We start from the raw sequence: 121896 nt of genomic DNA on the forward strand, positions 1-121896 counted from the left end.
GAATGATTCCCAAAATCAGCTAAAACATGTTATAAAACACCTTAAAATCCAATTCATTACTAAAACATCTTCCTAAAATCCATATAGAAAAATATGTAAATATGTTAAAATAGACTAATCTATTTCATATAAAATATTTTGCAAAATAAATAACAGAATATTATTTTCTTCAATAAATTTCCTAGTCAATAACAGAAAACATCGATGAATGACCACCATTGACCAATAATTTCATAAATATATACATCTTCATTTTCACAAGGTTTCTCATCTGCTTGAAAACCACTATATCCTCATTCAATCTATGCTGGTAGCTTTTCCTCTTGTAAAGCAAGATGAGCATGTTGACATGTACACATTTGCAGCTGAGGTTAGGAATTGCTAGTCCAAGTACGCGTACAGATCCTCACCCATATTCAGTCCATTCGGCTGCTTAGTGTCTAATAATAATATGTAGTGGGTCTCTAAGCGACGTAGCATTCCCTCTCTGTCACCACCTCTTTCCTGGATTGGAACAGTATCTATTAAATAATATTTCAGATCTTTAGCTCTGCCCGAATGAAATTCCTTGAAGTGACGGGCTACAGGGTAGCTAGGGTCATTATTGTTAATCGCCCTGATATGTTTTAGCACCCTTTTATGCCTAGGTAGCTTAGTGCTTCCTACATATTTCATATTGCAACTGCATTCTAGGATGTATACTACATATTCACTTTTACATGTTAAATATTGTTTGATCTGTTGGGGTTTTAAGCTGAAAGCGGTCATAAATGATGTTTTATTTGCGCCAAAAGTACATGCTTTACAGCTAGAACATTTTTAAAAAAAACTTGCGGGTAGTAAACCATTACTTGTTATCCTTACACTCAGGGCTACTTTTCACCAGGATATCCGCCATGGAGGTGGATTTCCTATAAGTTATAGCCGGATATTCTGGGAGTGTGTTACCAATTACAGGATCATCTTTAACAATGTGCCAATTACGTTGGATTATCTTATGTAATGACCTGTGTTGACGACTATAAGTGAGTATTAGTCTAGGGGCCTCATCCTCTATTGGTGTATTCGTTTGCTGACCAATTGCCGGAGCAATAGCTACCTCCAAAAGGTCTTCCCTAGTCCGCATCCTAGATTTCCTTATTGCTGTATCAATGGTTTTAACACCATATCCTCGATCCATGAATCGTAGTTTACTCTCCTGTTGATGTTTGATCAATTCTGCCTCGTTGCTGCGAATTCGGCGCAATCTAAGCATCTCCCCGTAGGGGATGCTGTCTATAAGATGTGCTGGATGCTTCATACTGTGGTGAAACCTTTACAGATAGCTCATCTTTTCCAACAAAACTAAACATGTACATGTCGTAGTACCTAGTGCACATAGTCTTTAATGCTAAATATAAATTATCAAGTGACAAGACTCGCTCTAATAACTCACGGTTCCTTACAAAACTTGGTATTTTCTACGTATATATTTTTTTCTGTTGGAAACGTTTTCTACACAATTAAAAGTTGTCTGGGGCATAATGAATACAAGTCAACTGTCAGTTTCACACAGAGTTACTCTTGAATGCAAACATGTATAACATCTTCAATACCTGTACACAGGTAAAGTGCATTAGAAACACATGCATTTTGTAAATACTTACATCCAAAAACTGGACCCAAGCTGTACAAAATTACATAGAAAAGGAGAATGGTAGTTACCTACCACTATGTAAACTATAAAAGAAACTTCCACACTTGGTGGATGATGTCATCAATGATATAATTTAAGATGTCATCAGTGATTTCATAAATGTTGTCAAGAACATGTCATGAGTAATGTCATATGTGAGGTCATAAGCAGTGAATGGCCAAGACCATATCGTCCTCTGGACAAGGTACATAGATGACATCTTTTGTATTTGGAAGGGAGATCAAGTGAAAGCAGATGAATTCCTCAAAGTACTCAAACTGAATAGCTACAATCACAATCTACAGTTCACTAGCCAGAGTAGTAAAGAAAAAATTGTTTTCTTGGACCTTGAAATTTTCATTGAGAATAATGCAATACACTGCAGACTCCACAGGAAAAAGACAGCTGGCAATAGTCTGTTACTCTCTCAAAGCTGTCACCCCAGAAATCTGGTTGCTAGTATCCCGTTTGGAGAACCTTTGCGTGCAAAACGCAATTGTAGCTCGACTGAGGACTATAATGAAGAGGAGGAAAGAATGTGCAACAGATTTAGAGATAGGGGGTATAAAGAAGACACCATTTTAGCGTCAGTGGAAAAAGTAAAGAATGTCAACAGGGACGAGCTTTTGAATAAATCTAAAGAAAGTAAGGAAACAGACAAAAAAGTCAGATTTATAACAACTTACCATAGCCAGGTTTGGAAGGTACGAAAAAGTTTAAATACATTCTGGGAAGTACTGAGAACAGATGAGGATCTTAATGAATATGTAGGACTATACCATCTGTAACTTTCAGACGCTGCAAGTCATTAAAAGATAGTCTGACAACTAGCTCAATAAAGGAGAGTAAGAAAAAGAACCCTGTTGAAGGTTTTTTTACTTGCATGAGGTGCAAGGCATGCAAGTACAGTCATAACTGTAAAACCGTAAAACTGAGGAAAGACAAGCCAGCCTTTAAAATTGCTAGACACTTTTCCTGTGAAACCGAGTTCGCAGTTTATGCGTTGAGATGCCCCTGTGATCTCTATTATATAGGGAGCACTGCCAAGAAAGTAAAATTACGAGTACTTGAACAACTAAGAGCAATTTCCAACTATGATAGGCAGTACCCCGTTGCTCGCCATTTCCATGAAGTCCAAAGCCAAAATCAAAATCTCCTCAAATTCTGTGTGTTAGATTCAGTGCCCCAAAGGGAAAGAGGGGGGAATCTCACTATCGAGTTGAGGAAACTTGAGTCCAAGATGATCATAAGGTTTAACACTATGATGCCTACAGGGTTAAACTTTGACGAAGAATTGGCAATTCATCTGAGATAAGAAGTTAATTATTTAATGATTATTTTTTTGTGTCTGAACCTTTGCATCTATTTGCTCTTTGATGATTTTTTTTTTCACAACACATTTTATTGATTGATCAGGTAAAGGCATATATACAGCTCTCCACAGTCAGGAGATCACTGCCAAATATCCACACATGTCTCAATATCTTGGAAACCCAATCAATAAAAAAGAACGACCCCCCCCCCATCTCCCCCCACCTCCCACAGCCACCCAACAACCCCTCTACCCACCCCTTATCCCTCCCTAACCCAGTGCACGTGATCACAGTAAGCCTCCTGTAACTGTTGGTATCATGCTAGGCACCATGCGCCTCCCTAGGCCTGAAGTCCATTGTCTAGATCCGGGCCATCGTCAGGTTCTGCTGGAGGCTCCAGAGTTAAACCCCTATAATCGGCCCACCTTTTCCAGATTTTGTAATGTTTTCGGGGGCATCCTCTGGCCTCGAACACTGGGGGCTCCAGCCCCATAAAATAGTCCAGTCCAGCCTTCCATGCGCTCAGGGGAGGGGGCTTGCACATTCTTCCATGCTCGTGCCAAGTTCCGCTTGGCCACAACCAGACCCAGTAACAAAAAGTGACGTTTGTAGACATTCCCTCCCACACCCTCCAGCACATGGAGAAGACCCAAGCGATAGGTACGGGGGTGATCCCATCCCAGTACCTCCGACAGACAGCTCCATACACCATTCCAGAACCTAGTCAAGCCAGCACAAGACCATACAGTATGCAACAGAGTACTCATCTCAGCTCCACATCGCAGGCACTCCGGGGACACAATCAGGTCCGCCTTCCACAGCCGCTCCCGTGTATAGTAAGCCCTATGCAGATATTTGAATTGGATTAATCGGAGTCGTACCGCGATAGCGGTCCCACGCGGGGACTCCAAGGCCTCCCTCCAATCATCCTCATCCAGGGGTCCGACATCCTTTTCCCAGGTTTCCTTTAATGGAAGTAGGGAAGAGGAACAGTGAGTGACTAGTGTTTGGTAGATACGGGACACCTTTTTATCCCATGAAATCTTTCGCTTCCACAGGGCTGAATTCCGGCAGCGACTCCAAACCAACTAGACTAGGCGCGAGCGCGTGATGAAACTGTAGGTACCTGAAAAATTGGGTCTTGGGCATATGGTATTCGTCCCTAAGCTCCTGGAATGACTTGAGAGTTACACCGGTCATAACGTTTCCAAGCGAAGAGATCCCGATAGAATCCCATCCGCCAAACCCCGCTAGCGAGGCCAGTGCGGGGAGCCGCCCGTTATTCCACAATGGGGTCTCTGCTGTCAATCTACCCCACCAGCCCATGCGACGCAGTGCTTGTCGCCAAACCGCAAAAACCACTTATTTGGCACATGGCAGCCGCCACTGGAGTCTGGCCGAGTATAAGATTGTGTGCAACGTATTGTCCCCCATCAGCGAGCGCTCTAGAGCGTATGCCGGGTCTCCTCCATCTTCGTACCACCATTCATTCAGTATTAGCAAATGGGAGGCCTGATAATATGACAGTAGGTCTGACGTAGCAAGGCCACCACAATATGTGGATAGGAAGCATGTACGCAGCGCCACCCTGGCGGCACCCCCAGCCCACAAGAAGCGGCCTAGGACAGAATTGACCTGCCGAAACCACTGAGGTGCGATCAGGTGCGGATGGTTCTGCAGCTGATATAAATGGTGCGGAAGTGCGACCATTTTAAAGATCGCAGACCTACCATATATGGTATCTTTGATGATTTTTTTAACTGATTGTTTTTAATTCACTAAGAGAGAGTTCCTTGGCACTAAATTAGAAACTATATGTTGTTTCCATTGCAGAAAGAACTATATGACAGATTTGAAGATCCGGAAAATGAAATATGTTTATGCTCACTGGAGCGGGACTTTATTTTCAAGTACATTAAATGTTGAAAGCCGACAGCAAATAGTATTACAAATTGCAATATGATACAGGTTATGTATGTTTATTAATTTTGAAGCCCACTGGGGCAGTACTCAAAACAAATCATGTTTATTTGTTCCTTGAAGCAGGCACAACAATGCAAAGTGAAGTGCTCACTGGGGCAAAACACTGTTTATAAATATCATGTGCACTGGTATTTCTTAACATCTAAATGTCTCATTATAATAACATTTTAGTTAAAATTCACGGAACTTCATTGATTAAGATTGCTTAAAGATTAACATTGGAGTCTTTTCACTGTTTCTATTGATTGAAGGCGGAACGAGTCTTTATCACTTCAAATGTAACAATGTATCGGCAAAACTCTACCCGTGAACAAGCTGTGATTGAAACAGCGAAACGCGTTGGGCACCCGTTGCAAAATTTAATAAAAAGCGTTTAACAACAGAGGCCGCGGCACCAGTGTGGATTTATTTGCATAAACTGGAGTTGGTTGGATATATATTGCACATGGTGTGTAAATAAATCTGTGAAAACCAACCTGTTGCTGTGCTGTGTCTTCATCTGCGGGAATCGTGGGTATAAGAAACTAAAGTAAAATTTAGCACGTGCACTGGAACGTGCACCACAGGCACTCTTGGAAGAAGTGAAGCGGTCGGAAAAGCAATTGAAAATCCAGTGAGGACGAGGTGGAAGACAAACGACCGACGTTTCTGCTGCAAGTGCCGGGGGCCCCGCAATACATGCGTTTGAAGATCCGCAGTGACTGAAGATTGCGGGAAGATTGGGAAGGCGAAGGACTCAAGGGTGAGTGAATCGGCTGGGGGTGTGTCAGTTTCGCTTTACTTTGCAGCGCGGCGGAGGCGGCGTTCAGGTCGGGTGGGACGACAGCCTCCCGTCGGCGAACTAGCCATCGGGAACGTTAGCCGGGGTGTAGCGGGAAAAAGAAAAGCAACACATCTAAGAACTGGTTCTTCTTTTCTCACGAACAAACTGTTCCTGCCCGCCTCACAATCCGCAACCCGGCAAACACCCGCGGAAAGCGGGACAAACCGGCATTAGAAAATCACCCGATGGGGGAGCCGAGAAGCTACATTGTAAACTTCGGTGAGATTCAACATCCCTTAAAGGGGCCGTGCAGCATATCAAGAGCCGAATGAACACAGGGTGTTCAGTAGGAGCAACAGACACTTGGGAGACCAGCAAACTCTGCCATAAGGGAGCTGATCATCCTTAAATTTGATAATAAAAGACACACCAGGCAATAATAACGATGCATCAATAAGAAGTTGATAAAGTCAACCCTGCACAGCTAAAAATGGCAGATAAATCCAGGAGTTGCCAATTAAGGGCGAGCGAGTTATTAAATGATGACAACCCCCCCCCACTGTAACCACAGAATCTAAAGGGGATGGAGGAGAAAAAACGAAGGAAAGAACGATTGCAAACATAGTTAGAAAGCTACAATTACAGGGAATCCAAGAAATAAATAAGTGGTGGGAAAAAACAACACTTGAAAAATACATTGAATATAAGAGAATTCAGCGAGGATTGAGGATCCTTATAATGCCAACCCTAAATGACTTGGATATGGATTTAATCAAACTATGGCAAACGGATACAAATGAATGCTCCTTCAAATTAATGAGAACTTTGATCATCCATGCCGAAAGGAAATTAGAGAAAATTACGAGTACAATAACGGCATTAGAATCTGAACTCGCAGACATCCCCACATCGGAAGAGAACAAAGAAATCATTGAGAACATGGAAAAGAAGGTGGCAAAACATGAAATGGAAGTGGAGAAATGGAAGGCCAACAAATTCACCAGAGACAGGTTGAATTATATGAACGGGCGAATTTACACATTCGCTCGTAAATATGACACCCTGAGAAGCCATGTGGCAATGGACAAGAACATGGACACAGTCACTGAACCAACAGAGGAGGTTGATAGCTCTGAAGTGAGCTCTGTCGAAGGAGAATCCACTAGTACACCACTGGATTTTCGCGGGGAAATACAGCTAGCACACATGGTGACGCGACAGAGAGGAAGATGCAGATCCAATGCGTGGGGAAGGGAACAACGACCACCAAAGAAACCCCCAACAAACCAAAAACCAGAAGGGGTGGAAAAAGAAGCAAAACCAAAAAGAGGCAAAGGAAAGCAAAAGTAGCTATAAGAAAGAAAATAACAATATCCAACAATATAGTCATAAATTTATCAAGTAAAGAATTGACGGATATACAGCTAAGCCTTTTAAATAGAGGTGTCTCCTATTGTCCCACGAAAAACTATGAATGTACCAAATGCACGCATTGATTTATATAAATTTTGCCACAAAGTAAAACTGAAAAAATACTTTGCTGAAAAGGACTCTAGAAAATCACATGTCCCTAAGATGAATAAAGCAACATCTACTGTCGCACAAAAAGATCTATCAGCCATGATAACTCTCGCATCAATAAAGGAGAGCCCCTCAACAAGTCAAGAAGACAACACAATATCTCCACAAATGGAAATCGAGTTCTGTGACACTCTGGGAATACCAACGAATTTTGGAGGCAATAGCGGATTAAAAAGAAACTCCAGATTTTGTCCGCAACTTCCACCGGGCAACAAAGTGGATTTGTTTCAAGAACTAATGGTTGAAGAAATCACGAAGATCGCTGATAAATCAGCCAGGGCAGTGAAGAAAAAACAAAATCTCTCACCTGAAGAGTATAAAGCCATGTCCGAATTGAAAAACTATGCAACAAGAATTATCAAATCATCTGATAAAGGTGGCAATCTCGTTGTACAAGATGTTTCCAGCTACATCGAGGAAGCAAATAGGCAACTAAAGAACCAAGAACACTATGAAAAATTGACAAAAAGCCCCATGGAGGAATGGACCAGGGAATATCACTCCATGTTGCTGTGCTGGAAAGAAAGAGGAATACTTGACTTCGAGGAATATTGCTATCTAAAAACTGACAACCCAATTGTTGCCACAATATACTTTTTACCAAAGGTGCACAAATCCCTTAAATGCCCTCCAGGAAGACCAATCGTAAGTTCGATAGGATCATTATTGGAATCCACATCAAGATTTATAGACATTTTCCTAATGAACTACGTGACAGCCTTACCATCTTTTCTGAGGGACACAATGTATTTCTTACAAAAAATCACTGAAAGTGAATGGAAACCAACATACTTAATGGCAACCATTGATGTTGCCTCTCTCTACACCTCAATTCGCCATGAGGAGGGTGTAAAGGCCGTCAAAAAGGCATTAGAAGCACGCTCCGTCAACCTGCTGGAACATACAGCGATGCTACTAGATATGCTTAACTACTGCCTGACACATAATGCTTTCCTGTTTCTGGGGGAAATGTATCTCAAAAAGCAAGGGACCGCAATGGGGACATCATTTGCACCCACCTGTGCGAACCTCCTGATGGGGGCATGGGAAAGCGAGGTAGTGAAAAAAGACAAAGAAAAACTGGAGGGGCCCAGAATAAAACTTTGGTGTCGTTTCATAGATGACCTGTTCATCGTATGGGAAGGAAATGAGAACTCACTAGAAACATTCATTGGATCCCTAGAAGACAATGATTACAATCTACACTTCACCTCAACAATCAGTTCTAGGAACTTGATTTTCCTAGACGTGGAAATATTTGAGAAGGATAACAAAATGTGCTCCAAGATCCACAGGAAACAAACTGCATGCAACAGCATCCTCCACGCGAATAGTGGACATCCTGTAAGATTGAAATGGAGCATTCCATACGGCCAAATGTTGCGAGCAAAAAGAAACTGCTCTGAACAGGAAGATCTGGTGGAGGAGCTAAATAAAATGAGCTCACGGTTCCTTGAAAGGGGATACCCTGAAGAAGTAATATCCTCCGCGAAAACCAGAATGCACATAAAAATAGAACTGATCTACTGGTTCCGAGGAACAAAAGGCCAGAAAACATCATGGATCCTGAAATCAACTATGAGAATGGAGTAACTAGATTAATCATGGATTTTGATAATCAGAGTACCGACATGAAAAAGGCACTACAAAAACATTGGCAAGTTTTACTCTTGGATGAAACCTTAAAAAAGACATTAACGGTGCACCCTAGCATTGCATAGCAAAAGACTTCATCCCTAAGGGACATCTTGACACAAAGTCATCTGGAACAAAAGGAAGGGAGCAAACAAACTTGGTTAACCACACCAGGATTCTGGAGATGCTATAAGTGCAAGGCCTGCGAGCACGGAGTGAACATCAAAGACTACAAGTTGCAGAACGGCAAAACAGAAAAAATCAAAGACCACATTACATGTGAATCGAAGTGTGTGGTCTATAAACTACAATGTCCATGTGACAAGTTTTACATCGGGAGCACAATAAATAAGTTGAAATTAAGAATACTTCAGCACTTAAGGGCAATTAAGAACAAGGACCCATGCTACCCGATGGCCACGCACTTTGCCAAACACCATCAGAGTAATCCCACCCTACTAAAGTATTCAGGAATCAAGTTAAGCAAAATCTCAGAAAGAGGTGGTGATCAAACTGAACAACTGAGAAGACTTGAATCCAGAATGATACTGAGTATGGGAACTGAGGTGCCTTTTGGGCACAATTTGGATGCCGAACTACATGTACATCTGTAGATATGAATTGAGGTGGTGTAATCATGAGACTGAATTTTCACAACAGAGGAGTTTAACTAATGTACATAATGAATATGATGAATTATGTAAATAGATGTGGATAACATTGGATACAGCGTATACACCGGAACGCAAACCACAATATCATTTAACCCTATTGCCGCTTTTGTACAGGATATATTAAGGGTAGTTAAACAAAGACAAACATAGAACTCAAGAGGGATTATTGGTATGTGGACTTAACTGATATAAGGTACTTTACAGATATCATGAATAACCAACCCTCCAACCCTAGCATGAAATTGCCATACAATCTGGAACCAACTGAATATGTACATACTTGCAGATACATGATTTTGATATCGGTTATGATTTATGAAAAAGTGTATATAGATCCGTGGGACTTGTAATATGGATATAAAAACTTGACAATATGTTTAGAAATAAGCTAACCCTTAAAAAGAGAATAGTACTTTACTGGAAATAGAATATATGATTAGAACTGTACAGGGGAAAAAGGGTATTATGATTTGAAAAGTATAGCACTGTAAATACTATATTGTGGTTTGTAAAGGTTTGCCTTAACATGAGTACTTTACGGTAATTTGAAAATGCAATATGGCTACAAGTATGTGCCGGCCTAGAAACACTGTGCAGGGTTGCTGGTCTAGATGATCATGGAAATGGAAGAGGGTACTTACACATAGCACTACTTTTAAATTAGGTCTAGACTCGAGGACACTATGGTCCAGTTGAAGGCAAGAAGCCGAAACGCGTAGACCGTCCGTTTTTGATGCACTTTATTTTGCACATGGTGTGTAAATAAATCTGTGAAAACCAATCTGTTGATGTGCCGTGTCTTCATCTGCGAGAATCGTGGGAAGAAGAAACTAAAGTAATATATATATATATATATATATATATATATATATATATATATATATATATATATATATATATATATATATATATATGAAAATCCAAAGGATTGCTTCACTGCAATAAATGCGCACTCAGGAATCCGATGTCAGCATAGAAGTTTATTTTACAGTTATCACGCTACGCGTTTCGAAACTCTCTGTGTCTTGATCACACGTGAACCACCCTGCAAAGTGTCGAGTATTATGCTCAAGAAAGGTAAACATGGAAAAGGTGACTTTACAATAGAACAGTACATTTCCTTGCTCAAATCAAACCGCCATTTTGTAATGGGGTAAATACCAGGTACATTATATTCTAGTACAAGGGACATGTAAAACACTCTACTATGCACATTCAAAAATAAAAGTCAAAAGGTAATGAGTGTTAAACAAAAATGAGCAACCTGCTGGTATATTATTACCTGGGTACATGTTACTGAATATTCGGAAATCTCGACTTTTCATATACATTATATCCCGATTGGTACAGAAAACCACCAAGTATTGAGAGAAGGTGCATATGATGGTTGTATCAGTTATAACAGCAGAATGTGACTTACAAGCGGTCTAGTGCCCGTAGTCTTAACAAAATATAATTAAGAATTATAATTTTGAGCCTCTTCCAAATTTATTGAAAGAGACGACATAATCCCTTCGGTCTAGTGCCTAAGAACTATGAACAGTTATATCTAGTTCATCATATTGGATGTAAATCACCATTACCATAGGGAGAGCATACTCACACCCACACAAACAGGTACGGAGTGCACATCTAAGTGAGAAAGGACGTTTCACTTTCGTACTGGTGAAGGTGTCTTTCATTCAATGTCAGAGGAGAGGGAAAGGTACAAAGACCGTGAAGTGATTTGTGACGGACGAGACTCCAAATTCCCATTACCTATGAAAAACACATAAACATACAGTTAAAATCTCTTCAATAAAATCTTGCTTATTCAGAGTAATAACAGTTTCATAGTTTCAAAGCACATCTGAGCATAATACTGTCCTTATAAGCTGTAAACCTTATAATTTTGTATATACATGACCATGAAGAAGGACTGATTACCAAAGGAATCAGAAAAAATGACAGAGGGATGTAATAATCAACATTAATCCTCATGAAGGTGAGTGGCTAGTTCCTCATCAAGGTTGTGACCCCCGGCAAACTTGGTTTCGAGCTCCATTATCCATTTTGACTCCTTCTTTCTAAGGACCAATTCTCGGTTACCACCCCTTCTACCTATGTTAACCTGTTCGATGGCATAATATTTCAGAAGGGAATTATTGGATTGGTGGAACTCTTTAAAATGACGCGCAATGGGGTATCTCTCATCGACATGTGTAATGGCTCTGAGGTGTTCCTGTACGCGTTTTTTGGCCGTGCAGGTAGTACTCCCTACATATCGGAGTTTGCAGGGACACTCCAAAACGTAGATCACAAAACTGGTGTTACAAGTCAGAAATTGTTTGATTGCCCTTACTTCCCTTTTGCCTGGGATATCGATGTTTTTCACCATCACACTGGATTTACAGGCTTTACAGTGGCCACATGGATAAAAGCCCTTGAGGCCCTGTATGTGTTGTCTCTTTTCTGTGATGTCTCCCTTCACTAAGATATCTCTTAGATTCCTTCCTCTTCTGTAGCTGATTTGTGGTCTGTCTTTAAGAAGGGGACCTACTATATTGTATTTGAGTGCTTCAGTTCTCCATTTGAGCGAGAATGGGTGTGCACTGAGGGCATGAAGTAAGCTGTTGCCAGCAGTGTCTTTCCTATGGAGTTTGGAAACAAGTCTACCATTGGTCACTTTGATTTCCGTATCCAGAAACTCAACACCAACAGAGCTAATGTTGTAGGTCAGATGGATGTTATAGTTGTTATTGTTGAGCTTCTCGATAAAACAGGAGTATTCCGTACGGGGAGCTTCTGAGGGCAAGGAGAAATTGCAGCAGTGATGAGGGTTTTGCAATTGAACAAGAAAAGATGCTAGAAAGGTTCAGGGAAAGAGGTTACCCGGAACATGTGCTGTCTAAAGCAGTTCTCAAAATAACACAAGTAGAGGGAACTGAAGCACTCAAACCTAAAGAAAAAGACCAAGATCCTAATAATGAAATTAGAGTTGTAACCACTTTCAATTGCAAATCAAGTAAAATTCAAAAAATACTTGCTGACAACTGGAACATCCTGAAGTCTGACAATATAGTAGGTCCCCTTCTTAAAGACAGACCACAAATCAGCTACAGAAGAGGAAGGAATCTAAGAGATATCTTAGTGAAGGGAGACATCACAGAAAAGAGACAACACATACAGGGCCTCAAGGGCTTTTATCCATGTGGCCACTGTAAAGCCTGTAAATCCAGTGTGATGGTGAAAAACATCGATATCCCAGGCAAAAGGGAAGTAAGGGCAATCAAACAATTTCTGACTTGTAACACCAGTTTTGTGATGTACGTTTTGGAGTGTCCCTGCAAACTCCGATACGTAGGGAGTACTACCTGCACGGCCAAAAAACGCGTACAGGAACACCTCAGAGCCATTACACATGTCGATGAGAGATACCCCATTGCGCGTCATTTTAAAGAGTTCCACCAATCCAATAATTCCCTCCTGAAATATTATGCCATCGAACAGGTTAACATAGGTAGAAGGGGTGGTAACCGAGAATTGGCCCTTAGAAAGAAGGAGTCAAAATGGATAATGGAGCTCGAAACCAAGTTTCCCGGGGGTCACAACCTTGATGAGGAACTAGCCACTCACCTTCATGAGGATTAATGTTGATTATTACATCTCTCTGTCATTTTTTCTGATTCCTTTGGTAATCAGTCCTTCTTCGTGGTCATGTATATACAAAATTATAAGGTTTACAGCTTATAAGGACAGTATTATGCTCAGATGTGCTTTGAAACTATGAAACTGTTATTACTCTGAATAAGCAAGATTTTATTGAAGAGATTTTAACTGTATGTTTATGTGTTTTTCATAGGTAATGGGAATTTGGAGTCTCGTCCGTCACAAATCACTTCACAGTCTTTGTACCTTTCCCTCTCCTCTGACATTGAATGAAAGACACCTTCACCAGTACGAAAGTGAAACGTCCTTTCTCACTTAAATGTGCACTCCGTACCTGTTTGTGTGGGTGTGAGTATGCTCTCCCTATGGTAATGGTGATTTACATCCAATATGATGAACTAGATATAACTGTTCATAGTTCTTAGGCACTAGACCGAAGGGATTATGTCGTCTCTTTCAATAAATTTGGAAGAGGCTCAAAATTATAATTCTTAATTATATTTTGTTAAGACTACGGGCACTAGACCGCTTGTAAGTCACATTCTGCTGTTATAACTGATACCACCATCATATGCACCTTCTCTCAATACTTGGTGGTTTTCTGTACCAATCGGGATATAATGTATATGAAAAGTCGAGATTTCCGAATATTCAGTAACATGTACCCAGGTAATAATATACCAGCAGATTGCTCATTTTTGTTTAACACTCATTACATTTTGACTTTTATTTTTGAATGTGCATAGTAGAGTGTTTTACATGTCCCTTGTACTAGAATATAATGTACCTGGTATTTACCCCATTACAAAATGGCGGTTTGATTTGAGCAAGGAAATGTACTGTTCTATTGTAAAGTCACCTTTTCCATGTTTACCTTTCTTGAGCGTAATACTCCACACTTTGCAGGGTGGTTCACGTGTGATCAAGACACAGAGAGTGTCGAAACGCGTAGCGTGATAACTGTAAAATAAACTTCTATGCTGACATCGGATTCCTGAGTGCGCATTTATTGCAGTGAAGCAATCCTTTGGATTTTCAAAATTAATCGGCCCTTGCGGTCCGCCGATTTCCGTGCGCCACCTGACCCGGGAGGAAGAATCCCAGCAGGACCCTGCTTTGTGCCTTTGGATATATATATATATATATATGTATGTATATATATATATATATATATATATATATATATATATATATATATATATATATATATATATATATATATATATATATATATATATATATATATATATATTCACAGAAAAAACCATAGGTTATACTCCATATATAGTTAGGAATTTGCATTTACAAAACCTTGAAAATTCAATGAAAAAACCATTGGTTTTAGGCCATATATAGTTAAGGATTTGCATTTAGAAAACCTTATTTTACTCGCATAAAACCATTGAAATTCCATATATAGTTATAAGCGCTAACTATATATCGCGCACCCGCAATCCACTGCTGATGATGTCACATATTACATCATTCATGACATGGTTAGTGACATCACTGATGACATCACTGATGACATCTCAAATGACATCACTGATGACATCACTGATTACAACATCCAGTGACTGTATGTTTCTGTAAAGTTAAAATAAGTCTTACATATTGAAGAATGCGTGGATGTATAAGTGTCTGGATGAAGGATTTAGTAGGTACAAGACTGACTGTATGAGTGAGTGATTAAATGTGTCTCACTGAGTGCATGGGTTAGTGAATAAACTGTTTTAATTTGTGCATCATTATATCTGTTGTTCTACAAACTGCTGCATATGTTGATCAGTAGCTATATGAGTAACTGTATGGGTTATTGATTGGTTGTCCAAGTATTTGTATGGGAAACTGAGTGTGTGTGTATGGGTGGCTGAGAGGTGTGTGACTCTGTACATAGATGTGTGAGTAGTTGATTCACTATATGTATAGATTCAAAACTGCATGTGGAAACAGCTGTATGGGCGGTTGACTGTGCATGAGTGTATTAGTGAGTGAATGGATATCTCAGTGCTACATGTCAAATTAAGTACATATGTAAAACACAGTACATGTGAGAGTTGACATCTATAAATAACTGTGCATAAGAGCTAGTGAATGTGTGAGTGGCTGTATGGATCATTGTGAACATGTATCAGAGATTGTATAAGAGAGTAAAGTAAATATGTGTTAGTATATGTTTGAATAAGTAAGGTGTGTATAACTGTATAGTTGAGAAAATGGAGGTGTGATTGATTTTTGGCATAACTGACTAGGTGTGTGAGTAACTCCATGGATGAGTGACTGTCTGTTTACACTGATTGTATCTAAGGTTATATTAGAGTCTGAAGAGGTTCATGGTATTATCACATGAATGATATCATCAGTGATGTGATCAGTCATGTCAAATGAGATGTTATCAGTGATGTCATCAGTGATGTCATTTGAGATGTCATCAGTGATGTCATCAGTGATGTCACTAACCATGTCATGAATGATGTAATATGTGACATCATCAGCAGTGGATTGCGGGTGCGCGATATATAGTTAGCGCTTATAACTATATATGGAATTTCAATGGTTTTATGCGAGTAAAATAAGGTTTTCTAAATGCAAATCCCTAACTATATATGGCCTAAAACCAATGGTTTTTTCATTGAATTTTCAAGGTTTTGTAAATGCAAATTCCTAACTATATATGGAGTATAACCTATGGTTTTTTCTGTGAATTTCAATGGTTTTTTAATAGCAAACATCAAAAGCTGTCAAATGTCAAGTACGTGATAGGTAAAAACGTTTTCGTGTTTATGCACGCTGATGTGCTTTGAACGCTGCCCCCCCCCCACTCCCCTCTTTTCTCTTAGTAGTACTCTCTCTTTGCAGATAGTGAACGGTAGTTAACGCAGACCTTTACCCCTGTTGTAATCCGTCGTACCTGCTTGTCTCTCCATTTGATTGATTATTATCCAAGCATTTACTGTTTTACAATTGGTTCTCTTTGGATCATTCTCTATTTACAAACAAGCACAAAGTCGCAATACTCTGTTTAGTCTTTGCAGATAGTGAAAAATCGTGTAAAAAAATAAAAGTAATCGAGCAAAATCAGTAGACCACTAATTCGATCTCTTTTTAACCTCGGTAAAATACAAACATTAGGAATAACCCTTCATGAGAAATATGAAAATAGTGAAATGAATTGAGCTCCACACCATGAGGGCTGCAAAACAGCTCGACTCCGCCACCCACACCGCCCAAAATAACGGCAAACCCTATGCAAATATTATAAATATACACAACACACCACCAAAGAAACAGAATAAAACATTTTATTAAATAACTATTTACATAACTATTTTATACTTTTTATTGCCCGATCCGGCTAGCTCAATCGATCGAGCATGAAACTCATGCACTGATAACAAGCGTTGAGAGTTTGTAGAATGATGGCTTCAGATTTTCCACATACGGTGTAGTGGCGCGAACTGGCAGGAGGCGTTTGGATTCTACCCCTTCTCCAAATAAGATTTTCATACGTGAATGTTCGTTCATGCTTTTTGTCCCTGAGTTGCTTCCATGTCACTGCCTTACATAAATGGCATAAGTCTTGGTTATTGAGTGCCATACTTCAGAGTTCTAAGCAGTTCTTGTAACACTGTTTAAACCTTATTTGCACCTGCTGCAGCTTCACTATTCAAAGTAAGTGGGGTCCATTTGTGGACCTGACTGCATTGGAAAACAATGTGATACGGTGCCTCCCTAAACCGCTTGACGGAGGCCCCCGAGGGGCGGTGAGATGGCGCGGACTGAGAGGGGGCGCTTGGCTCCTGCCCCCTCCCCAAGTCGTGTTGCCCTGGTGAGGCCTGAGATCGCCCCCGGCATAGGCGGCCGGCTCCCGGGGTCCGGCGGAATTTTTTCCCTTTTGAAGAATCTTTCATTCTGGACCTTGTCCCACAATCCGTTTCACCTGAAGACACGCTGTCGTAGGGCGCCCCTTTACCGTTTTAGTTGCCATTCCGCCCGCTTTTGGTACTCTGTGCCTCTTCCGCCATTCAGCTGTTTACCGCTCGCTCTTGCGACTACAACGTCTCGCTCACCATGTAGTTGAGTTGCTCCCGCTCTTAAGATTTGACCGAACTTTTTGGACTGCTGAAAGCGGTGGAATTCCGACCGCTGGTTGGTGGAGACATTTTGACTATATTCTGCACCTGCATTGTCGCGTAATGCGTCATATGACGCGACGCGTTAGCGCACACGGAAGTGCTCCGGTGCGCAAGGCGCAGCTTCCCGGAAACGATCCAGAGCGCGCCGCGCAGCGCGTAACGTAAGCATAACAGGTCATGTGACTTGTTAATAAAACTTTTCATTGGTTCATTTTACTTTTCTTTTCCTAATTATGTAAGACTAGGTCATGTGACCTAAAAATAACACTTTTCATTGGATTAAAACATTTTTTTTCCCCAAACGATGAAAGCCCCACCTTGTTTCTGGATGTTTCAGACTGAAGCTGGCGTCACCATGAGAGCACCACCATCTCGTAGCTCCGTCGTGGCCATTCCGCAAGCAATCATGGCAGCCGCTCCCCACCGGAAGCCTGCGGGAGTCGAGGGCCCCCAAGACTTTTGTACAATCTTCAAGGCTGAGGGGACGCTTTCGAGAATGGAACCCAAGCCCTGGCAGACAAGCGTCCGAGTTCCAAGGTGTCCCAGGGCCATTTTACTGGACCAGGCCCAAATCCGAAGAGCCGGCCGCCATTTTAAGAGTCCTGTGGCAGCCGCCTACCGCTGCACCGCAAGAGTGGGAACAACTCAACTACATGGTGAGCGAGACGCTGTAGCCGTAAGAGCGGGCTGTAAACAGCTGAATGGCGGATGAGGCACAGTGTAGCAAAAGCGGGCGGAATGGCGACTGAAACGATAAAGGGGCGCCCCACTACAGCAGACAAGCCTCCGCCATGTGCTTCAAAACTGCATATGTATCTCGTGATATCAAGGTTGGGCAACCAGTACAGAACAAGCAGTTACGAGTCCCATTTACACCGGCGCCATTTTGGGCACGGCCGGGCAGGTCCAGGATCTACTGAAACATAAAAAATGAGGCTGACGTCTCTGAAGCAGTTCACGAACAGCAGGACATAGCAAATAAACATGAACTCTCTAAAGCTGTTAACTCACTGTAGAACAAAACAAGTGAACCTGAAACCTCTGGAATAATTGTCGCTCAAAAGAACAACACACAAAACTCTGTAGAGCCTGAAGAAAAAAAAACAGAAGGGCACTGTAGTTTCAGACACACTTAACACTAATGACTAAACAAAGATATCGTCTGTTTATAAAGCAGTTATCATCTTGACAGAATTGACAAAGAAGTGTACAGACACCAATGCATCAGCATTCTCGGAGATAACATCTTAAGGAACAAAGAACGACCTGTTCACTCTTGACACCCCAGGTGCTGTGTATATTGCACTATAGTGCTGCATCGAGAAAACGGGCAACCCTATTGATGTGGATTTTTCATTATTGCTTATTGTAAAGAAATGGCGACTCCCCCCTTTAGCAGATTAGCTAAATGTTTGCGTAATTTAGGCATAAAAGTTATATTATTGTTGTTGTTGTTGTTATCGTTATAGTTCTGGTTAATTTCAAAAAATGGTTAAATATATTTACAGTTTTTGTTGCGTTCGTTATATTTAAATATTAATAAACTTTTAAAATGTAACTGTCTTGGAGTACTATATTTTTTTAAAAAATCGGGTGAATGGGGCCTTGAATCGGGTTACTGTCATGTGTGGGCTTTGCAAGTGTACTGCTACAAGATCGGACATTTCAAACTCAAATGCACGTTCTTTTTCTTACCTTTCCGAAGCATGGAGCGCAATAGCAGGCAGAGAAAGGGTGATGCACGTGTTGAACACTGCCTGGCCTGCAAATTGCTGCCAGTGCCCCCCCGCCCGCTCCTGAAAGAGGACACACACACACCGCCGCCCCGAGTACTTCACAAATCTTTAAAAGACCATGCGCTTGTTCAATGGGAAGTGGATAACATGGCTAAGAGCATTTGCTGACTAATGCATGAATATCGCTGACTTTTCAGCGATATTCATGCATTGCGGCCGTTTTTTATCGCATTTGCGATAAACCTTGCTAATAGCAAGGTTTATGTGCGATAAAATTCGCCGAAGTGCGCCGATAATTATTGTCTCTAAACAAGTTAGAGACAAAAATTACCGCTAGTTGTTGGAAATATGCCCCCGGGTTTTTCCTTGCAGGAATCGGGAAGCGAAAGACTAGCACTGAAATCAGTAGTCTCACACCCGAATCGGGAGGGTTGGCATGTCTGGATACTCTACAGCTGGAGCCATAAACTACATCCGCAGGGCTAGGTGATAGCCTAGGTCCGGCCTGGACAATCGGACACAGAGAAAGAGAAGTGTCAGAGGGTGCGGTAGTGAATAGGGTGAAAGGGAGGTGTCGAACGGGCACAGGGTGTGATTCTCAGAGAAGAGCAGCGCAGATGGGGGAAGTATATGGCCCATGCATGAGAGAGAGAGCGGGGGTGACCATTGCGTGGGGGAGATGCGTGCGAGGGTGGGGAGCCATGCTGAGAATCGACGGCGTGCAGAGAGAGGCCCTGGTCAAGGCATCTAAAATGGCTGCCGTGCACGACAAAATTGTGGCATTGGACAAAAACGCAAGATGGCGCAGACAATGTTTATCAATAAGGATTCATTTATAACAAAATATTTACTCGCAGTGACAAAATGGTGTTCAACACTTCCTGATTTCCATCGAATCGAACGTTAACAAACGTCACGCAGCAAAAAAAAAAAAAAAAAAAAGCTCACGCACAGAGCGGTTTTTAGCCATGTTATCCAATGGAAGGTGGATAACATGGCTAAGAGCATTTGCTAGATAATGCATGAATATCGCTGACTTTTCAGCGATATTCATGCATTGTGGCCGATGTGCGGCGATAATTTTTGTCTCTAAACAATAAAAACGAAGCACAAAATGGCGAATTCCCGTTTCGCTACCAGTTTGCGGCCCAGTTCGCGGCCCGTGAAGCGCTTCTACCGTGAAAAATCAATTTTTTTTTATTTTCCCCACGGGACCCTTTAATAACCCCAACAACATTCCTAGGGGGTCAAGAGGGGTATACCTTGCCCCCTTTCAATAAATTCCCCCTTCGTTTTTCACCTCTTCTTCTCTCTCGATCCTACCGAGAGATAAGATGGCGGCCGCTCCGGACTATTTAGAATGTTGACAGACACCGGAGAGCCAATCAGCTTTCTGTTATCCAATGGAAGGTGGATAACATGGCTAAGAGCATTTGCTGGATAATGCATGAATACCGCTGACTTTTCAACGATATTCATGCATTGTGGCCGATGTGCGGCGATAATTTTTGTCTCTAAACAATTAAAACGAAGCACAAAATGGCGAATTCCCGTTTCGCTACCAGTTTGCGGCCCAGTTCGCGGCCCGGGAAACGCTTCTACCGTGAAAAATAATTTTTTTTTTATTTTCCCCACGGGACCCTTTAATAACCCCAACAACAATCCTAGGGGGTCAAGAGGGGTATACCTTGCCCCCTTTCAATAAATTCCCCCTTCGTTTTTCACCTCTTCTTCTCTCTCGATCCTACCGAGAGATAAGATGGCGGCCGCTCCGGACTATTTAGAATGTTGACAGACACCGGAGAGCCAATCAGCTTTCTGTTATCCAATGGAAGGTGGATAACATGGCTAAGAGCATTTGCTGGATAATGCATGAATATCACTGACTTTTCAACGATATTCATGCATTGTGGCCGATGTGCGGCGATAATTTTTGTCTCTAAACAATTAAAACGAAGCACAAAATGGCGAATTCCCGTTTCGCTACCAGTTTGCGGCCCAGTTCGCAGCCCGGGAAACGCTTCTACCGTGAAAAATATTTTTTTTTTTATTTTCCCCACGGGACCCTTTAATAACCCCAACAACAATCCTAGGGGGTCAAGAGGGGTATACCTTGCACCCTTTCAATAAATTCCCCCTTCGTTTTTCACCTCTTCTCTCGATCCTACCGAGAGATAAGATGGCGGCCGCTCCGGACTGTTTAGAATGTTGACAGACACCGGAGAGCCAATCAGCTTTCTGCGCGCAAAGTTCCGTTTCGCGAAAAGTAAGCGGACCGGATCGCTGCCCGGAGCGCTGTTACAGATATATATCTTGTTTTGAACGTTAATTTCTCAAAAACTACTGGAGCACATATATTGAGACCTAGCAAAGGCACATCGGGCTAACAGTCCCTACAATTTTGCCAAGTTTCGTGCAAATCCATTCAGCCGTTCGAGCTAAAAGTGAGTCCAACCGCCCTATGGAAAAATGAATGGGAAAAACGCGTTTTGGGACCCCCCTTTTTTCTCAGCCCCCCCTTGACGAAACTCCACCAAATTTTCAGGGGCTGCTCAGAAACAAAATGTGCCATTTTCCTGAAAATTTCAGCCGATTCCGTCCTCAAACGCCAAAGTTATTAGACATAGAATTTTCAGAAATCCCATAGGGAATTAATCCTAACTATATATACCTACTGGCGATAGCCAGTAGGTAATATATATATATATATATATATATATATATACATATATACATATATATATATATATATATATATATATATATATATATATATATATATATATATATATATATATATATATATATATATATATATATATATATATATATATAAATATATATATATATATATGTGATCAAGGCCGTTTTTTGACGGCCGAAACGCGTCATGCCGATGGCGAGGGAAAAATAAAGCCACTTTTGATTTAACGTCTTGGTGTTGTGGAGATCTATACCTGAGGGATGTGTGTGGAGCCACATTGCAGGACCTTGTTTCTATATATATATATATATATATACATATATATATATATAAAACACCTACGGCAGTCGCCAGTACTTATAGTTAGGACCTACTTTCCATAGGAAAAGCATTTTATGACTTGCTTATAAGTTTGCCTCAGTTTGACAAATATTTACTACATTTTCCATTAAAAAGTGCCCTACTGTTTCTAGTAATGCATGGAAAGTTTCGGGGCGATACGTCAAGCTAGGCCGAGAGAAAAAGGGGGAGGGTAAAAAAAAGTGTATTTCCCATGTTAATTGCCATTGAGATTTTAGACACGACTATAGCCCAAACTGCTGGCCAGAATTACACCAAATTTGACAGAAAGCTAGCTCTTGGTCCACAAAAAGCCCTTTTTGTAATTTGTTGTAAATCCACTCAATAGCTTTCCAGATATAATGGAAAAACAATTATAGATATCTGGAGGCGCAGACCCTCCGTGAATCCAACAGATCTTGCCCTGAGATCTGATTGGCTGCCAACATTTCAACCAGGAAGTGTTGGCAGCTATTTTGGGACTCAGACTCAGCTGAGTCCCAAAACAAAAGAGAAAAAAAAGAGAAGGGGGCAAAGTAGTAGTACCCTGATCCCTAGGCCTGGTGGTGGGGTCCCCGAGGGACTCTGCCAAGGCCTGAAAGCATTTTGTTGGCATTATTGTGGAAAAAATCGCAAAGATTTGCGAATCCCTGTGAATTCTTTTTTCAAAAACAAGTGCAATCTCCTAGGTGGGCTAGGTCCAGGGGCTTATTTTTACATACAATATGGAAAGGGGGCCTATACAGCCTCCCCTCCCCATTTCCGATATGGGCCTGAGGAGGGGGGCTGTGCAGCACATTCTGTAGGCCTTTTATGGCCCCACGGACCACCACCCCGGGGTTGCTTGTAAAACAAGAGGAGGGGCCGAACGGACCCCTTCCTTACTTTCAAATTGCCCCAAGGACCATCACCTCCTGGCTGGTAAGCAGCATGCTGTGTGATTTTAATTATCCGATTTGACTCTGCTGAGTCAGGATTAATGACGTGTTGCTAATCTGCTTTTCTTTAAAACTTACTGTTGGAACTGGGGTCACTAGTACCCTAGGGTAGCATGGCACGAGCGGGAAGGCATCCGAAAGCACATGTGTTAAGCGATCATGCAGCACACACTCACACTGAGACAGAAACCTGGGCTTGCAATAAATGACTCCACTCCAGAGCTTGTATAAAAACAAGTGATTTGTATTAAGATAAATAATCAGGTAGATAGAGCAGGATCAGGGGAATCATAAATTCATTTAAAATACATGTGTCTCAAGACTTGCAATCAATATTGGATGAATAAATATCCGTTCCGCGGTAAATATTAAATATTGGATCAATAAATAGTTAAATACATTTTTTGTGGGACACAGGCCCGACCTACGCCTTGCTTCTTGGTCAGTACCTGAAAGGAATACATCTCAAAGTCATAAGAACAACACTGCATTAAGCATCAATATCCATTTCCTCAGGTAAACAAAGGGACAGTTCCATAACAGAAACATCTCCCCGCTGTAGGAATAAACAATTCATTAAGTGTAGTTCAAACATTTCCTTAAATATGAAACATTTCATTTGCCACAAAAGTATGTGGACGTAACTCTCCTCCTGTAATAGGAATTAAACATTTCATTAAGAATAATTATTCCATATAACAAGGTTGGGCATCCCTTTGGGAGAACTTCTCATTGGGCCCAGATAACCATTGCATTAGCCAGCACTAACTAGGAGAAAACATTGCAATCTAGGTAACCATCCCCTTGTGCAGGTTTAACTGTATCAGGGCTACACCAACATTCCATCAGGGAAGTAGAAATCCCTACATTGAGCAGGTGTAAGTAGATCTCTGTTATAGCAGGGGTATGAGACCCTTCCCTGGGCAGGAGTAAACATTGCCTCAAATGAGGACAACACCTTTCATTAGGCATAAAGTGTTTCTTTAGGCATCACACACCATCCCATTACCTGATGCCTGAACAGGCAGGGCCTTCCCCCTATTAATCAGGAGCTTACAGGTAAAACATTTCCTGCAATAGAGATAATCAGTTTAGCAGAAGTAAAACACTTCACTGAGGGTAAAACATTTCATTAACCATTTCCTTAGGCAGGAATGAAACTCCCATGGCAGGAATAAAAACACGCCACTGCGGATAAACATCTCATTAGGCAGTGTAACTATATCCTTATAGCATTAACGTTCCCCTACTCAGCAATCAACAGTTAACAACTCTTCAAGGCAGAGATAACCATTTTTAACAGGCCAGCCTGAGCTTAGAAGACTTGGTTTATGCATGTAAAGCCTTTTAGTAAATGTAAACATTTCTTTAAAGCAAGGAGCACCTCACTCCATAACTGTGGGCATGTGCTCCACCTTTCAACCAACATGAATAAATGTTTCATTAGTCAGCAGGCACAGTTCATTATGCGGCTGTTGGCGTTTCCACCCCCAGGCCAGAATCAACATTCTAATTCCTACATTAAGCAGGCATAAACCTTTCAGCACCCAAGAGTAATCCTGTAAATAAGTAGAGGTTATAACACTGGGGCAGGGGTGTAATAAAACTTCTATAGTTCAGAATAATCCTGGTTCCAAGCAGGAATAACCACTTCAAAACTCTTCCCCAATCATAGGTAACATCCCCCTAATCAGGAGTAAACATTACAGGGAAGGAATCAGGCATAGGCATTTCATTAAGTAACTTATAAATAGAACATTACTCATTGCTAGAGAGCAACATCTCATTAAGCAAGCACAGGCCTTGCTTTAGACTAGTAAAACATTTCTGTTAATTAAGGTGAACATTTCAATAAGCAATTCAGTAAAGCATCCTCAATGAGCATTTTGCTATGCCTTGGACTCCCCTATGCAGGGCTAAGCCATCGCTGGTGAACTCAGTATGTCTTTAGGCCTACGCCGGAACCAGGGCCCAAACAGTTAATGAATGGCAAGCCTGTCCTCAGGCATAAACAGTAACTTAATGGCCTCCACGTCACTAGAGGCACATAGGGGCCAACAGGTGGGCACTTAAGGTAAAAAATACAGCGTTTCTCTGAGGCCTACAAGAGAGCGCTGGAGGCACAATTACAGCGCTTCCATGGGACATTCAAGAAAGCGCTTGGAGTGAAATTACAGCGCTTCCCTGGGCACTACCTCAGTTCCTCACATGACAGTGCTTGGCCACAGGCAATGCTGGGGACAGCGCTTCAGCAGGCAATCAGGTTTAGATAATAGCACCCTGCAGGTACAGCACTTCACAAGGCAGCAACCCCCTTCAGTACCTCAGCACTCTTCACAGGGACAGCAAAGGAGCGTTGGGGGAGCAGGGAGTCAGCGCTCCAGAAGGCAGCAACTTCTAGAGCCACAGAAGTTCTTGGTGACACAGCGCTTCAGGGGGATAGCGCTTTTCAGGATTCACAGCGCTACGATATAGCAGGCAATTCACAGCAAAGGTAGCGCTCGGCAGACAGTTCATTCCAGGTAGCGCTGCTGAAGGGCACCACAGAATATAGCGCTCCAGGCAGGAATCACGCCCAGGATTCTAGCGCTTCACAGACAGCACGGTGCAGGGCTATAGCGCTTTGGCCCACACGAGGTGGGGGCAAGACCAGCAGGTCTAATAACATTCAGTTCAGGGTGCTGCAGTTCAGGCAAATATAGCGCTTCAGAAGGCAGCAACCCCCTTCTTTACTTCAGCGCTCTTCGTAGGGTCAGCAAGGGTAGGGCTAGATTTACAGGACAGGTGACACCCCAGTAGCAGGTTAGCAAGGGAGACCCCAGGTGACATCAGGAAACGCAGGGTCAGTACCGCGCCAATACCTGTTTGCTTCTTCAAAAGTCCTGTGATGATTTAATTTCTTCTTAGCGCTTTAGGTTTCTTGCGCCCTTGTAAATAGAGGCTTAGTTTCTTCTTGGCGTGATGTTTCTTGCGCCCTTGTAAATAGAAGCTTAGTTTCTTGTTGGCGTGATGTTTCTTGCGCCCTTTGGTTTCTTGTTTCCTTGAAGGGGGTTAAGTTGGTGGCAGGTGTTAGATCTCCTCAGCCAATCCCCTCAAGTGGTCCCTGGGGGTTCCCTGCCGCGGGGCTAGGTCAGAGGGGGGGTACAGGATACCTCAACACTTGAAAGGCAGCTCCTAGGCCCTGTCTCTTCCAGTATCATAAGTCCCTGTCCTGACCCTCACTGCCTATCCTCCTGCGTAGGTTCTTCCCCAGGTCTTCCCCTCAGTCACGCTGACAGGAAAGTTTACCTTCCTTTCCTTATACAGTGCCAGTTGACAGTTGGCAGTGGCAGTTGGTGTCACCTCACCTGTTCCAGAAGGTTCCAGGGGGTTCTAGGAGGTTCCACCATTCTACCTGTGGGCAGGCTGGCAGGCTAAGTTGATACATTGTTTGGAGGGTTCCAGCCAGGCCCTGGCCACTAGAATGCACCCAATAAACCCAGCTGCAGCAGCAGTGGTCAGTGGCAGCCATGTTAGGGGTATAAGACACCTGTATTTTAACACTAGTTTTAAACTACACAGGGCATTCTCCACCACACAAGGCCTATACATTGTTGTTACCATGAGGGCATTCTGATTTAAAAGGGGAATAAAAGGCGAACATTTTTGGGGAAAGGGCCAAGTCTCACACTTACATTTCGATATCTTTTTTAATTCGTTCAGGGTAGCCTTCTACACTTTTCCTCTGACCTGTACTCTGCCTTCTGCTTCCCCGGTTCGCCGCAGCAGTTCCTGCCGATTGTGCGGAGGGTGGCAGCTCCTCACACCTGACCTACACAACGCTTCTGGTTGGGATGATAGCAATCCACTGTTCTTCTGACACTGGCTATAAAGTTAGCAGGCTGGGACAGATGCGCACCAGATAGCCGGCTGGTAAACTGCATGCTGTGTGATTTTAATCAGCCAATGTGACTCCACTGAGTCAAGATTTATGACGTGTTGCTAATGTGTTTTTTTTTTTAAACTTGCATTTCGATATCTGTTTTCATTCGTTTAGGGTAACCTTCGACACTTTCTCTCTTACCTGTACTCTGTCTTCTGCATCCCCGGTTCCCCATGGCGGTTCCTGCCAATTGCGCGGAGTGTAGCAGTTCCTCCAACCTGACCTACACAACGCTTATAGTTGGGTTGGTTTGCAGTCCAGTGTTCTTCTGACACTGGCTATAAAGTTAGCAGGTTGGGTCGAACGCGCAGCGAAAGTGCGCAGCAGGCGCGCCACCGCTGCACCAACGGCAAGCCCGTCTACGCCCATCCGTGCCTGGACTGCACCCAGTGCCAGGAGCCCTGGTAGTTTTAGCTCAGAAGCAGATGAACATCAGATATACAAGTAAGGAGCTACATGACCTTAAGGAATGCACCAAAGGGTGCCCTAGTTTTAATATGTCCTCTCTCTGGATGGGTAACAGGGCTAGTTGGTAAGTATGTGGCTATTCCCGGTTATCTCCCGGCCCACCACTAGATTCACACTTACCTCCGTCTAAATATCACTGCCTTTCTTCCCGCTATACCATTGTGCACTAGCGAATGCTCGATCCTTGGTCAAACATGCCACAGAAATGGCCATTTTTATTGATTTTCAGAAGCTTGACATCGTGTTTATTACTGAAACCTGAGCTAACTGCTCATCCACGCCTGAGCTTATAACCGCAGTCCCACCTGAATTTACTAACTTTAGACTTGATCAACCATTAAAAAGAGGAGGGGGACTTGGAATTATTTATAGGGATCAGATCAAAGCCACATTTGTCACTTCATCAAATGAAGACTGTGAAGCCCATTCTTACTGGTTTGAAGTAACCAAAAATAAATCCTTTAGAGGTCTACTTATTTATCACCCACCTGGCCTGAGAAATAGGTTTCTCACTTCCATTAGTTCACTACTGGAAGGTTTGATTTGTAACCCTGAACTAACTATTTTGGGAGACCTAAACGACCATCTTAACCAAATTGAAAAGACTCCAGAGTCCTGTTGGAGAATATGAATAACTTTGGGCTTACCCAGGTCATACAGACCATGACCCAAACTGCTGCCCACACACTAAATGCCATCTTTAGCAACAGTGATCTGGTCGCAAATTCAGAGGTCTTACCTCTCCATTGGTCCGACCACTCTACCATTGTCTTCGAGCTTAGAGACACCAAGGTAATCCCTACTACCAGCTCGCTAGATGGTCCTACCTTCTATAGAGCATGGAAGTGCATACATTTCAGTCAACTTCAAGCACAACTCTCGGAGGACTTACCCCCTCCCTCACCTGATCCTGAAACAGCTACTCAGGACTATTCGACCTGTCTTACTAGCGCCCTCTCACAATTTGCCCCTTGGAAATGTAATAAACATACGAAAACTAAGCCCTTGAAGCCCTGGTACTCAGAGGCGCTCCAACTAGAAAAACAAAAATAAGGACAACAGGAAAGAAGATGGAACCTTAAATATGAAACCCAGGAAATGGAAATTTATAAACACTCTCTGGCCAAATATAAAAGCCTACTGGTCAAAGAAAAAACAAGTTATTTTACAGCCAAATAGAACTGTCTAACAAGTCAACCAGGGAACTCTTTAAAGTTGTTAACAAACTCACTAAAGTCTCTGCAGCCAAAGGTTGTACCAGCCGTCAAACTTCCTGCAACAATATCGCCCATTATTTTAGGAACAAGGTGGAGCATATTTATAATATGTTCAGTGCACCGAGGAATCATCACCCTACGTTGCAGCAAACTTAAGTAAATAAGGCCTCTCACTCTGACATGACCAGTTTCAGTTCAGTCCCTACAACTCAGGTAGAACACCTTATTCTGACTTCCAAAATAGATCCCTGAATGATCCATGCCCTCTCTCGGTGCTCAAACAAATCCATGAGCCCATAGCAAAATGCCTAGTCAACATCTTCAACTCAATGTTTAGCATGGAAGAAGGCATGCATTCTTCCTCTTCTAAAAAGGTCTAACTAACGACCTATCTCCAGACTTCCTTTCCCGGCCAAGATCATTGAAAAAATCCTGAATTCTCAACTCACATAATTCATGAAGGAACATAATTTGTTATATCCAACTCAATTTAGCTTTAGATCAGAACACAGCACTGAGACAGCGCTGATCAAAGCCATGGACGAACTTAAAACTATTCTTGATGACTGAGAAAATGCACCTTTGGTCCTGTTGAACCTATCCACGGTATTTGATACGGTGGACCATTCAACACTACGCCATCGTCTTGAGACTATGTGCAGCCTTAGACCTACTTAGATAATTCTTAAACAATAGGGAAAATACTGTGACGCTAGGTAGGCTCAGAAACCTTCTCATTTTTGTGTGGAGTGCCGCAGGGGACTTCGCTAAGCCCCTCTCTATTCAACCTATATGTGAAAGAGCTTGCCCCACTGATTCAATCTCTTGATCTCTCGCTCACTGATGACACACAAATTGTGGACACAGTGGCAAATAAGGCCAATAATATGAGTTTTCAGCTTCACATTTGCATGAAAGAAATCTGCACCTGGATAAACAAGCATTGCCTTAAGCTTATTCAAAGAAAACTGAAGTGTTGTTCTTTGGAAAGAATCCTTGCTTTTGGTTTTCCGACTGTTGGCCACCAGAGATGGGTCCACATCTGACTCCTTCTCCCAATGTTATAAGCCTGGGAGTGATTCTGGACGACAAATTTAATTTCAGTTAAAAAGTTAATTCCATCATATTGTAAGAAGCGAGGGAGTCTTAATAAAGTTTAAATCTTCTTTATTCAAATGCCAGAAATTACCCACTGGTGCACAAGCTCAGGCGTCCCGTCAGATCAGCTCCAACCGCTTCTCTGGCATTCAAACCTAAACTCAACCCCAGTCAGTTCCACATTACATGGTATAGTTCTAAAATGATGTATAAACAATTCCAAATGATGTTACAATATTTGGTGACATAAAACATTCTAATTCTATCATAAACAGTGAAGAAAGACATATTTACGACACATATCCACTTCATATAATAAACTAAGAATCATCAGAAAGATTCTTCCTTATATTCCAATCAGCGCCAGAAAAACAATTATCTCCTCCCTCATTTGATCTAAAATAGACTACTGTAACGTCCTATACATTAATCTGCAGAAACAATACCTCAATAAACTGCATGTTCTGCAGAACTCAGCCGCCATAGTACTGCTAAATCTTCCAAAACATCAGTCTGTATCTCAGGCCATTAAAGAATTACACTGGTTTACAGTCAGCAATCGCATCCAATTTAAAACTCTCTGTCTTACTTTTAATGCCCTACATGGCATAGATCCAGACTTTTTTTGAAAAACCATCTCATGGTACACTACCAGGAACCTTGGATCTCTGGGCACCTATACAGTCACTCCATTTTGATTTAAGAAAATTAGATGCGGCGGCAGCAACTGCCACACAGGAGCTACCACACTGTGGAACACTCTGCCCCTCCATATCAGATCTGCATCTTTGCTACTGGCTTTTAGAAAGCTTCTCAAATCCTGGCTTTTTAACTTGTAAACTGTCTTCCACACCATGCTCTCATACTATGCCTAGCTATTAGTGCCAAGACACCCTCAAGTATACGTTGCGCTGTATAAATTATTTTAACATTTTAACATAACATCCCCAGGGCGAAGGGTATTTATCAAAGAGTGAGGGGGCGTACAATCCCTCTCCCGGTCCATATTGGGCCCCGGGGACCAACACCTCCTGAGGGCATGGCCAAAAATTCAACGGGGAGACGGGCCATGCGGCTTCCTTCCAGGGCAGTTTTCAGCCCCGGGAACCACCACCTCCCCAGGGCTAGGCCTGGAATAACAAAGGAAAGTGGGGGTCCGGCTTCCCTCCTGGAGCCATTAATGGACCTAGAGACCGCCACCCTATGTCCTAGGGTGCCCACCCCCAGGACATATCTGTTTGTTCTTGCTTGGCAGGAATTTTGACAGCTTCCACCAAGTAAAAGCAAACAGGAAGTGCGCTCCCAGAAGGAGGGAGCAGGAAAACTGCTCCCGCCTGTTGGGAGCAAACTTTTCATCTGTGTTCCTGCATTAAGTCTCCCCCATGTTATCAAACACTGCACACCGAGTGCCCTGGGTGGGCTCCAGGGTACCCAGCATCAAGAGGCTGGGCCCTGGGGTATGGAGTCCCCAGGGCCAATGTCGTTTCGGGAAGGTGCGCAACGCAACCTCCTTTCCCCATGAATGTACAAGTGGATTCTTACTTGTCCTGTCCTGGTGAAAGCTAAGTCAATGGTTCTCCCTTTAAATTACTAAGAGTATGCAACTGCACTAATCACCTGGAAGTGCTGCCCGTTTAGCCCCGCCCTGTACACCTAAGTAGTATGCAAAGGTCTTGCAGCCTTTTGCCAGGATGATGGTTAACTTAAGAAAATCCCCCCATCATGTTTCCTGCCGAGTTTGCTGATACGTTCTTGATCCGAGGAATATGAGGACATATCCTCCAAACAAAGAAGCACTTACTTCATATAGTTAAGAGGAAGGACCCTTGTTTGGTAGAAATGTACCTCATTGTAATCTCATTGTCTTCTCTATAGGAGGATTCATGTTATCACAGATTGTTGGATGAAGACACACAAGGAAACGTCACATCGACAAAATGCACACAAGGTTACTGGAGACATTTCCTCGTGGTACATTATGCAGCTGTAGTGTAGAATACACACTAGACATTTGTCCAATGACGTAGCACTTCCAAATGAGCCAGTAGAAAGTACTCCAGTTGGGTAGACATTTTGTGCAAAATTGTGGACTCTTGTTGGATAAAGGGGCAGGTGAGGTTCGGTTCTGGCCCAGTCACCCACACAGCTACAGACACACCCAGACAGATGCCCACTCACACACCCATTCTGCCACTCACACACTGTGTGCCTCATGGTAACAGTCTTTCCTAGACCTGAATCAAGCATCTCCACATCACTGGAGTCAAGCTATCCAGGCTGAAAAAGGCTGATAGCCAGAAACCAGTCCTTGGATGCTTGATTCCGGTCTAGGAAAGACATGGCTTGGTAGTTCGGGCTGGACTGTTCCATGAGGCACAGGGTCAAGGCTGATTTGCATATAGCCAGTGTCTGACCTAGGGTGGTGTGGAGTGCAAAAAAATGATGGATTTAGGCCCAGATCTTTTTACTGGGGTGAATGTAAGACATTGTTCTGCATTCTGTCCATCAACTGTGTTTTTTGCTAAAAGAAAGAAGACACATTTGTAAAGAAGACATACTGAGTCGAAACAAGACACTTCACAATATTACCAAATGTCCGGGTGTCAAGACGACAGGAGGGCAGCTCTGTCAGGCGGAGGGTCCAAGTCCTGCCCTCGGTAGTAGGCCCACCTCTTCCAAATGTTATAGTGCTTGCCAGGGCATCCAGCCCCATGCAGAAGTCCATGCCGTTTCTCCAGGCGGCCGGAGGCGGGGCTTGGGGCGCCTTCCAGGCTTTAGCAATGTCTCGGTTGGCTAACGTAAGGCCCAGAAGCAAAAAATGGCGCTTATACCTGTTACCCCCAATGCCCTCCATAACATGCAACAACGCTAGTTTGGGGTCCCGAGGAAACACCCAGGCCAACACTTCCGTAGGCACTGAACCCCCCCCCCCCCGAACCTCTGCAGTGCTGAACAACCCCAGGTAGTATGCAGGAGCGTGCATACCTCCAAGCTGTACCTAAGACACTCCGGGGAGCCCACCATAGGCGCTGCCGTGTGAAGTATGTGCGATGTAGATACTTAAATTGGATCAGGCGATTGGAAATTGCAGCAGTCCGCGGACCTGCCAGAACTTCATTCCAGTCCTCCTCTTCTAATTCCCCAACATCTTTCTCCCATGCAGTCCTAAGTTTAAGTAAGTCGGATGAGCAATGGGGGACCAGTGTCTGATAGATACGTGAGATTTTCTTGTCTGGCAACTCACCCATGAACAGTTTGGCCTCTAGTGGACTGAATTCGGGGAGGTGCTCTAGGGCAGTCAGGTATGGCGTTAGAGCATGGCGAAATTGAAGATATTTAAAAAACTGGAAGCGGGGCATTTCAAACTCGTCTTGCAAGTTCTGAAACGACTTCAGGGAACATCCTGTCATCACATCCCCCAGCGAAGAAATACCTATCGCGTCCCATCCTCGGAAGCCCATGAGCGCAGCCAGGTGGGGCAGTCGACCATTGTGCCAAAGAGGGGTTTCCTGGGTAAGCACGTTCCACCATCCCATTCTACGCAGCGCTTGCTTCCAGACATAAAACACCACTTGCATGGCTGAGGGAAGGCATTGCCGAAGCGCCGCCGAGTACATCAGTGTATGGACTGATGCTGAGCCCATAAGGAATCGTTCAACTGCATATGCAGGGTCACCCCTGTCCCCTTACCACCAGTCATTCAAGACCAGCAGATGTGCAGCCTGATAATAAGAGAGCACGTCAGACGTGGCCAATCCCCCGGTATATGTAGAGCGGAAGCAAATCCGCAATGCCACACGCGCAATCCCTCCCTCCCACAAAAACCCACACATCGCCGAGTTGACTTGCTGGAACGGCGGAATCGGTATGGATAGTTTTGTAGCTGATACAAGATGCGGGAGAGCGCTACCATCTTAAAGATGGCCGATCTGCCATATATAGTCAACGGCATACGGGACCACACCTTCATATCCTCACGCGTACGATCGCACACAGGGGTAAGATTGCGCTCCCGAGAAACCGCAGCCTCCTCTGACAGGTATACCCCCAAATATTGCACCCGGCCCGATTCTATCTGGAGGCCCGAGGCCCACTCCCCAATCCGCCCCCGCTCCCCGAGTACCCACAGCGTTGACTTAGCCGGGTTCATGTAGAGGCCGGAGGTTTCACCCAAAATTTGCAGAATGCGCAACAGCCGCGGTCCTGAACGTTCTAGATCCGTAAGAAAAAACAATACATTGTAAGCGTATAGCGCTATTTTATCAGCCAGGCCAGCGGACCACCGGAATCCCTTACGTTGGGCATCAATGCGTACCCACGCCGCGAGGGGCTCCATAGCAAGCGTGAACATGTAAGGGGACAGGGGGCAGCCCTTACGCGTCCCCCGTCGAACCAAAAAGGATCGGGAGATCGCTCCCCCAACACGCACGGAGGGCGTAAGATCAGTATAAAGTAGCCGCACTTACGCCAAAAAACAGGGGCCCAGATTGAGGCATGACAATAGGATGAACAAATATATCCAGCTCAGGGAATCAAAGGTGTGGTCCATATCAGCCCGAAATAGCGCAGCCTGCTCGGCCAGGTTCCTCCAAGCAGAGATCGCAGCATGAGCGCGCCGAATAATATGGCGAGTAGCCCTCTATGGCATGAAGCCTGCCTGATCCGGATGAACCAGATCCGCAATGTGAGGCTTAAGCCTATTGGCCAAAACCTTGGCCAGAACCTTAGCTTCCGTATTCAGCAGCGATATCAGGCGGTAGGACGCATGGCTCTCCGGGGCCCTGCCGGCTTCAAAAACACCACCACCTCCGCGTGTCGCCCATCCGCTGGGAGCACCCCCCCCTCGCGTGCCTCCTCTATCACCGGACAGAGCCGTGGACCCACTGCCCATAAAATCGCCGAAAAAATTCACAGGGGAAGCCATTTGGCCCCGGCGCCTTACCGGGGTTCAGCTCACCCAAAGCCTACTAATTTCATCGGCGGTCAGCGGACTGTCCAGCAAACCCTGCACTTCGTCCGATACCGTACGGGGGGGAAGGTCATCAATGAAGCGCTGGACCATATCAGCCGGCAAGCACTCCCGGGGCGCGTAGAGCTCCTCATAATATGCAGCTAAGCTATCCGCAATCGCCGGGGGCTCAAGTATGGGCCCTCCCCCAGGGTCTACAATTTGGGGCAGCGGTAGGGTGTGTAGTGTGCCCTGACAAAGGCGGTGTAGCATTTTGCACCCCACACTCCCAGCGACCACAGCCGTCCACCGCACACTCCCGGCGACCACAGCCTCCCTCCGGTCAGAGGATATGTGTGGGTGCCACGCAGGCTGGCAATTCAACTCCCCACTGCCGACCCGAAATCCACGGCACCGGCCAGGCACAGAAATCCAGGCCCCGGCTACTGCCTCCCGAGGGAGCACTAGGCCGCTCCCACACTTCGAGTCGTCCCGCAGCGCGCCAGGAGCCCCCACAGATCACAGGGGGCGCCAACAGATAGCGATGAGTCTCCGACAGCCTGATGACGAATTGCAGCACTCAGGGCAGGATATGAAGTAGGATATTTACAGGGCTGGCCGGAGCGAGCCTAAAACACAGCCGCCATCGCTGCCGGCCAAGCCACGCCTGCCATTTTTGTTGGTTTTGATATTGTGTTGGGTACGCCTGACACTCGTGAGGGTATCGTTCAGGGTCCATACCATCTGTGAGTTATCCCTTGGTTTCAAAGCACAACACAGGAGACACCTTGTCTTGCACATCAGTTAAAGCAATTCAAACTCTCTGAATTAGCCGTCCCCTGACAGTTCTCTTTTCACAAAAAGTAGGGTGAACGTCTTTTCTTGAATTAAAATAAAATGGCCACATTGAGCTCCTCAGATCCTGCCCACTTTGAGCATTCACTACGACCCCAGAAATCCCTCAGGGCTGCTTTCATGGGGATAGGGGAATGGTGTTTTACAAACTCAACGGTGCACCATCATAGACGGAGGTTAATCAAAGAGCAGATTACTGTGAAAATAAAAACAGCAAAATAATAAACTGTTCATCTTAAGCCCTTTTTTATGTCGAGCATTCGAGACCGCTTGTATATACTTTGTATATACTGATATGTGTATGTACTTTGTGGGCTCTGAAGAGAGATGGGAGCATGTTTTGTCTAGTGCCTGTTTTACTCATCTAAGGTAGTGCAGAGGTGGTAATATGCCTGCTGAAAAGAACATTTACCATGCATATAAAAGAGCAATATGTTATGTGCATAGTTCAGTGGGTACTGCTTTGTGTTCACTTCCCGAATGAAAGACCACTTGAATACATATGGCCTGGCAGTTCAGGCTGGACTGTTCACATTGGGCACAGGATCAAGACTGATTTGCAAATGGCTAGGTGCAACCTGGAATGGCATGGTGAGCAAAGAAACAATGGATTTAGGCCCAGATCTATGTACTGGGGTGAATGTATGATATTGTTCTGCATTCTGTCCACCAGTTGTTCTTTTTACTATAATATGATTGAGCAGCTAGCTGGCTGACATGAATATGAAGGAGCCTTTGTGGGTTTCAGTGAGTCTATATTCTCCTGAAGAGTCCCTTTCTCTTCTGAGCCCTGCTTAACACATGTGTACAGGAGGAGCCCTGTATTCATGACCTCAATGTTTGAGACAAAAAATAATCATGGATTTCTGAACAATGAGAGTAAAAGCATTAAGGTAACATGTTGTTCCTGATTATATTTCACACGCTTTACGTAAACCTGTATTCCCTATGAGTGTTTGCTTTTTCCTGAATTAAACCTCAAATAAACATGTTTATCCATTGTTTTAATTAAATAAAGTTATACGCTGTAACTGGTCAGTGAAATGCTAAACGTAATAAAAATGAAAAATTTCCTAGCTAACGTAACGGGAAGTTTCAATTCTATTAAGGACTAGGAGGCGAGGATTATGCAGTCCTTTCTTCTCTTTATTAAAACAGCAAATTCAAAGTAAACCAATCAGAAAACTTTACAGGAACTACAGGTCCCATGAGCACATGGGGCACAGTGTCCATAGCAACCGCAATCCAATCACGAGGGCATCCACTGTATAACTGGTCCTGACGTCCCTTCCGCTTCCTCTTCTTCTCTGTGAGGAAAGATCTCGGGAACATTCATCAATCCTTCTGGTCTTGTCCTAAACCCACACAAGACAAACCGGTATCCTGATCTTCTACTGTGTACGGAAGCATAGAAAGGCGAAACATATCAATTCAGTAACAGAGAGAACATTTTAAACATGTCATGGAGAACTTAATGTACATCAAATATATCGAGACGTTTCTGATCATAAACGCGATGTAGCCATCTAACCATCGCAAACCAGGATACAATAGTAGAAACACATCCAACCCACACTGTGATATGTTACTTACCGTACATACGGAGATTTCAAGTGGGTCGAGACCAGCAAGTCTCGGGAGGGATAATCCTCGCCTCATAGTTCTTAATAGAATTGAAACTTTCCGTTACGTTAGCTAGGAAGGAAATTTTTCATTCTATGTCAGGACGGAGGCGAGGATTATGCAGGTTTAAAGCCTATCCACCACCAATTCCGCTGCGCCATAAATGGGTTTGAAATCAAAAAAATTGAATGTGGATTCGGAGGACCAGTCCGCCGCAGCCATAATATCCTCCACGATTCAGAAAAGGGGGTGGTGATGAACAGAGTGTCTGAATTAAGCAGACCACTCTTACCCAGTCCAAAGATCAGGGCTTGATCCATCACCGTTATTTATCTCACTGCCCCATCCCAGCTCAGAACCTGGCTATATACAAATCAGTCTGTCCCTGGCCCAGTGCATCATGGGAACAGGGCAGACTAAACTACCAAGCCAATTCTTCACCAGAAAGGAGACAAGCTACCGGGGACCGGTTTCTGGCGTTTCAGCCGTCTTCGGCCCGGCTTGCTTGAATCCTGATGGAGCAGTGAGAAAGGGACTCATGTCTGAGTATACCCTGCCACACCTATAGTGGCCAAAAACGATTCAGAAAAGGGGGTGGTGATGAACAGAGTGTCTGAATTAAGCAGACCACTCTTACCCAGTCCAAAGATCAGGGCTTGGTCCATCACCGTTATTTATCTCACTGCCCCATCCCAGCTCAGAACCTGGCTATATGCAAATCAGTCTGTCCCTGGCCCAGTGCATCATGGGAACAGGGCAGACTAAACTACCAAGCCAATTCTTCACCAGAAAGGAGACAAGCTACCGGGGACCGGTTTCTGGCATTTCAGCCGTCTTCGGCCCGGCTTGCTTGAATCCTGATGGAGCAGTGAGAAAGGGACTCATGTCTGAGTATACCCTGCCACACCTATAGTGGCCAAAAACGATTCAGAAAAGGGGGTGGTGATGAACAGAGTGTCTGAATTAAGCAGACCACTCTTACCCAGTCCAAAGATCAGGGCTTGATCCATCACCGTTATTTATCTCACTGCCCCATCCCAGCTCAGAACCTGGCTATATGCAAATCAGTCTGTCCCTGGCCCAGTGCATCATGGGAACAGGGCAGACTAAACTACCAAGCCAATTTTTCACCAGAAAGGAGACAAGCTACCGGGGACCGGTTTCTGGCATTTCAGCCGTCTTCGGCCCGGCTTGCTTGAATCCTGATGGAGCAGTGAGAAAGGGACTCATGTCTGAGTATACCCTGCCACACCTATAGTGGCCAAAAACGATTCAGAAAAGGGGGTGGTGATGAACAGAGTGTCTGAATTGAGCAGACCACTCTTACCCAGTCCAAAGATCAGGGCTTGATCCATCACCGTTATTTATCTCACTGCCCCATCCCAGCTCAGAACCTGGCTATATGCAAATCAGTCTGTCCCTGGCCCAGTGCATCATGGGAACAGGGCAGACTAAACTACCAAGCCAATTCTTCACCAGAAAGGAGACAAGCTACCGGGGACCGGTTTCTGGCATTTCAGCCGTCTTCGGCCCGGCTTGCTTGAATCCTGATGGAGCAGTGAGAAAGGGACTCATGTCTGAGTATACCCTGCCACACCTATAGTGGCCAAAAACGATTCAGAAAAGGGGGTGGTGATGAACAGAGTGTCTGAATTAAGCAGACCACTCTTACCCAGTCCAAAGATCAGGGCTTGATCCATCACCGTTATTTATCTCACTGCCCCATCCCAGCTCAGAACCTGGCTATATGCAAATCAGTCTGTCCCTGGCCCAGTGCATCATGGGAACAGGGCAGACTAAACTACCAAGCCAATTCTTCACCAGAAAGGAGACAAGCTACCGGGGACCGGTTTCTGGCATTTCAGCCGTCTTCGGCCCGGCTTGCTTGAATCCTGATGGAGCAGTGAGAAAGGAACTCATGTCTGAGTATACCCTGCCACACCTATAGTGGCCAAAAACGATTCAGAAAAGGGGGTGGTGATGAACAGAGTGTCTGAATTAAGCAGACCACTCTTACCCAGTCCAAAGATCAGGGCTTGATCCATCACCGTTATTTATCTCACTGTCCCATCCCAGCTCAGAACCTGGCTATATGCAAATCAGTCTGTCCCTGGCCCAGTGCATCATGGGAACAGGGCAGACTAAACTACCAAGCCAATTCTTCACCAGAAAGGAGACAAGCTACCGGGGACCGGTTTCTGGCATTTCAGCCGTCTTCGGCCCGGCTTGCTTGAATCCTGATGGAGCAGTGAGAAAGGGACTCATGTCTGAGTATACCCTGCCACACCTATAGTGGCCAAAAACGATTCAGAAAAGGGGGTGGTGATGAACAGAGTGTCTGAATTAAGCAGACCACTCTTACCCAGTCCAAAGATCAGGGCTTGATCCATCACCGTTATTTATCTCACTGCCCCATCCCAGCTCAGAACCTGGCTATATGCAAATCAGTCTGTCCCTGGCCCAGTGCATCATGGGAACAGGGCAGACTAAACTACCAAGCCAATTCTTCACCAGAAAGGAGACAAGCTACCGGGGACCGGTTTCTGGCATTTCAGCCGTCTTCGGCCCGGCTTGCTTGAATCCTGATGGAGCAGTGAGAAAGGGACTCATGTCTGAGTATACCCTGCCACACCTATAGTGGCCAAAAACGATTCAGAAAAGGGGGTGGTGATGAACAGAGTGTCTGAATTAAGCAGACCACTCTTACCCAGTCCAAAGATCAGGGCTTGATCCATCACCGTTATTTATCTCACTGCCCCATCCCAGCTCAGAACCTGGCTATATGCAAATCAGTCTGTCCCTGGCCCAGTGCATCATGGGAACAGGGCAGACTAAACTACCAAGCCAATTCTTCACCAGAAAGGAGACAAGCTACCGGGGACCAATCCTCCAATCGGCCGCCCATCTGTACGCCCTTAGAAGCCATTGCACCCCTCGTGGAGTGGGCCCCGAATCTGGTCACATCCACTCCTGCCTCGGTCATGATCCAACGGACCCACCTGGCGATGGATGGAGAGGAAACCGCCTTAAAAGGCTTCTGCAATGCAATGAGTAGTTGACGCTCCCCAGGAGGTCGATATTCCATGGTCATGTCCTCATATGCCTTGAGGCACCTTACTACACAAAGTTTGGGTTGTTCCGGAAACATAGGATACGATACCGACCTGATATTGGTCTTGGTCCTCCTTGCCATCGTAAAGGTGACCCCATCCGGAGTGAATGCTCTTGCTGTGATGTCTAATGCCCTCACGTCCGAGACGCGCTTGCACAAAACCAAACATAGCAAGATCGCCAACTTGGCTGACAATTCCTTCCTGGAGAGATACCGGTTATCCCCCCATGAGCAGAGGAAATGCAGAACGATGTTGACATCCCACAGGAATTCATATCTGGGTTCCGGGGGCTTAGACAGTCTAGCACCTTTCATCAGTTTGCAAACCCAAGGGTGCTCCCCCGCCGGTTTCCCGTCAATGTGGGCATGTCCCGCCGAAATTGCGGATCTGAAGGAATTAATAGACCGGTAGGCCAATCCCGATTGAGCCAATTCGGCCAGAAAATTCAAGATGTGACTAGCGTCGGCCCCCACGGGATCGGTGTGTCTTCCCAGACACCAACGACGCCACCGCTGCCAAGCCGAGCGGTATCTCTTGACAGTTCCCGGAGCCCAGGCTCTACGAATGAGGTCCTCAGCGTCCGCCGAAAGGCGTCCGTCTTGCCAACGTCCCCTGAAATCCTCCATGCCATGAGGTGCAAGGTCTCCTTAATCACCAGAGGATGAGTTTCCCCCAGGGGGCCCGATAGCAATGAAGGGAACAAGGGCAGTCGAATCAGACAGTCCCATGACAGATCCAACAGAGAGGGAAACCACGCCTGAGCCCGCCAGAAGGGCGTCACCAGGATCATGAAAGCTTGTTGTCGGCGAACCTGAGCCGTCACCCGTGGAATCATGAGAATGGGGGGGAAAGCATATGCCTGCTCCTGCGCCCAATCCTGCAAGAACGCGTCGACCGCCGACACCTACGGATCCGGTCTCCAGCTCACGAACCTCGGGAGTTGTCGGTTGAGCCGAGATGCAAACAGGTCCATCGAGCATGGACCCCACCTGGCCATCAAAGCCTGGAAGACTGATTGCTCCAGTCGCCAATCACTGAAGTCCTGGAAATTCCTGGAGTGCCAGTCCGCAATCGAGTTCTGTCTGCCCAGAAGATACTCCGCCGACACCGAAATCTGTTTCTCCAGGCAGTAATGCCAGAAATCCTTCGCCAGGTTTGCCAAGGCCCGAGACAGAGGGCCGCCCAGGCGATTGATATATTGCACTGCTGACACATTGTCCATGTGCAGCAGAATACAGCATGACACTTGGTTCTGTGTCAGGGATCTCACCGCGAAGGAACCCGCCAGGAGTTCCAAACAGTTGATGTGAAGCTGAAGCTCCTCCTCCGACCATCTGCCTCCCATTGTTATGTTGCCGCAGCGTGCTCCCCAGCCCGACCTGCTGGCATCCGACTCGATGATCAGGTCCGGGCTGGATCCGAAGATCGCTCTCCCGTTCCACGCGCTCATGTGTTCTATACACCAACGCAACTCCGTTCTCGTCTCCTCCGTGAGGAAGATGAGTTCGGAGTACGTCAGCCCCTTCCTGAGGTGTTGTGCGTTCAGCCGTTGTAGGGCCCTGTAGTGGAGGGGACCTGGCAAGATCGCCTGAATCGAGGATGAAAGGAGACCCACGATTCGAGCTAGCTGCCAAAGAGAGATTCTGTTCTTCCGAAGGACATGGGAGAGCTCTTTGCGGATTTTGGTAACCTTCTGTTGAGGAAGGCTGAGGGAGGCTGACTCCGAATCTATCAGAAACCCCAAAAAGTAATCTGAGTCGACGGGCGTAGTTCGGACTTCTGGGCATTGATCACAAAACCCAAGTCCTGGAGTAGAGCAATAGTCATGTTCAAATCTAGCCTGAGACGATCCGGTGACTGATTCAAAATCAATATATCGTCGAGATATATGATCATCCGAACGCCCCTCTCGCGTAGGGTCTCCACCACCGGCAGAATGAGAACTCTATCCGAAAAACTTGGACCTTCTGGTGAACCCAAGGGTCTGAAGTCATTCTGCACCAGTTGTGGAAATGGTTCTGCAACCTCCCCCCCAAGACGGAAGGGGAAAAAAGGGTAACACTCACCGGATGGGCCACCTGGTGCGTTGGCTCCGCCACGGAAGCCTCTGCCGCGCCCGTCCCGACGCCTCTACTGGGATAGAACGATCCCTGTCGACCGTCCTTCCAGCCGTTGTTACGACGTTGCTGGTTCTTGTTATTGGGTCCTTGTTGATACTGGTGGCCGGAGGAGCGACCCCTACCTCTTCCGGCCCCAGCGAAAACCCGTACAGAAAAAATCTTTTTGATCGATGACTGTGCCTTATCCAAGGCGGAAAAAGTAGTGACGAACTTGTTTAATTCCTTAATAAAGGGTTCGCCAAACAACTTGCCCTGTGCAATAGGCCCTGCTTCTGAAGTGGCCAGATCCCCCAGCTTAGGGTCGATCTTAATGAGGAGTGACCTCCTCCGCTCCGCCGCCAATGTGCAGTTCGCATTGCTCAAGAAGCATAGGGCTCGTTGGGCCCAACCTGCCACGATCTCCGTGGACATCGCAGTCCCTGACTCTTTGGCCCTCTCGGCCAACTGGATGATCTGTGTCACGGGACCCATGGCGTCCAGGAGCTTATCCTGGCAGTTGCGCCAGGAGCGATCTATGCCCTTCTTAGGGTCCTTCATGAACTTTGCAAAGAACGCGCAGAGTTTCTCATCGATGTCCGGGGTGACCGCCACCCTGCCCTCGGACGAGGGCATTCACCCCGCATGCAGGTCCTAACCTCCTTTTCTAGGGGTTTGCAAACTTTACTCGCGACGTAATTCGCCACCTTGGGATCAGGGGTCCACTCCGACGACCTAGGGTGGTAAATCTTCGTCGGGTCAAACATATCAGAGGTTTTATCCTCGCCTTCCTGGGACCCGGATGAATGAGACGCCGGGCTCCAAGGCCGACCCGTGTACTCATCCTCATCCTCCGAGGAGGTCTCATCACCAGAAACACCCTCTCCCTCCACGGGGAAACCATCCTCCTGGTCCGACTCAGGGGCGACCTCGTCGCCATCCTCTCCGGGGTAAAATCTCTCCCAGCAGGGTACATGCTTTAGCGTCCGCGCACTCTTACGGAAGGAGTCCCTCAGACGATCGAACTCCTCCAGGTGCCCCGCGTGACGCTTCGTTGACTTTTTGCCACCACTTTGCCCACCTTTGGGGCCGTGGTCAACAGGCGCTGGACCCCCAAACGCCCCGGAGATGCTTTGGGCGAGGGTGTCCACTCTCTCCCTCAGCGGCGCTAGCACCGAGTCCAGGGCCTGCGAAAGCACGCGGCCAACCGCCGGCGGCAAGGGTTGAGATACACAAAGCTCCTCCGCCTCCTGAATGGAGGGAATTGATTGTTCTGACGTTTGCATTTTAAGAGGGTGAGAGCACGTAAACACCTCCAACCAAATGTAATGAGGTAGCCCCCTCGCCGGTGCTCAGGCAGCCAGGCCGCCGAAATTTAGGTGCGATACCTGTTTTTGGTCACCAGGTGGTGCTGCGCACTACAGCGCGATAAAAGTCACCGCAGTCGGTGTCAGGCGAGTGTTGGTGAGGCGGAAGAAACCTTTGCCTCAGTGCGCCCTACAATCGAGCAGAAGACCGCAATCGCAGTCTTGCCACAAGAAGCGGGCGCCCCACAGAACTGGAAAAGCGCAAGGCGTGCTCCACACGTTCCGCAATAGAGCGGCAGAGACGGCGCAGGCAGCGCCTGACGCGCGTCGAACTGCCGCGCACACAGCGCTGACAAGCGCACCGAACCAACCAGCGCTAACAAGCGCACCAAATTACAGAAGCAGAAAGTAATGCACAGGCCAAAACGCAAATAACAACAAAGCACAGTACGTCAGAAAGATAATGGAGATGACTTATCTGATGAGCAGAGAAGAAAGAGGAAGCGGAAGGGACGTCAGGACCAGTTATACAGTGGATGCCCTCGTGATTGGATGGCGGTTGCTATGGACACTGTGCCCCATGTGCTCATGGGAGCTGTAGTTCCTGTAAAGTTTTCTGATTGGTTTACTTACTTTGAATTTGCAGTTTTAATAAAGAGAAGAAAGGACTGCATAATCCTCGCGTCCATCCTGACATAGAATTGGTATGTTTTGCTAATTCTAGCCACACCCCTGACTCCACCCACTGATTCCATTTTTGGGTATTCCCGTCCCCTGATTCTCCACCCACAGTTCCCCTACTTTTTTTCCCCACTTCGACCACTGGTACAGACTAAGAACTCGTTAAAAGGCGCAATCTACCACAACTAGCGGTGTGGCGCTGCTGACTTTGGAACTGAGGAACCAGTTTTGCGTCGGCTCAAAATCCTGTGATTCTGGGCAAATCACTATGTCCCTGAGCCTGTAACTCGTACAATTGTTTCCGACAGCAGTACCTGCTATGCTATGGGCGGACTCCACAGCCTATTGGCCTCTCGGAATTTTGTATGGCGCCCTAAGATTGGCTGGGATACCAGGACATTCTCACGTTAGGAGCACTATCACACGCTACAGATTAGGTTCCGCCTGGGATTGGTTGTTACACGACCCGGAAGTACTTCAATTACGGCCAAATGAAATGTTTTGAATACGCGCGGCAACTGCCAAGCGATGTTCGACTGAATGTTACGAGTGGTTCCCTTGTTGCTGCGCGTAGGAGGGTGGTAATCATGAGCCGTGGGAATAGGAAGGAAAGTTAGCGACTACTATACACTGGCTTCATGTCGTCTAACCCCGAGGGGTTGGCTCCGGGGACTCGCCTACTCCGCTTGGAATCTCGAAGTGTTTGTTTCCCGCGGTTCTGTTCAGACTGGAAAGTGATATCTTATCCTTAGTTACCCGCTTGCTCTGCGAATGCTAAATTAGCTGTGCTAGAGAGGAGTCGAATTCACATGACCCACGCAGCACATTAAACGGTTGTGCTTTCCATTTTCTGATAAAGGATCTTCCTATCTAGTATGGACCAATGATGAAGACTAAAGGTAGCCGTGCAGTCGCTTCGCCGTCCGAGGCATGTGGGATTTGGCTAGACCCATCTGCAGGGAAGAAGAATGGCGTGCAGGTATGTACAGACTCCTTGCGCTGTATCACAATCAGACGAGACCATGCTGACGTAACAGGACTTTTTAGCGTTGGACTAGAACAACTAGGCTGGCTGCTAGTCATGTGTTCTGTTTGTAAATACAATTCAGTAAGGGCCTTGATTCTTACTGGATGGGCATTTTCTATTTGTTAGGGTACCCTTTGTGTCTGGAGAACAGCCAGACAGTGACATTTGAAACATAATTAACCCAAACTAATTCTGAAACCTTACGCAGTCTATCACAGTGCCCGGCAGGAAAACGTATGTTAAGTGGGATTTAAAAAGCAAGGGAGTGTTCCACTGAGTATTCAGAGATGCTGTGGACTTGACTGACAGCCAGCCTTACAGATGTAAGGAGGCATCACGTGAATTCTACACTTTCAGTTGGAAGAGCCTAGTGCATAGAAGTCTGCCTACTTGTTGAGGGAAGGTCTATCCCTGCAGGAATAAGGCTGTCCTGAAGAAGAAGCTCAGCACGTGTTGGTATGGGCGACACAAAAAAGCTGATCTAAAACCGCTAACGGGAAACTAGGAGCAACGTTTTATACAGAGTGGGGTATTTGACCTGTGAACGGCACCAAGGCTTTGAGATAATAAATGTCACGTGTCGCCTAGCAATCTGCTGTGAAATAAAGATAGCAGTGCTGGCAACAGCCGGGAAAAGCTCATTCTCCCTTTCCTTCTCTTCTCCTCTCCCCCCCTCTTCCTTTCTTTCTCTCTAGCTTTCTTTCTTCTCTATCCTTTCTCTCTCTCTCTCTCTCCTTCTTTCTCTCTCTCATTTGTTTCTTTCTCTTGCTTTCTTTCTCTCTTGCTTTGTCTCCCCTGCTTTCTCTTTCTTTCACCTTCTTTCACCTTCTTTCTTTCTCCTTCTCTTTCTTTCGCTCTCGCTTTCATTCTTTCTCTTTATTTCTGTCTCTCTCCACTTATATTTTGGCCCTCTGATTAAATGTGAGCTAACTGCTGCGCTTGAAATTATTTTGCATGCTGTCCGTGGCAGCCAGTCAGCCTTCTTTGATGGCTGAGGCGGGTCCTGTGTATCGCATGCATGAGGGGGTGGGGCTTATCAATATTGACACCGTAGTAGTACTTGTCATCGTCCATAGTCGGCACACTTGGGCCCAAGTGCGTATTTCGGGTTGGACTGCTGTCTTTGTCTGGCCAGCCCGAAATACGCACTAGAGGCCTCTCTGTCTCTCCAACTGTGCATTAGTGGGTGAATCAAAGCCGCAGCCACTGGTCTCCAGTAATGAGCGGTGAGGCTGCCTGTCCGAGCCAATCCTGGCACTGCTCTCCTCTGTAACAGGAGTAGCATCTGCATTGGCTTACAGACATGGTTAGGTTACTAGGACCTCAGGTGCATGTGAGCTAATCCTGGCACTGCTCTCCTCCTATGTAACAGTAGTAGCATCTGCATTGGCTTACAGACATGGTTAGGTTACTAGGAACTCAGGTGCAATGTGTGCATGTGAGCCAGCACGGGGGTGGAAGGAGGCTGTCTCTCTCTGACCGTGGGCACAAAGAGGGACTGGCATTGGTTATTCGTGGTACTCATTTGAAAAGAACTTCCACAGGTATGTTTCTAAAGTTTAATCATTAGTGAGTTGTTGACCGTGGAAAATTAAAATACACTTTTATTTCATTATACACGTGTATTCAGTCTGTAGTACACACTGTAATCTTTATTACCAGATTTGTACCGGAAGCATGCGCAGAGACACCGTGCTGTATCGGCAGCGGTGTTCAATGGCCAAACAGGAGCTGGTGTGTTAAGCAGGGAGTGAGTAGCAAATATGCCTTGCCTGTCCTCAGTTAAATGGCATAGCTGTAGCCTCCATTATAGAAAAAGAATCTTTACTGAGTTACAGACCCCATGCCTAAGAGGGGAGCAAGTGGATATGGGTAGTCCCAGTGGCAAGCATGTGTGTGCTGCATGAGTGAGTGAGTGTGTGTTTGTGAGCATGAAGGAACAGCTCATGATCTCTTAAAAAATGCACTACTGAAGAGGAGCCTCTGGGAAATATCGGTGCCGAGAAGTACAGTTTTAAAACACAAAGCAATTGCCTGAACATGGAGCAAAATAACATTTACCAAATACACGCTTCATGGACGAATCACGCGTAGAGAAATGCACACCACCAGTGGTGGGCCCTGCAACATCCATCATGCGTCCACTGGCAGGTATAAACCGTGACCACACACAACTAGAGGCATGCACTGTTGCAATAAGCATCCACCAGCAAGCTTGAAAATAGTAACACACTGCAGCGAAACTGCAACATATACAAATGGTTAACCTCGCTCACTGGCATTAAAAGTGCCCTTTTTGTGCTAGGCAGTAGGGCCTAAAACATGTAATATATCTTCAGTGATCAAATCTACATCTGGTATGACATTATCAGCCAGAGTTGCTGGCTTTGGAGATGGGGAACCAGGTTTGAGTCTGTGTCGGCACAACCTCCTGTGATCCCGGGCAAATCTCTTGGGGCCTGATTTAGATACCGGCAGACAGGTTACTCTGTCACAACGCAGAGAGCTATCCCTTCTGCCGAAATCTAAATCCCATACGATATTATGGGATTTAGATTTTGGCAGACAGGATATACTTATCAATATCTAGGGGTGTAGGGGGAAAGTACCTGGTAGAGCCGCCCTCCAATCAATCAACTCTCAATCACAAAGAGCCCTACCAAGTCAAAACGCAACAAAATCCTAGATCAAGGAGAGGTTCTGATATATCATCAATGATCTAGATACCCTTAATGTGTAACTTAACACTATACCCAAGGTCAAGATGCATAAACTTTTAAACAACAATATATACACATAAAATAGTCGCAGTTCGCATCAGGTTCACTTTATTCCACTCAATATTCTCATTTAACCCCTCTCGTCTGCCTTCCCTGAGAAAATCCACTTGGCCTCCTTCCTTGCTAGAATAATCTCCAGATTGTGGGTATCACCCACCACCTTCTTTAAGACGGTCCATTTTAAATCCTTCTGGTCATTTCCCTGTTCTGTGCAATGTTGTACTAACCGAGTGGTCAGTTTCTTGGCACTGATCGTGCTCAGATGTTCCTGTATGCGGACCTTAACTTTGCCTGTGGTTAATCCAATATAGTGTAGCCCACAACTGCACGTCAGTCTGTAAATTACGTGCGATGTATTGCAGTTACTGAACCGGTTTAGGAACAAGGTACTCCCATTATGCAATATCACGCTTTTGGTGGCTGATGTAAGACCACACACACAGCAACTGCCACAAGGATAGTGTCCCATAGGGATGGTGTTAGTCTGGGTGTTACCGGGACATCGAGTATGGACCAGTTTCGCGTAAATTTGACACCCTTTTAAAGGCAAAACGGGGGGCTGGCATCTTATTAGCCGCGGTGTCCATAAAAGACCAGTTTTTCTAATGATCTGTCTTATTTTGGTAGAGTGGATCGAACGTGGTGACCACAGGGAGACAGGTTTGCTTTCCTTTTACATTTCTCTCCAGAAGAGCTTCTCGCGGGGCATTCAATGCCACTGCAAATGTTTGTGGTGTATCATGACCAGAAGGATTCAAAATGGACCGTCTTAGAGAAGGTGGTGGGTGATACCCACAATCTGGAGATTATCCTAGCAATGAAGGAGGCCACATGGATCAGAGAAGGCAGACCGAGAGGGGTTAAATGAGAATATTGAGTGGAATAAAGTAAGCAGGAATTGAACCTGGTGCTAACAGCGACTAGTTTGCAGGAATCATTACTGTTTGTCCACCCATCAGACATATAGTACTCGGGGGCAGCAACCCTTGTTATATCTATAGCTCAAAACATCTTCACAAATCAGCACATCTGTAGGTGGCAGGGATTATCTTTAGCAAAGTGGTGACTTGTTCCCCTGGTAGCCAGTGTTATCATCTGCCCCTACTATATGATGTATCAGTTGCCCAGTGGCTCAGCTTAGGGCTTCCCAGACAATTTGGTGGGATTTCTGACAGACATGGGGCCCCTTTTGGATTGTGTTTGCATACCCATACTGGCGGTGTTTGTATCAGTTCAGGTTGGGCAGCCTTATTGCAGGTGTTGCAGTTTCTGTCTTGACATTATATGGAACAGGCAGGTTTGCCAGTACATCGAGCACTCAATTCAATTCAATAAACTTTATTCGGAAACATGTAAATCATGTCCATAAAAGTACATACATACAAAAACATGTTAAAATATTCGAGACAATCGCAATCCGCTAAGAAAGAAAATACAGTATGGTACATGTAACGAATCAAGTAACGCACTTAAAAAGATTTAGAATAAATAAGATGTTATAAAAAAGTTTATATTTGTTTTTTGTTTTTTTTTAAAAATCATGCTTTTCCTATAGCTGATGGCCCTAAGTAGATAACTGGCCGTATAAAAACAGATGTCAGGATGATGCAAGTTAAAAAGTAATTTCATTGCCGCTTTAACAGTTCTAGCTCCAAATTTGATAAATAAAGGTTTTAAAAAGAATTTACGACATTCACTATACAGGTTACAAATAAGTAGAAAGTGCTCTGTGCTTTGTTCTGAAATGTTGTCGCACCGACATGGACCTGTGGGGCGCGTTTTAATCTCAGGGAATGCAACCAATAGGTGGACCGTACCCATCCTCATCCTGGTGAGAACAAACCGGTGTTGCCCTTTAGTTACCTGGAGGAGGTAAGGATGTAGGCCCACAAATTCGTTCAAATGGTTATAACGTACACAGGTGGAAAGTTTGAGATCATCCGTGGCCCGTCTTTCTGCACAATGATTTAGGAAAATTAATTTCAGACTCTCCTTAGAGAGATCCGAAGCAGAACAGTGATCTAATGTAACGTTAAACCCGAACACATTAGAGAAGGATTCAATTATGTATTTAATCCATGGGATTTTGAGAAAATAGTCTAGACGTAGACAATCCTCAATGATGGCCCTATTAAATGAGGTTTCGTCTTTCATCCAGACCGAACGCCACAACATCAGAGGTCTCAATAATAATAGATCATTTAGATGACATAGTCCTAATTCTTTGTGGACCAAACTATTAGCAGTAGAGGTCGGGAGACACAATAATTTTTTCAGAAATATATTCTCTTCTACCTGTAGAGATTCTGCCCTGGAAACCCCCCATACCCCTGCTCCGTAGAGGGCAGCAGAGAGACACCTAGCTTCAAAAATCTTAAGCATTGCTTTAGGTCTTCTACTACCTAATTTACTTGCAAAAGCAAATATTCCATTGGCACTCCTGGTCATTTTGTCGCGCACCACCTTGTGCTCGATGTCCCAGCGGCCATTTTTGGAAAAGTTAACCCCCAGGTAGCAAAAATTTTCCACACACTGCACCTCTTGGCCATCGATGAGATACCTATAGGGCTTTTTAGTTTTGACTTTACTAGCTCCACACTCCATCACATATGTCTTACTCTTATTAATGACCAGCTTTCTCTTTTCAATAAAGGCCACAAATTTATCCATCAAAAGCTGTAGACCCCGGGGGGTCCTAGAGAGCAACACAGCGTCGTCCGCATAGAGTAACACGGGGATGGTACTTGTGTTTACTCTAGGGGCGTCCGCTGGTGCCTTCTTTAAGATCGAGTCTATTTCATTAATAAACAGAGTGAAAAGCAGGGGTGCCAAAACACACCCTTGTCTAATACCTCTCCTGACCCTGAATTTGTCTGTGCATTCGCCCGAAGGCCCATAACGGACACTCGAGCTAAGCCTCTCGTATAAACGGGCCAGAAAATATATGATTTCCCTAGGTGCTCCCATTTCTAGCAAGGTAGTCCATAGTATGGCGTGATCCACCAGGTCAAAAGCGCTGCTCAAATCAGCGAAACAGAGGTAGAGTGAACCATTTTTAGCTCGGGTGTATTTCCCTATCAGGAGTTCCAGGTTTAAGCATTGTTCAATGCAACCTCTTCCTTTCCTGAACCCGTATTGACAGTCTGTCATTATCTGATTAGACTCTGCCCACTCTTCTAATCGAACGAGGAGTACACGGCTCATAATCTTGACGGACGAATCCAGCAATGAGATTGGCCGGTAATTTTTAGCGTTTCCTCGGTCCCCTTTCTTATGAATCGGAACTATTATGGATTCAGACCAGGTGCACGGAAAAGTATAGCGAACAGCAGCGTTAAAAACTTTGACTAGTACTGGCCCCCAAGTCTCAGGTGCAAATTTGTACATATCAACTGGGACACCGTCGGGTCCCTGGGCCTTACCACCCTTACTAGCCCTGATACTACTTAGGACCTCCTGCAAGGTGATATCTAGGTTAAGTACTGGCCAAGAGCAACTTATCGGCAACGTTACCATGTTAGAGTTAAAAATACCAGAAAAGTGCTGTACCCACGATTCCTTACCCACGTTTGAGGTTAACACAGGAAGTTTATCATCTTTTAGAAGGGGGCTATTTATTACTGCCCAAAAAAGAGTACAATTGTTCGATACAGCCGCTAGATCCAGTCGCTCCCAAGCTTCCTCACGTAATTCAACTTTCCTTTGCTTAAGAGCTGAATTATAGTCGGATCTGAGCTTAGCTACAACTGTTTTGTCTCTAGGTTTAATGGATAATGCATTTTTTAGTGTCTTCAATGCCACAGTACAAGCATTATTAAACCATCCCCTTGCTTTGTTATTAAAATTTCCAGCCAACCTAGTAAACTTGCCACTAATAAAAACATTGATTTTCATAAAGTGAAGGATACAGGCCTCCAGGTTTGGTTTCTCATCAATAATTGATGTAATATCATTTAGGCAGCATGAGATAATGCAATTAGAAGTTACTTCTGCTCTATCCCCAGCCCACCTTATCCTAAATCCATTCGGCCTATGTACCTCAATGTTTATAATAGGGCTACTATCTGGGATTATACAAACTTTCCAAAACCTAGTTTCAATAACAAGACAGTTATGGTCACTAACCAAGTAATCAACAACCTTGACATCAGAGCTAAAATGAGCTAATTCGGAAGACATGCAAATAAAATCAATTACAGTGTTTGCCCCTCTCCCCACAAAGGTTGGCAAACTATCACCCTTCCCGTCCTGCTCAATCTCTAGGATCTCCAAATCATAGTCTAATAGGAAGGAGTTCAGAGTTTCTCCATATGTATTGTGTTGGAAATGCGTAGCTGGCTCTCCAACACGGTTCAAAGTACCACACAACTTTTGGTTAGAGAGAGGACAAACAGAAATGTTAAAATCTCCAACATATATGAACTCAAAAACTGTATTAGAAGCTTTCATCAATTGTTTGATTGCGATGTCTAATTCTAAAATGACCGTGTATCTGCTGGCATCAAAAACATTATTATACATATTAATCAACAGAATGTTTTTGTCTGCCTCATCAGCTAGCCACAGCAGTTGGGAATTGTTGCCCACAGTGATATGCTCCTTCACCCTAATTCGCATTTTCACAGAGATCAGAATTAGCAAACCACCTTTGGCCCTCCCTGAGGTAGTAGCCGTTGCTGGTAACTCGTATGCTACAAAACCATCAAGGCCCTTAAAATTTAGGCACCAGGTCTCTTGTAAACATAAGATATCAAATGTTCTAATAAGTTCTAACCACCCCAATACTTCTAGTTTAGAGACTAGTCCTGCAATATTCCAACTGGCAATAAGGCAAGTTGTTGATGCCCCCTCTGAGGTATTGCAAGATGGACCCACATACTTAGGCTGTATACTACCAGTAGTGTTTGGGGACTGATGTAAATCAAATCCTGCACCCACTTCAGCAAGCTCGTGTCTGACCTCTTGTCAATCGCAGTTATTAAGACCAGACAAGGCATCATATCTATTGTGTAATAGCGTGCTTGGTACTAGGGGGGATGCCCAGCGATTATGCATATTCAAATGGTTATCCCATCCTAGTGCTGGTGTTTTCGGTAGAGTTACATTTCGCTGTTCCCCATAGAAGAATTTTAATGTTAGGGGTACCACCGTACCTCTTCTACGCTGAGGTGGGAGAATATGTGTTAGGACATTAGGGAGTACATCGGGGTGGGCAAATGTTACACAGTCCCCTTTAAATCTTTTGGGGCGATTCCCTATCCAGGGAACACGTTTAGCTGCTTTGATATCGTGCGCCAGTTGCTGTGTCCCGCCAGGCGCTAACCTCATATTACCAGAGAGCCAGTGAAGGGCCTTACTACACAAGAAGCTGGATGACTCGGTAATACCGTCATCCAGCAGGGGTACATTAGCTAACACCAGAACGACGGGTGAGGCTTCCTCAATAAACTGCAGGGGGTCTGTTCCGTGGACTTGTGCTTGGGGTAAATTTTCTATCACCGGACGCCCTTCTGCAGTTGCAATGTTGTGATTAACTTTCGGGGCCGGCATATGGACTACATTAGTCGGCACACCAGATGGCCCTTCCCCGGCTTGATTAACCCTTTCGGTAGTATCTCTTATTGTTAGTAAAGTATTAAGACTACCTATTTCCTCCGTCAACTTTGTTTGCACACCTCCAAGTCTTTTTACTTCCGCCTGTAATTTATCTATTTTAGAGATCAGAGGTTTTACAATTTCAAAAAGTTTACCCTCTACAACCTCAAGCAGTTTAGTAAACATTTCATCATCTCCTCTGTTTCTTATAATCCCTTCCCCTACAGCCTTTTGTGGAGCTCTAGAGGGGCCTGGGGATAATGTTCTTTTCCTTTTCACTCTTGGCCTTTGACCGCCCTGTTTCCGTTGGTTCTTCACGCAGGCGCGCACCGGCCGTGGTGTATGCTCAATCAGTGGTAGATCATCCTCCACAGGACCAGATACAGTTTCTGGGTCTGAATCAATAACATTATCAGAGTCTACATCCAGAGTGACAGGAGATGCTAGCGTAATCAGTGGCTGGCTATCAGTCTCAATCATAGGTGATACATTTGGTGAGACCCTGTTTTCCACCAACACGAAGGGGCTGTCCTCAGCTGACAGAGGTAAAGTAGGGCTTAACCTGCGCAAGTCTGGTGACTGGCTTAGCCCAAGTGATTCCCTCCTTTGTTCATTTATTTTCTTTACTGTTTGCACAACATAATTATCCATAGTATTTGCGGGCAGAGCAGCAGGTTTCTTTTTAGTCGCCATTTATATATCACACAGTTCACAAACAACACAGCAACAAAGTCTTACTTATAGACGCGTCTCTGATGGTCCAGGGGGTTGTGCCCTGCCCCTGCCTCCTCGTGCCGATGAGGGCCGTAGAGGGCCCGCCCTTTGCCCGGGCTTCGCCCCGGGCGTCCCGCGGAGCGGACCTCTGCTCCGTTTTAAGCGCCTCCGGGCGCTGGTGTGAGGTCACTGGTGCGCGCCGCCGCTGAGGCTTCCGGGGACTGTGGTCCCGGGGCGGCGGCGCGATGGAATGCCTTAGTTGACTCTCTGGTGGTGGAAACGGCGTTCGTGGACCCCTTCGCTGCTCATAGGTAGGTCACAGGTAGTGGTCTGGCGTGGTCCCCACATCGAGCACTCAAATTGGGAATTGATCCCGTTCCAACATGGCCGCACCCATGTCGATCAAATCATTGAACGTGGTGGGCGGGGCCGCGTCCCTCGACTACTTCCATACCCGCCCTTGTTTTTCCGTTGCGGATCGTCTGAAGCGCCGGAGGGACGTGGCAGCAGTAAGGGTGTATGCGTGTTGAGGAGTGAACTGAAAAAGTTGGAAGTATGGCAGCTAGTTGCCGACTACCGGGGAGAAGCTTACGCCCATTTTACATGTGCTAGACATAGCATTAATAGCGCTGAACAGCGGCTGGCAAAACGGAATTGTAATGGGTGCACTCTTCCAGTATCTCACAGCAGTTGGGAGTATGGCAGGTTAACGGGTGCAGTTAGGGGCCGATTATCGGGTTGTAGTTGACTCTCGCTTTTCAAGACACAGTATTTTAACAGCACCGACTCTGCTAGGACGCAGCGCTGGGGGTATTAGGAGTTCATGAGCATTATTTTTGTGTTGCTTGCACCGTGGGATATTCTGGTGGTGCATGGTGGGACAATGTTCCTTAACTATGAGTAAAGTGGATAGAGACACACATGTCATTCTATATGCGCCCTATACAACTCCTTTGTCGTGTTGTCTCTATTTGGGTGACTCGATACATTGTGAGCACTGGGAGGACACGTGATCAGTAGACACGGGGTCCGCTACATGATTGCTGGTATGTGAAGTCCGGGCGATCATAAGGTAAATGACTGTCCTTGACTAATTCATTGTGTTGCATCCCTGTGTTTTAACATGCCTTGAATATACTAGAATCCTTCGGCTGAAGGGTTGTACATTGCGGTATGTTCATTGCTGCACCCTGGTTTTATATTTACACAGGTCCTTTAAAGTGAGAAGGTGTGAAGATTGAGAATAGTGCACCCCATCTCTTGCCCTGATGAAGTTGCTTAATTTGATGCAACGAAACATGTTGGCTTTAAACAAACTATGATGGTATACTATTAACCATTTTTAACTGGAGGGTTTTGCAGCACCAGAATAAAGGATAGATAGCAAACCTCACCATAATTTTATTGTTTCTTTGGAACCTATCTTCACGGTTCATTTCTTTTGGGGTCATGGTATCACTACATGTAAATGTACAATAAGTGTTGGTATTTGTCCACTGTTGGTCTATATGTCACTATTCTCATTTGTGCACATGTAAATGTCCTTGTGTATTTTCCTATTCTTAACCCAGAGAGAGTGACAGATGATGAGAAGTGGGTAAACCTGTGAATGTTAACCGGGAACACCCTCGGTTGGTACGACCGTGAGGCACTCTCTCTGTTTTCACTTCAATCTTTTCAATTTGGTGTAAGTGAAGAGTGGCCTATGTGTATATATTGTTGTTTAAAGGTTTATGCATCTTGACCTTGGGTATAGTGTTAAGTTACACATTGAGGGTATCTAGAGCATTGATGATATATCAGAACCCCCATTGATCTAGGATTTTGTTGCGTTTTGACTTGGTAGGGCTCTTTGTGATTGAGAGACAGGATATACGTCCCTGTTGTGATGGAGTAACCCATCCGCCAATATATCCAAATCAGGTCTTTAATCTCCCCGTGCCTAAAAATAAATTGTGTCCTTGTGTAACATAACTGGTGTTCATGAAAAGGGCACCAATACCTTCTTAAACCCTGGCAGTAACAGTTTATTTTGTTGTTGTTGCTAGGATGTAGGGCACCCGTAAGTGCGCAGTGCTAGTCGTGGCTCAGACTCACTAGAGTATTTAAATTACAGTGAATCACTACGTGGCAGTTTGAAGGCCACAGTGTATGAATATTGTTGTAGGCAAAAGAAGTCAAGATGTAGCCAGGTAGTAAGTTATAATCAGGTGATTTATTGAATCCAGTTATAGCTGATAAGTATGATGATAGATAGCTGATAGCCCCACCAGGAGCATCCTCCCTGCTGCTCAGCCTGCACACACCAACTGACATTCAGCACATCACCAGCCACCGATGCATTCCATGGCATCACCAAACAGTCCAACACTCATGCTGGCTGAGCAGTAGGGAAGATGTAACAAAGGGAAAGGAGAGGCGACAATTAAGTCGCAACAAATGTCAAGCGTCTGGGGCGGATTCGAGCCTCCAATTTGTTCACCTCTCTTACACCCTGTCATGAAAAGTGGCTTTTTTTTTTTATCTGCAAGGCAGTAGGACACCCGTCAGCGCACAGTGCTGAACTTGATTTAGACACACTAGACTAGAGTAACTATTTAAATTACAGTGAATGTCTGCATGGCGCTTTGAAGGCCACGGTGCTTGAATATCAAGACGCACTGCTCTGTGACTCACTAACATCAGACTGTGCGTGGCTGTGGTTGTGGTGGCAAAAACCGTGCAACTGTAGAGACAGATAGTGGAATGCTGGCTGGCAATGCTAATTAATTATGGTAGGGAATGAAAGAGATATTGTCTGAGAATTTGAAATGTGCTGCTTAATTATAAATGAGTTGATTAATTGAATTGGTGAGTGACTGACATCCCTGAAGCTAAGTTAGCTTCTGTGGCTGCCGTGTTTAATTCAAAATCTGCACAGTTGGACGCTGGTACACATGGGTTATTACTAATTATAATCAGCACTGCTGCCCGAACAGTTGAGTTCCAAAATGTCAGCACACTACCCTGCTGTTGAAAAGTGTTGTTTCCAATTAAACGAAAAATGGCAATGAGAACGGATGTAATGTTCTGAATGTCATGCTTGCTTCAATTTATTCACAGCTTATTACTTTCCACTACACAGTTTACCTTTTATACGGCCCGCATATTAGGTGTTCTGTCGCCGTGCTATTACAATTCTTAAAGTAAATTGCCAAAAATGACCAATGTAAACGATCAGAATCAGCAATATAGATAGAACCCCTCCGCCCAAGACCCCAAACACCATCTCTGTCATGATTACTAAATTTTAAAAGTTTTTCAAAAGAGAGAAGACCTGTTAACTTTTCCTCTTGTTTTGGCACTGCGGTTTATTTAATTTATGTGATCTGCTGCTTGCACGTTTGAACAATAAAACATGCAAAATTCACAATGGACTGTTTATCGAGAAGCATGTTTTTTCCTTCACCAACATAGTTTTTACAGCTAGTCCTGAAAGCCTGTATTTATGGTCTGACCAACGGGTTGTAGGTTAAATAATAAAACGGGTTTGCCAAAAGCAGGCTCTCTCGCCCCTTCCAAATGCAAGCAATAAATTCAAGCCATTTTTTCGGGGCATAATCAAAAACACTGCCTGCCTGGTAACAGAGCAGACTGCGCTGGTCTGTATTTTGCTATGCTGTAGGATCCTGTTTGGGAAAGGAAATCCCAGGAGGACCCAGTTGCCTTTGATCATGCACACTAGTGTGCTCTTGGGACTAGGCCAGGAAGTTAAAATATGTGCTGTACAGCTAGTTTGATCTGCAGCACACAGTGACCGAATGCATATGTCTATGTAACTTATAAGTTATATTAGTCACCAAACTCTATAGGGCATCGCTAATGATATGATACCTGGGGGTGCGACTGCACTGGAAAAATGGAATGCTGTGCTGCTAGAGCCGCTCTCTGAAGAGGACTGGTTAAATAGCTGCTGCCTGACAGGCCAACTGACTGCAAATGGCAATCTACGATTGGTGCATTTTAAATACTTGCATCAGTTATACTATACTCCCGCACAGCTGTATTAATTTGGGCTGCGAAAAACTGACGCCTGTAAACGATGTGGTGCACCCGGGCTAGTTTTTATGTCCTAAAATACTTGAATGTTGGGGCTCAGTTGTACACATTCTTTGCTTGATGATGGGAGAAAGTGTCCAATGTAACCTGGAGAGGTCTGCTGGGGATTGGGGCTAAAGTAAAAGCTTCCAATAAGAAATCTGTGTCCATAGCACTGTTGATGGCTAAACGCAGGATCTCTGCTGGGAGAGTAGGATAGTGCCTACAACCAGGCAGGCTGTGGTTGCAGGATCTGACTTATTGTCGTGACCAGCTCACATGCTATGTACAAGAACTACAGTCTGCATCCAAGCCACGGGACATTTGGGGGCCGCTTACGCCCTACCTGCTGTCACTTACAGATGTTTAATGACGTTACTGTACTTGTACCACTGCCATGCTTACCCTCTCCCTACGCAATGAAACCTGTTAATACCATGTCTATAACTCTCTGTCCTATTGATGATATGCTCTGCAACACTGTTATTTATGTACTGTGGTTATATATGACTTGTATACTGTACCAATGCCATGAATTGAAAATTATGAAATGTTACTTACTGTAATTTGAAAAGCAAAAAAAAACCTTGTTATATTCTTATATCGATATAACTTTATAAGTTAAATAAGATGCAGAAGTGGCATCTTGCTTGAAAGCAATTCTCGAACAGCTACCCTCCTCTTTGTGCCTTTTTTAATCATCATAATTACTAGCAACTGTTCCTGTAAGGAAACCAGTTTTATTGCGAAGCGCTCTGTCTGCTCTTTATAAACCTCACTTTTTCGGATTTGCTTTTGATCCAGCGGGCCAAAGAAAATTCAGTCTCAATGAACAACTCTACTCCATGATACTCGCCATTATTCATAAATTTATCACTAGGCACATAGATGTTGAGACATGAACTGATCAACTGAATCATATGACCTAATTAATCAAAACTTTTATATACATTTAATTAAGTAAAAATCGTAGGCAATGGATTAACTATTGGTAACTCAAACAAAACAAACAAGACCAGCTTGTCATTTCAAAATCTATTTTATTAACTTTATTTATCGAGCAAAGAGCATTTAAGAATTTTATTTCTTTATTAGCTTTTTATCGAGCAGCATTATTTTATTAGAAAGGCTCATTAAACTGCCAGTTTAAATCAAAATCAGCATGAAAAATGTTTAAACATTTAGGAACTTATTCCTAAACCCTATAACCCTAACTTAATTAAAGAAAACCCTAAAGGGAAAAAGTAAAGTTCAGAGTTTCTTACGTGAGTCAAAAGTCTGACAGCATCTCTGGAGCACAGGAACGAACCAACAGTGCTCTTTCCAAGGGGGCAATTTTATACCTTTTCTCTATCTAAAACTAACTAAAAGAATACAAAACAATGACCAACTCAAAGCATGATTGGTCAAGAAATGTCAGTCCATGAAGTCATTCGCCTTTCACATTGCAAGAACCACGTTCCTCAAGAGCGGCATTGTCCTTTGACTACGTGTGTCACAAGCTCTTCCGAGGCTTGCAACATTTTAATAAAATTGTTCGTTGCTTCCTCGTCCAAGCTTTTCCGCCGCTACACATCCTGTCCTTGACATTGAAAGTTTATTCAATGATTATCTTAATGCTCTGCGCAGCTTAGCTTCCGCGTGTGCTTTTCAAAGAATTATGAAGAACATTTTTTCTTTCATTCTCTGCTGCGCAAGGCCCAACTCGACAGGACTTCGGACATCCATTTTAGAAATAGGCCGCAGGCCTCTTTTACCATGGCTCTAGTATGCAAGGAAACACAAGACATCAATTAATTCAAGAAATGATAATTATTCTGTTACCCACCCCCTTGACTAATGTTAACCCATTAGTCTGTTACCTAGCTTTATGCATAAAAGACAAAACACTGTCGCATGAAACACACGACATAAACAAAAGCACATTTAAGAGAATGCACATGCTATTATTTAAAACAGCCGCAGTTAATGTTTGACAAAACAAAAGACAAAGTTAATATATTATTACAACGTGATGACAAACATGACAAGAGCACATATTATTAGACCCATATGTTCATGTAGATGCACATTATTCTAGGTTGAATTAATACGAAAACATGCAGCACTCATTAATTAATTAAAAATTATGGGAGTTTAAATCGGCGAACTGAATCTAAACTTATCTCTAAAGTCCGCTTCATCAACTCCCTCATCTGGTGATTTTTAAATCACCAAACAAAACCTAAAAATTCTCTCAAATTTTACTTTTAAAAATGTCATATAATGATCTCTCTCTGTGTTAGTAAATCTAAACTCCTGTTTCATCAGTTTGTCTGGAGCTCTCATATTGAGCCCTGCGAATTCATCCATTTCTATCTCCTTCTCCTGAGCTTTTCTGAGTTTGTATATCCTCTTCTTTTCCCTCACATGCTTTTTTCTCTTGTGAATCATGCAACTGATTTTTAACAAAAGTGTCACTATAACAATGATTATTACAGGGAAAAGCACTTTGCCAATGATTGAACTGCCAATTTCAGCAAACCACTCCCTGATTGCCCAAAATCTTTTAGCCAAACGTTCAGAAAAACTCACTTTCCATGGGTTCTATTTCTGAGTGAAATTCAGTGATATTCTTTATCAGTAATTCTATGTTCAGACTTTTATCTGGGATATACGTGCAGCAGTGCTGAACATGCAAAATCCCACAGACTCCTCCCTCTTTTGCTAGGAGAATGTCTAAAGCAAGCCTATTCTGCATAACCATGCTTCTGGTGGCAATGAGCTCAGTATTGACCAATTGAAAACCACTTGCAGTATCAGTGGATAATCTGTCAACAATTATGGGAACCTTTCTGATTTTGATTGCATTCAGAGTTATTCCCACCATAGGAATTATTGCACCAAATATGTCTCCCATGATCTCAGTGAAGCTTTCTCTTTTATACCTATTCAAATGTTTGCCAATTTCAAATGAACCTTCCCCATTTCTGTCCACATGGACAATTTTTGGAAAAACAAGACCAAGGTAACATGTACCATACCAATGGTCAGGGAGACTGAAATATGCTTTGTTCCCACAGACAAAATAAATTCCTTGGAAAATTGGGTCCTTACCACCTTTAAATCCCCAACCCCCTACAATTCGATAAGTGTCCTCACACTGGCTTGCACCAACAAAGTAATTGTCGTAAAGTGTGTTATCTCTTCTAATGCAGAATTTTCCACTAACTAGATCATCTATGTGAATAGCAGCAAATCTATTTTCACCATTAAGCTTCTCATCTTTGAGCTGCCAAAACTTGAATTTAGTCTGTTTCAGCATTTCATTCCTTTTGTAAATCGCCCTCCTCTACTCAACCAAATTAAGAAAAGATCTTTCTTCATCTCTCATTTTGCAGGTTAAATTATTTTTGTAAGCATACTCATATGTGAGTTCATTAGTTACAAGGAAGAATTCCCTCATCTGTTTGGCAGGCCTAACTTTGTTCAGACTATGTACAACCTTTAAGTTAGCGAATGTCTCATTGAAATCTGAGTAATAGTACTCCAGACAACCTGTTTGATAGAACAAGCTAGATCTAACACTGCATGTTATTCCATAAGTAAGAGGAAGCATATTATACTTTACCCCTTCAGAAACCGAAGTAGGAATCTTAACACTCATAACAATCTTTGACATCCATGACTCTAACATACTCAGATAAGAGTCTTGAAAAGGAATTAGTAGAAAAATCACCAACAGATCTGTCCTGGTGAATCTCTGGTTTGTGCTCAATAATCCTGTTAGTTTTGCCTGCAACATCATGAGCAGCTTGTTTAGATTCTGCTTTACTCGACATATTCACCTTATACTCCTCTTTGTCTATGCCAAGAGGAAAGATGACTGCTAAGATTAACCAAACTAGAATGATTAGAATCACACAAATGGAAGACATTTTACAACATCTCCTTAGGATAGCACACCTTGAATTGTCAGTATTAGGCATTTTTTTAATTTTTTTTACTTAAAACAAAAATTTTTAATTAGTATTTAATTGAAATAATACCCTCCCTTTTTAAATTTTTTTTTTTTAGTAACCCTCTAACAGCTTTTCTTCGACCATGCGTCCATAAAAGTGATTCCAGCTAACACAATTTCTTCGACCTTGTGTCACCTAACACAGTTTCTTCAACCTTATGCCAAAAATAAACCTCAACTCAAAGAAAGCTAAACCTAATTGTCGTCATTATTTTCTTCCAAGTCTTCCTGACTGCTACTGCTGACCTCAACCACTGGTGGGATGATTATATAGGCCCACTCTGGAGACTTGTATTTCTGATTTGGCTTCAATGGTCCTTTGCTCTTCCTGCTAATTACTTCAATTTTCTTTCCAACTTGCTCTTTTTTGTCTGATTCACTCTTCTGACTCGATTTCTCGTTAATCTGTTCTTTTGATTTCTTCACCAACTTGAACTTCAAGTCTTCTTTTGGCCAGACATCACCTTTTCTCAAGAGTTTCTTTTTAGGCTCGATTTCATTACATTCAGCTTTCCAAGCTCTTTTTCTGAATTTTCTTATTTCAGACTCTTCATCACTTTCATCCGAGCCAGTTTCAGAAATTTCAATACTGTATCTAGGAACTTCTTTACTCGGCAGCTTCACTCCTTTAGGAACAACATCTCTGTAGCTGGTACTTGGCAATTCGTCTTCTTCTTCTGGAATCACTTCTAACTTCCCAGTTCCAGAATTTTCGTTCCTGCTTTCAGAGCTTCCAATCTGCTTTTCAATACTCTCCTGATCTTGAATCTCTTCTGACAGTTTCTTTTTCAGTTCTTTTTTCTAGAACATCTTCATCATTTTCTGAATCAACAACGACAATTTCTAGATCTTTTTCATTTGATGCTTGACCCACATCAGAATTCTCCAGATGTCGACTTTCCTGTCGATCTTCAGAATCTGGATCTTCAAGTTCTTCTTCTGAGTCTGAATCAGTTGTTGTGTCGTCACTATCTTCATCAGGGTTATCAGGAGGTGGTACACAAATGGTGTGGCTTGCATGCACCCACCTCTTCAGACCTTTACATTTAACAGCATTTGTCGTGACAAGTATCACCTGTCTTGCTTTTTGCCACCTGGGTACTAAACAGTTCCTCCTCCTTTGTCCTGACCCAGTCTCCTGGCAATAGATCATGAGCCTTCTCCTTTTCTTTTGAAATCACATCTGTTCCCACCTGATGGAATACAGAATTTACCACGTCAGACAGCTGCTTACAGTAGTCTAAAATTGCACTATCATTTATTGTTAACAATTTTCCAACTGGAACAAAAGCCTGTCTCATTACTCTTCCCATGAGTATATCGTGAGGGCTAAGACCTGTTCTTTTATCTGGTGTGCTCCTCAAAGGCATCAAAACAAGTGGAAGTAGTGCAGTTTTATGTGCTTCGTTCTTCAACATTGGACTAGGCTTGGAAGATTGTGGTTAATACCCTTTATGGAATGAAAGAACTGATGTTATCCTTCAAGTCCACAGTGTGTTCGTTTTAATGTCAATATTTTTGAAATTCTGTTTTTACTTGTGCCATTAATCTGCTCTAAAACACCTGATGCTTCTGGTCTGTAAGCACAATGCAACTTTTGCTTTATGCCAAAGGCCTCACAAATTAATTTAAGCAGTCTGTTTTCAAAATGTGTGCCACAATCACTTTCAATAGTCACTGGAAATCCTATATCTAGGTTCAAGTTCAAAAAAATACTTTATTCAGTTAAAAATCAATAACCATAAAAGCAACAGATAAAAAATACATTTACAATGTTGAATAGTACAGCTGTTTGTAAAGGGAGAAGTTATCGCGGTTCATATAATCCATAGTATATACAGTATTAAATTTCATCTAGACAAATTGATTTCCGAAATTTAAAAACCTGTTTAAAAAACTCAGATAATGAAGCAACAGTAAAAACATTGTCCATTTTTTGCAATTCTAAAAACGCTGGGCGGCATCTATACAGGTTCATCTCTTTTAGGATAGGGACAATAAGTTTCCTACGGGGCAGAGTATAACATTTACAAAAGAATAAAACATGTATGTTAGATTGTACAGATAGTTCATCACAAGGGCATACAGGCATTTCATTGGACCAAGAGTTCATTTCAGGGAAAGTAAATAATCTAAAAACAATATTAAATCTGGAACGTGTTAAGAGAAATCTATCATAATTAGGCATATGTAGGGTTAGGTATGGCTGTAATTTGTCTCTGGTTAAAATTAACTGATGTGAAGAAACAGTATTTTTCTTAGTTTCTTCGAGCAGTCTTTTTTCTCTCAGATACTCCATACACAGTTTTTTCAGTGTTTTCCTAGGAATGTGTACCATAGTAGATGGATCATCGTAATATTGTAAGCGATCAATTTCCATCAGGAATGTTCTGATGTAATTTAACCATTCAAGTCCATTTACTTTTCCAAATTTTAGCACATCCTGTAATATTGCGTGATTTAATACACATTCATTTATAGTCCAAACTCTGTGCCACAGAAGAATGGGCTGTATTCTAATTATGTCTGAAATGTACGGCAAACCCAGCTCAGCATGGCAAATAAGTCGCTGTACTTTCTGGTATTGACAGGATATGCCGTAAAAATTTATTTTCAACTGTTTGGAGTGGTTTTATGTTGGAGTAACCCCAGAGCCCTGCTCTATACAATGCCACCGACACACACGTTGCATTATAAATAGTTAAAATGTCCCTAATCGTTTTTTCCCCAATTTTCTTATGAAACTCTTCAGTGCCATTATTGTTTTGGAGAACAGGAGCGTTCTTGCCTTCACCGCACTTGACCAAGAACCGGTCTCGTGGAACAAGATTCCAAGATAAGGGACGGTGGATGTTCTTTCTAGAGGGGCGTTATTTATATACATCGTTTTCATTTGCTTTTTAATGCGTGTGCCACAGTTCATTGAGAAAGTTTTGCTACAATTTATTTTTAAGTCCAGGCTGAGCATAAACTGGTTAAAAGAAGTTATCAGTTTTTGCAGTGCCATGGGGGTACGGGCCATTAAGACAGCGTCGTCTGCAAACAAGAGTGCAGGGATAAATCTTTTTCCAATCTTAGGCATATCCCCACACTCTTGCAACTGACAACTTTCAAGGCCATTTATGTAGATAAGGAATAAAAAGGGGGCCAGGACGCACCCCATGCGTACTCCGCGCCCTATTCCAAAAGGCCTACTGCATTCCCCCCTTTTCCATAACGTACAATAGCAGTTGCTCCTGAATATAACTCCCTTAAAAATTGAATTATCGGCTTTTGTACGCCCAGCCTTGACATCAGGTCCCATAATTTAGAATGAGACACACAGTCGAAAGTGGATGTAAGATCAACCAATGTAAAATACAAACGCTCCCTTTTTATCATAATATATTTCTGCTGGATCATAAATAAATTTAGACCCTGCTCCGTTGTTCCTATGCCCTTTTGAAATCCGAATTGTAGGTCGCTTATTAACCCAAACTCCTCTGCCCAGTTTTGTAATTTAGCTAAAATGACTCTACCAAGGATCTTTATTGATTAGTCAAGAAAGGATATTGGCCTAAAACAGGCACAATTTTGTCTGTCTCCCTTCTTGTAAATAGGTACAATGATTGATGTAAACCAAGATGGACTCAGTCCCCTTACAGGGCTGCATTAAAAAGTTGTACAAGCGTCTGGCACCAGATTTCACTATTCGCCTTGTACAAATCTGCCGGATCCCATCTGGGCCAGCCGCCTTACTGCCCTTGTGGCTTCCAGACTTGTTACGACCTCGGGTAAAGTTACCATCAATTTATGTTCCTTATCTCCTGACTCATCTACCGAGTTTAAACCTATATCTTGAACCTCATCTATGGACATGTAAAGAGTGGAAAAGTGTGCAACCCAGTCCTCCTCATTAATCGCGATTTCCAATCGAGCTTTAGTGTTTTCATAGGGTAGGGGAGCATTTACCACCCTCCAGAAGGCAGATATATCTTTAGTTTGTGAGGCTGCACATAGTTCTTCCCATACCACCCTTTTAATGGCATTCTTCCTATCTTTTAGTGCCTGATTATAACTTTTCCTTAGGTTTCTTATCTGGGCAATATCTCGTGGCACCTTGTGTATTGCATGTTTAAGTTCTGTAAGGGCCTTGGTGCAAGTCCTGTCAAACCATCTTGTGCCATTCTTGGACCCATTCTTTGACGCTAATGTCAAATTCTCTTTGATAGTGGATGCAATGATATTAAAGTGCTCTATTATGCTTTCACTATCAGAATCTTCGCCCAGACAAATTTTAAAACCATCGGCACAGGTATTTACCAACTTTTTAAAAAATTATTCCGGTTCCACCTTACTCCACTTGAGAGTATACCCGTTCTGTCTCCCTAGCGCCACATCTGGTGCAACCTGCGCTAGGGTCAGATCGTTTCGTCGTACCACAAAAAGGTTCTCAATCTCGAGTATTTGGGGTAAGTGGTCACTCATTGGGGCGTCCAAAATTTTAAAGCTACCTATCTTGTGACCGTAACCATTTGAGCAGAGGCTAAAGTCAATGGTAGTGGATGCTCCCCTCCCAATAAAAGTTGATACAAAAGGTGTTGGTTGCTGAGTCATTTCATTTACAAAACCCAAATCGTAATCAAACAATAATTCATTCAATAAGTCCCCAGTTTGAGTATGTTTAAAATGTGAGAGGTTAATGTCCTGCTCTAACATTAAACCACAAATGCCTTTTTGGCCTTTTGTACATAATGGACAACTAAAATCACCCCCCATAAAATCATTACTTCCTTCTCCTTGCTGTCTAGTTCACATTGTAAATCATTGGCTAACATTTTCAAAATATCCCGAGACATATTACCTGGGATATTGTTATAGAAATTTATAATTACAAGACACAGTCCAATTTTTGGTATCAATCGCTAATTTATGGTAAAAATCACAATTAGACTAAAAACGTAACTTCTCGTACATTAAACCATTCGAGAGGTACGTGGTTAGGCCACCCTTGGGTCTCCCATATGCGCCACCTACTGCTGGGGTACAGAATGTTTTGTAGCCATTTACATGTATGGGATCTATAGCCCAAGTTTCTTCAAAGGCCATAATGTCCAGGCCATTTGTAACAGTTTCCCAGGAAGGATTGGTAATTTTTGGTTTCAAACCTGCCACATTCCAAAACATCATGGTACGTACGTCTTTTGGTCCGTACCACCTTTATCTATTTCCCTCCCCTCATTTATAGATTTGTTGTTTCTGGGGGTATCAATATCTGCAGCGGTTTGCTTTCCATTATTCCTGGTATCTACTCCATTACATTTTTTATTCTCCCTCCACACGGTATTAATCACATTTGTGGTGTCATTTTTGTTCGGTGGCCTTTTTTCACTTTCCTTCCTTGTACTCATATCAAGGGGTGACTGGCTTCCACTACTATCCATTGGCTTACGAAGGGTGGATAGGGATAAGGGGGACTGTAGGGCCTCCTTGTGTTCTGGATGTCAGTCCACTGCCTCCAATTCGCTAAACCGATGGAAGCAGGGGATGGTAAATGGAACATATTGTGAACCCATCCATTCTGCATGTCTGTATCGGTCGGCGTAATGTGTTCTCCCTACCCTTCGCTGAATTGAAGTCCAGCCATTGTTTACCCCCTCTCCCCATGTATTTTGAATTGGATCCCCAAGCATTTCATGACCCCACCCTCCCCGAGGATAATTTGAACCCCTCATCCAGCTCCATCTATTATCCGTAGGCTGAGCTGGCATGTAGAAAAAAGAGTGGTCTTGCCACAATTGTGACTCCATTATTCTCTTTGCCCCAGACAAATATGGTCCACTGTTCTAGGATCTTCAAAGGATACCACCACACAGTCTCCTTGAATTCTCTTTTTTGTTTTTCCCACCCAAGGAACCCTCTGCACCATTAAGATGTTACTAGTTATGGTTGGTGGAAGGGGGTGGTTTGAATTTAACCAATGAAGCACCTTATTTTTAAGTGTCCAAAATGATTCCGTGGCCTGGGCAGCCAGTTCAGGAACCCCAGTTAGGATTACCACGTATGGACATGCATCTGGTGGTAAATTGATCCCTCTATGTTTTTCAGTCCTAACTTGTAAAAGTTTATCAGGACTGTGGGTGGGGGCATTTAAGGTGGCTGATTTGTTTGTGTTAGCCTCAGTGGTTGGAGTAGATTTAACCGAATTTTTACTTGTCACAGGAGGGCACGGGTTTAGCAGTGGTGTTTTGGGTGCTGGTTTTTTAACTTCAACTAAGGGCTTATTTATTATTTGTGATTTATTTACAGGCAGGGTTAAGTGGGCTACTTTTTTAGTCTGGGTCGAACGCAAGGCTTCTATATCCTTATCTAGGACATTTAGTTACGTTCCTATTACCTGGAGCTTATTTTCCAGAGGAGACAACATGGATTTAATAAGAGTCTTTAGTGTCGATATAAGCAGATCTTCCCTATCTATACTGATGGCTGTACTATTAGGTGTAGTGCTGTTATTAAAAATATCAGCCAGAGTGTCATCTAAGATGGAATCATCAATAGTCAAGGGCATTGTCCTAGGGCCAACTTCTTCTTTTCCTGTGTCCGCTTTGGAAGCTCCCCTCACTTGTTCTTTACTATTATCGGGTTTTTAGTGTGCCTATTCTTTGGAATTGCTCCCTCCCTTTTCCCTTGCGACTCAATATTGCTACTTTCCGCCTGGGAGTCAATTTGTGTGGTAATCAGGATGTTCCCCGATGGTACCAGGTATTGAGAATCACAGGGAATAGAATCCCAGAGTGCCGGCTGGGTGGACGTGTTGTTATGGACCTCTACATGTGTCTGCAAAGGGGTGGTATTGCTTACTGTATTTTCCGGGCTACGGGCCTCAGCAATGTGGCCCATAGACGACCTCTTTGCAGGTCCTGGGATACCATTCTCTCTAGAAGCACAATTCCCTGATCTATCAATTTGTTTGTACGTACTATAAAGTCATCAAGGGTTCCTGTCAGCTTTGTCCCTCCAGCTGCAGCTTACTTCTAGTTTCGCGAGCCATTGCACAGAAAGAGATTAATCTACAATAACAGTTTTATAATCAACCTCAAGTGATCGTAATGAACAAAATGAGCTAATCTGTGTATTAGAGATGAATGCTTACAAGTCCAAGATGATCCAGCGGAGAATTGAGCAGAGTTTCGGGCCCAGCCTCCTCCGGCCTCTGACGGCCACAGACGGCCCGCCCTTTGCCCGGGCTTAGCCCGACGCGTCCCACGTCGCGGGACAGTGATGGAATTATAAAGAGGCAGGCAGGGGCGTGGTCACAGCGGGAAGAGGCGGCAGGTGTGCGGCAAATGGCCTGCTGGGCCTCGCAGTCCCACAGCGTCAAGAGTTCAGACCCAGTATCCTATGAACGGCTCTCGCGAAGCGGAGGCCGTGAAAAGTATCTCCACACACCCTCAGCAATCCTCGTAGTCAGAAGTCAGAAGCACAGGGGTTTACCGGTCAGCCAGATGAGCAAAAAACTGCACCCGTATCTAGGTATGATCTCCCTTAAAAGCAGTTTTGCCACAGTAACTGAGTCATTGTGACGTGTTGGGAACGCTTCCACCCATCTTGAAAACAGACAGACAATAACAAGAACTTATCTCAACTTATGTGGTGGCATGTCAATGAAATCCATTTGTAATCTGGTAAAAGGGCCACCCTACCGTCCTATGGTTCCCATGCTTACAACTGTTTTTCTGTTTGGATTGATTTGTTGGCAGATCAAACAACGCTGGCAAAGTGACTCTGCAATAATCCAAAATTTTGGATTATACCAAGTTTCCCTGAACAGTCGAATCATTCTCTTCCTAAATGACCAGGACCATGGTACATCCGTGCCATGTCAGCAATCATGCAATTGGGCATAACAGGTCTGCCATCTTTGTAAACCCAAATTTCATCTTCCTCTCGCTGTCTGCAACCTTCTTTGAGCCATGTGTTTTTCTCCTCATCATTTGCCTCATCTTGTAAGTCTTTTACTCCCTGCCATGTTTCTACTATAGATATTAGCATGAGAGTTCATGACATGATCATTATCCTTTTCCCGATTAAGTGAAAGATTATTTTTCGCACAGTAACATGCAGTTTCATCAGCAAAGGCATTTCCTTTAGTTATATAGTCTTCTCCCTTTTTGTGCGCTCCACATTTGACAACGGCAATCTTTTCTGGTAACTGAATGCCATCAATCAATCTGTTGATCAATTTTGCATTCCTGATCGGAGTTCCCGCAGAGGTCAAATAACCCCTTTGAGACCAAAGCTGGCCATAGTCATGAACTACGCCATATCCATACTGACTATCAGTCACTATGGTAACCTTTTTCCCTTCTGCTTTTTCACAATGCACGAATTAAACCAACTAATTCTGCCACTTGTGCTAAACGAATTCCTTCAAGAGTTGAACCCTCAATTATTTCTGAAACTGTGCAAACTGAATATGCTGCTCTCAGAATGCCTTCATCTGTTCTTAAACAGGAGCCATCAACAAAGTAAACAATGTCTGACTCTGGTAGAGGCACATCTTTGATGTCTTTTCTGGGTTTAGTGCAGTATTCCAAAACATCCAAACACTCATGATCAATGTCATCAGTTTCATTGTCAATTTCAGAAACCACACTATCTGGTGAAAGTGTAGCGGGATTGAGATTAACACATCTTGCAATGGATACATTATCTGATCCCAGAATAACCTTTTCATATTTGGTCAATCTGTTACTTGACAGGTGCTGTGTTTTACTTCTGGTAAGAAGTGTTTCAACTGAATGAGGTACATACACTTTTACTGGAAACCCCATTATGAATACTTCACTTTGCTCAAGGCTTACACTTGTTGCGGCCACTGCTTTCAAGCAACCTGGCAATGCTTTTGCAACAGGATCAAGAACAGCTGAGAAGTATGCTATTGGCTTTCTCATGTTTCTGAATGAGAACTGATAATGCACAACCTTCCCTTTCACTGCAATACCGCTCAAATTCTTTGTCATAATCAGGCATCCCCAATGCTGGTGCTTCACACAGACTTTTTTTTAGTTTTTCAAAAGCGTCTAATTCTGTTTTTGTCAAAACAATCGGGTCTTTTATATCTGCCTTTGTCAACCTTTGCAGTGGTTTCGCAATTACTGAAAACCCACAAATCCATTGGCGACAATAACCAACCATTCCTAGAAACATCCTGATCTGTCTTTGTGGTGTTGGTGGTTGTATTGCTCGAATCATTTTTATTCTTTCAACTGTCACTTGTCTGATTCCTTTTGCAATTCTGTGACCAAGATATTTAACCTCTTGTTTGCAAAACTGTAATTTCGCAGGTGACACTTTATGTCCCTCATCTGCCAATCGATTCAGAAGTGTAATGGTGTCAGTTACACAATTTTCTCTTGTTTTTCCTGCAATAAGGAGATCTATGTACTGGACCAACGTTGACTCTCCAGGTAATTTTAAATCTTCCAAGGATTTCTTTAGCAACTGATTAAAGATAGATGGACTCTCAGTATACCCTTGAGGAATAAGACACCATGCTAATATGCGATCCTGGAACCGGAACGCAAACATTTGTTGGCTGTCTGGATGCAGTGGAACTGTAAAGAAGCCATTACATAGGTCAATGACCGTATACCATTCTGCATCATGCGGAATCTGATATAAAATTACTGCTGGATTTGGTACAATTGGACAGCAAGGAACAACTATTGTATTAACCTTTCTCAGGTCCTGAACTATCCTGTAAGTTCCGTTTGGCTTTTTGATTCCCATAATCGGTGAATTACATGGGCTGCTTTCAATCTCTCTCAAAACACCTTGCTTAATAAATTTTTCAATCATAGGAATGACACCCTCAATTGTTTCAGGTTACATTTTGTACTGGGGAATGTTTGGAAAATCTATCCCTTACTTCACAGAAATTTTTACTGGGTCCACATGTTTCATTAAATCCATTTCATCACCAGTTAAATCCCAAATTTTTGGATTAACTGCTTCTTTCAATTCTTCAGGTAGATTGTTTTTATCAAAAGCAGGGAACATTTTATTTTCTTCATCAACCATTAGCAGTGTCAATTTATACAGACCATCTTCTTCTAAAGTTTGAAGCTCATTACCCTCCGGCGAGCAATACGTTTTGCAATTCATCTTGCACAACAGATCACGACCTAAAAGATTAACAGGACTGCTGTTACAGACCACAAATCTGTGCTGGTCTTTGTAGTTTCCAATTTCTATATCAACTGGTTTTGTCAAATCTGTTTTTATTTGCTGATTAGCTATGCCAACTACCTGGATGGTTTCACCCGAGAGGAAGATTTTCAATTTCCACTGATCTAACAGTAGAACGGGTAGCACCAGTGTCCACAAGAAAAGTGATATCTTTGTTGTTCACTTTACCGTTTACAAATGGACATGACTGATCTACCTCAAGAGTGGCTCCAAACATACACTCTTCTTCCTGTCTCATGCACCGTCATGAGTAATCCTCTGAGTCACTGCTCTCATTTTCTTTCAGCCGAAATAGTTGAGAGACATTTGACACATTTACTTTTTGTGATCTTTTTACCTGTTCAGCTCCGCAGAAACCCGTCTCTGGACTGTATCTCTGTTTATTCATGCAATTTGGCAAGGGTGGCTGTGGCATTCGTCTCTGTTGATTCAATTGGCTCAGCTGATTCAATTGGCTCTGCTGATTCACTAACTGTCACTGTAGCTGTTGCTCCTGACTTATTTCATTTAACTGTCGCTGTAGCTGTTGCTGCTGATTTATCTCACTTTGCATCTGTGGATTTAATGATGAATTTTTAAAATTTCCGGGCGGATTTTTACATTCACGCTTCCAGTGTCCAATTTCGCCGCAATTAAAACAAGGTAACTTTTGTTTTAGCTCTTCAATGTTTATATTAAATTTAGGCTTTTTCACAAAATTCCCTTTGAACTTTGCTGGATTCTGCTGATAATTTTTATTTTCTACGGTTGCTATCTGTTGTTCAGCTACCTTCACTTGTGCCCACATTGCTTTCTCCTTGAGTTTTTTTTGTTTTGCATCTAACTCATCACTGCAATATTTTGCCTTCCTCAGGATATCATCGACTGAAAGTGATTGCCAGCCGACAATTCTGTTTCTAATCATTTCCCCAATTTCAGGTCTCAGGCCATAAACAAATCTGTAAATAAAGTGGCTCATGTCACTTTCACTTAATTTTTCATAGCCACTCTATTGTTTAAATACCAGGAGTAATCTTTCATAAAAGGAATGAACTGATTCTTTTGGTTCTTGGTTTGTCCTGTCTATTTTAACCCAATTTACTTCTTTAGCAGGAATCTTGTCTTTCAGCCAGACAATTACTTTGTCCTAGAAATCCATGACAACATCTGAAGGAGCACCTGTTACTTTGTCGAGGTGGTTCCTCTTTAGGCCAACTAATAGAAATTTTACATTCTGTCCAAAGATCCGATGGGACAACAATGTCAAAGAAACCATCAAGATCAATCCACAGAACTTTTGACACTTTGATGAATCTGTCTACCTAACGGTACCATTCTACTGGCTTTTCTCTCAGCGGAGGGAAATCATTTGTAAAGAGCAGAATGTCCTGTCTTGTCCATGGAACATGAACATAACCTCCACCAGCTAATTCCCTCATAGGAAATTCACCAAAAACTTCTCCTCTTTCTCTTTTCTTCTTCTTTTTTCTTTGTCCATTTAACTCTCCATTTACTTAATTCACCTAATCTTTTTAGAAACACAATTAGTTCTTTTACATGGGTTATTCTGCCTGTGGTATTTAGATTCTCAATATCTTTCTCAGAAAAATCCACTCTGTAATGTTTTTGCAATTGTTTCTGACGACTCAAGTCTATTTCTAATTCAGCAGCCACTTCTTCAAATTTTTCATATTTATTTTCAGTTTTCCACTGAATGCTCTTGCAAATGAATAACAGTTCATCATCCTGATATTGCTTCAAACAGTCAGTACCAATTGTGCCAATAATTAATTCTTCTAAATCTGCTTTTAATTTTGCAACATCAAGTTGTTTAGACTCAGGAACCTGTTGAGTAATCTGTGTTAAATCTGTTTTATTTGTGGTCTTTTCTAAAGAACCAGAATCTGCAGCTGATGGTGTGGCACCATCTGACAAACTTTGATATAAAGTTAAATTTGGCATTGTTTTATCTCGGTGAATTTCTGTTAATTCAGAATAAAAATTTTCAGCCACTTTTTGAATTTCTGTATTGAATGGATTCGTTATGACTGAATGTCTATTTTCACCTTGCTCAAAAACTGGAACAGGACCAATTGTAACTGTTACTGCTTCCATGCCTTTTGTTAATTGCTGAATTAATTTTCCCTTTGCTTTTAAATACTCTGAAATGTTTGGTATATTTTCAAGTAGCTCTGTCTTTTTGTCATTTTTCGGGAAATTATTTCTCGAATTCGAACTTTCTCTTGGAGTATTTGATTTACTTCTTAATCTCGCCCTTAACCTGGGTGAATTATCACCAATCTCTCTAGGAGGTGCACTAGGAGAAATTCCTGAAAGACTTCTCGGGGTAGAATGTGAACAACTTGGCTGATAAGGTGGAGGATTAATAAAAACTTCTTCTAAAACTGCATCATCTAATTCTTCATCAAGATGACCTTTTTTCTGGGAATTCTTTTGACCTGCTCTTTCAACAATCATTTCTAAAACCGAGTACAAACCATCATGCATGTCCCCTTTTCTCCAACGACGCACTGTATCTTGGTGGGTTTCCCGATTTATGCCTCTTGGTGTTCCCCAATTTTCTCGTTCAAGCTCCATCATTTCAATTTCCCATTCAACTAAAGCTTCAAATTGAGTGGGTCTGGGTTTTGGTGAAAGTCATCATTTTATCTCTTAGGTTTCTTAAAACTTTAACATTAAACGATCCATCTTCTGGCCAGGCTAAAACACCATCATTTTTGGTATATTGCATCCAATTTTCAAACCAGAGGACCGTATGATAACCATATTCTCCTTCCATATATGCTGCGGGTGTTTTGTACTTGTGAAGTACTTTTCCACCACGCGCTTCAATTTTCTTGTCCGGATTGAATACATTTTTAATTTTCTGAAACCATGAAGGCTTCTTTTCTTCTTTATTCCAATAATAACTCACGTTTTAAACTATTCCTTTTAATTTAAAAAAGATCGTAAGTTTTTCCTTGTTGTTCCGCTACTCTAGCCAATCCGTGCGCGAAACTCACCAACAAGCCAATTCGGTTAAGCCACGTCACTACCTCGCTCAACCAATGAGAATCCTGTTTTCAGAAAGGACCAATCGGCTAACAGCTCGTTTTGATCACGTGAACCAATCAGTGCGCTTGCTGTGACGTATGTTAACCAATCACAGTGCGAACCCTGTGACGTATACTGCTGCTGCAGCGAAGCTGCGCGTGTCAGCGTCACTCAGTAAACTCACCCCTCCTTTACAAAATATTTTCACAGCGCCATTTTGAAACCATCCTTTTCAATGGATTTCAGTTAATCACTACGGAAAAACAAACCATTTGTCTGTTTCGCTAAATAAAGTGATAGTTTTACCAGACATTCAAGATTTCACTCTCGTGAAATAGACGACGCTATTTTCACAAAACAGTTTTACGCATTCATACAGGAAAACCTATTCAAAAAAACCAATTACTTTTTTCGCAACGAGTTTTAAAACTGGCCCTTAGTCCCTATACTAAGAGCTACGATTTCATAGACCAACCTCACTATACATACAACCTGTCATACCTAAAAATCCCTAAACTTGTGTTGTACGTCCACAACACTTAGTGATATTTCAGTACCACTAATTAAAACAGAACAAATGAACTGTGTAACTTCACCTGTCACACTACTCTGCCGGCACATAGGTTTTTTCCAGCAGTGAGAAAAAATCCTATCAACAACATATAACAACTAGACAAAACTTAACATGTATTAAACATGTATCCTATGTAATTACCATATAACATGTCAGTTACCATAGTAACCGAACTCTGCTACCAGAGAATTGATCCAGTGGGCCAAAGAAAATTCAGTCTCAATGAACAACTCTACTCCATGACACTCGCAATTATTCATAAATTTATCACTAGGCCCATAGATGACTGAGACATGAACTGACCAACTGAATCATATGACCTAATTAATCAAAACTCTTTTATATGCATTTAATTACGTCAAAATCATAGGCAATGGATTAACTATTGGTAACTCAAACGAAACAAGCAAGACCAGCTTGTCATTTCAAAATCTATTTTATTAACTTTATTTATCGAGCAAAGAGCATTTAAGAATTTCATTTCTTTATTAGGTTTTTATCGAGCAGCATTATTTTATTAGAAAGGCACATTAGACTGTCAGTTTAAATCAAAATCAGCATGAAAAATGTTTAAACATTTAGGAACTTATTCCTAAACCCTAACTTAATTAAAAAAAACCCTAAAGGAAAAAGTAAATTTCAGAGTTTTTTACGTGAGTCAAAAGTCCGACAGCATCTCTGGAGCACTGGATCGAACCAACAGTGCTCTTTCTAAGGGGGCAATTTTATACCTTTTCTCTATCTAAAATTAACTAAAAGAATACAAAACAATGACCAACTCGAAGCATGATTGGTTCAGAAATGTCAGTCCATGAAGTCATTCGCCTTTCACATTGCAAGAACCACGTTCCTCAAGAGCGGCATTGTCCTTTGACTACGTGTGTCATAAGCTCTTCCGAGGCTTGCAACATTTAATAAAATTGTTCGTTGCTTCCTCATCCAAGCTTTTCCGCCGCTACACATCCTGTTCTTGACATTGAAAGTTTATTCAATGATTATCTTAATGCTTTGCGCAGCTTAGCTTCCGCGTGTGCTTTTCAAAGAATTATGAAGAAAATGTTTTCTTTCATTCTCTGCTGCGCACGGCCCAACTCGACAGGACTTCGGACATCCATTTTAGATATAGGCCACAGGCCTCTTTTACCATGGCTCTAGTATACAAGGAAACACAAGACCTCAATTAATTCAAGAAATGATAATTATTCTGTTACCCACCCCCTTGACTGATGTTAACCCAGCTTTATGCATAAAAGACAAACAAAACACTGTCATGAAACACACGACATAAACAAAAGCACATTTAAGAGAATGCACATGCTATTATTTAAAACAGCCGCAGTTAATGTTTGACAAAACAAAAGACAAAGTTAATATATTATTACAACGTGATGACAAACATGAAAAGAGCACATATTAGACCCATATGTTCATGTAGGTGCACATTATTCTAGGTTGAAGTAATACGAAAACATGCAGCACTCGTTAATGAATTAAAAATTATGGGAGTTTAAATCGGCGAACTGAATCTAAACTTATCTATAAAGTCCGCTTCATCACTTTAAAAGGCCCCTGTTCACACTTCTTTTGGTTTTTCTTCAACATTTTCCTGGGTAGATCCCCTTGAACCCTCCTTTTGATGGGCAGACTCACTCGCTGCGCAACATTCATCCCCAAAATTTACGCCTCACCATATCCAAATGTCACCAGCCGCCACTGAAACCAGGTTCTGTTAACTATCATATTCAGCCCCAACCCTCATCTGATGGATTATTCTCTATAAGCTCCTCTCTTAGGTCTGTGGATATTCTGTCCCATCAGTTCTGCAGAAACTAGGTAATCCACTCCACTCCAGTATCCTCCTTTTAAAAACCCATTACCCTGGTAGAATGTGTTGCAATGGTTTATCACACCTCATTCTCTGGCAGTAATGTAGATACTTCTTACTTCTCAGGTGGCCATTCCTGATAACATCCGAGAACTAGTTTATTCTGTTCCTACATCTAAACTGCAGTGGCCAACATATAGACACACTCTTCCGCTTTACAAGCTGCAAGTGTCATTGGAATCTGTTCTTGAATGGACGACAATACTGGGTAACTTTTTCTTTGAGAGACGCAGCCACTGAAAACTCATTGTGGGATTCTGGCTAGGCTGCCTTCTGATATGCGCAGAATATGTACATTTTTGGGGTATTAACTAGCCTTCAGTTCGGTAGTATAGGTTATCAAAAGCCATTCTCTTATTATTATTATTATTATTATTTTTATCAAATGGTCAGTTAGTCCAGTGTTTTTTTAACTGGGTTCGAGTATCGGCAATGACGCTAAACCTCCTGTGACTCTGGGCAAATCACTTAATCTCCCCGTGCCTAACAAAAAAAATGAATGTGTCCTCATGTAACGCAACTGGTGCTCATGTAAAGCACTCTGATACCCGATTCGGGTCAAGTTCGCGCTATATAAAACTATAAAAAAAAACCCATTATTGTCTGTACTTTAAAAAGCAATAGCATCAGAATTGGCCTAACAGTGCAGGATAATGCGTTGAGTAAATATCTACATCTTTAATCAGACCCCCCAGGATATAGCGGCATGGATTAGCAAATTTAGCGGCACAAAAATGGAAATTTAGCGGCAATTTTGCGGCATTTTATGTGGCCATTTTTCCTACAACAAACACAGATATCTTAGTGTTTTTAGTTACTTAACAACATGAAGCTATGTATATTTGGTTTCTTTACAATGTAGACACTTTGGGGCAGATTTACAAGCCCCTTGCGCTGCTTTTACGCCGCCGTTGCGTCACTTTTGTGACGCAGCGGCGGCGCAAAAGATGCACCATGGTGCAGGGTATTTACTACGTGACGCATCTCCCAGATGCGTCACGTTGCAAAGCCTTGCGCCAGAAGAGGCGTACCATTGCAGGTCAGTTTGTGTCTTGCAATAGCCTTAGAGCTTGGTGCCACTGTACCTGCTGCACTAATGATGGCTATACCCATCGCCCCTTTTATTAGTAAGCACGTTAAATAGAACAGTGTATTTTGAACACGACCTGATATCCCACCGGATGCCCGTTAGACAGACCTAAACACTAGAGAAAGAGCAGTCAAAACCGCCAAGTGGTCACTTGTTAAACAGTAGCGAACTGCATGTTGGTACTTGTAGTTTCGTTGCAAAATGTCAGCCTGCAAATCGTCTCAGATTTAAAAGCGGGGACTGATTGAAGTTGACACCCATGACATGGGGCCACTTGACGCCCGTGTTAAATTTCTCGCCTCTAGGATTTTTCCCATGGCTCACTCCCAGGGGGAAATGGTCTGCAATAGGTGAGCTCAACCCTCTGACTTCATCCCTTGTCCAGCGCGCCTCTGCAGATACCCCGTCCCGTGTGCGCCTCAGCTCTCTCGGCTGAGTGGTTCTGTCTGTTTATCTTGAGGGACAGACATCTCTGCACGGCGCTCCGTCTCCAAGCCAGCGAATAGGGTGACCAACTGGCATTGGTGCAAATTCAGGACGGCGAGTGTAAAAATTCAGGACAAAGGGTCAAAATTCAGTACACAAATTCAGGACAGGAGCTCAAAATTCAGGACAAAACTTCAGGACAATAGGTACGTTTTACAGACACATCAGAGGTCGCTCAATAGTATATAAGTAAGCCCAGCCATTTCCAAACATATTCAACCGTTTGCAAACCTATCCATCATGTATCCTTCCATCTATCATTTCACTCATCCATCCCTTCATCCATCCCCTCATCCATCCTTTCACTCATCTCCCTTATCCATCCACCCTTTCACCCTATCCATATGTACACTTATCCATCCACTCTTCATCCCATCCATCCATCCATTCACTCATCCATTCAGCCATTTACCCTTTCACCAATCCAGCCATCCTTTCACTTACTAATCCTTCCACCCATCCACTATTTTAGTCATCCATCCATCCTCCCTTTCTCTCTCATCGACCCTTTCACTTAGCCATCCTTCCTTCCATCCATCCTTTCACCCACCCATCATCCATCCATCTGTCCTTCCCCTCATCATCCGTCCTTCCCCTCATCATCCGTCCTTCCCCTCATCACCCATCCATCCTTCTCCTCATCCATCCATCCTTCCCCTCCCTCCATCCATCCTTCTCCTCATCCATCCTTCTCCTCATCCATCCATCCTTCCCATCCATCCATCCATCCTTCTCATCCATCCATCCTCCCCCTCCATCCATCCATCCCCTCATCCATCCATCCTTCCCCTCCATCCATCCATCCATCCATCCTTCACCTCATCCATCATCCTTCCCCTCATCCATCTTTCCCTTCATCCATCATCCAGCTACCCTTCCATTTCTTTATTTTCTTAAATTATAGACTGCATGTTTGAAGAACCGAGGTTTGCTTACAATTTAGTGACCGTAATTACGCTCTGTGAAGAGAACCACGTGCTGCCTCGGTGTAATCAGGGGTGTAATCTGGCCGAGTCTCGGATGTTTGGGGCCCTGGGTAGAAATGGAATGTGTGAGCCCCCCTCTAAATAGCAGGGACATGACACATTGCCTCGTACAGGAATTCACAGACGCAGGGCGCTTGCCGCCCCAGAGCTCGAGAGACAACCCTCCAACCTCACCTCTCCCCAGCCCCTCTTCCACCTGCTGGCGCGTGCTGCCCTCCTGGGACCCTGTGACCTCTGCGGCTGGCCCCTCTCGGGCTCTCCGTGGCTGGATAGCTGAACCTGTCTGCTCCTTAACAAGCACATGCGAGGTGGGATCAATGGGGCGCAGGCTAGCCACTGAAAGGTGCTTTTATCTGATAATTAGCATCAACTTGGAGACAAATTGATTGTTGGCTCGGGTAACAAGAGGGAAATGGCAGTCGCGGATTCCACCAGATATCGCTGCTCCTGAACCTGCAGCCCCTCCCTCTCAGTCACCTTCGAAGCACCTCTTAACAGGTCATCAAGGGCTGGAGGTGTGAGGGTTGCAATCCCGCTGTGCCTCTCCAATGCTGCTGATAAAGCAGACCACCCAGGATATAGCGAAAAATGCCGCGATTTCTACAAAAATGCCGATTTCGCGGGCATTTTTGTAAAAATCGCGGCATTTTTTAAAAAGTGCCGATTTCGCGGCAAATCGCGAAATCGCGATATCCTGGAGGGTCTGTTTAATGTGTATTTAATGGTTTTTATTTTTTTATATTTGCACAAATAATTACTTTATAGGGAAATCGCTTTGACATCAAATGGTGATTGCCTCACATGTAGTATTTCTCAGATACTAGCCCTAAACACACAAAGAGAAGGGTAGACTGCCCTTTTGCCATAGACGTTCACCAGATTCACGCAATGTTGTGTACTACTACCCTCCCTTCTCAAGCCTAAAGTGAGAATCTGAATGCGTGCCCCTTTTGGAATAAAAAAAAAAAAAGGCATACAGCAGATTTTCACACTGCAGAGTTCACGGTAGGGTAACCATGTAACAGACGTATATGGCAAGCAGATTTATAGTCAGTTGTACTTAAACCACTTAATTTGTTCTCCGCAGAATGACACCGGTGTAGCAGTGCAGTATATAAAGCAGGTTTTTATCATCTTTTTGGCAATAAAAAAATCATACAAAAGCCATATCCTGCCAACCTGCTTTCGAATACAATTCAAGTGCAAACAATACCACAATTGCAAGACTTGAATGCATTTTCTTGTTGCTGAGCTCGCCACCCATGCAGAACCTAGCAAAAGCATTCAACTCTCCCAGGGATCCCCGGAGCATGCTGCTCTTAAACCTTAAATGCATTTAGAGAAGCAATGATGCTCCTAAGAAGACCATTTCTGTTGACATAACTGTAGTGTCTTGTAATAAAAGAAACGCTGGACCTCTTTTGGCTCCCACTGTACACCTGTGACGTAAGCGTTGGCGGGTTGAGTTGAAAACAGGCTCTGAATGTGGAGGTCTGACTTACACGCAGCAGAATAAAGACATGTACTACTATTCTCCATGTGTGGTTTGGTTATTGGGGTGTAGCGGGGCAGGTAGGATGCTACAATAACTGTATTCAAATCTACTCCTTTAAAAAAAGCTCTACTTAAATTAACTGATATCAGTAAAAGAGGTTGGTCACACACACGTTATCAGCATGAACCCTAGTGAAAGAATAGCGCATGAGTTTTGCTTTACAATGCAATCTTGAATGCTTCCAAATCATTCTTACTTGTATCCAATAGGGCTTGCATGAGCGTTGCATGCATGTCTTAAAAAAATGCATGTGCCTATTTCCTCCACTGGAATTCCACCGTCCGCTTCCAATTCTGCCATTGCCCTCTTCTGTTGCTGGCTCTGCCTTTATCCATCGCCTACTGTTCAGATGTATGTGGCAGCAATCCAGGGTGTATGTGTGAAGGTATGCTTTAATTTTCAGCTCATTCGGCACTTGGTTCTGCTGTTCTCAGATTAATACCTTAGATAGCAGACCGAAATGAAGCAACAGATTACAAGCACTTTAAATAAATTGTGCATAGCATGCTAGATCAGTTGCATGGAAATGGAAGTGGTGGTATTCAATACCTTAAGTGAATTTCAGCAAGTGGTGAAGCACACACTTCCTCCCCAAGGAAAGGTCATAGAGGTTTCCCCAACGCACAAGAAAACATTTACAACACAATTTTCATATACATTTGCTAAAAAGCATTGGGCTCTTAAAGAGCTCTCATGAAAAATTCCAGGCTTGGGAGAGAAAGCAACTGCTGGGTATATGAAGAGATTCTTTACGCTTTGATTTTTAGCTGGAACTCATTTAGAATCCCAACACTGCTAAATGGCAGGTTTGCTGAGTACGAAGACTCCCTGGTCTCTTTCCCACCTTATGTCTCCTTCCACCATCCTACAGTTCCTGTGCTTTCTATCACTCTTACAGTTTTTTCATCCCTCCTTTCACCTTTTGTCCCTGTTTTCATGCCTTTCTATTCCTCCTTTCGCACTTTTCTACCTTTTTCTTGTTCATAATCAAAGAGGATTAGAAATAAGCCCTAGTCCTCAAAAACTAGTGCTGATACACTCCATATTATAAACGAGGTGGGTCTAACGATACATATACACAATGCAATCATAGGAAGCAATTTCAGGATGTTTATAGAAAGTGAATACACTATGCCGTAGGGGGTGGGCAGCCATATTAAAGAATGTTCCAAAGGCACTTGACCTTCATCAGGACGGCTCCTAAGTTCCCCAATTAACAAGTACATGGGCTAAACGTGTATATTCCTGTTTCAAAATGTATTGAACATCATCAAGGTGACTCATCATTCCCCCCCCCCCTCCCCCCCCCCCCAAAATAAAAAAAAGATATATTCAGGCAATACGTGTATATGTGCATCTGAACTTCCCTTTTTCATATATCCCTCAGTCATATTAGTAGTGGTATTGCGCCGAAAAAGGGAAATATAAAAAGGGAACTGGTCACGTAAGACCCATGAATATAACGCAATCCCAAACGAACAGGTGCGCACTTTCAGGAAAATAATTTTAAAAAACAACTCTTGAAGGTGTTAAACATTATCAAAACGACCATGAGTCAGCTCCTTTATCATATGGTAATAGTTATGGTGGCGATACTTGGACAAATGCTGTCGGGCCAAGCTAAATGGTATAACGGCTACTCGTAAGAAGTAGTGTAACTCCTCCTCAGTGTTGTGTTCTCTCGCTATGCTGCGTAGGCGGCATATCCATGTGGCCTCCTTTCGTCTTAAGGCCAATTCCTGATTCTCCCTGCGCCCCCCACCCGCTGGGATCAGATGGAACGTGATCAATCCCAAGGAACCATATTTTGTTGTTGTCCCTATGTTGTTCTCTCATGTGGTAGATGATTGGATACTTCATGTCATTATTTCTTATAGCACGTGTGTGTTCCTGTATGTGCATCTTAAGAGGTCAACTGTGCTTCCTGCATAGGTCTTATTGCATCCACATCCGACAATATAGACAACAAACTTGGTCTTGCATTTAATATGATGTCTAATGTCCTATTCCTGGCTCATATTTTAGCTAAACCTTTTGGTTTTATTATTGCCAAACTGGCAGATATTGCATTCATTATTAGTTTAAAACCCCTGTACTATGGGAGGTAGCCATGTCCTCCTTTTGGTGGTCGTACAAAGCTTGGACAAAGCCAGTTACATATTTTGTTTTACCTCTCCAGTAGTTAATCTTAGGCGTTTTGGTTATATGTTCTTTAAGTCCAGGAATCTCAGTCAATAATCCTCAGTGCTTCCTTAAGATTCTATATAGCTTATCACTTTGTGTAGTGAACAGGGTAACAAAGGAACGGTGATCAAGCGTGTTCTTTTAGGTCGAGGGGCCTATAAGCTGCGCAAAAGCGCAGCTTCCGGTCTCGAGATTTAATGTTTCTTAGTAGGGCTTTAGAACCCGCCTCCCTGCCCTGTCTCTCCTCCATTGGCTGGCTTCCTAAACGGAGGCCAGCCATTGGAGGAGAGATGCGTCACTCCGATTTAGCCCCGTCTTTTTAGGATTCGGGGGCGTAAGTTTTGCGGTTCTTTAGCTTATGACGTCGTCCGTCACTCAGGACAGCAAAACACGCCCCCGAATCCGAAAAATTTCGGAAGCTTGTGGCCACCATTTTTTTTTTTTTTGCATGGACTGGAGCCAGGCTGCACCCTCAGCCGGACCTCGGTGAATACAGTACATGCCATTAATGTTCGTATCCTCTTTAAAACGCTGTCTGAGGTATGCCCCTCCCTATAATCTCCACCAAAGGCCCGCCCGGTTACGAGCCTTCGAAGCAGCTGGAGTGTGAATAAGGACGTTTAAAAACATCCCTCCACAGCCAATGTGTAAGCGAAAATCATTCGCAGCATCATCACCTCCGAGGCTGCCACGCCGCGATTAATTGGCATCACCGAAACACCTCACAGATGAAAATCTGTTTTGACACTACGCGCTCTTTTCACACAGCTTCGAGAGGGTGTCATGTTGGACCTCGAGCAAGAGCCGCGCGTTCCAGCAGTCTTTGCTCCGCAGCAAGCACCCTAATAGCTGTGAGCGTAAGGTCCCTTAGCAGTTGCAATCCCCATTTCAGCAGAGCGTCATTTGCATACTTCTCCCTATTGTCAGCATGACATAATGTGCAGTCTGAGAAGTATAATTAAACCACGAAAGTCCAGGCTGTGCGGCAACTCTCAGCAGAATAAAGTACTCCACACACGTCTCCTTTGAAGTAACTTGGGAAATAATGCCTCCCATAGCCGCCGTCACCGAGCAGAAGTGGGCGGCGCTGCTGTGTTTGTGCAAGGCTGGAATCCATCTATGTAATACCGAACGTTGTGATTGTGATTTCATTTGATGTTCTCACGGTAGTGCCTAGAACTGCAGCGGAAGGTCTAGTGCGCTACTCGGCTTGGAGTAACACCTGGGATTTATGGACATGTAGCACTTGTGTGTCACAGATTTTCGTGACCTTGTCTAGTTTCAGTCTTAGGTTAAGAACACTTGTTTTCGCCTGCCTTCAGCAGCGGACCATGTTGCCTAGAATCTGAAAGATGGATGCAGTCTGCTACGTAACTTCCAGGGTAATGATGGGTGACCGTTGCATGAGTACCGTCAAAAAGATGCTCTACCGAATTTTGCAGTTGCGATGTGCAGTTTTGTTTTTAACACTTCCTATGCTTGGGTGATTTGTGTATATTTTTTGAACTGTGTGTGTGCCTGTGATGAAGTAGTATACTTATTAAACTGATCCGCTCACTACCAGTCTTATTTGTACTATGTATTGCAGCTAAATATTACCTCTGATTCCATGCAAGTGGAAACCTTTTTTTCGTTAGCTTTTAATTTAATTGCACAAAGCATGAGCAGCCTAATCCATATTTACTCTGTTATTAGTGGTGTCATTCATCTTAAAATAAATAATACAAAAAATGCTACTTCATCTGGACAGGAAAAACAGAGTATTTTCCCTTTGATTTAGTGATTGTTTATTTAATTTGGATCATAGCTTGATGTGGTGTATTTTGGAGATATGACGCAAATGTCACTCAGTGGCTGCCTTAAATACTGTCTTAAACATCTTCTATTGAAACCGGTTGTTAACGGCGGTACATCAGGCTTGAGGAAATTGGCTACCTTTTAGGACTTATCTTCTGTCACTGCAGTAAAAATGCAAGTTAGTTGTCGGGATTAGAACAATGTAAATTATGTCATCTGTAACGAGATAGCTATATCTTTTAGTAATTTTAGAAAAAGCAGTTGAGTTGCAGGAAGTGTGTGATATCATTTTTTCCCTTCAGCGCTGTATTTGACAGAATCTGAACTTGTTCTGGACAGTACCATTCTCACCATTGTAGTATGCAGAGTGTCAAGGACAATATCCTGGGCTACTGTGTCAGCAACTAATTTCCTTTAATGAATTGATATAGTGCATAGTCGGCAATCTTGTGTCATAGTTTCTGTACTGTGTCTAGTTCCAAAGCCAGTCTGGTGATTCCATAGGTGGTGGTTTTCTATGTAGCATTCTTCTGGAGTTCCTATTCAACTTTAGTGAGTGTAGTAGTCGGGAAGACAGTTTTCTTCATCTCCATATTATACAATGTACTGGTTGCCTTTAATCATTTGACTTTAGAGACTTTGTCTTTTTTTTTTATGTATGGGTGTCCCCAGATTATCCATAATTCTACAATAGGACCGGAAGTGAGGCTTTATCTTTCTCTTTTGTCACATTAATAAACAGGCGGCTCACTGTATCAAATTTAAACTACAGTATCCAAAACACATGAGATCCTCAGTTGTGTGACTTAAAAAGCCATTCAGCAACAATAAAAGTTCATATCCATCATTGGCCTAGCCATCATGGCCTCATTCTTTGCTGTTGCGCAGGTCGAGTTGGGCCTCTCCCAAATTCTCTATTTAGCTGCCACATAATTGTACTGTTTTTACTGCTTGATATGTTAATGTTGCTTATATTTCGCTAATTAGCTTGTAGGTGCTCTTTTTAGCAGTGCTCCTGGGTTACGAAGTCTATTTTTCCCATCATATCTTATTCATTCTTCTCACAGGTTTAGAGGCCTTGAGCGCAAATAGTTGGTAGTGGGCTCAGTGTGCATCCGTGTGTGTGGCTCTGTGTGTATGTGTCTGTGTGTGTATGTGGCTCTGTGTGTGTGTGTGTGTGTGTGTGTGTGTGTGTGTGTGTGTGTGTGTGTCTGTGTCAGCCTCGGTTTCTAAATCCCTGTTTGATATACGAGATATTAGCAGAAAAAGTATTATTGGAGCTACAATTGTTTATTCATCCCTGCTTCCTCCTTATGTCTCTGTTTTTATGCCTTTCTATTCCTCCTTCTTTCTCACTTTTGTACCTTTTTCTTATTCATAGTCCAAGCTGACTACAACTAAGCCCCAGACCTCAAAAACGAGCGCCCCTACACTCCATATTGCAAACAGTTTAAACTCTGGTCAGAGTTGGAGAAAACTGGTCAAAATTGCAAAATCCCCAACTGGGAGAGACTGTTTCTTAGTGTGTAAGCATCTACGAGGGAGACCAGTTATGATACTGCTTTTGAATCTTTTGGCCCAGCTTGACTTTCTTTTCGTTTAGAAAATTCCATTTCTGATTGTACCGTGCAGTTAAAAACCTGTGGTACTGCACTATTAATGTCTCCAGTAAGATATTTTTGCAACTTGAAGTTCTGTGGTAAAGCCTGTTCTACGATTAGTCGACTGTTTACAAATCGAACCAGCATTTACAATGTAACGGTCTATTGGTATTGTAAATGACAAACCTTTTATTTATGGGTTGGTTTTGAAAACAGATAATGGCATTGTCATTTACAATGCCAGTAGCTTTAGCTCTCGCAAATGCGAGACATATTGTATTTGAACACAGCCACACACAGCCACACAAAAACACACAGAGCCACATACACACCCACACATACACTGCGGCTCAATGGGCAGGTTTTCTTTTTAAATAACAGTCTTGGTCCCTGTTGCTTGGTGGGCCCTCTGACGTATCAACTTTAAAGTATATAGAACCAAGCACTAGAATAAAGCATCCGAAAGCAGGGCGTGGGATGCAGTGGCCTGACAGAGGAGGCTGCTCGGAAGCCTTCAGCCTCGGGAGGAAACTGCACTGGGAGGAAGTCACCGGGGCTCCTGCGGTGCCTCCACTTGGATGTCAGCGCGCTCTAGGGTGGGGGCTTCTCAGTGCTTCCTCCAAACTCCAGAGCTGCTTGGTATGACAGCAAGGGGCAAGGGTTTTGGCAGGAACCCGAAGACCCCTTCCGGGACACTCTGGGTGCTAGCAGAACACAGGAGAGATACTTGGCAGTGCCTGTGTGCAGACCAGCCCCAGGGACTCAGCATCACTGCTACGAACAAAGGTTGGCATCACCCTGAAACCACCGCCCTGCATCCCATCCCCAGCCCTGACCGCCACAAGTGCCCTAAATGCAGTGTGTGAGGATGACCCACGAAGGGTTGTGCTCCCTGCCATGGGTGATGTACCAGTACCGCTATCCCACAACCTCCCCGCAGCCCCCAGGGAATGGAAAGGAGCCCTCCCCAATCCGTCCCAGGACGATGCCCGGTGAAGCGTGACTCTCTACCCAGTGCGCAGGGGAGTGGCCCTGCCTGTACCCCACCCTGCAGCTTCCCCGCATGAGACTCCCCCGGATGACCGAGGTCGGCACCACCTCTGAGACCCTCAGCCGCGTGCCCGGCTTGCTGTGCCCCTTGGTTCGGCCCCCCCACTCCCCAGGGGGAGGGGGACAGTGGCTGGACCGGGGGTCTCAGTGGAGGCCAAATGATCGGCGGGAGATAAGGGGAGCAAAGGCAGGGAAAGAGAACGGACGGGCCCACCAAGCATTGGGGCTGGGCCAGCTCAGCCATAAATTTAAGGTAGGAATGTGGTAGGGAGATAAGGGCTATTTAAGGGTGGGCACAGGGCACAAGGCCTTCTTTCTCCGGGGAATTTTGGCAGGAGAAGACCCACCCACCCACCCACCCACCCTTGGAGGGACAGGAATTGAAGGGGGGGGGATAGACAAAGGGGGTGAGATTTGTCGCAGAGGCATATGGGGCTTACAAGAGATCCTGTGGTTTCGGAAGAAGGGACAACAGGCGGTACTTACAAAGCGATCCAAGAAGAATACAAAAAGCAGGTGGCGCAGCGGGCTCAGACTACAAATGGGGCAGGCAGGACCCAGGGGGTCACTGGCAAGCTCCCCGAGCTCCCTGTGTTCAGGTGAACCGGAAGTAAACAATTAATTGCGCAACTCGGGCGGGGACAAACGCCAACCCGGAAGGGAATGTGTGGAATTGCCCGGAGAGAAAGGAAAAGGTGTGTCCCAGGGAGGGGGTTACCTTGGCAAGGATAGCTGCACTGAATGTAGGGCACAGTGCAGAGGCATTGGTGGTTAAGGACGGGGACAAGTCACTTTGGAAAAGAGAGCTGCACTGAATGTAGGGCACAGTGCAGAGCTGGTTGTGTAAGAACGCACAGTCGCCAGACAGAAATAATGGCGTGTAAAGGATCGCTTGTAAGTGATAATGCCTAATAAACTGCGGCCTTAATTCTTCCATAAAACAAACTGGTGTGGTCTGAATTTATTGGGATTCGGGCGGTGCGACCATGTGGGGGGTGCCTCTGCTGAGGCGCTTGGTGAACTTCCTGACTTCTCACATGGTGCTGGCCGGGCTGGGCGAGTCTGGGGCCGCTGGGGGCTCTCGGGCTCGCGCTGCCTCCGTTGCTGTCTGCTCTTTGGCTCCGGCTGAGCAGGGGGCGGGAGGCGGTGGAGCTCCGGGGGGATAGGGCGAGGTCACGAGGGAGGTAGCTTGCATCGCTCAGGCAGAGCCCGCAGCAGGACCAGCATGGCGCGGGCAGCGGCATCCTCGTGGCCAGTACGCTCACAGCACTCTGGACAGGGATGGCTGCACACCGGACATCTGTGGCAGGGGGCATGTCCGAGCGGGAACCCAGGGCACAGACTCTGCTGTGCCAGCCTAGCATCCCTGCCGCCATGCACAAGCTTCCTGTGGTTATCGGCACGTAGGTAGAAAAAAAACACACAGCCTAGACAGGAGACGAAACTGCACCACAAACAACAATACAATTAAATTAAAAAGCGCCTGACTTCCTGCTGGCGTAAAAGCTTTCTTATCTTCTTTATGGGGCCACATCTGTTGGCCCCATAAAGAAGATAAGAAAGCTTTTACACCAGCAGGAGGTTAAGGAGCTTAAAGAGAAAGAAATAAGTCATGGCGACCTCTTCTCCAATGGCTGGCCACTGTTTAGGAGGCCAGCCAATGGAGAAGAGGGGCGGGGCTTTACCCTTGCTAGTAACTCACTCTAAAACATAAAATTTCGCGAGCTCGACTGTGCGTGTGCGCATTACGCCACGCAAGACCGAATGATAGTGGCAATGCGAGCGCTCCATGCACATTAGAACATCGTTCATGTTCTGTAGGATATTTCTGTTAGTATAGCACTGGTGAAATTTACATGTGCCACAGATGTTTCCTTTATAGACAGTATTGATAAACTGCATTGGTTCGCACCTCTTAAGAACAACATTATGTCAAATTTAAGCACTCCTGAAGGGGCCTTGCAAGGAAAAATAATTCACTCTACAAATGTAGTTGAATACAATACCATAGTCTGATTGGGGATCAGAAAGAGAGTAGGAGTCTGAGTCGATGTCTTGGTCCTGAAGCAGTATAGACTCCTCCGCACCTTCAGAGATGGTAAAAAACTCTGATGGTTCCTTGTCTGTATCTGACGCTATGCCTGACCCCAATTTGAAGTCAGTTGCACACTGCCCATCATTTAGATGCTGCCGAGCGATGGTAGTCTCCTTACCCAAGCTGGACGTAACTGTCTCGAGGGGGGTTGTGCATGCCTGGGGATGCACTGGAACTGGAACTGATTCAAGAGAGTTAGGCTCGACAGGCTCGACAGAAGAAACAGAAGGAACATCACTGTGGAGTGTGTGCGTAGCCTGTGTTGGTTGAGGTACTGGTGTGGATGCAGGCCTTACCTCCTTATGAATCGATGCCAACCCTTGCTGAGAAAATACCAGCCCCGCTGATGTAGGTGCTATTTGCATTGTGGATTTTAATGGTATTGGTGGCATTGCCTCTGTGCCAGGTGGCCCCCCATCCATTTGGGCCTGTGTATCTGATTGTCGCTGTGCGGTGGTATCAGCTGCCTCTTCAGCCTCTTCAGCCTCAGTCGCCTCAGAAGGGGTCGGATCTACCGATTTTCTGGCCTCTGTTGCCTCCGTCGGTTTTGAGCGTTGTGAAGCCTCAGGGACTTCAATGGGAACCACTGTACCGGGCTCCACAGCAAACACTGCCTGGGGAGAGAGCAGCGAATCAGGGCCGGCGGGAACTGCGGGAGCGGCAGCAATCACCGTCCCGCTCTTTGCGTGGTGAACAGGGGAGGAAGAAACAGCTGCTCCGGCGGGTAGTTTTCACAACAGGTCCACCACAGACGGCCCGGGCCCCGGTGTAACGGGAGTCTTTGCCAACTTGGACTGACCTCGCTCTCTCTTGTGCGGTTGACTCAGAAATCTGTACAAACACGGATGCAAGCTCACAAGATAGTGATCCGGACGTAGTTATGGGCAGACACAGGAGGCACACAGTGCTAAAAAAGAAAAAAGGCCACCTTGGTGCTAGTGGTCGCCCTAGGGCCCAATCTCCTCATACTAGCATGCAGGATCCTCCCTCCAGACCCCATAGCGATAGTTCCCCTTTTTTTGATCAGCAAAATGCCACCTTGACATCTGTCATGGACACAGTGCTTCAGGCAATTGCCTCCCATAGGGAACAGACGTCAAAAGATGGGCGCAGGGCTCAACAAGCACTTCATAAAGTCCAGGGAGTTGTACGCAAACTCTCTAAGTCAGTGGCTGCATCAAATGCAAGAATGACCGACATGGAGGACCGCATAGTGGTAAATGAGGCTGAAGCCACAGCTGTAAAGGAACAAGTAGATGCTCATGATGCTGAATTAAAAGACGTCAGGTGGAAACTGGAGGAAATGGAAAATCGCATGCGACGCAACAACCTCCGAGTACTTGGTGTTCCGGAAAAAATTGAGGGTGAAAATGTGCGTATGTTTGTAATCCAGCTTTTCAAGGATACGCTCCCTGAACTTTCCACCTGGAACTGGGAGCTAGAGGTGCAACGCGCCCACAGAACTCCATTTACTTTAAGGGCCACAAAGGAACAGTCTAAATATCCAAGGGCTATCTTAGTGTACTTTGGAAATTTCCTCCTCCGCCAAGCTATTGCCGAGAAAGCAAGACCAGATGCTCATCGGACAAGAGGTGAAATTTCCTATTTTGTTAGACCCGACTTCTGCCACACCACGGTGGAGCGGAGGTGGCGGCTTCGTCAACTGATTAAGCCTTTCTTGGAGAAAAAGGCCCAGGTGTACCTGAATAACCCGGCAACTCTGAAAGTCATCTATAAGGGCCACGCTAAGTTTTTCACTTCAGAAATCAAAGCAAAAGACTTTCTTGACAGCATGAACTAGAGATGTACTTTTTCACTATAACGTTGGGCCTTACTGCCTTAAAAAGAGGGGGGACTAGAGGGAACTAGAGGGAACAAGAGGGAAACAGCACACCTAGTCAAGGCTATGAATTAGATAACGTCTTTGTGAGATAGCCACCAATTAGTTACTAAATATTCTTAAAAAAAAAAAAGAAGAAAAAGGTGGGGAAAAAAAAGGAAATCCCTAGGGTGCTAGCATGTGGGCTATCTAAGTCCTATCTAAGTCCTCTAACTAAACGATAACCAAAATATACATAGAACTGATGTTTATCACATTCTCCAGACAGGATTTTTTTAGCTCTCTATATAAAAGTTCTATAATGGGTCACACTGTTTGCTCTCTTAGTTCTCTGGCTCTATCTTACTCACTACTGCTTTTTTTTCTTTCTCTCCTTTTTTTTCTCTATTCTATTCTCATCATGTATTTTCTCCTATCTTATGCCCTCTAAAAGGACTTTATAAGATATAAGTCTATATGGGTGACACTGGGTAGCGATGTCTCTCCATCACAACAGACTCTAGCTAGAGTCTAAATGCCTCACTGGGGGAGAGGCGGGGGGGGGGGGGGTGGGGGAGGGCAGTCAAGGGGTGGGAGGGGGAAAGGGGGTGGGGGAAAATGCAAAAAAATGTACAAATTCATTCGCAAATTCATTCGCAAAGTAAAGTATATGCAAACATTATTTGTGGATTACAACAAATATGGCAGAGAAACAAGAGACATTATAATTTTTGACGCTAGCTACAGCTCATTTGGTCGATATATGGAAACCAGGTTGAACGTATTTTTTTTTTAATGGGGAGAGTGAGTTTATGTTCATGGAACGTGGCAGGTTTAAACGATAAAAGTAAAAGGGCTCAACTATTTCAACTAACACGCCAGAATCCAGTAGACATACTTTGCCTGCAAGAAACTCATATTGTAACTGCTGATAGGGAATTACTTAAATTACCTGGATATAATCTGCTGGTAGCCACAACCCAATCCTCTAAAACTAGAGGGATAGCTATTTTAGCTAAACCTATTATGGGCCCCCCGACTCGCAGATTAGCGGATAAGAATGGCAGATGGGCGATAGCTCAACTAGAATGCGGTCTTACAATATGCGCAATCTATGGCTCAAATATGGATGATCCCACCATCTTCCAAGAGTTAGAGATAGAACTGGCCTCCTGGACAGGCTCCTTAATTTTTTGTGGGGATTTCAACATAGCTATAGGCGTATTCATCAATAACAGTTTCACTCTGAATTATAAAGGACGCAAACCAAAGGTATTTAGCGCACTTAGGCAATTAATGGAAACCCATAACTTGCTAGATATGTGGGTTCAGTCAGGCAAAAAGACGGACGGTCATACATTCTTTTCTTACCCCCACAATATATATTCCCGGATCGACTACATCATGTCATCGTTAGAGGGCTTGGTAATGATTGATATGATCAAGTCCCCTAAAACAATTTCGGACCACAATGCGCTCACCTTTGTCTTTGATCTCCCCGAATTGGTTAAACCAAAGTGTAATTGGACCTTTGACAGAAGACTCTTGATTAATCAGGAATTCATAACACATATGAAAAATTGGGCACAGGGCTTTTTCGATTGTAACCGCTTTAGCGCGTCACGAGTAACGGTCTGGGACTGTTTTAAAGCGGCAATAAGGGGAGAAACTATCTCATTTGTCGCCAATAAAAAGAAGCGGGAAGACAATATTAATACACAGTTCATGGAGGAACTTTCTGATCTTGAGACACTCCATGCCACTCAGATAGGCCAGGGGGTCCCAACATCTGAAACCTCTAAAAAAAATACTGATATTAAAAAATGAAATTAATAACACCTTGATCCAAAAAGCAGCCGAAACCTATCAAGCTAATAAAAATAAGCTATATGAATCAGGGGAGAATGTAGGCAAACACCTAGCATTACGAACACGCCAAAAACAATCACAAGGCAATATAAAGATGATTGAATATGAAGCCAAGGAATATACATCCAAGCAGGATATCCTAAACATATTTCAAAAATATTATAAGAAATTGTATCATAGCGATCTGACAAATTCGGACTCGGACATCACGTCATTTTTGAACAACTGGCTCCCAGACCAAGACATAAATACTAGGATAGATGACAGGATTAAAATAATACTCGAGAGAGAAATTACCTATTCTGAGGTAGAGATTGCCTTATCCGAACTTTCCAATGGTAAGGCGGCAGGCCCCGACAAAATCCCCCTAGAACTGTATAAAATCCTAGGTAAACAAATAATTCCGTTATTGTTAGATCTCTTTCTTGGAGTGCAGTATCATTCCGCCCCACCAGACTCCTGGAAACTAACGAATATTATAATTTTTCACAAAAAAGGTAAACCATCTCGGCTTCCATCATCTTACAGACCGATATCCCTGATAAACTCTGACTCAAAGCTCTACTCAAAAATACTAGCCAACCGACTGAACGGGGTTATCAAACATCTCGTATCCCCCTGGCAGCACGGATTTATACCCGGAAAGGGCACTACAGATCATACCCGGAGAGCCACTACCCTTTTTGATATCATGGGAACTACGGGGGGCGAGATGGCGATGATTCTCCTCGATGCCGAAAAGGCTTTTGATCGAGTAGCATGGCAGTTTCTCTGGAACATATTAGAACGAAAGAATTTTGGATACAAATTCATCAGAGCCATCAAAGCCTTATATATCGATCCTAGTGCAAAAATCTCTATATGTGGCAATGAGTCAGAGCTTATCAAGGTACATAGAGGTACAAGACAGGGATGCCCATGCTCCCCGATCCTGTTCGCACTATACATAGACCCCCTTATTCAGAAACTACTTTTGACCCCTTTAATACAGCCTATTAAAATAGGGCCATATTCCACCAAAGTCATGGCATATGCGGATGACATTGCCGTTGTAACTAACAACCCCACGGTGGCAATCCTGGAAATCGAATCAATTACCCAGGCATTTGGCACATATTCAGGATATTCGTTAAATAGGGACAAAACCATGGTGTTAGCTACTGATAATATCCATTATGAAAGTGCTCTCAAAGTTGAAGAAGCTACATACTTAGGCATACGCCTTACTACTAAAGTGGAGAGAATTATCCATTTGAACTACACTCCCCTCACTGATAAAATTAAAATAGACCTCAAAAGAATAGACAACTTACATCTATCTATAATTGGGAGGGCTAACTATATTAAAATGAATATCTTCCCGAGGGTCCTCTACCTTTTTAGAGCGATCCCGTTGCTAGCTGGAGATAACTTCATCAAGACTATTGAGTCTGCTATATCTAAATTTATATGGAGCTACGGAAAGATAAGAAGATCCCTCCGCTTAATGTCGCTTCCACAGGATAGAGGGGGACTAGCTATCCCCAATCTAAAATTATACCTCTGGGCAACACTGATGCAATCTATGGATCCCCTGCTTACGGATAAAAAAACTAATACCTATACGCCCCCAGACCTATATATTCCATCGATCTATGAACTTAGTCTCGGTGATAAGTGTAAAGGGCTCTTTTTAAGACAGGTAGAGCCTTCATACTATAAAAAAATCAAATTGAAGACAGTCTTAGACGCATGGGTGGGTTGGAAAGCAATCTCTAAATACCTATCAATTCCCAATTTTACAAGATATACTCCTCTTTGGCATAGTAAGATCATCCCCCCATCCCTTAATGATGCTACCTCGCAGAGGTGGGAACATCTAGGTATCAATACAGTTGGCGACATATTAGGACATAATATCCCTATATCTTTTGAATATTTTCAAGAAAAATATTGTGTCCCTACGCAAGATTTTCTTAAATATTTTCAAATACTGTCATGTATCCGCAATGCTTTTCCAATAATAATACGAGACAGACTCCCACTTCTTGAAGCTATTGGTAAGAAAACGACAAGAATAGGGACTCTGTATCAGATTCTTATGGGTAATCTCCCTGATGATATCGAAAAAACAGAACAATCTTGGGCTGTAAAACTGGCAAATCCTAATGTTGATATCGATCTCTCACTAGCGCTATCCACAAAATACTTTATAGCCTCAAATTTAAGAGCACAATATTATAAAACAGTATACAACCTATACTATGCACCCGCAAAATTATTTGGTTGGGGTCTTCGGGCCGACGACAACTGCCCAAGATGCAAACAGCCACTGGCCAATCTACTTCACATGTTCTCAGAATGTTCGGAGTTGAGGCGGTTAAAGACCATGATGTTGGAGTTCTGGGCTCAGGTCTTTGGACGTCAGATAAGGGACTCACTAACTCTCTGTATACTAGGCCACGATGACTCACTGGGTCATAATAAAGAGGAGCAAGCGGTAGTTTTTCTGGGGTATGCTGTACTTCGTATCATTTTGGCAGCTCGCTGGAAAGACGTAGACCCCCCTACTTTTCATATGTGGCTTAGTCGCTTTCTTGCAATCTATAAACAAGAAATCGCAATATATGCTACTAGGGGGAGAAAAATGAAAGCAATAGGAGCACAGATTTGGGACCCGATTACAAGATGGTACACAAATGAGGTTCGCCAATTAGGTTCTGCCGATGATTAATGGACATCTCTTTTGTTTCTCAGATTCCTGATCGTTTAATCTGCTTATATTTTTCTGTTGTCATTTTTTATTTTTATTTTTCATTTTTTTTCTCTTTCCTCTCTGGTGTTATTATCCCACTTGATATTGTATAAATTGTTCTGTTAATTAAGCTATGTGATCATCTGCTGTACCTACTTCTGTTTCTTTTTGAATCTTATGTATTAACTATGAATTTGTCAATAAAAAAAAAATAAATAAATAAAAAAAAAAAAAAGAATACAATACCATAGTCTATTAAAAATGGAAAAACCTAAAGAGTTCAGAACCTTTCTAAGCAGATTTGCCTTGATTCTTTCATAATATGCACCCTGAAATATAGGGAACCCGTAAGATGTCAGAGGGGACATAGAAGCAGTATTCATTTCCTCGTGAGGACTTCATACGCTTAAAAAGAGGAGAACGCGCCTTGTATATGTGCACATATTTCACATGTATATACGCAATCACCACCCCCAAATGCTACTTTATACAGCATCTGTGTAGTTGAGCTTTTCTGGTTAGACCCAGACACCTAGTGTTTTGTTTTTTAGATATAAAGATGTATTGGTATTGCACATTAATAGCATGAAGCAAGCACTAATATTTGCATCACTAGGATACCCTCTGGTATAAGCCCTGTAAAAAAACTACAAATCAAAATATGCGTTTAACAAAGCTTCTAATATTGCTTTGTTATTGCACATTACCACTTAAAATAGCATAAAAATCCTAAACTTTTTCAGTGGTGAATGCATACTTTTTCATACATATAACTGTAGAAAATACTAGTTGCAATCTTGCATTCAAGAAACTTAGTTAAGGTGGACAATTACAGAAAAATCGTTTAAAAAAAATACACAATTACAGGCTGAAATGGCAAACATAAATGCCATTAATCTGGGCACCGTAATACTAAATAACTACATAGGCAGATGTCCTTGTGACTTTGGGCACCAATGCTTGTCACTGACAGTACCATAATTCAGTGCTATGGTACTCCAGTTATTGACCTAGGATGGATAAAGACTCAGTATGATTTGTCTGGGGTTGAACCTGTGACACACAGGCTATATACATTTCAACTGCCAAAAGAACAATTGATGGACAGAATGCTGCACAATGTCAAATGTTCCCACCAGTACAGAGATCTGGGCCTAAGTCCATCATTTTTTGCTCCCCATGCCATTCCAGTACAGACCCAGCCACATGCAAATTAGTCTTGCCCCTGTTCCCTATGGGAACAGTCCAGCTCGAACTGCCAGGCCAGTTCCTCCCTGGACTGGAAACCTGCATCCTGGCACCGGTTTTGGGGCATCGCCTCTAATCATTCAGGCTAGCTTTACTCCAGTGACATGGAGAGCATGTGACCCACATACACGTCCCACTTGGGGTGATAAATGCAAAAAGGACAATTGAGGGACAGAATGCTGTACAATGTCAAACATTCCCCCAGTACAGAGATCTGGGCTTAAATCCATTGTTTTTTTTGCTCCCCATGCCATTCCAGTTCAGACCCAGCCATATGCTAATTAGTCTTGATCCTGTTCCCGAGGGGAACAGGCCAGTGCAAACTGCCAGGCCTAGTCCTCCCTGGACTGGAAACAAGCATCCTGGGACTGCTTTCGGGGCATCACCCATCAGCAGCCAGGTTAGCTTGAGTCCAGTGGCATGGAGAGCACAGGGCCCACGTCCTGGCATACCCATCCCGCTTGGGGTGACAAATGCAAAAAGAACAATTGATGGACAGAATGCTGCACAATGTCAAACATTCCCCCAGTACAGAGATCTAAGCTTAAATCCATAGTTTTTTTTGCTCCCCATGCCATTCCAGTTCAGACCCAACCATATGACAATCAGCCGTGACCCTGTTCCCTATGGAAACAGTCCAGCCCAAACTGCCAGGCCAGGTCCTCGCCTGGACTGGAAACAAGCAGCAGTTTAAGCTTGGCTATTCCCATGAGGCACATGGTCAGGACTGATTTGCATATGGCTGGGTCTACACTAGGGTGGTATGGTGAGCAAAAAAACGATGGATTTAACCCAGATCTATTGACTCAGGGTGAATGTTTGATTTGTTCTGCATTCCGTCCATCATCTGTGTGGCTTTTGCTTTCTCGCCCTAAGTGTGCCAGGTATGACGAGACGTGGGTCCCGGTCTCACTGTGTTACTGGATTCAAGCTAGCCTGGCTGATGAGGGTTGATGCCTCGAAACTGGTCCCAGGATGCTTGTTTCTGGTCCAGGGAGGACCTTGCTTGGCAGTTTCATGCTGGGTAGTTCCAATGAGGCACAGAGTCTAGACTAATTTGCATATGACTGGGTCTAAACTGGGGTGGTATGGTGAGGAAAAAAACAATGGTTTTAACCCAGATCTATTGACTCTGGGTGAATGTTTGATTTGCTCTGCATTCCATCCATCATCTGTAAGGCTTTTGCTTTCTCGCCCTAAGTGCTCCAGGTATGCCGAGACGTGGGTCCCGGTCTCACTGTGACACTGGATTCAAGCCAGCCTGGATGATGCCTCGAAACTGGTCCCAGGATTCTTATTTCTGGTCCAGGGAGGACCTGGCTTGGCAGTTTCAGGCTGGGTAGTTCCCATGAGGCACAGAGTCTAGACTAATTTGCATATGGCTGGGTCTAAACTGGGGTGGCATGGTTGAGCAAAAAGACAATGGATTTAATCCAGATCTATTGACAGGTGGTGAATGTTTGATGTTCTCCGCATTCACTATCGGAATGTAATTTGTGTTAAATCACATAATAAAAAAGGGGGGCTGGAGGCACCCAGGTTAGACCTATATTGCTAAGCTGTACAACTTCAACACGCGGCTAAATGGTTTGACGAGGGGGACAACTGGGAGAAGTGCCTACTCAGCGTTCAAGTGCAGCCAGAGAATCTACCAATTATTCTGATGGAAGGGGCTGGAGCAAGTGCAGAGTTTTGCAGCTTGAATCTTTCTGGATTCACTATGCTGTGCATATTCCACGGTCTTGTGTTTGGGTCCGGATTCGTAGTCTTTTCTTTTTTTTTTTTTTTTTTTTTTTTTTTTTTTTGTAGCCCTTGTGGGCGTCGGCGTCACACCTCCTCGGGTGCATTTCCGGTGACGTCGGCATGCTTCCTGCGGAAGCTCCCACTCTTGGGCGCCATCATCAGATTCTTTTTTCCGCGGTCGGGTCTGGATCGTTCCCGTTGGGCTCCAGACATTTTTGGAGAAAGTACTGAAAAGAGTGGAAGTTGGAGGATATATTGGAAGAAGACTAAAGAAGACTTCACAGAACATTGACGAAGAGGAAAGAAGGTGAAAACCTCGACGATCGTCGACGTCCACGCGGTCAGGGAGGCCTGAACGCACGAGGATGGACAACACGCCTTTCAAGTTCTGCCCGAACTGCAGACACAAGTACGCGCAGAAAGACCAGCACCCGGTTTGCAACCTTTGCCTACCGGTAGAACACAGAAGCGAGGACTGCAACGCCTGCGCCGTCTTCGCCCAGAAGACCCTTCGTGTGAGGAAGAGACCGAGGGTAGCACACGCCGCCCTCGAAGGAAAATCCCCGACGCCATCGCTGTACGAGCTGGGGATGTCCTCAGAGGAGGAGGACAACGCTGCCGCCGAAGACGACAGCTACACGGTCGTAGACACCGATTACAAGAAGACACCTGATAAGGTAGGAGACTCGACGTCCCACAAGAACACGAGAGACTCTGAGTCTCGAAAGTACGAGGCCAAGAGCCTGAAGGCGCCGACGCAGCGACATCTGCCGTCCGCGACCACAAGCAGGCCCAGCGGTTCCTCGGAGAAGGAGTCCCTGGCGCCGAAAGCTGTTGACCAGCAGAAAGCGTCGAAGATCGTCGCCGAAAGGGACCGATCGACGTCGAGGGAGAAAGACCCTAAAGCCTCGGCACCGTCCAAGGACCCGAAAGCCAGTTCGACGTCCAAGCCGTTGACTCCGAAAATCTCGCCGCCGAACCAGGCGACGAAGAGAGGGGCCGAACGTTCCGAAGCCGAAAACGCGGCCGAGGTGGAAAGGAAAAGACGTCGGCTCGAAGCCGAGATGGCAAGCCTCTTGCAGCGGAGAAAGGAGGTCGCCGCCGAGATGAGTGCCTTCACGATTCCACACAAGACCAAGCACGCTGTGCTAGATCTGGTCGAGGAGGAAGAGGAACATGTCGACGACCATGTGCCTAGCGACGAGATGGTCGACGACCGGGAAGCTGAAGAGAATCCCTACGAGGATTACAGCTATGAGGACGAAGAGGGCAGTAGGTTGGACGCCGAGTCGGTCACCTCTGACCCTCGCGAGGAGGATTACCTAGACGTAGACACCGAGAGCCCGGAAGAGGCTGTCGACTCATACCCCTCGAGACCCTCGCCGCCGGACGACATCGGGGCATACAACTCGGCGATACAATCGACCGCAACTGCATTCAAGTTAAAGCTCGACGAAGAAAAGCAGAAAGCAGACTTCCTGCTAGAGACATTGCTCCCAACACAAACAAGAAGCCAGTTCCTTCCAATGCTCGAGAGCGTCTTGGCTCAGGGAAAGGAAGCGTTCAAAGAGCCCGCAACATGCAAGGCGGTAACTCCCAGAACAGAGAAAAAATACAAACACTCCTCGAAGGACCCAGCCTACATTCGAGGTGAGGTCTCCGCTGACTCCATTATCACGGCCACAGCTAGGAAGAGGGCGAGCGTATCCACTACCTCGGGCCCACCACCTGATAAGGAGAGCAAGAGGATGGATCTGGTGGGGAGAAGGATCGAACGAAATGCCGCGACCCACTGGCGCATGGCTAATTCCAACGCCCTGTTAAACAGGCACATGTACCAGATCATGGAGGGGCTGGGGCAGTTGGTGAAGGACCTACCCCAAGATGCCAGGCAGAAGGCCGAAAAATTGATCGAAGAAGGGAAAAACGCGGCAAATTCTTGCCTTAAGACGGCCCTGGACGGAGCGGACACCGCCAGCAGGCTCATGATGATGGGTGTCACGGAAAGGAGACACGCCTGGCTCAGGATCTCAGGGTTCAAACCCGAGGTACAACACAGTATCCTGAACACACCGTTCAACGGCGAAACACTTTTCGGAGCAAAAGTTGACGACAAACTATGCCAACTCAAAAAAGATAACGAGACGGCAAGATCCATGGGGGCATTGCAGTTCAGAGGCAACAGAAGAGGCACCCCGGCACGGAGGCCCGGCGGGAGAGGTGGAAACCAGCCAGGTACATCGCACCAGGCCTTCCAGCAGACGCACCAGGCAGACTCGCAGGCTCATCAAGGTCACCAGAAGCAGTCCTGGCAATACCAGCCAAGAGGTCAGTCCTTTCGAGTGAGAAATGGCCGTGGCCAGAATAGAAGAGGGGGGCAGCAGCCCACCTCAAAGTTACTTCAGACACCTCCGGGTGCCCGACCACAGAAAAGATCCCAGGGGGCACCACGTACGAAGGGGTCAGGACAATCTAGAGACCTACGACCACATGACACCAGTGGGAGGAAGATTAAAGTTCTATCTCCAAGAATGGAGAGAAATAACATCAGACAAATGGATCCTAAACATCATCCAATTCGGATACTGCTTGGAGTTGGAAAGAAAGCCAACAAACAGAAAGCCAAGGGGGAAGCCACCAGAAAGAGAACAGCTGGCGAGGCTTCAGGAAGAAGTGCAAGAACTTCTACAAAAACAGGCCATAGAAAGAGTTCCCTTCAGGGAAAGGAACAAGGGAATATACTCAACGTACTTCCTAGTACCAAAGGTCGACGACAAGATGAGACCCATCCTAGACCTAAGGTTCCTCAACAAATTCATAAGAACACAAAAGTTCAAAATGACCTCCCTACAGGAGGTGCTGCCGCAATTGCAGGTCGGAGACTTCATGGTCACGATAGACCTCAAGGACGCCTACCTACACATACCGATGAACGAGAAGCACAAGCATATGCTCAGGTTCTCAATCGGAGGAGGCAACTACCAGTTCACAACGCTGGCCTTCGGACTGAAATCAGCACCACGGGTATTCACGAAGTGCCTCGCGGCAGTCGCAGCGCACCTACGAAGACAGGGGATACACGTATACCCTTACCTGGACGACTGGCTGGTGAAAGCAAACTCGTACCAGAAGTGCAAGCAGCATGCACATGCAGTGACGAGCACGCTCATAAACCTGGGGTTCTCCGTCCATTGGAAGAAATCATCAATGGAGCCGGAGCAAGTGAAGATCTTCCTGGGGGCAGAGATCAACACCTTACAGGGCAAAGTGTTTCCCAGCGAGAAGAGAGCAAGGGCACTGGCCAAGGAAACTCGCCTCTACCGGAAGGGACAAGCTCGGACAGTGAGGACTGCGAGCAAGATCATGGGGATGATGGCATCGTGCATCCACCTAGTGCGGAATGTGCGGCTCCACATGAGACCCATGCAAGAATGGCTCCAGGAACAATGGTCACAGGCTTTGGGCAGTTGGGAGGATCTTGTGGTGGTGACGCACGCAGTGCAGAAGGAGATGGCATGGTGGACCTTGGAGAACTTAACAAGGGGACAGCCTCTAACACTCCCAACTCCGACAGTGACCATCACCACGGACGCATCCCTGAAGGGATGGGGCGCTCACATGGAGGAGCTCAAAGTGAGGGGTCTTTGGACGCCAGCAGATGCGACAAAGCACATCAATTACCTCGAATTGAAAACAATCTTCCTTGCACTGAAAGCCTTCCAGACAAGACTGTACAGGCAAAGGGTGTTGCTACAGACAGACAACACCACGGCGATGTTCTACATCAACAAACAGGGTGGAACACAGTCAACAACGCTTTCGACGCTGGCGCAGGAGATATGGAGGTGGGCCATCCCTCTCCAGATAGACCTGCTAGCCATACACCTACCAGGGAAGGAGAACATTCAGGCAGACTGGCTGAGCAGACAGACCTCGGCATCCCACGAATGGGAGCTCAATGCTCAGGAGACAAGGAGGCTGTTCAACAGGTGGGGAACGCCATCAGTGGACCTGTTTGCCACACGCCAGAATGCGAAATGCCGAAACTTCGCATCCAGACAACACGAAGAAGGGTCCCTTGGGAATGCCCTATGGATAGATTGGTCCGGGAAATTTGCGTACGCTTTTCCCCGATACCACTGATACACAGAGTACTGAGCAAGTGCAGAGCGAGCACCATGACCCTGATACTGGTCGCGCCGCAGTGGGCGAGGCAGACCTGGTACTCGCAGATCATGGAGATGGCGCAGTGTGCACCCCACAGATTCGGCAATAGAAAAGACCTGCTCTCCATGCAGAACGGAGAGGTGCTGCACCCAGAACCAGAGAGCATGAGCCTAGTAGCATGGCTCCTGAGGACATAGAGTTCGCACATTTGAGACTGCCCGAGGGCACCCTCAGGGTCCTTCGGGAGGCACGAAGGCCCAGCACAAGGAAGTGCTATGTCGCAAAGTGGAAAAGATTCACGATGTGGTGCAGGAGGGAAAGACTCCACTATAAAATGAAAAAGGACTCCACGGTACTGAAGTACCTGACACACTTACTGGAGAAAAACCTCAGCTCGTCCTCCTTGAGAGTTCACCTGGCGGCTATAGTGGCATACACAAGGGGTGAGATGGGCAGAAGCTTCTTCACATCACAAGTTGTAAAGAGGTTCCTGGAAGGAGCAAAAAGGATTGCACCACCGAAGCGGGTACCACCACCGGCATGGAACTTAAACGTGGTCTTGACGGAACTCATGAAGGAGCCCTTCGAGCCACTTCACAAGGCCTCCTTGAAGATGCTAACTATGAAAACTGCTTTCCTGGTTGCAATAACGTCCTTACGCAGAGTGAGCAAGCTGCAAGCGCTAACGCTACAGGAGCCCTACTTACAAATACACAATGACAGGGTGGTGATGAGGACCGACCCACACTTCATGCCGAAGGTGGTGTCCAAGTTCCACATGAACCAGTCCATACAGATACCGAGTTTTTTCCAAAAACCAACCACTAACGCAGAGCGAGCTCTTCACACCCTGGACGCCAGAAGGGCAGTCATGCATTACATTGAAAGGACAAAAGGACACAGGAAAACGAAACAGTTCTTTGTGTCGTTCGCCAACAGTTACATGGGCAAGGCAGTGACTAAGACCACTATTGCACGATGGATCGCGCAAACAATCCAACTCTGCCACAAAAGGGCAGGAGAAGAACTGGCAGAGGGGGCACGCACCCACTCCACTAGAAAAAAGGGGGCTACAATAGCCTTTCTGAACAATACACCCATACAAGACATATGCCTGGCGGCAACATGGACTTCGGTGCACACATTCACGAAACACTATTGCGTGGATGTTCAGATGAACAAGGAAGCACAAGTCGGACAAAGTGCTCCAGCATATATTCAGAAACCAGAGCTCATCTTCCACCCAGCCGCCACGGAAATGAGAAACTGCTACGAAATCGATGCACAGCATAGTGAATCCAGAAAGATTCACGCTGCAAAACGAATAGTTTCTTACCTGTCGGTGTAGTTTTGCAGCTTGAAGATCTTTCTGGATTCACTAGCGAACCCACCCACCTCCGCCAGAAAGATGAGGCTGGAGAGAGAGGAGGTGGTCAGAAAAAAAAAAAAAGGAAAATAGGAGGAGAAGAAGTAAGAAAATATAAGGACAAGTGGTAAAGAAATTATCACCTGAATAGAACATTGCCATTGCTTCGTAAAAGAAAGAAACACGGAAAAAAGAATCCGAAGATGGCGCCCAAGAGTGGGAGCTTCCGCAGGAAGCATGCCGACGTCACCGGAAATGCACCCGAGGAGGTGTGACGCCGACGCCCACAAGGGCTACAAAAAAAAAAAAAAAAGAAAAGACTATGAATCCGGACCCAACCACAAGACCGCGGAATATGCACAGCATAGTGAATCCAGAAAGATCTTCAAGCTGCAAAACTACACCGACAGGTAAGAAACTATTCGTTACCATCTGTCGTTAAACAAACTGCATTATTATGGCAGAAGTTTGTGGAACGAGTACCTGGGCACGCACCGTTTCACTGTGAGTTGAACATTTGGGAATTGGTCCCAATTCGCACTAATGATGCATTGCGACTGAACCAAGTTTTTGAATTCACATTTCGGAGACCAATGTTGGATCCCCACTATATCTTGACTTTTTGGCTGTCCACCCCTCCCTTCATAGTCCTGAGGAAGACCCACAGTGACGCTTACCATTCCGCGCCGTGTCCAGGTTCGAAACGTCAACACTTTCCCATCACACGTCTCTACACAGTTATCTTGACCAATAGTCAATCAGTATTGGGTCTTACATTACATGTGTTAAATAACGACAGGACAGAAATTCAACAATTCTTTTAATTTATATCACAAATGTATTGTTTTGTAAATAGTGTACTGTCCACTTCACCAGTCACCACATGTCACCTTCTCACAATAGTCACCTGTGTATTTTAGCAATTTACTTGTATTTGTGACAGCTATTTAATATTCCATACTTGTTGAAATATGAGTAAATCAACTCTCCCTGTGTTTTCCTGGTGTGTTCTCAATTGATTTCGTTTTTTCATTCACTGTTTAAAAGAAAGTGTGAAACGCCTTTTCTCTTGTATTGAATACATTTATCACAGCAATTCTATTGACCAACAGAACCAAATGTTTTCTAGATTACATGCGGCAGTGGACACAGGCTGTTATTTTTTTTTTAAAACAGATTTTATTGAGGTTTTAAGCATTAACAGACAGCATTTTCAGATTGTCCCCAAATGCATGTTGCTCGCTTTGTCCTATGTGTCAATGCAGACAGAATAGAATATTGCGTCACCCTTCTGCGAGTCAGTTGCACTCCTGGTAATCTCAGTGTGCAGTGCCCAGCCGTTTTGGTGACAGGTGTCATTACGTCACCACCTAGCAGCACATTTCCTCAGGGCACCAGCCGTTTAATCCTCAAGCATGATAGACCTAGACTCGTTGCCCTTCAATAGATCCAGTAACCGAACATCCAACTCTTTCCCCCCCCCCCCCCCCTCAACATACTCACACCCGACCTTCCCCCTCCCACCCTCCCCCCTCAGACATGCAGCTTCTCCAGCACTATGTGTACCGCTCAGAATGTATTCCACCCTCTCCAATGAAGCCCTGTGTCAGTGGTCTAATCGTCCTCCGAAGGAAAGCGCCCGATCATGAGACCACACCGCCCGCCTACTTGGTCATTGCACTGCCCACACCCTGGGTCCTGCACGATCTACATGGTAGGTAAGTTCAGGGGGATCCATCCTCGTCGTCAGTCGGGTCCTTAAGTAGGTCTGTCAGTGCTACCCAGGCTCTGGCTGTGACCCATAGCTTGTCATTGTCAGATCTTCGAGCTAGTTGGAGTTGGAGCGTCCCCTCATAGTCCGCCCACTTAAGGAATTCTCTGAGCCAACGCCCCACATTAGGGCCTGCAGCCGCTTTCCAATGACTGGTGATCTCGCGCTTGGCTAGAACCAGCCGATCCAAAAACCTGCTGGAAGTTTTGTTGCGGGCAGCGTGGGCGAACCAGTGCAGCAGGCATACAGCCGGGGTACTTTGCAGGTCCCTCTCTGTTACCTCAGTCAATTTGGTCAATATTCCTCCCCAGTAGTCCCGGAGCGTAGGGCAATCCCAGAAATATGTGTATGTATCCTGCATCCTCCAGTCTGCATCGTGGACAGGCGGCATGGGAGTTGAAGAACTCATTGAGTTTGGAAGGAGTGAGGTATGCTCGATGGAACACATAGAATTGGATGAGTTGGAATCTGGCGTTCCGAAGACATTTCCACGCTCTTTCTATCAACATTTCCCAAGGCTTAGGCTCGATGGGGATTCCCAGGTCTGTCTCCCACTTGGCGCGCAATCTCTCCAGCGGGGTCCTCAAGCCCGGTGTCAATCTGCGGTACAGGCACGTGACCGCCTTAACCCTGCCCGCAGAGGTGACTACATATTGGCAAGGGGGGAAAGCACGCGGTTCCTCCAGTCCACCCTTCCAGTGTTTGCGCACCGCAGCCGTCAAGGCCGCGTGCAAGAGAAAGTCCTGCGCCAGCAGTTCATGCCTGTCTACCAGTTCTTGAAACGGTAGGAGTGCACCTTCTTTGTATAGGTCCCAGAGGGTGGAGATCACAACTCTTCCCACTCATGTAGCCGCTGCCGATTTCCCCCCCCCCCCCCCCCCCCCCCCCCATTGGGAACTCCATGCAGAGCCCTATCGGGATCTCAGGTGAGTACGCCAAACCACGTTTCTGGCGTCGTAGGGCCCTCTACCAGCAGAGCTTCATGACCCAGAGGTCCCCGAGGACCTCTCCAGCCCGCATGGGGAGGCATAAAAGGATCCGCGTTCAATGGTGCATCTCTGTGTCCCAACCTCTCTGAGCTATGTCCAGACTTAATCTCCCCACTAATCTTTGGGTAAGCCATTGAAATTGGGCCGCATGGTAGTAGGCTTAAAATCAGGCGCTCCAAGACCTCCCTCCCGTCTGGGGCGCATCAGGGTAGATAGTGCCACCCTGCGCCTTCCCGATCCCCATAGGAAGCCCGAGATCATGGAATTGACCTGGGCAAAGTACCTCCCTGGTATCCAGAGTGGCAGAGTCACAAAGTAATAGAGCAATCGGGGGAGGGTTATCATTGTCAGAAGTGCCACTCGCCCTGCGACCGATAAGGGTAATGACCCCCAGAATTCCAGGTTACTCTTGGTGCTGCGCAGGGCCCGGCCTATGTTACCTTCAAAGAGATCAGCTGCCCCATGGTAAATCCGCACCCCCAAGTACGGTAAGCAGTGACCCTCCCATCTCACATCCAGCCCTTCGGGGGGAGCACCTTGGTCACCCCGCACCGGAAATAGACAGGTCTTAGCCCAGTTAACCCTGAGTCCCGCCTCCTCCCCCAGTCTCTCCAGCAGTTCCCGAGCTCCACGGAGCGCACCATCGTTATCGGCAAGGAACATCAGTAAGTCGGCCGCATATAAGGCAATGTGATGCACTCGACCATGCACTTCCAGGCCCCTGTAGTGCTCTCCGCATGCGCCGCTAGGGGCTCCATTGCCAGGGCAAACAGGAGGGAAGATAGAGGGCAGACCTGTCTCGTCCCTCTACCCACCGTACACGCCTCCGAGATCACCCCTCCCGTCCGAACTCTGGCCGTCGAATTTGTGTATAGGATCTGTGTCCATGCTACGAACCCCTCACACAGGCCCAATGCCCTCAGGACCCAAAGCAAGTATGGACACTCTAGGCTATCAAAGGCCTTTTCGATGTCAACTGATAGCACACATGCCTCCTCACCCCCGGCCCCTGATGCCTGTAGCAATTGGCACAGTCTCTAATATTCACCGCCGTATTCCGGGTGGGGATGAAACCGGAATGGTCCTCCTGCACCAGGGTCGTCATGGTGGACACAGGCTGTTATATAAAGCTATGAGGGCAGACTCTGGATCCCTAGCTCCTAAGGTATGGGACGCATGGAACGAAGATCTACAGGCTCCATTACTGGAAAAAGCTAGGTCAGGGCTTGTTCATTAACACGTAAAGTATCCTGCAAAACGTGCCTAAAATTGGTAAATTATAACTTTCTGCAGCGGGTGTACATAACCCCTGTGAGGCTCCATCGCATAGATTTGACCCGTCTCCACAACTGTCCTAGATGTAATAGGACCCAGGCAGGATTTGCACAGTGCGAGCTGTACTTTTCCGCATGGGAGTGTCCTGAGGTTTGACAGTATTGGGAGAGGGTGGTAGCGAGTGCGCAAAGGGGTGGGGTTACCAGTGGAGGTCAAGCCAGAGCACTGCCTCTTGGGGCTGATCTCAAAGCCGAAGGAATGGAAAATGGCTTATAAATTGCTTCAATTAACCTTGGTACTGGCCAAACGAAGGGTAGTTATATGCTGGATGAGCGCTCGAGTCCCGACATCAGAGAGTTGGATAAGGGATGTAGGGGAATGGTCTCTCGCGGAGGAATTGCATATGAAACTGTAGAAAGGACGAGAAATTAGCCGAAGACTTTGTGCTCTGGAGAGAATTATGCAGGGAACTTCTAAACCAAATGAGAATGAGCAGAATGATACCTCTGATAGCAATAGCAAAATGTCAAGTTGAGTCTTGTGTGAAATTGTAAATGTCAAAGATATTACAAACTTTGTAGTATATAATCACGTATTATAGATGTCATGGGAATCTGGCGCTCTTAGGAATGGTCTGTTTTTAACAACAAATTATGACCGTAATCAACCGCCCTGTATTTGTTTGATAAAATGGAAAAATAAAGTTGTTAAAAAAAAAAGTGTTAGAAGAGCGTGTGTCCTGCTTGCAACAGCATGCAGGACAAAGATATTTGAGAAAAAAAGTGCTCAGAGGCTGTAATTCAAGCCTAAGCCTTTTGACCAATGAACAGCCGCAGATTACAGTGGACTATGACACAAGCCAATGAAAAATATGGGCGGAGATTCAGGTCTGTACCTTAATACAGCATGCATCCAGGATCAGCGCATGTACTTCCCAGGCTTGGCCTAAAACAAGACAGCAGGCGTTTTCCATCTGAATACATAGTCTCTGGAACAACATCCCTGTAATCACCAGGATTGCCAATGCTGCTCCAGTATAGGAAAAGGTTGAAGAGACTTCTTTGAAGAAAACGACATCACAGTGCAGTAACAGTACACTTCTTCTCCCAAACTTGGCTACCTTTTCCATCACTCAGTCTAATGTATTCTTTCCCTGCAACCTGTACAGCAATCAACTGCCTTTGGCCAGGTTTGTGCTGTACAGATTCCACATACATGCGGGGGCCACGATCAGGTAATCACTAGGGATGGGCGTAGTTCACGAAGTAGCGCTACGCGTAGCTAAGCAAAGTGCACTTCGCAAGCTACGCGTAGCACTACGCGAACTGCGTAGTAGCATGTTCGCACTGTGCAAGATGCCGTTTTCAATGACTGCACAGTGCGGACCAGTATCCGGCACTGTGCAATCATTGAAAACGGCATCTTGCACAGTGTGAGCTGTACTTTTCTGCTGCTCGAATAGATATTTACTCGAGCTGCAGCTTTCTCAACGCGGAGTGGTAGTTTCTAGTCGCGAGCATGCCCGACTACTCGCAATGAAAAACCTGACCTCCATGCGTTGAGAATCTCGCCATGAGGTTTATTTTCCATGCTCGCGATCAGCAACTTGATGTTGCTGATTGCGAACAAGGAAAAAGTCTCACGAGGATGTAATTTTGCTTGCTCGCGGTCGCCAACTTGACGTTGAGGACCGCGAGCAAGCAAAAAATTACCGCTGCACTACTCTACGCATGTTTGCACTGTGCTACGTGCAGTTTGCGTAGTGTGGAGTTGTGCAAACTTCGCAAACTACACGAGCATCGCATAGTGCTTTTCCCAGGGTTAGTCATCACCAGCTAAGAGCCCGGAAGCACAATCTGAAACAGACCTAATGAACGAGAACAATCCGAAACAGACATAATGAACGTGTTTTTTTCCCTTGTACTTTGTTAATGTGAGAGACACATCTGGTGATATCATGTTGCCCCGATTGCTTGTCACCACAGCAGCCCAGTGACTTGACAGTGTGGTCCTCGACAAGACCTATGGAAGGGAGCAGGCTTCCTTCATTGAAAAGTACTTTCAGTTTACTTTCTTTTCTAGGCCGTAACCTGTGAGAGAAAGAGAGTGTTTTGGTGTGACATACAAGTCCCCGTAGGGCTCACTTTCTGAATGAACCACTGGTTGTATGTATGAGTCTGAAAAGTAGACTTTCTGGTCAGTGCTCGATTTTCAAAAAGTAAGTTCCATGGCTTTTCTCAGAAGGTCACTGCAGCCTACACGCATCAGCGCTTCCAATGACTGTGCCAACATAACACCTAACCATCGCACATTTACAACTGTGATAATTCTGACTATTTCAGACTACACAAAGCTATAATAATGACGTGAGAGGCTGGTATTATTTTCAATGCAATTTGACTTAATAAACACATTTGTTGTGCTCATCTCAAAATTAAACAGGCAGCACCACCATGTGGTTGTCTGTCACCGGAGCCGGTGTTGACAATTAAGTGTGGGTGCCCAGCACCAGAAACCAATGGCTGAAATGAAGCACTGTTTCTGGTGAATTCAACCAGGGCACTCTGGTTTACATGCTCCAAAAATGTGAAACCATAGACTTCAGACCTGAGTCTTTGCTCAAGAAACCTTAAGTGAGTTGATCGTTTTCAAACGTAGGGGTTCCTACGTTGTCGGCCAGTGGTTTTGCCTACGTGCTGACCAACTTACTGTATCAGTCTTTGTTGATGTCTGTGGACGCCAGGAAGGAAGCCGTTAAACCAAATGCAATTGTACAGCCAATACAATTTTAGGAACGTGATGCCAAGTTATGGCTCTATGTTTAAAGCAACATGGTACCACTTGCATGCTATGGTAAAAATCAGTGTGTATTCCAGTGCACAAAATATGAAACCAAAGCTTGCTATACCAAAGTATCTGAATTAATAACTTGTTTTTTATGCAGTGCTTCATTCAGCAGTTCTGCCATTTGTTAGTGCTGTTGATAATCGGTGTTAGGCAGTTAAGTGAACATCTGTTTGCTACCCTATGACGGACAGAAGGCTGAGATAGCCTTGCTGGGATTAGAATTCAAGACCTGCAGATGTCTATGTGATTTTTACTCATATTGCAGCAAATTGTACACTAGTCTGGCTACTTCATGCGATTCTTAATCGCTGGCCAGGTTGAAATGTGGGTGTTTCTTTGGGCAGTGGCTGTAGAATTGTAAATGTCGGTCTTCCAGGAGCTTGGACCCAAAGAAAATCCCCACATCACTTCCTGTCCAGCCATTACAGTGCGGTACCCAGGGCAGTCTTCTGAACAGTTATACGATTTTTAAAGTCTACTTTTATTTGTGGTGATGGTTGCATGACTCTAGAAATGACTTTGTGCCCTTTGGTCTTCCCACCATGTAGGTGTGGAGACATGAGCTTTGGTCTTAGTCACTAGCACGCTTTGCGGTGCATGTCCACTACGGATATTGGGCACTGCCAGAGTGAAATCCTTACTGCTTCCTGGGAGCCTCTTGACTGGCAGCGAAGTATGTCTGTGTGAGTTTCCATTTAAAGTAGGCACTTAACACTCCCCCCATCAGTCCTTAGTAGATGGTGGTTGACCCAGGAGTTTTAGCTTGTTGCATATCTTCGACATTGCTGTTAATGGGCACGTCTGATCTCCCTAGAAGCTATGCATTCCAGTTCCCAGTAGTGCTAGAAGGAACCCCACCACCTCCATCATGTGATGTTCTATGCTGCTTTTGGGTAAAGAAATAATAGATCCAGACTGAGCAATGGTTAATTTGGTTTATAGGAGGTACATTTTCAACAGGGATGTCAAGATCACTGAACTGCTCTGGATGTTAAACGGTAACCATGCAGGTCTCTAAACGCCTAAGTAATGGCATGTATTTCTAGTTGGTAGGCAGAGCCAGAATACTTTGAAGACAAACCATTGGGAATTCTCAGAATTGCACACTACTGGTGGGTTACCCAATGAAGCACATCCTTCTGTGTCTTTCTTGCCTGTGCTAGAGACATGCAGGTTGCAAACATGTTACTCTTGTATGCTTGTTTGACTTATGCTTGTTTGCATCATAATTACCTGACCAAACAACTTCATAGATAACCAGTGCTGCTTCCCCAGCCTTTGAGGTTTATCGTGTAACGTAGATCTATTTCTGGTCTTGTTTTTTCATTTCAGGCTTTACTCTGTCGACCTTCTTTGAAGCTGAGTAACCCGTTTCCAAGACGGTCTTCCAGTGCAGTAATGGAATATAATTTCACTCAGACAAGATCCCCACAGCCCTGCACACTACAGACTACCATATCGTCTTTTTTCAGAACTACACCCCCAGGTACCTTTTGAGGAGCAGACATTTAATGTGGGGATGTGTTCCTTCTATCTGATTCTGCACCATCTGTTAATACATGTTCGAGTCCCCAGCAGCTTGTACTTGAGGGCACCAAATGATGCGTTTATTTAGTTAAATCTTTCTCATCCAGAATCACTGGACATGCTGGCCCTTTTAGGCCCGACCCCAGTGGAAAAAGTGAAATACAGTACCTGTTAAAGTCAGGACCAACTTAAGGGGTTTGACAACACATTGCTTCTTAGATGATACGAATGGCGATGAGATGTAGAGGCTGATCTGTTAACTTATTACTCTTGTGAAACCCTCTAAACAAGCATTCCTGATGCCAAAACCTGGGCACAATTTGATACCCTAGGGGCTAAATCCAGTCAACATTCCAAGTTTCAACAAAAAATATTCATGCAGTAAACGTAAATGCAGTGAGTCTTGAGTATGCGCGCTTTGGTTAAGGAGGGCTCTCTAGGGTTTTCATTAAGTACAAATGCATTAATGTAACACTTCTAGGCACTGATCATGCATCAAACTAACATTCTCAACCACTATACATTACACTTTAAACTTGGGACTTTGTCCACATCATAGTAGACCATGAAACACCTACTTGTCTCATCATGATTTTGAGCATTGTTAGAGTGACCATTACCAGGAGGCCTTTTCTGTGGTCCCGAGTGGGAATCTTCTCTGTATCTTTTGCTAGTTTGTGGAGTAGCTTCTTAAGTCTGATGGGCTGCTAACAGTAATTACCTGGCCCATCGGAAATGAGATATCCACAGGAACACTGTGGTCCTCTTTACATTAACATGGAGATTTTGTCTGCTGAAAACAACCAAAATGCCGGTGTACAGGTAGAGTGAAGAATGAGGAATTTGTAGTAGAAGTAGAATTGTATCTGGAAATACTGATCCCTCTCCCCCATAAATTCTAATTTCCTAGTTGACCCTCAGGGCTCAACTTGTAATGGGCCAGATATTTCCCACCCTTAGTTACTTATACATCTTGTGGTGGGGGAAATGTGTCTCAATCCCTGGGCCACTTTTAATGAAGAACTTGGTGTTTTAGGATTGTGTGTTCAAGGCTAGTTAGCACCATCACTGCTATTGATATTTTCCTCCGGTGCTGAATTCTTTGAAAGTCCATTGTTCATGACGAGCTGGGCTCGTCATCAGCGTGCGAGGAGGCTACGCCATGACGAGCCCAGCTCGTCATGAGCGTGGAAGGGGTTAAGATCATGAGATTCATTTTAGTTTCACATGTGTAAGCAGACTTTTTTAGTAATCTTTCATGAAAGTTTTCAGTTTTGGCTCCGGCATATGCTTACACCTCAGTGGTACTCCCAGAGGTGCTTACCTGCAATAGTAATTCAGGAGTAAAGCATATGTACTCCACTTGCTGTACCCAAGATGGTACATCACACTGCATGATGATGTGTGTATATGTGTATATATATATATGGCTGAACACGAACTGACGGTGACTGTCTTCCCTGCGTCTCCTGTTTGCAGCTGCTCCCAAAAGAAATGATTAAAATTTTTCAATCCTGTGGCTTCTTCCGCCGAAGGCTAAAACTTTACGTATATATATATATATATTTCCCACAGTGGGTCCATATGTTTTTCCAACAACCCAATGTCCTTTACAATATTAATACCCTCCAGTGGGCCTTGGGAAACGATGTCCAGTTTCAATCCATTTCACTCCCGTGCCGCGACCGGGCTGCCTTTCCATTGCAGCCCGCAGACCTGTGTTCAGTAAGCCAGGCGGTGCAATCATTCGCGGCCGAGGCCACCGCGTTATCACATCCTCCAAGTTTGCCCCAGAGCTGAAGGACGCCACTCCTGCGGGAGAGAGTTCACAGAACTTTATTTAAAAACCAGCACATCCAGTCTCAAAACATTTTTTAGTCCCGGACGCGTTTTAGTGAACATCACCTTAATGATAGGGCGGGGCAAAGAGTCAAACCATGGCTGAACTGCAAACGTATTCTTCCGCTTTTATGCATTCTCCAGTGAATGACATGCTGGGGTTAGTAGTTCCAATATTTCCCACAGTGGGTCCATGCGTTTTTCCAACAACCCCAATGTCCCTTACAATGTTTATACACTGGAGGTTCTAAACATTGGGTTAACTTGGCCCCCTTAGTCACAGAGTGTTGTTCGTATCCCTTCCAATTTGGAGCTCGGGATGCAATTTGGAGCTCTGGATAGCCAGGCTTAGTCACCTATACTGCAACCTCCGGACCGCATCTGAAGTTAGGTCTCTGTACATATACTATGTAATCATTATTAGCGTATGTACTAATGCATGCCTTATTATTGCAGCATTTAAAATAATCTTTCATTTAAAATAATCTTTGTTTTATAGATATTTCACTTGAGCACGTTTAGGAGTGGCGAACAAAGGGCTGGTCCATGCGTCGTCCTGAAGAAGAGCTTGGTGAAGCTCAAAACATGTTGACAGAAACTGCTAGGCACACCTAACTCATTGTCGGTAGGATCCCTAGTGCCCCGTTTTTAATGTACCCCCCTGGAGCAAGAATAAATCCTTTGTAGCTCACTAGGTAGGTAGTTTTAACCCACTTAAATAATACCACTCCACTTCACAACAAACTTTGCACCACACATAGTCCATCACTTAAAGTGCTTCTACGTAGTTCGCAAGTCGCAGCACGCCCCAGTCCGTAGAGGGCTGGGATGGCCCCAATGATGAAGCATGTCACCGTAGGGAAACCCTGGTGAGTGAGGGGACACAAAGAAAAATACTTTTCTTTCTTCTACAAATCATAGCGATTCCAACTCCAGTGAGTGTTGTGAATACGATTGACTGATAAGCTAGGCTCCTTGGTTCCAAGGGTTTTATGTTTACATCTATTAGATGAGCAGGTGTGGGGGGCAGGGGGTAGGTAATACAAGTGAAATTGGTCTTTTGGCTGAGATGCATGCTCTGGTCAAGTGTGTAACGATTGAAGGGGGATTTTGAGCTAAGTATGGGAGTTATTTTAGGGAATTATCTTTTTGCTACTGGCTTAATTGTTCTCATTAAAGTCTTACCTTTGCATGCGCCTTTAAATTAATTTGTTTCCTCTTATACCCCCACCCCTCGATAGCTGTGCCCTTAGTTGGATCTGCTGAAGGTAACATCAGCATTTCTCACCTAATCTATCCTTTAACCATCCAACCTTTACTTATTTGCATATTGTACGCAATCTTTATTCCATTAGATGCTTGTGCCTCGGTTAAGCCCCAGCACCTGCTTTATCTCAAGGTTTATCATGTAATGCATAAAGTCCTTTGTGGCTCTTCAGTGTCTCTTCTCCTGTTGTTGCCTGTGTACTAGCTTCTTTTCCACTTTGAAAAAGGCACTGTGTTTCACCGAGCTTGTAAAGATGTAAATGGGTGTGGGGTGGGGGAGAGGACAGGGATAAGTGTGTTAGAAAATACCATTATACTGTATCAAATGTCTGTACATGGCTAACAAATATCATTCAAGTGGGTCATCAGAAATGTCAGTGAGTAACTCGCTTTCTATATCTTTCAGCACAAATGCTTGCTAACCAGACAGACGTCCAGGCTTCAGCAAACGTCAGTCACAAAAGAAAGCGAGCAGAAGATGAGCTGGAGTCTTCCAATAAGATGCGTGGAACATTGGGATCTTTTTCAACCCAGCAGCCAGTAGATGACTCATTAAGTGTAACACCTCACTGGAGACAAAAATGCGACCCACTGACAGAGGCTATTCAGAGAATCCCCAATGGTAGTTCTGTCCGTGACTTGCCTTCCAAGTATCCGCAAACCAGGCTCTCCAACGACTCACCCATTGAGATAGAGTCCAATGAAATGCAGTCCTTGGTGTATTCTCAAATTCCTGAGTCACAGGACTTGTTTGATCCGGAGTCACAATTTCCTACTCTGCTTCCTAATTCTCACAGGCGTTTGCCACGGAATCCAGATGCGCACATTGAGTCCCCTAAATTAGATGTAGACATTCTTGTCAAGCAAACCAACCAAGACTGCGAACATCCATTGTTGCAGACTCTCAGCCCAGATAACCATGCACCCACACTCCCACCACAAGGCTCCTCTTGTGTGGAAGGTTCGCAAACACAAATAGACTTCACCCAAGATTCTGAGGGTAATGTGGTCCTTGCTCATAGGGCTGCGCATGGCCAGTGGAGTAGTCGGCAGAGTAACAGAAGAGAGTGTTCCGTGTCATGGGGTACGTCTGGAATAAGAACGAACAAAGAAAACCTGGACACTACGCCCCACAATAATTCTTTAGAAAATATTTGTGCAGAAACCAAAGCAAATCTGCTGTATTGGAAACCATCTAAAAACTCATCAAATATAGAAAATATCAATCCTGTTAAAATGAGGGCATCAAAAGAAAATGTAAAGTTAAAATGTGTGCCGGGTGAGAACACTATTCACAAAGCCAAACACTTGCTGCATTATGGTTGTGAAGGCACTAGACCATCCTTGGAAGGAATTTTTAATGAGTGTGAAGGTTCAGATGTATGCTCTTCGAAAAACATTGGAAATACCGTTCTGTCAACCAGGTGCTTCAGCAACCAAGATTATAGCCAGGGATGTGTTCCAAACAAGACTCTAAAGGACCTCGTGAATACAAAAGCACAGAACACCCCAGGACATGGTGATGTTGCGAAGGGCAACTTCAGGCCTCCTGATATGTCCTTCCGGTTGGGAAACTCTCCCGTGGCTTCTCAACCTCTGGCTAGCCTGCTCTTCACACAGGATTCAGAAGGAAATGCCGTGATAAAGCACTGGTGATTCAGTTAAGCTATTTTTCAATAGGTGGTTATGCTTTTGTTTGACCTTTTTAGGAGTAGCTGCATGGAAGAAACTGTCTGAAAGTGAGTTGTTCCATTTTTTTAATAGTCTTTGAGTGTGTGATCTGACATATTACTTTGCGGATGAATTGAAACTGTTGCGGATGACATTCTACAATAAAAATACTTTTAGCAATGTGAGTTTTCGGTGTAAATCCTAATTGCATCAAAGGCCGAAAATACAAAGGAAAAGGTTTTGCATTGCCAGCCAACTACCAAAGCACCCCATTGATGCCAGTGGTAGTGCCCCCATGGAGATTGAGTTTCATTACAGTCGTGCTCAAGTGGAGCAGGACCAGGCTGTGTCCGGGCACCCTTTAGTAGTTCTGTTTTCAGAATTACTGTTTTCACTCCAGTTTACAGAGCCTGCAGAAGAACAGTAGCGCTGAGAAGAAATAGTGTGAAGGCGGTATAAGAAGACCAGATGCCATCTATTCTTCAAAGAGGGAAGTGTAGAGTTTAGAAGTTTATTTTGATTTAGAGAGTGATTGAGAAAGATTTCCGAAAATGTTTGTTTCCCAAATGGGGGTTAATTTGGTCTTAGAATTGTGTCTGTGTCCTGGAAGTATATATTTCTGCTACATGAGGCCCTATAAGAAACTATCATTTTTTTCTTACATGGGGATGTATTAACTGAATCTGGACTAATCAAAAAAAATTCTGCATCTGATATCTAAGCAGGTGATCATTCTTGATCCAGGCTGAGGTCTTTTCGCATCATGACAACATTTTGATATAAACAATCGAATGCCCATGGTTGTTGGTGCCACCACTGGGCATTCTTTGGTATTTTGCCTCTGCTCTCTAATATCGTGCAAGGTCCTGCATACAGTTTCTGATGGATACATCTGCCAGTGGATTCCTCACCTTGTGAATATCCCCTGCGCCTGCAGTGTTCAGAAAATGTTTTGTTGCAGCACCTCTGTATACAGTTGCACCCTTTTGCAGAGTTCCTAAGCCTCTACGTCTTGGAACTATGTACTCCTGACTTATTGCTGTTCTCCATTGCCTATTTCGCTAACTAAGTGAAATCTATTTGGTAGGGTTAGCAATCTCAAGGGCATTTCTACAGGACCTAAATATACAGTTTTTTTTCTTTTAATCTAAAATCACACACAGAAATCTATAAAAATTCTAGCCTGAAGAATTTAGATTGTGATCTGTTCATCTGTGGCAGAATCTAGAGATCGAAAGTTCCTAGTTTCAGTGTGAATCCAGTGACTCTCCTTCTAATATCCCTTGTTTCCAAATGTTTAAAGAATTGCAATGTGCTGCAGGCATGCCTTCAAAGCGTCTACAAAATGATTTTGCTCACATGAATCTGTTTTGCTTGCTTACATATGCACCATCTGTTAATAACTAAAAGTCCACCTCCCTATTTTTCATTTTCACCACGTATGTAGCAGTGTATTGCTTTTTTGTGTTTTCTCAGTGATTTAGCAACTAATTGGATACCTTAAGTAGTTCTCAGCGGAAGATCTACATAAGCTTGTTTAGTTTTCGGGGAAATAACCATCCGATAGGTTCTTACTTATTTTGCACTGGAATTCTTGCAAGGAAGCTGTGAAACATTTTCCAGTCTGTCAAAGAAGTAATCAGTACTGCGAGACTCCACACCTCGTAAAGGGATATCCAAATTAGGGATGGGCGGGGGATTCAGTAGCTGGGTGCAAACACTGGGTAGGCAACTGTAGTTGGTCCTGGTCAGAAGCTTACCTCCCCTGAAATAGTCTCTGCACCACTTGTTTAGGAGGATGCTGCTCTGGGCTAATATATCTACCATTTGGATGACTATCCCCTGTACTAATTATCAGTCATTTAGGCACTCCACTCCCTGAGAGACAGAGGTGCAGTTTTGTCCGGATGACCAGGTGCATCACAAAGTTTGAATCAGAATCATAGACTTATACCACTGTAAGGAAATGCCACTTTTTGCATGATCACCCCTTAAGTTTTAAACTGATGCTGCTGGTTTTTGACTCCGAGTGCACTGAGGCCTGCTAGCCAGACTTTAGTGCCTGTGTTCTAACCCTTCACAAAGTGTATGTTGAATTGGCTACGCCCAATCAGCAGGGGCTGACTTCTTCCCTAGTATATGGTACCAAGGGGACACAGGGCATGAAAGACTGTGTCCCCACAGGGCTGTAGCACAGGTTATATCCACCCTGGGTGGTACAAAGTACAAAATGGCTCCCTGCCTTCCACTTCAGCATTGAAGAGCAGTTTTAATCTGCCATATAAACCAATGGTTAAGAATATATGCAAGTTGCAGCTGGCCTTTGGAGCTCTGAAGCTGGGAGCTATATATTATTAAACAGAGCATATGCTTTGTAATCTTTCCTGACAGCAACAATTACAAATTGTCATTTTGCTGTAAAAAAGTTAGTAGCCCTATTTGCTAAAAATCTTTCCTGACAGCAACACTTGCAAATTGTAATTTTGCTGTGGAAAAGTTAGTAGTCCTATTGGCTAACATCAGCTGACCCTCTCAGCCAAGCTAACGTCTGAG

General features: G+C 44.4%; 1 protein-coding gene across 1 annotated transcript; it reads left to right on the forward strand.

Moving 5' to 3' along the window:
• The first annotated feature begins 44912 nt into the window (after positions 1–44912).
• AUNIP (aurora kinase A and ninein interacting protein) lies at positions 44913–119528 on the forward strand. The gene is made up of 3 exons (XM_086957662.1): positions 44913–45432; positions 114373–114526; positions 118079–119528. The coding sequence occupies exons 1-3, from the start codon at positions 45337–45339 to the stop codon at positions 119326–119328; spliced, it is 1500 nt and encodes a 499-aa protein (XP_086813788.1). The 5' UTR covers positions 44913–45336; the 3' UTR covers positions 119329–119528.
• Positions 119529–121896: the final 2368 nt, after the last annotated feature.

The sequence above is a fragment of the Lissotriton vulgaris genome, chromosome 2_1 (genome assembly GCF_964263255.1).
Source record: "Lissotriton vulgaris chromosome 2_1, aLisVul1.2, whole genome shotgun sequence".
Lineage (NCBI taxonomy): Eukaryota > Metazoa > Chordata > Amphibia > Caudata > Salamandridae > Lissotriton > Lissotriton vulgaris.

What these genes read in the sequence shown, in the direction of transcription:
- AUNIP (XM_086957662.1), top strand. Translation starts at nt 45,337, where the DNA reads ATGATGAAGACTAAAGGTAGCCGTGCAGTCGCTTCGCCGTCCGAGGCA. An exon ending in GGAAGAAGAATGGCGTGCAG is followed by an intron (nt 45,433 to 114,372) that starts GTATGTACAGAC and finishes TTTTCATTTCAG; the next exon opens with GCTTTACTCTGTCGACCTTC. An exon ending in TTTCAGAACTACACCCCCAG is followed by an intron (nt 114,527 to 118,078) that starts GTACCTTTTGAG and finishes TATATCTTTCAG; the next exon opens with CACAAATGCTTGCTAACCAG.